Source organism: Macrotis lagotis, chromosome 8 (assembly GCF_037893015.1).
Source record: "Macrotis lagotis isolate mMagLag1 chromosome 8, bilby.v1.9.chrom.fasta, whole genome shotgun sequence".
NCBI lineage: Eukaryota > Metazoa > Chordata > Mammalia > Peramelemorphia > Peramelidae > Macrotis > Macrotis lagotis.
The window spans coordinates 50,002,670-50,146,848 of record NC_133665.1 but is presented as its reverse complement, the minus strand read 5'-3'; the positions used below and the strand labels follow the sequence as shown (position 1 = coordinate 50,146,848).

Below are 144,179 nucleotides of genomic sequence, written 5' to 3'. Positions count from 1 at the left end.
CCTTCCATACAAGTATCCTCCACAAAATGCTTCCAAATCTGAATAAACTCCTTACTCCCAAAATCAAATGCTCTATGATTTAGCTATATAAAGTCACGCTTATCCAATCAATTCTTTCTCTTTAATTCTGATAGAGAAAGGTGTTCACACATCCAAATAGGTTTAGCATGTAGACATTTTCTAAAATATCTCTCCAATAAATTGGGAGTATATACAAACACATACAATATTCATTTTTTTTAATTTTTTGCAGAACAATGAGGTTAAGTGACTGAAGGTCACCCAGCTAAGTAAGGATTAGGTGTCTGAAATCAGATTTGAATTCAGGTCCACCTGACTCCAAGGCTGGTGCTCTAGATGGCACTGTGCCATCTAGCTGCCCCTGAATGAGATCAAACTTAAAACACAATGGTAATGAGACATATGGTAGAAACATATATATGGCAAAGGCAAGTTAATTACTGGTATCTCAAGGGCAGGAAGTCTTTCTCTCCCTATTTAACTAGGTCCATTTGGGGTGCAGTGTTATTCCACTGGACTCCCAGGATTTAGTTCTCTCACAGGTTGACTCTTATTTGCCAGCCAGCTCCTTAATACTGCCTCCCTCTTTCTTTATTTATATTAGTTTAGAGTATGCATCTCTGCCCTGCATTCTCTGCAATGCCTCCTAGAAGTTCATAACTAACCTTTCAATGCCATATGGCTGATGTGGTAATGGTAGGGAGACATTCCCTCTTCCCTCTCTGCAATGATCTTATACATGCAGGTCCTGGCCTGAAGAAGGACTCAAACTGTCCAACTGATGGTTGGCTTACTTTCATGTAGGACCAAAAGGGTATGACAGATTTGTTCATTCCCTCACTAAATATTTCTTCTATGTCAGTTGCCTTCACCCAATGGCCTAGTCCTAGGCCATATGATCTCAAACTGAGTAAATATTTTCACACACTGAGAATGCCCTCTAGGGTTGATTGGGTGAATCTGTGCATACTGGATAAAATGGTCAGACAGTCTCATGTTTTTCCTGTTTTTCCAATTTCATGCCAATTTACAGATACCAGGTCCAAAAGCTGGCAACTACTTGGCTTATGTAGGTAAGTAGTTTAAATCTGAAGCATTCCTTTGCACATTTTATTTTATTTATTTTATTTTATTTTTTTATTTAATATTTATTTATTTATTCTCATTTTGTACAAATAATGTTTTTTATACATTAATAAAATATTCTTGTTTAAGAGTAAACAAAATACCCCCTCCCCCCCAAAAAAATATAGACTTGCTTGAGTGATAAAGTAAAGGGGAGAGAAAAAAATTAAAATTAAAAATAAAAAAATAATAGTAATAATTGTAGGTACGGCCACATGGTGCAGTGGATGGAGCATCAGCCCTGGAGCCAGGAGCACCCAAGGCCATATCTGCCCCGTACACCCAACAATCACCCAGCTGTGTGACATGCAAGCCACCCCAACCCCACTGCTCTGCAAAAACCAAAAAAAAGAAAAAAAAGAAAAGACCAAAAATAAAATAAAATAGTAATAATAATAATAGGGGTGGCTGGGTGGCAGACAGAGCACTGGCCCTTGAGCCAGGAGCACCTGGGTTCGAATCCGGCCTCAGACACCCAATGATCACCCTGCTATGCAGCCCCAGGCAGGCCACCCAGACCCATTTGCCCTGCAACCCCCCCCCCAATAATAATAATGATAAAAAATGTGCTTGAGTCTGTGTTCCAATACCACCAGCTCTGTTGCAGGTGGATCACATTCTTTATGATAAGTCCATCGCAAAAGTTACTTCCATATTTTTCCACCATTGCCATTGCTGATAGCAACTCCCTCCTTTCGTATTTCTCCATAACCATGTACTATATTTTCTTTCTCCTTTCACTCTGTCTCTGCTGTAGGGTAGCTGAGAGGCACAGCAGACAGATCCCCGGCTCTGGGGTCAAGAGGCCCTGAGCCCCCATACCACCCCTTAGGCCCAGCATCCACCTGGCCCTATGGTCCCGGACAGGCCATCCAATCCCAGCCCCTTGCAAGAAGTAAAAAATAAAATGTGTTATATATGACCACTCTCCCCCCCACACTCACATCCCCATCCCTTCCCCCTGTCGCCCCCCCCTTCTTACTCCAGATGTCTATACCCCATTGAGTGTATATGCTGTTTCCTCTCCTAGCCACCTCTGATGAGAGCAAAGATTCCCTCATTCCCCCTTGCCTTCCCCCCTTTTATATCATTGCAATAGCTCATTGGAATAAAGAAAAATCTTATTATATGAAATATCTTGGCCTATTCCCCCTCTCCTTTTTATTTCTCCCATTACATTTCCCTTTTTTCTATTGACTCCATTTTTACACCATATTTTATCTTCAAATTCAGCTTTCTCCTGTGTTTCATCTATAAAAGCTCTTTCTACCTGCTCTGGTAATTGAGAAGGTTCATATGAGTATTATCAGTGTCATTTTTCTACACAGTAATACATGCAGTTCATCATCATTAAGTCCCTCATATTTTCCCCTTCTCCTCCAATCTCTATGCTTCACCTGAGTTCTGTATTTGAAGATCAAACCTTCTGTTCAGCTCTGGCCATTCCAAAAGGAACATTTGAAATTCCCCTGGTTCATTGAAAGTCCATCTTTTTCCCCGGAAGAGGACATTCAGTTTTGCTGGGTAGTTGATTCTCAGTTGCATTCTAAGCTCTTTTGCCTTCTGGTATATTATATTCCAAGCCCTATGAGCTTTTAATGTCATTGCTGCTAAGTCCTGTGAGATCCTGATTGCAGCTCCATGGTATTTGAAATGTGTCCTTCTGGCTGCTTGTAATATTTTCTCTTTGACTTGGGAGTTCTGGAACTTGGCTATAATATTCCTGGGGGTTGGTTTATTGGGATCTCTTTCTTGGGGGGATCGGTGGATTCTCTCCATTTCTATTTTGCCCTCTGCTTCTAGGATATCAGGGTAATTTTCCTGTAGTAATTCTTTGAAAATGATGTCAAGGCTCTTTTCCTGATCATGCCTTTCAGGTATTCCAATAATTTTTAAATTATCTTTCCTAATTCTGTTTTCCATATCAGTTGTTTTTTTCAATGAGATATTTCACATTTTCTTCTAATTTTTCATTCTTTTGGTTTTGAAGTATTGGAGTCCCGATTTCTCATAAATTCAGCAATCTCCCTGAGTTCTATTCTTTGTCTGAAGGACTTGTTTTCCTCAGAGAGCTTTCTTATCTCTTTTTCTATCTGGCAAATTCTGCTTTTTTTTTTTGCAAGGCAAATGGGGTTAAGTGGCTTGCCCAAGGCCACACAACTACAATTCTGCTTTTTAAAGCATTCTTCTCCTCAATAACTTTTTGAACTGTTTTATCCATTTGACCTAAGCTGGTTTTTAGCATGCTATTTCCTTCAGCATTTTTTTGGATTTCCTTGACTAAGCTGCTGATTTCATTTTCATGTTTTTCCTGTATCTCTCTCAGTTCTTTTCCCAGTTTTTCTTCTAACTCCCTCATTTGATTTTCAGTCTTTTTTGAGCTCTGTCATAGCCTGAGCCCAATTTCTGGTTTTTTTTTTTGGAGTCTTTAGATGCAGGAGCTTGTGCTTCCTCATCTTCAGACTGAGTGTTTTGATCCTTCTTGGGCTCACAGCAAATTATTTTTCAATGGTATTCCTCTGTTTTCTCTGCTTGCTCATTTTCCCAGCCTAAGCCTGTTTTTGAGGTGCTTCCTGAGCTTTTGGGACACTCCCAGAAGGGTCTCAGTGTGTGAGGCTCTCTCCTCCCTCCTGGTCTGTGAATGACCATAAGCACACACCCCCTCTGCTACAGGGATGAGGTGAGGGGGGGCCCTGCTGTTCTATTGGGGGGCCTAGACTGTGATCAGGATCTGTATGTGGTCAGAACCCCAGAGTCCTGTTCCAGGGGCAGAGCTCTGCAGTCTCTCTCTTTTCATTCCCCTCCCTAGGTTCAATGGGCTCATGCTCTGGGGGGCTCCTGCTTACCAGCACCACCTGCTTCTGTTTCCTGGATCTAGACTGCCTTGGCCACGCTGCTGGCTGTATGCACTGAGGGCTGGGCTTCACAGCAGAGGTGTCCCTCCCAGGTCCCCCAAGTTGTGCTTGGTGCTCCCCGGGGTGGGAAGTAGGTCAGGAAACTGCTCCCACTGGCTCCCAGGAGGCTGAAATTCTTTCACTCTGGCAGGCCACCCCTCTGGCGGGCCGCCCCTCCAACCCTGGGGAGCAGAGCCTTTCTGCTCTTTTCTAGGTTACCTTGAGTAGGAGAACTGCCTCCCTGGGTCCCTCTGTGGGTTCTGTCTCTCAAAAATTTAGTTAAGAGTCCTTAGTTTAGAAGTTTTATGAGAGAGCGCCTAAGAGAAGATCCTTTCTTGTCGCCATCTTGGCTCCACCCCTTTGCACATTTTAGGCAGAGATTTTTATACTTCTTGCAAACCTAAACCACCATTGGAGAGCAAGCAAGTATTCAGCTCCATAGTCAGAGGTTTTTCTTGGCCCAATTCCTAACATTTACTAAGAGTTAAGTTCTAGGAATACAGATATATTTTGTAAACATATATATATATATATATATATATACATATATATATATATATATATATAAAGTTAAATATAAATTTGAGGGAATACTATATGTTGAACACTAATCCACATAATGACCAATCAGGATTCCAGAGACCTAATGATGCTGCCTGTTCCCTGATAAAGAGGCAAATGTCTCAAAATGCAGAATAAGACAAATTTTTAAAAATACAGTCAATATGGAATTATTTTGATTTACTATACATGTTTGTAGCTTTGTTTTTCTCATATTCTCAATTACAGGGGTGGTAGGATGGTGAGAAGGCAAATCTTGGTTTATTTAAAAAACTTTAAAAAAAAGAATATTATTGAGCCCTAAGAAATGATGAAAGAGACATTTTCAAAGAAATCTTAGATCTTTTTTGAAATGATTGAAACTGAAGTGAGCAGAACTAGAATAATTTATTCAATAACAAAAATTGTAAAGACAAACAATTGTGAAAGACTTTAGACTTGAGATCAATGCTTTGACAAAAAATGATTCCAGAAGATTAGTGGTAAAGCACACTATCCATTTCATGACAAAGATTTAGGAAAATGTTATTAAGACATATTTTTAAACCTAGACAATGTGGGACCGTGTCTTACTTGATCATTACAGGGGAGCTATTCCTTTCCTCTTTTATAAAGATGGATATGGGAGATTGAAGGGAAGGTAGTGAAAGGGTGGTCAAAAAATAAAAGAAAGAAAAAAGTTATTAAAACTTATTTTATTAAAAACCAGGGGAAAGCAGAAGGAAGATCCAAAAGAAGCATAGAAGAGTAGGATGATTTTGAAAATAGCACATTCAACTTATGATATATTTGAAAAGCAAGCTTTATATAATAGAGCCGTAGGTTGATTTACATTCCTCTTTTTTAGTTCTATTATGTTTGTGGAAATGTCCATTTTATTTGGTATTTATTAAGTTCAGAAAAAAATAAAAAATTATCAATCCTATTATATTCTAATTTCTTCCATATACCCTTTGATTCATATATACAGTGGCCTACTTATTCATTTTCACATAGGATACTCCATTTCCTATCTATATGTATTGTCATTGGCTGCTCCCAGTGCCTGGAATTCTCTCCTTCCCTCTTCTGATTCTTAGAATCCTGACTTTCTTCAAGATTCATCTTAAGGATCACCTTTAGAGAGAGTCTTTCCTGAACTTTCCCTTTTCTCAACTGCTGGTGTCCAGGAACTCTTAAAGCAGTCCATGACAAAATGAGGGTCTATTTAGAAACCCCTCCCTTTTTTTTAATTCTGCAAAGACCTCGCACATGACAGTAACAAATAATTTACACTGTTTATACTGTTTCTTCCATTTTTATGCTTTGGTAGATATTAATAAAGAAATTTATCTGAAAAAATTTTTCTGTTGTTAAGTATTTCAAAGAATCTTGGATTATTTTGATATATGAATAAGAGCTACCTTGTTGGAGAAGAGAAGAGAACCTTAACAGAACACCCTAAGAATCACATTGTTTTAAATTAGCAGTAAATTAAAAGTTATTGATAATGTAGATGTGAGGTCCCCCATAGACTATCATCCAGAAGGAGCAGGACTAGAACTGTTTTGTATTTTCCTTTGTTTCACAGAATGCCCTGGTAAAAGAATTCATCTACTAGTAAATAAGACTCTCTGCACTTAGCTAGGTTGTTCCTGGAAAGAAGAAATCATTTTCTAAGACTATTAGTAGCATCCCATGGATTTTCATTAATTGTATTGTTTCTCTTGAATAATTTTTTATTTCTATGAAATAAAAACATTTAAGATATATTTTTTCTGTTAAGGACAATAGCTTTTCTTCATACTTCATTCACTGATTACTACAGTTATTATAGTCTATAAAGAATTTGAGTGGGGCGGCTAGGTGGTGGAGTGGATAAAGCACCGGCCTTGGAGTCAGGAGTATCTGGGTTCAAATCTGGTCTCAGACATTTAATAATTACCTAGCTGTGTGGCCTTGGGCAAGCCACTTAACCCCATTTGCCTTGCAAAAACCTAAAAAAAAATACAAAAAAAAAAAAGAACTTGGGTAAGGTAACTTTCTTTCTGCATGTAAAAGTTCCTTATATCCTAGAGCATGATCAATTTCTCGTGAAAGTTCTGCATAACCTCTCTTTTTCCTCTTTCTCTTCTGTCTCTCTCCCCCATATATATATGTATGTATGTATACACATACAAACACACATATATAAACTTATGCATATACGTAAATAAGATCATTTAGTACTTTCTACAAATCTGTATCATTAATTTTTTTTCCGTTTTAATTGTGAACTTCCATTATGAACATTTCAATATAAAAGTTAGGATTAAGAAGGAACATGAGGGGCAGCTAGGTGGTGTAGTGGATAAAGCACCGGCCCTGGAGTCAGAAGTACCTGGTTCAAATCTGGTCTCAGACACTTAATAATTACCTAGCTGCGTGGCCTTGGGCAAGCCACTTAACCCTGTTTGCCTCGGGAAAAAAAAAAACCCTAAAAAAAATATTAAAAAAAAAGGAACATGAAACTGTGAATTTCCATTAGGCCAAATTTTCAAACTACATATAAAATTTCACATGAAAGTGACAAAAATGCTCTACTTGTGATCATTCTTTTCTTTTTCTTTCTTGCAGGGCAATGGGGTTAAGTGACTTGCCCAAGATTGCACAGCTAGGCAAAAAGCATCTGAGGTCACATTTGAACTCAGGTCCTCCTGACTCCAGGGCCGGTGCTCTATTGCTGCACCACCTAGCCTCCCCTATGGGTAGACTTTTCTGAACTTCCTTCTGCATATTTTAAAAAGGCACATTATTATTCTTTCTTCCTTTTTTTTTGTATCACTATCACTATCCACAATTTACTTCCAACCAACTGCAAATTAAAGTTGTCCCTTGTAATAAATAAGTGCAGTCAAATGAAATAGATCCATACTGTGGTTGTTTGAAATGTATGTCTGATTCAGCATTTCTTGTCCATTTCTTCTCTGAGGAGAGCTGCCATCAGGCTTATGAAGTCATTATTAGTCATTTCAATGATCAAAATTCCAAAGTCTTTTAAACTTGCTTTCCATTAAAATATTAGTCATTTTGTAAATTACTCTCTTCATTATGCTCACATCAATCTACATCAGTTTCTACAAGTCTCCCAAATTTCTCTGATTTGAGGCATAATTCTGCTCCAGTTCTTCAGCTTAATTCTCCATGACTCTGGCGTTTCTTATAAATGATATTTTCATTTACTTTTTATCATGAATTTAAAAAATCAACAGATTTTTTTTAATATACAAAGAATGAGAAAGAGGATTTTATATGAAACTGAATTTCAGTTATGTAAGGTTTTTTTTTACTTTAACTTTGTAGTTCCCGTCCTATCATGTTTGGCTATGTTCCCTTCTGAATTTCCTCCCAAATGGCTTTATGTTTTAAAATAAACACTAGTTGGGGCAGTTAGGTGGCACAGTGGATAGAGCACCAGCCCTGGAGTCAGGAGTACCTGAGTTCAAATCTGACCTCAGATGCTTGATAATTACCTAGCTATGTGACCCTGGGTAAGTCACTTAACCCTATTGCCTTGCAAAAAACATTAAAGAAAAACTAAAAAAAATGGAGCTGAAGATTTGGTAATGTATTGGTAGATAGTAAGTTAGAGTGTAGTCTCTCACTGAGGAGATCCAGTCCTGAATCATGAGCTCTATGGAAGGAAAGAGAGGCTATCTCTCTCTACAACTGCTGCTTGGGTGTGTGGGGAAATAATTAAGAGAAATTTCTGCCACTCTCAGGTGAATGTTCTTTGCCCTTTGTACAAGAGTGGACTACCTGCTCCAACAGTGAAGCAGCTCAGTAGCCCAATTTAGGAGTTGTCACCCATCAAATATAGTTTATCTTTAAGAATCACGTGAACTTTGGTAGGATAGTAATGTGTACCTTACTATGATCATAATTTAAGTTTAAGTCTACTTTCCCTATGGAAGTTTTATGTGAAAGATAGAATGTCCTAGGGTTATAGGTGATATGTTATATAATTGTTATAGGTGATATGTTATATAATATTGTTCTTACTTTGCCCTTTGGATAAATGTCTTTATTGAGTTAATTGAGGCAGCTAGGTGATTTAAGAGAAAGCACAGAAGCTACGGGGGCAGGCATAGCTTTCCATAGGATTATTTTACAATCCTTAGTTTAAACAGTCGTCCCCTCTGAGGAATTAATCTCTGATCTGTGTGTGAGTGTGCTGGGAAAGGGGTGCTATCCAGACATTTTCTTTTTTTATATTTAATTTTTTAAAAAATTTCACACTTATTAAAAATATAATCAAAGAATTTTCTGCATGTCTAATAGAAAAATGTGTACATACGTGCACAAATAAATGTCTCATTCAGCACTGAGACCTTTGTCTCTTTATTAGAAGGCAAGTTATATATTTTATATCAGTCATCTAGAATTATCATTGGTATTATGCTGATTACACTTCCTAAGTATTTCAAAGTTGTTTGTCTTTATAATATCAATGTCATTGTATAAATTGTTCTCTTGGCTCTGTGCACTTGATCCTGTGTCCATTTGTACAAATCCTTCCCAGATGTCTCTAGAAACATTCCCTTCATTATTTCTTAGAATACTATTGTATTGTGTTCTTTCAGATTTATATATCATAATTTGCTCAACTATTCCCCAACTGATGGACAGGCCCTCAGATTCCCATTCTTTGCTACCTCAAAAAAGTTACATTTTTGTAAATCCTTAGAGTGTTATATTTAAAACATCTTTCCCCTAATCTTCCTTCTAATTTCATTTTTTTTCCTTTTTCCTCTCTCTCTTATTTCCTTGTTGGATACAGGGATATATTTCCTTAAAGTATATTTTTTCTACACAACTGTGTGTGTATTCTTTTTTAAACAGTTTTCTCATTTGAACAGTTCAGATGACAATGAGATTCAAGTGTCAATTTTTCCATTCCATTCCTCGATCACCCTGATGATGTGACATTAATTTTTTCTAACCTTCTTTTGCATTACTCCAGTAATGTATGTTTTTTCCCAATTCATCAGGACATAATAAATACTTCAGGCATTAATTCTTCATAGTATAAAATTGCTTTTCTAATTCTGCTCATTCCATTCTCTTTCTTTAAAATTTTTTTTTAATTTTAGGCAATGGGGTTAAGTGACTTGCCCAAGGTCACACAGCTAGGCAATTATTAAATGTCTGAAGACACATTTGAACTCAGGTCCTCCTGACTTCAGGGCCCGTGCTCTATCCACTGTGCTACCTAGCTGCTCCCCCCCCCCCCATTCTCTTTCAATCCATATTTCCCAGAATTCTCTGAAACAATTTCTTTCATAATTTCTTACAGGGCAATAGTATTCCATTATAGTCATAATCCATAATTTTACAATTTCTCAAATTTCTAAAAAGTAAACTAAAGCATTGCTTAAAATTCTAATTATTTGCTTTGTGATTTCTTTTCCCCCTTTTAATCCTCCACTTCAGGATCAGGAAGTTTGTTTTGCTTCTGCCTATTTTCTCCCCAGATTATCTTTCCTCTTAATCTGGAGACTGGATGTGTTCAATCTTTTAACCTTTTCAGAGAAAAGTGAGGTTCATTTGGTGTCCATTATCCCTATATCTTCCTCTACATTTGTATAATCTCACATACCCCAATTATAAAAAATAGCACGTTCCATTCTCTTCTCTTACTGTTTCTACCCTGATTTGTTACACCGATCTTCCTCTTAATTTCCATTCTTCAAGTCATAATAACAGAATAAAGCACAATTTTTTCTCAGTACTCTGAAGCAAAAGAAACACTTGTTTCTCCCCCCCCCCCTTTATATGGTAAGTATTACATCACCTTACATCTTCTGTCAATTACTCAAATGTATTTTGAGAGAAACAATTCTAGGTTTCTGTACTCTTGTGTTTGGATTTCAATATTTGTACTTAGCTCTGTTCATAAAAATTATTCAAAATCTTCTAATCCAATAAAGTTCCATCTTCCCCCTACAGGATTAAATTCCATGTTATAAGGTAAGTTATTGATTTTAAGACTTTTAATTTTTGAAATATTGTATTTGAAGATCTCTTATTTTTAGTGGAAGTTGCCAAGTTCTGTGTGATTTTGACTATGTTGCCTTTTTTGCTTCTTTTCTGGATTCTTGAACATTTTTTTCTTTAAAATGGTATTTGGTTCCTCTATGGAATTGCTGGAACTTTTTGTTTTGATGTTTCTTTCAGGAGGTGACTAATTCTTTTTATCTTTATTTTGCTTTCTAGTCCTAAAAAAGCTGACCAGTTTTTATTATAATTTCTCAACAAATTGTGTTTAGACTTTTATTTTTAAAAAATTTTATTAGTGACTCAAATATTCTTTTCTTTTTTAAATTTTGGTTCCAAATTCTCTCCTTTCTTTGCATCCTCTCCCACTTACACTTAGAAGGCAAGCAACATTAATTATACATGTGAAATCATGCAAAACACATTTCCATGTTACTCAGATTGCAAAAAAAGGCAAGAAAAATAAACAAAATCATACTTCAATTTACACATAGTTCATAAGTTCTCTCTTTTTTTCATCATGAGTCTTTTGGGATTGCCTTGCATCAATGTATTGATCAGAGTAGGTAAGTCTTTCTCATTGATCATCATTACAACATTGATGCTAACTGTGCACAATGATCTTCCATTTGTTCTCACTTCATTTTGCATCAGTTCATAGTTTTTTCATGTTTTTCCCTTGAAGCCACCCTCTTATCATTTCTTAAAGTACTGCCATTCCATCATAATCACATGCCACAATTTGTTTATCCATTTACCAATTCATGGGCATCCTCTCAATTTCCAATTATTTATCAACACAAAAAAAGCAACTATAAATAATTTTCTACCTATAAGTCCTTAAAAAAAAAACTCTGGGATACAGACCTAATAGTAGTATTGCTAGGTCAAAGAATTTGCAGTTTTATAACACTTTAGGTATAGTTACAATTTTTTTCAAGTATGATTGGACAAGTTCATTACTCCACAAACTGCATTTTTATATCCTGATCCCCTCCAATATCTGTCATTTCTGATAGGTGTGGGAGATAGTACTCAGAGTTGTTTTAATTTCCATTTCTCTGATCAACAGTGATTTAGAGCATGTTTTCAAATGACTATAGAGAACTTTAATTTCTTCTTAAAACTTCCTGTTTTGAACATTTATCAGTAAAGGAATGGCCTTTATTTTAAAAAACAAAACTTTTGACCCAATTCTATACACATTATATATTTGAGAAATGACCCCTTTATTATAGAAAAACTTGCTGTAAAATTTTTTGATTTACTTCATTGTCTGCAGTACCTTTCAGTACAAAATAGTTTCCCTGATCTCTTTTCAATGAGACCTATGTTTGCTTTTGCTTCACCATTTCACCAATTCTGTAGGATTTCAAGATCTCAGGTGAGATCATGTGCTACCCTTGCTTTTTTTTAGGTTGTTTTTTTTTTTTTGCAAGGCAATGGGGTTAAGTGGCTTGCCCAAGGCCACACAGCTAGGTAATTATTAAGCATCTGAGGCTGGATTGGAACTCAGGTACTCCTGACTCCAAGGCCAGTGCGATATCTACTGCGCCACCTAGCCGCACCCTTACCCTTGCTTTTTATACTTCAGCCGAAACATATTAGATTTTGCTCCAGCCTGTTATTTAACTCATGTGTATTTTTGTTTCAAATGTCTCTTGTAGCATAACATATTGTTGGATTCTGGTTTCTAATGAGTTCTGCTATCTGCTTTTATTTAATGTCGAGTTCATCCCATTTAAATTGACAGTTATGATTACTGTGTATTTCCCTTTGTGCTATTTTCTTGTTTCTTCCTTTTTATCCTGTGCTTTTTTTTTTTGCAAGGCAAATGGGGTTAAGTGGCTTGCCCAAGGCCACACAGCTAGGTAATTATTAAGTGTCTGAGACTGGATTTGAACCCAGCTATTCCTGACTCCAGGGCCAGTGCTTTATCCACTGCGCCACCTAGCCACCCCTATCCTGTGCTTCTAACCAGTATCTCCCTTAATCCACTCTTTGCCTATTGTGTAAGTTACATTTCCATACACAACTCTCTCTGGGGGGCGGATGCATGTTTATGTGAGTGTGTATGTATGTATGTATGTATGTACGTAACATTCTTCCTAGTTTGAGCCAGTTTCAATGAGAGTAGAATTTAACCATTGCTTTCCTTTCCCTATTTTCTTCTCTAATGTAAAAGCCCTTCCTTGTGCGCCTCTACCTCTACTATCTTCTCCCAATGCATCCCTCTTTTTTATTTAGTTGTTTTCTTTTTGTAAGGCAAATGGGGTTAAATGGCTTGCCCAAGGCCACACAGCTACATAATTATTAAGTATCTGAGGCCAGATTTGAACTCAGGTACTCCTGACTCCAGGGCCAGTGTTCTATCCACTGCATCACCTAGCTGCCCCTGTATCCCTCTTTCTTATCATTTTTTTGGCAATCATTCCAACATAATCAACTCACACCCATGCCTTCTTTCTATGTAAACACCTTTTAACAGTGCTAATAATGATAAATTTCTAAGTAGTTACATATATATATTACCTTCCTCCACAGGAAAATAAACAGTTTAACTTTATTGACTCCCTTCTGACTACTCTTTTAGGTTACCTTTTTTGTTTCTCAACTTCTGTGTTTGAACATTAAATTTTCTATTCAGCTATTTTCATTAGGAATGCTTAGAAGTTCTCTATTTCATTAAATGTGCTTCACCTCCCTCCCCCCAAAAGACTATAGCGTTTAGCTGGAAGGGTATTTTTGGTTGTAATTCTAGTTTTTTTTACATTCTAGAATATCATATTCTTTACTCATTCAGTATAAAAGCTCCTAAATCTTGTGAGCTTGTGACTGTGGCTCCACAACATTTGAATTATTTCTTTCTAGTTGCTTGAAATATTTTCTTTTTGACCTGGGAGCTCTAAAATTTGGCTATAATATTTTTCATTTTAGAATCTCTTTTAGTAGATGATTCTTTTTTTTATTTATTTTTTTTAGGTTTTTGCAGGGCAAATGGGGTTAAGTGGCTTGCCCAAGGCCACACAGCTAGGTAATTAATAAGTGTCTGAGACCGGATTTGAACCCAGGTCTGACTCCAGGGCCGGTGCTTTATCCACCTAGCCGCCCCTAGATGATTAATTCTTGCAGTACCTATTTTAGTCTCTGAATCTAAGATATCAGAACATTTTTTTTTCTTGAAAATGTCTTCAGCTATAATATCTAGGCTCTTTCCTTGATCATGGCTTTAGACTGATAATTGTTAAATTTTCTTTTCATTCTATTTTCCAGATCAGTTTTTTCCAATGAAATATTTCACATTTCCTTCTATTTATTTCATTCTTTTGACTTGTTTCTTGCTGTCTAGTGGAATCATTAGCTTTCTTTTGCCCAATTCTAATTTGTTTTATTTTTGATTTTTGCAAGGCAATGGGGTTGTGACCTACCCAAGGTCACACAGCTAAGTATTAAGTGTCTGAGACTGAATTTGAACTCAGGTACTCCTGACTCCAGGGCTGGTGCTCTATTCATTGCACCACCTAGCTGCCCTCCAATTCTAATTTTTAATAATTATTTTCTTTTAGAATTTTGTACCTATTCTTCCATTTGGATATTCTACTTTTTTAAAGTTCTCTTCAGTGGACTTTGTGCTTCTTTAGGGTTTTTTTGGTATCTATTTAACCAAATTGTTAATTCTGTTTTCATAATTTTCTTGCATTACTCTCATTTCTCCCAGTTTCTCCTTTACCACTCATCTCTTTAACTCTTCCAGAAATTCTTGTTAGGTTTGACATGTTTTAGCATTTTTCTTTGAGACTTTTTTGGTAGCTATTTTTATATTGTTGTCTTCTTCTGAGTTTGGTCTTTCCTGCCACCATAGTAGACTTTTTATGGTTAAATTTTTGTTGTTGTTTGCTCATTTTTCTAGCCTATTTTTAGACTTTGGATTTTATATTAAAGTTGGTCTCTGCTCACCTGGGGTGGGTAGACACTCAAGCTTTTTCATGCTGCTATTTAAAGCTGGTTCTGGGGGAAAGAATCTGTTAGCTTTTGGTATTTCAAAGTGGTGTGATCCTGGAAAAGGTATGATCACTGCTCTCCTAGTCTGTACTCAGGCCCCTTTGTCTTCAAAGAGCTCAAGTTCTGTTTGGGAACTGTGGCCAGGGCCCCTGCTCCCTTGTGAGCAACTACCAGCACTCTTCATCCTATAACTGCAAGTCAGAACAATGTATGGGCAAAAGAGTTAAAGACAACTCTACCTAGTGCTAGCCAACAAAGGGTGTCTTGTAATCTTTTTTTTAAAAAAACTGTTATTTATTTAAAGCAATGAGGTTAAGTGACTTGCCCAAGGTCACATAGCTAGGCAATTATTAAGTATCTGAGGTTACATTTGAACTCAGGTCCTCCTGGCTCCAGGGCCAGTACTCTATTCACTGCACCATCTCCTTGTAATCACTTTCTGACCAGTTGTCTAAATCCTGTACCATAACTAGGCTAACTCCCAAAATAGGTTTTGCTACTACAACTACTGTTGCTACTGCTGTATTTATCTGGGTTCCACAGGCCTCTGGTACCCTGTAATCACAGACTTCTCTTGCTCACCTCTTTTTTTTTTTAAGGTTTTTGCAAGGCAAACAGGGTTAAGTGGCTTGCCCAAGGCCACACAGCTAGGTAATTATTAAGTGTCTGAGACCAGATTTGAACCCAGGTACTCTTGACTCCAGGGCCGGTGCTTTATCCACTACGCCACCTAGCCACCCTCTTGCTCAACTCTTAAGCATTTTTAGGCTGGAAAAATGTCTCATCCTTATTTTTTTAATTGGTTCTGCCACTCCAAGATTTGATTTGAGACATTATTTTAAAGTTTTTTAAAGGGAAATGATGGGAGAATTAAGCAGGGTAACTGATAGTAATTTGCCAGCTTGACTCTGCCTCTCATCTTTAAGCTTTAAAAATAAAATCAAATTTAGTTCAATTATTTTTTAAAAATTATCTTTCCTTGATTTGCTTTCTAGATCAGTTTTTTAAAAAAAATAAATAGCTTACATTTTCTTCTTTTTTTTAGGTTTTTGCAAGGCAAATGGGGTTAAGTGGCTTGCCCAAGGCCACACAACTAGGTAATTATTAAGGTATTCCAGGTATTCCTGACTCCAGAGCCATTGCTTTGTCCACTGCGCCACCTAGCCACCCCACATTTTCTTTATTTTAATCTTTTGATTTTGTTCTAATGCTATCTTGTAGGTATTATATAATTAATTCATCTATTCTAATTTTCATGGAGTTACTTTCTGAGGCAAAGCTTAGCATTTTTCTCTTCTAAATACTTATTCTCCTTCCAATTCTTTAAATTTCATTTAAAAATTCTTGCTTCAAGAAAACCAATTCTTTTTCCTTTTGAGAGTTTGCAGTTATTATGAAGTTACTTTCTTCTACTTTGAAGGGTCTGAATTTGCAATATTTGTTTAATGATGTCAGCATTTTCTTTGATTCATTAATTTTTCAATTAATTTTTAAGCTTTAGTTCTTGAACAGGGCTTTGTGATGAGGCCATAGTCAAATCCTTGTTACACTTTTCAGTGGAATATTCAGACCTACTTGGTCTCACCTACAGTCTCCTAGGCTTTTCACTTACCTATAACAGGATTAGGCTACCTGGATCTTAAAGTTTCAGAAATATGGAGCTTTAGAGTGATAGACATCAGAGCTCATGAGCTTTTCTTTTCAGTCAGTGGAGTATTGCACTGATTATTGTCACTCTTTGGGGCTTCCAAGGTTCTCCACCCCACCCTGGAGCTTTCTCTAGGGAGCTATCCAATCTAGCAGGCTACCTGTCCTGTGTCTGGTTTTATTGTGAAATATGCCAGCACTGGTGCTGGCTTTGCTGGTGCCTCCTTCCCAAGCAACAAAAACTTACTAAACACTAAGTAATAGGAATTCCGTAGAATACTGGGAATAGAAATAGAAGCAAAAATAGGCAGTTCCTGCTCTTAAGGGATTTATATTCTAATGCTGGAAGACAGTACACAACAGGGAGCTAAAAAGGAGCTAGGGAAAGAAAGTATCCCAGCCAGGGTATAGATTAGAAGTCTAGAAAGTCAGAAACACAGCCATAAAGAGATGAAGTCTGGTTGGACTGGGTCCCTCTTCAAAGTAGAGGAACTCAGGCGGCTAGGTGGCGCAGTGGATAGAGCACCAGCCCTGGAGTCAGGAGTACCCGAGTTCAAATCTGGCCTCAGACACTTAATAATTGCCTAGCTGTGTGCCTTGGGCAAGCCACTTAACTCCATTTGCCTTGCAAAAAAAAAAAAAGAGTAGAGGAACTCACCACTGTGACAAAGTACAGTGCAAGGTAGAGGAAAATTCTGTGATTGAGACTGCAGGTGAAGAATGGTTTAAAAGTTGCTTAGGAGATTCTGGCTTCTTATAGGGAAGGAATTCACAGTAGTTTCTCATTGAATTTCTTGATTATTAATTAGTTGAGTTAGACTAGCAGTCTTTTACCAAAACAAGTATTTGAGAGCTGAGTGTTTTGCCTCCTGTCTAGGCAACTAATATTAAGGGAACTCCATTTATGTTCCCTATTGTATTCCTATATCCCTTAGATACAGTGTGCAATGTTGATATAAAACTAATTTCTGCCAAACTGTTCTTCATTTTTCTTTGGGGGGTTGGAATAGTGAACTCTTATTCAAGCATTTGGAGGCCTCCAGTTTATCAGACATAATGTTTCTTCTTTTTGTTCTATTTTTGAAGACATAATGTTTCTGTGTTTAAGTTCTTAGGCATTTTGTATAACTAATCTGTTCATTGGTCAACTATTTTTTAATTAGTAACAAATAAATTTGAGGATCATAACTTGGTATTGTAATTTGAGATCTTGTCCTTCCAGGCCTTTTCTCATTTTTTTTTTAATTCTTCCTATTTATGCTCTTTTGTTTCCACAAGTGAATTTTTAAAAAATTAATCTTTTGTTTTTATATAGTCTAAATTTTCTCCTATATGCCTCTCTCTCTCTCCCCTCTTTGATCATTCAATATAACAATTATTTTTAGAGCAAAAAGAAAAATCAGCAAAATTGAACACTTCAAGGGAAGTTAGGTAGGGTTAGGGTTAGGTTTGAGCACTATAGCCCTGGAGTCAGCAGAACCTAAATTCAAATCCAGTCTCAGACATGTAATAATTGTCTAGCTGTATGACCTTGGGTAAGTCACTTAACTCCATTGCCTTAAATAACAATTTAAAAAATGATCATTTCATTAAGAGTATCCATATATGTAATGCAATGGTCCTTACCTATGAAATCCTCTTCTCCAAATCAGTGAAAAGTAAAATGTTACAAAAAAGTTGTAATTTTGAAACATTCATTTCATATACATTCTTTTCATATGTATTGTTGTCATCACTGCTTATATCATTTTCTTGGGCTGTTTTCTTCACTTTGCATTAAATCATAGAAGTATTTGTGATTTTCTAACATATGCAGTTTCTTTTAAAAAATTTTTAAAGTAATGAAACATTTATTTTTTCTTCCTCCTACCTCTTCCTCTCTCATTGGGGGGAAAAAAGAAACAAAAATATGAATTATTACTATTGTTACAAGCATAGTGAAACAAAATAAATTTCTACATTGGTCACACCCAAAAATGTGCTTATTTCCTGTCTGTCAGGAGTGGGCTACATTCTTCATCATTGGTTTCTAGAATCATGGTTGATCATTGTGATAAGAATTCTTAAGGCTTTCAAAACTGCAACATTAGTGTTACAGTATAAATTGTGTTCTGTAATAGCTCATACAATTATTCCCAAGTTTCATTCTGTTTCTTCATATCATACACCACAATATCATATCACATTTATATATTGAAAATTGTTTCAGCCACTCCCCAACTGATGAGAACACCTTTAATTTTCAATTCTTTGCCACTACAAATAAGCTATACCATTCTTTCTCCACTCTCCTTTGGATATAAAGGCAGCTAGGTGGGGGTGCAGTGGATAAAGTAGGAAGACCCATATTCAAACCTGGCCTCAGACACATACTAGCTTTATGACCCTGGGCAAGATGCCTAAGCCCATCTCAATTTGTGTAAAATAGGAATAATGACTCATAGAGTTATGGTAAGACTCAAATAAAATATTTGTAAAGTATTTAGAACAGTGCTCAATTATTAGATCTGCTCTTTCTCTTATTTACTTTATTGATGAAAGTGCTTAGAGTTGTCGAACCTGCAAATTCTTGAGAGGTCTGAACTAGATCAAAATGTAACTGAGAAATGTTTAGTAAATATTAAAATAGAACAGAGATAATATTGATTTTTGGTTTAGAGATATAAAATGTCCTTAAAAACTGCTTTGGCTACATACAAAGAATTTTTGTATATTGTTTCACTGTTGTCATAATCTTTAATGAAATTACTGTTTTTATTGTTTATTCTTTGACACTCCCATTCTTTAGAATTATGTACTTTCCAATTAACTTTTAAATTTATTTTCTGTTTCAAATTCCTTCCCTCTTTTTCCCTTCCACTCTTTGACAAGATGACAAGAAAAACAAAATCCATGACAAATACATATGCAAGGATGGCTAGATGGCGCAGTGGATAGAGCACTGGCCCTGGAGCCAGAAATACCTGAGTTCAAATCTGGCCTCAAACACTTAATAATTACCTAGCTGTGTGGCCTTGGGCAAACCACTTAACCCCACTGCCTTGCAAAAAACTAAAAAAAAAAAAATACATATGCAAAACAAACTTTCACATTAGCCATGTTCAAAAAAATAAAAAAGGAAAAAGGAAGAAAAATAGAGGGAGGAAGGCAGGGAGAGAGGGGAAGAAGGGAGGGAAAAAAATGCTTTGACCTTATTCCCTCTCTAAAGTTGAATAGCAGGTTTCATCATGATTCCTTTGGAATTGTGGTTGATCTTTATATATATCTCAAAATTATTATCTTTCAAAGTTGATTATTTTTAGTGTTAGTTACAGAATAAATTGTTTTCCTGACTGATCCCATTATCAGTTTGCACAGCTCTTATAGGTCTTCCTGAGTTTTTTATCATTTCTTCAGAACAACAGTATTTCATTGTATTCATATGCCACAAGTTGTTCAATAATTGCCCTCAATTTCCAATTGTTACCACAAAAAGAGGTGTTATAGTTTTGTACATATATAGTTCCTTTCCCCTTCTTCTTGCTCTTTTTGAGGGATAACCCTAACAATGGTATTGCAGAGTCAAAAGGTATGCATACTTTGATTCCTTTTGGGCCATAGATCAAACTTGCTTTCCAGAATTAGCACAATAGTACATAGTTCACCAGCTACACTAGTGTACCTGTTTTCCAACATTCCCTGCAATATTTGTCACTTTCCATTTTTTGTCATCTTAGCCAATCTGAGGAGGTATGAGATGATAACTTAAGAGTTGTTTAAATTTGCAATTTTCTAGAGATTTAGAACAATTTTTTTATGACTATTGATAGCTTTGATTTCCTCCTCTGCAAATTGCCTCAAGTTTACCTTTTTTTATGCTTCTCTTGATTCTTGTGTTTGTATACCAAATTTTCTATTCAGCTCTGATTTTTTCATCAGGAATGTTTATCTTATTTTTGTTAAAGATTCAATTTTTTTGCTACCATAGGATTATACTGTTTTGCTGGCCAATTTATTTTTAATTCCAAGTCTAGATTTTTGGTCTCTCAAAGAATATCATTCTGAACTCATTCTCCTTTATTGTGGTAGTTATTAAATAATGTATGGTTCCTTATATTTGAATTCTTTATTTCTGGCTACTTATAGTGATTTTTCTTTGACCTGGAAGTTCTGAAAATTTAGTTGTAATTTCTGGAAGGTTTATTTTTTTTTTTTGAGGTTTATTTCCAGGGGGTACTATGCATTCTTTCAATTCCTACTTCACCCTCAAGTTCTACCAGTTCTAGGCAGTTTGCACTGTTTAAATTTGTCCACCTTCTAAGTTATTTCTTTTTTTAACAGTTTATATTTTATTATTTTTTAAGCCTGAGATTGTAAATTAACTCATTTTACTCTAATTATAAAATTCTTGAACACACTAAAAATACTTGGACATACAACAAATATGTTATATTCATAATCTGAACTATTCTAGGATATCAAAAATTTCTCCAGTGAAAGTGAATTAACAAAATTTTTGTATCTCATCTCACAATCTCCACAGATCTATCTCATCAAACAGTAATATCAAATATTAAAAAAAAACATGCACACAACTACAGTTTTCAAAAAGGTCTATTTCAGTATAGGTGGGTAGTAATTTAACAGTTAAATACATTTAAATAATGTATAAGTAACTGCACTACTGCAGCGTTGGTATAACCGATTTAACTAGAAACCAACTAACAAGTAATTGTCTATAAAATACAGCTTTTATTTGGCTCATTTCTTGTTTTGATCATCCCTCCTGGGAAAAACAAAATCAGCAAGTCACACTGGAAATACATTTAAAAGCCAAATCTTCTGATATCCCTTTTTGAAAAGTTTCTTCAGATGTACTAAGCTTTAAACTCCAAGGTAAGCCCAAATTTATGACCTCCAGAATCAATGCTCTTTCCATCTACTAAGGCAAACAGCGTAAGTCTCGCACTGGGCTTCAGAGTTGAAGTGTGGTTCAAACCAATTAAACTAAAACTGTGACTTTTGCAGGAATAGAAGCAGTGGAATACAATTGATATTAACTGCAATATTAAACAAATATTGAGGATATCCTGATGTCCAAGCTAGTTTAACAGAAGTATCAAGATCATCACATACTTTCCAATAAATCAAATCATCAAATTCTGTTCCATCATTGACAATAGTGAACTGTTGGAAGGCTCCAATCCTGTAACCTCTTGTAGTCATTCTTCATCAATTTTGATTTGGCACTAAAGCCATCTAGTAACCAGCAAGTTGGTTTTTGTAACCAAAAACTGATGACCTGTGAATTTTCAGTGCTTCAAAATCATGGCATTATATTACAGTCAAGCTATACATATTTCCATTTGTGAGTAGATTTATTTTTAACATTTTCTTTACTTTTTGGTGAAGAGATTGTCAAATGTTAGCTTCAAACATTGGCAAACCCAATCTTCATAAGCAGAGTAATCAGTGTTCTTTTTTTTCCCCTTTTGGTGAAAGATTATGCCCAAATCATTTATATTTGGTTTCTATTTAACCTTAACTTTAGTATCATTAACTTTACAATGTATATACTAAGTAAAACAGATGCTGATAATTCAATACAGGACTTTGTTTTCAAATCCAGTTTCACCAATCAGAAATCAAATCTTTAACTGAAAATATTTCTGGCAACTTTGCCAAGGTCACAATATTAAGGAGAAATACACATTGTCAGATGCTGTAAAATGACAAGACCATAAAATGACATAGCAAGACTACAGGAGGGGTCCACCTGGTGGTCAGTGCACTAGTGCTCTAGACAGCTGCTAAGGCTGGAAGACAAAGTAAAGGAGACATCATTATTCTCTCTTCTGCTTGCCAGGAGCTCATTACTCCCCCCACTTCTGCTCCATGGTTGCACACCATACTGGTCCAACCAATGCCACCCTCTAGGATGTTCTTACCACAACGAGAATTCAGCAGTCCCTTCTCCTCAGCAAGGCTACAAGAAGGCAAAGGTGAGGAAAGCAGTGACAGCAATCAGGTAAGAGAAAGAACTGCTCAAAGGGGCAGGGAATGGGGGAGTACTATGCTGTTTCTTCTTATTTCTTTTTAAAATGGGTCTAATTTCACTTTTTAAAAATGTCTTGCTTTATGTCTTGAATTTTTTTTGGTCACAATATCTCTTTTTCTGAGGCCTTACTTAAATTTACTGCATACTCTATTTTTTGGTGGGAGTTAGGCAAATGTTTTTTGACTTCTTATCCCATTATTATTCTTGCGCCTCTATAATTTGGACCATTTGCAAAATGAATATTTTAGTTGTCTTATTTTTTTCCAGAAACTCTTTAAGTGATCCCTCTTGCTTAATGTCTCTTTTAATTGTTAAGTTTAGATTTAGAGTATATTGCTTTGCATTTGCAGCTAGTTCCTTTGTTTTTCAAAATATGATGTTCCATTCTCTCCAGCAATATCTTGTGCCTGTGAAATAATCTTGTGTAATCCACATTTTTTTTCTTTATGAAGTTATTTCTTCTACTTGAAGAATTTGCTGTTAATAATAGAAATGATTAAATTTAACACTGTGACTTGGGAGTTTAAAGCATGTGTTTTTTCTGAAAACAAAGCTGATTCTTGAAATTGGTGTTTTTGTTTTCTGTAATTAGAAATTCTGGAAAATTTTCTTGCATTATTTTGCTACATTGTGTTCATATTCTTTGGTAGGTTCTTTTGGGAGATCTTTGATACTTAAGTTATCTTTATGCATTCTGCCTTTTAGGTCAAATCACATTAGTATGTATTTTAAATTGTTGTCTTTTACTTCTTTTATGCCACATTATCCTCTACTCCATTTTGCTTTAAACAGGTTAATCTTTTTCTTTCTTTACTCTTAATTCTGTATTCAACTTTTTCTAAATTGCTGAGTATTTAAATTCTGTGCTTAAAGCTATAAATTCTGAATTATACTCCTAATTTCTTAAGTGCTTTAGTAATATTTTCATTTTAACTTCATAAAAACTCTGTGACATAAGTGCTATTATTATGTCTATGTTTTTAGTTGAGAAATGACGTGCCCAGGGTCATACAGCTAGCTAAATATCTGAGGTTAGATAGGAACTCAGGTCTTCCTGTCCCCAAGTCTACCACTCCATCTATTGTACTAATTTCTTCTTATTGTTCCATGCTTTCATAGGAGTTCATAAGACTTTGTATTTTGATAGGCATTTATTCACTTCTCTTTTGAGGATTTAGAATACTCCAAACTGATTTATTTCCTTGTGCTCTCAAGTTTTTATTTAGGAATTTTCTACAATATTTCATTAAAACTTCTACCTCCCTCCCACACCCCCCATTTATCATTTTTTGCTTCTACTTTTGCAAGGTTACAACACTGTCTCAGCTCCAAGATATCAGGAGATTTAGGTTTTACCAGCCTGTTTTCCTTTTCTGAGTACACCTTAGCGGGGCAGGACTGATTCTCTATTCCAATTCTTCTCTAGGTTCTCTTTTCTTTCTTCAATTGGACTACATTATCTACTGATTTTTGTCAGAGAAAAGGTGAAGGGATATTTAGAAAACAGCCCTTGCAGTCTTACAATCCTTCACCAAGGACTGGGCTTCAGTCAGAAGGCTCCATATTTTCAGCCCATTTCTGTCACCCCCCTCAAACTAAGCAAAGTTTGCCTCTTAAGAGTGAGAGGACTCTATTAGGGAAAAGGAGTTAATTGCTTTAAGTATATGAATTCTCTAGTGTTAATTCATAAGCATTTTTATTTGGTCAAGGTTTTCTTTGTCCTATAATTGTCCTATAACTATAAATTGTTAAGATACTTGTACAAAATCCTTATTTGGTGGGAATATTACATAGAGATCTGGAGAAAGCAACTAGTCTGTTACCTTCCTTATTCTTGAATATTTTCTCTCCATTGTAAAGTTTTCTTCCGTTTACTTACATCTCTAGCTTCAGTTCTTAGATAGGGTTTCAACATCAAGAGCCTGGTTCTAGCCTTACATTCTTGCAAGAGGGGAATAGGCCAAGGTGTCTAGGTGAATAGCTCAAGGTACAATAACAATACCAGTCATTGCCTTGCTACAGCTCTTCATGAGGTGGCTGATTTCTGGTTTTCCTTCTGCAATCCGGGTTTGGGATAAAGAGCCAAGCCTAGTCTTCAGCTTCAATTTTTGGCTTCTACTTCCTATTGGCTGTATATGCTTGCCTTATTATTTATTTCCCAGTCACCTACAAGGATCTCACTTTTCATCTTAATGTGGCCCAGGCCAGTCCTAACCTGATTATCAGAGATCACTGTTTCAGACCTCTAGGGTTCTGCAGAATAAGCAGTGCAAATGCTTTTGCCCTATTTAATCTCCTTGGGCAAACAAGAGGTATCCTTGAAGGTATTACCCGAAGATCTAACAGGTCACTGGAGATGCAGCTGGTTCCAGGAATCCTAGAAGACTCTAGCATAAGCCTCCCATGTATATAAAAGCCTTTTCTCTTAGGGAGTCATCTACTGAGTATTGTCTTTGTCCTCTGGTGCAGCTCTGCCAGACCAGTACTGAATTCTCACTGGCTTCAACTTACCCAAAAAGAATATCTATGGGTTTCTGTGCCATCTTCTTGTGTAGTTTTGGCCTGGAAAGAGGTGCTTACCAGCCTTTCTCTGGTTTTATTGAATCTTTGCTTTAATGAAAACTCTTTAATCTTTTCTGGAATATTTCTCAGGGAAGGTGGATTTGGCTGAAATCTTTCACATTGTCATTTTGATCAGAAATTTAAACAAGCTTGCCAACAATTTTGTTCAAGTCATAATTAACCTTTATAGTCATCTTTGTTACATATGTCAAGTTACAAGAAGCTTAACTCTCCTAATTTTTAGTGCATTTTCAGTTAATAACCAATCAATCAGTAAGTATTTATCAAATATCTATAATGGATGAGGTAAGTGGTGGGGTGACAACGAAAAAGGCAAAATAATCCCTGCAATCCTAAAGTTTTTTATTCTAATGAGGGAGATAGCATGTACAGACAACCTTGGAAGGGAAGGCACTAATTAGCACCCTGAGCAAAGAGACCTTGAGCTATGTCCTTAAGGAACTCAAAGACTCTAAGAGGCAGGGTTAAGGAGGTAAAGCATTCTAGATAAGTGGACCTAGTTAATACCAAGGCACAAAGACAAGGAACAGAGGAAGAATATGAATAGAACATAAGGATATGAGGAGGAATAAAAGGAGGCCAAGCTGTGAAAAATGTTAAAGATCAATAGTGTAAACCTAATCCTACAGGAAAAAAAGGAAGTCAGTGGAGTTTATTGGGGATAGGGAGATAACTTGGTTAGACCTATACTTTAGGATAATCACTACCATTTGGAAAGACTGGACTAGACCAAGGGTGGTGGGGAGTGGAGAAAAAGGTATGGATGCTGGAGCTGTTAATGGACCTAGAAATGATAAGATTTGGCAACTGACTTAAGACTGAGCTCTTTATGAAACTAGGTGACTGAAGGATGGTGATGACCTTGATAGCAATAATGAAGCTTGGAAGAGAGGTATGTTTGCTGACAGAAAGGGATAATGAGGTGTTTTGAAAATATTAAGTTTGAGATGCCTACAGGACATTCAGTTTGAAATATCTAATAGGTAGTTTGTGATGTGGAATTGGAGTGAAGGCAATAGGCTAGGTTTAGTATACATAGATCAGAGTAATCTGAGTAATATTGAAAGCCATAGGAATTGTTGAGTTCACCAGATAAATTAGTATAGAAAGAAAACAAAGAAGGTCCAGGATAAAGTGTGGGGGATATCTGGACTTAGTGGTCTTGACAAAGATGATAACTCAGCAAAGGAAACTGAGAAATGGTCAGAAAACCAGAGAGAACTGTGCCATGAAAAACTGGAGAGAAAAAAGTATCCAGGAGAAGTGGTCAAGTGCCTCAAGCAGAAAAGTCAAGAAGCATTAGGATTGAGAAAAGGTTATTAAATTTGGCAATTAAGAAATTGCTGGTGACTTTGGGGAGATAAGCTTCAGTTGAGTGAAGAGGTTATAAGCCATATTCTTAAGAAGATACAAAGCAAAAGAATTTAGACTGCTTTTTTCCCCCCTGAAAATGGAACAAATAGAGAATGATATCTAGGCAAAGATGGTGGGATGAACTGTGACGTTTTTATAGATGGGAGACATTTGATCTATTTGTGAGCATCAGGGAAGGAAGTCATAGACAATGAAAGACTAAAATTAAGTTGGATATTATTCAAGACTCTAAAATCCTTATTCTCTTTTCTTTCATTCTCCCTTGTTATCAGGTTTCACGAGTTCAATTTCATCTATTCAAAGGATCCAAATGAATATATAATTTCTTTTTCTTTCTAATTTTCTAATTTATTTCTTGAAGGGGTGACAGCAAATTTCATTTGATCATCTCTATTGAAAATTCTAAAATTCAGGTCCTAATCACCTCCTTCCCAAACTATTTTAAAAAACCTTTTAATTGGTCTCTTGGCTTCTGATTTTTCCCATCTATCATTCATTCACAAGGCTACCAAAAATAACATTCCTAAAATAAGTTTGACTATTTCACTTCCCTACTCAAAACCCTTTACTGTTTTCCTAATGTATATTCATAACAAAAATATAAGCTCCTCAGATTGGTGGTGAAGATCCCTAACAGTCTGGTCCCAACTGACCTTTCTAGTCTTATTTAAAATTGTTTCCCTTCATGTAGTTTTCACCAAACTAGATAAGTGACTTATCTTTTTTCTCTATGCTTTTGCACAAACTGTATCTTTTGTTAGGAAAGCTCTCCTTCCTCACTTTTCCTTATTAGATTCCTCATCTTTCCTCAAAGCTCAGGTCAGGTGCCAAATCCTCTATCTCTGTAGTCTTCCCTGATCATGCTCCAAATTTAGTACTCTCCTTTCTCAAATTTCATTGTTTTTACATATTTATGTACATGCTATAACCCCTATTGAAATAAAAGTTCTGTGAGGGTAAAGACTTGTTTGTATGGGGTTTTTTTTGTCTTTATATCCCCAGAAACTATGACAGTGTTTATATATATGTTCAATAAATATTTACTTGGATTGAATTGTGTAGACATTCATGACTTTCATACAACGATAACACTAAAAACCAACCATCAGTATTTCAAATTGTTTTCCCATTTCACATGAACTGCATTTTGTCTACTGGATTTCTGTGCATCATTATCAGCTCAACTTCCTTAATGAATACTGAGATAGGTACTGATGGAAAAGGAAAAAACCTGTTGCAGACAAAAATAAGAATGCAGAAAATTTTTTTTAATAGCATAAGAGGAAAAATGGCATGAATATTCAAAATAAGTCACAAAATACAAATATTGTATTGAAATGATAAAAGCTAAATATGGACCAGAAGCTGCACTTAGGTGTAATCCAACTGGAAGTGATCCATTTTGTAGACCCTTTAACATTAATCCATGGTAGTTCCTTGTCTCAAATAAAATTTTCCTTTTAGAATTTCAAGCTTTTAGTCATTTACTTAATAGATCTAATAAGAGCAGTTGATTCACTATATCCAAGACTCTTAACAAGTATATGGTAGGTATCAGTTATACTTAATTTATTTTTATATTGCCATATTTTAATGCCAATTTTCATGTAGAGGAAAGCAGGATACAACTATATTAGTAATGGGTTCCTACTGATTCTTCATTCTGGTCACTCCTAAGAGAAGCCTGTAGTACAAAAACACAGAGGAAGGTTTTCCTTGAAAGAGAGATTTGGAGACTTTACAGTTCTCTTTGCACTGCTTTACATGGAAATTATCCTTAGTCCTTTGAACTACGAAGGCTTGGCCCATCCATATAATTGTTTTTTCTTATACATTCTTCAAAGAGTAAATAATGCCTGAGCTGTGATGGTTGGATATTTATCTCATTTGGACTATTAACAAAGTTCACTATGTGAATTCAGATTTTCAAATAATGTTTCTTACATTCTTAGCATTTAGACTTTAGAGGGTCACCACAGGGAGAATCATGTCAAGGTAAACAAGGTATGATTGATTAACTCAACAATACTTGCTTTTGTGGTTTAGGTATGAAGTGGGCTTTTTCATGTCTAGTACAGTTTGATTGTCGACTAAATCTTCTCCCACACCTACTACATCTATAGGGTCTCTCTTCTTCATGAGTTTCTTGATGAAGCAAGAATTCTTCATCTCCTAAGAAGCTTTTCCCACATTCTTGACATTTAAGGAGTTTTTCCTTTACATGAATTACTTCATGGCGACTCCGGTGAGAGTTCTGACGAAAGTTTTTTCCACACTGAGAACATGTATAAGGTTTTTCTCCAGTGTGGATTCGTTCATGTTTATTAAGATTTGTTTTATGATTGAAGCTTTTCCCACAGTGAATACAATCATAAGGTTTTTCTCCAGTATGTGTTCTCTGATGGGAAATAAGGTAAGAACTTTCAGTAAAGTGTTTCCCACATTGTGGACATGTATAGAATCTTCGTGTTCTTCGATTCTGAGAAAGTGCAAGAATACTCATGTCCACATATTTTGAAAGGTCTTCTAATGGGGCATCATTTTCAACAGTAATTAAAAGACTTCTTAATCTCTTTTCCTGTTGGACTGAGGTATTTAGTTTTGTTCCTTCATGGCTATCTGGATGCTTCTCATAGTCTTTTGCCTGCTTAAATATCTGGGAACCATCCCTTTCACAGTAACCTGATGACATTTCATGATGTTCTACATCCTCTGGATTTTCTGGCTGATGATCATCTTCCTTATTCTCATTGCAATCTACTGTTGAGACAAAGACAGAATTCATATAATATATCCTCTTAAGCTTAGTGAAAAAAATATAGGAGGAAATACCAAAATGTATGCCCTAGGTTATTACTAGCCTGAACACTACAAATCAAGGAACTCTATCAGGATTTGTGGGAAATTTTGAAGGCTGAAAACAATAATAGCTAAATTTATATAGCACTTCATGACTTAATTTGAAAAACTAGAAAAAACATTACCCTAATCAAGATGGGAAAGGAAATGAGAGAATTTACAAATTTATTTTTCTTCACCTCATATGTCACCATTCACATATTCAACAAGCACATACTGACACTTATGTTGCACAGAGCATTAAAGAACAAAAAGAAAAAAATAAAATACTCATGAGGATTTAAGATATAAAAACTTAAAACCACTCTGCTTTATGCACTGAAATCAAATCATTACTAAGCCATTTTAGTTAGGTATTTGTTATCATGGTTATTAAGCTCTCAAAACTATTTTTTAAAGAAAAATTATAGACCACAATTTTTATCCTTGAGGAACTTATAATATTAGTCAAATCTATGTTTGAAATCTGGTATTCATGTTTATAAAAATATATGGGGAAATTTTTTTTTCATATTGTACTAGATTGGTATTAACATTGACAGATGTAGTTTTTCTATTATTGTGATTTAAGGAATTTGGGGATTTTTTTGGTAGACTCCTTCACATTAATCAATGGAAGTTCCTTGTCTAATGTTTATTCCCAGTTCTCATCCTTCTCAAGAGGACAGTGGTTAAGGAATCCTATAAGAAATTTTCTCAGAAGAAGAAATAGTAAAAGATTGTGATATCCTGCCTAGGGATATCTTATAGTTGATAGCTATTCGATTTGACTTTTAACAACAGAAAGAGCAGGATATGCAAGAGAATTAGCTGAGATTTGTCAAACATGGTAACCCATCCTAATGATTTGTGTGGAGACAAGTCAACAAAAGGAATCTTAGAGCTTAGAAAATTGTGAGCAAGAAAGTGAAGACCTTAGGAACAGGGATGTTTTTCAACCACCAAAAAAATAGCTTCAGTTTATGTACCAACATCCAATGCAGAAGATAAAAAGAGAAATTCTATTAACAATTCAATTGAGGCAGCTAGGTAGCACAGTAGATAGAGCACTGGCTCTGGAACCAGGAGGACCTGAATTCAAGTGTGACCTCAGGCACTTAATACCTAGCTTGTGTGACCTTAGGTAAGTTCACTTAACCCCAGTGCCTTGCAAAAATAAAAATGAAAAAAGCAATTCAATTAAGTCTCTCCAAATTAAATCTACATAAATGTCCAATACTATGTAATTTCAAAGCAATAAGGTGATTGGGGAACCATAACTCTCTAAGGGTCCTTCTGGGAAGGTTCCAAGGCTAATTTAACACCCAAGTTTGGGATAAATTGTTGACTGGGTGAAGTGCATAGCTAACAAAAAGAAAGAAGTTGATGATTAAAAAAAATCTGTACTATAATTTATGAATGCTGAATAAAGTTAAGAGAAGTTAACAAAGTTAACTGAAGAAGAAAGTTTGAGATAAGAAGCCATCCATTTGGTTTCTACTATCCCTTCATTCACAAAAGTAAGAGAAAAGTTCAAGAATAAGGAGCAAAGAAAGTGAAAAAAAAAGCAGCACAGAAAGACTTGCTAAAGGAAAATCCCACATGGCAATCTTTTGAGCTACCACATTTCCTCCATGAACACCCATCCCTCTCAAGGGGCCTTTTACCTTTCACAGATGCCTCTTCTAGGACATTTACCCCATGCTACTAGAGTCATCTCCCTAGAAAATGTAGCTTTTCTCTGACCCCAATATAGTCAATGCTCTCTTCACAAAATCTCTCATGTTGAGAATTCTTTGAATCTCAAAGTGTTAAGGAGTAGAAAGAACACTGAGCTAGAAATTAGGAGACTCCAGATTTAGTCTGGTTCCTGCCACCAATTTGTTGGTAATCTGAGTTGCCTAATTCTAAAAAGTGAGAGAAATGATATACTCTCTTAGGTCCCCTTCCAGTTCTGACATTGTATGATTTTATGATTAATATTAAAATAGTCTGTCTAGTGGAAGAAATCATCAAAGATGGAGATGAGGGACAAACAAATGGTCCTTAACCTGGGACAGTTTCAGGCAAATGGCTCTTAAGGTTCATACATATATTACTGACCTTTATTCCATTCACTTGGCTACATATTTCTCTGTACAGACAAAAAAATCAACAAACACATATTTATAGTCTGAAGACACAAGAGAATTTGTGTAGTAGACACAATGGCCCATGAAGCCCCAAGTTCCTAGGGAGAAACAATGGTTCCTAAAAGCATTTTCATTAGCAGAGGCCCAAAACTGTTAGCTCAATCAGCAGAACAGTTTCTATGGACTTTGAACCAGGAGAGGCATCTGGGTAGTATAAGGCAGGGGTGTCAAACTCTAAGTGGGACATATACTGACTCAGAAAACCTCAAATCAACGTTATGGATATTTTATTACGAATTTATAAACGTATTACATTTATATTTTAATCCGATTTAGGTCACACTTGAAGGTGTTTTTACAGAAAGCTAGGCTTCTTGTCAGGAAGACCCAAGTTCAAATCTGGCCTCAGACAGTTAAGAATGGTGTGACAGGGTAGATCACCTCAACTCTCTTTAGTTCAGTTTCCTTGGTAAAATAGAGTAAAACCATACAATTCCCAAGTAGCTATGGGGAGGGTCAAATGAGATATTTGTGAAGCACTTAGCCTGGTCCTTGGCACATAATGGGCAGATAATATATAAATTCTTCCTTTTTGGCTCCCCTGGAATCTGCCTTCCCAGTGACCAAGGTATGGAACACAGGGTCTCACTTTCCATGTCAACTGAAAGATCCTTTCAAAGGCAGAAGAAAAATGCTAGAAAGGCTGGAAGGCAAACCAGCAGAAATGGGAAAATAAATCAACATCTCACACAATACGCTAACATAGTTTTCAAATGAGTACATGACGAACATAAAGAATGACATGATTTATAAAATTACAGGAGCTAGGAAAAACATTTTCTCTTGGACCTATGAATAGGGGAAGAATTCACAACTAAGTAAGAGAGAGGATCACATGAAATAAAATGGACAATTTTAATCACATAAAATTAGTAAGTTTTTGTACAACGTGCATACCCTTTGATCCAGCAATACCACTATTAGGTCTATACCCTGAAGAGATGATGGAAAAAGGGTAAAATCATCATCTGTATAAAAATATTCATAGCAGCCCTGTTTGTGGTGGCAAAGAATTGGAAATCAAGTAAACGTCCTTCAATTGGGGAATGGCTTAGCAAACTGTGGTATATGTATGTCATGGAACACTATTGCTCTATTAGAAACCAGGAGGGATGGGAATTCAGGGAAGCCTAGAGGGATTTGCATGAACTGATGCTGAGTGAGATGAGCAGAACCAGAAAAACACTGTATACCCTAACAGCAACATGGGGGTGATGATCAATCTTGATGGACTCACTCATTTCATTAATGCAACAATCAGAGACAATTTGAGGTTGTCTGCAATGGAGAAGACCATATCCAGAGAAGCAACTGTGGAGTTTGAACAAAGACCAAGGACTATTTCCTTTAATTTAGAAAAAAAAAAAACTGATATCATCTGATCTTATTTTCTCTTATACTCTATGTTTCTTCCTTAAGGATATGATTTCTCTCTCTCATCACACTCAATTTGGATCAATGTACAACATGGAAACAATGTAAAGACTGACAAATTGCTTTCTGTGGGGGGTGGGAGGAGGGAAGTAAGATTAGGGCAAAAATTGTAAAACTCAAAATAAACAAAATCTTTAATAAAAAGAAATAGAAAAAAAAATATTTCACCAAAAAAAAAGTTTTTGTACAAGTGATCCAATGAACTGAGAATTTGAATGGAAACAGTTAACTGAGGAAAAATCTTTGTAGAAAGTTTCCGATAAAAGACTCATTTCTAAGACATGTATAAGGAACTAATTTAAATTTTTTTGAGCCAATGTCTCAATAAATGGTTGAAAGTTATGAACAGGAAATTCTCAAGGAAGAAATCCAAGCCATCAGCAGCCATATTTTTAAAATGCTCCAAATCACTAATGATTAGGGAAATGCAAATGAAAACAATTCAGAGGTTCACCTTCAGGCCCATTATAGTTTTTTTATATTACACATTCTCCATGTTAATCATGCCATGAAAGAAAAAAAAAAGGGGAAAACCATGAGAAAGAAAAAACAAAGTTTTAAAAAAGCGAAAATAGTCTGATTTGGTCTGCATTCAGACTTTTTTTTTTTTGGATATGAATGGCATTTTCCATCACAGGCCTTTTAGAATTACCTTTGATCAACATATAGGTGATTTTTAAAAAAATTTAAATATTTCATTTACTTGTTTTTCCAACTTATATGAAACATTTTGGGGGGGGCAAGGTTTTGAGTTTTACAATTTTTTCTCCCTTCCTCTCTCCCTGACAGAAAGCAATTTGATATAATATATAATAATTTGATATAACAATAATATAATAATCAAACTCAAGAATAATTCCAAAGGAACAATGATGAACTATGCTACCAGATTCTCCTGTTGGAGAGGGGATGGTGTACAATGAGATCTACGTATCTTTCCACATGGCCGATGTGAAAGGAAAAACCAGTTGTTAATGAAAAAATATTGATTAAAAAATAAAATAGAGAGGTTGGAGACAAAAAAAATACAGTTGTTTAGTTAAACAAATTCATCTTTCCAAGTGTTTGCTATACTAAATATACCTAGTTCTCTAAACCTGTCTATCTTCATAAGGCATGGTTTCTAATGCTCATCATCATCAACCTGGTCACCCATTCCAGATGCACTGTAGCTTATGAATACTCTAAAAATATGGTAGCCAGAAATGAGCAAACTAATATAGATGTGATCTGACTAGAACCATTATCCCCTTCTTTCTGAACACTATAGCTTAAATTACTCTGTCATCAGGCTTCTAACTCGTTGAATCACTAAAATTCATGCTAATCACAGATCAATATTGAACATGTTAGACCACTATATAATTGAGAAGAGCTAAGTCTATCATAGTTGATTATCAAACAATAGATTCCCCTGGTTCTGCTCACTTGCTCAGCATCAGTTCATGTGAATCTTTCCAGGTTTTTCTGAAATCTGTCTGCTCATCATTTTTTATAGAATAATATTCCATGATATTCATATACTACAAACATGTTCAGCCATCCTGTAATTGATGGGCATCCCGTCATTTTCCAATTCCTTGCCACTACAAAAAGAGTAACTATGACTATTTTTGTACATGTGGGTCTTTCCCCCCTTTTTAATAATCTCTTTAGGCTTTGGACCTAGTAGTGGTATTGCTGGATCAAAGGGTATGCATAATTTTACAGCCCTTTGGTCGTAGTTTCAATTTGCTCTCCAGAATAGTTGGATCAGTACACAACCCCACCAATAGTTAAGTCTATCATACTGATAATGATAACAAAGGAAAATAATAAATGTTGAAGGGGTTGTAAGACAGCAGGCACACTGATGCATTATTGGGAGGTTTCCCACAGTCATTATAGAAAACAATTTGGAACTATGACCAAAAGTTTCCTATGCTGTACACAGTTTGATGCAGCAATACCACTACTGAAACTATACTCTCAAAAGAAATCAAACAAAAAAGGTCCTCTTTATAGTAGCTTTTTTGTAGTGGCAAAGAATGGAAAACTGAGGAAGTGCTAATCAACTGGGGAGTGCTCAAATAAATTAAGTATATGAATTAATGGAATACTGGGAAAACTAGGAAGAATTGTATGAGCTGATGAAGAGTTAAAGAACAAGAAATGGAACAAAGAGAACAATTTATACTATTAAAACAAAGTTGTAAAAATGAACAATTTTAGAAGAATTAAATCTGATCAATGCAATAATCAATCCTGATTCCAGAGGACTAATGATAAAAAATTCAACTTATCTCCAGACAAAGAGGTGAATGGACTAATCAGCAGAATTAAAAAAGATGAGAAAATGGGGAAAATGCTTAATTCTTTTTTAAAAAATGAGAATGGGAAAAATATTTGCAACAGGTTTAAGATCTCATTTCTAAGATACATACATGGAACTGACGCCAGTTGATCTGCCAATTGATCAAAGTATATGAAAGTATATAAATAGGCAGTTCTCATAGGAAGAAAACTAAATAATCACACAACTATATGAAAAAATGATCCAAGTCATTAATGCTCCAAGGAATGTAAATTAAAGCAACTGTGAAAGTAGTTTTGCCTCATATTCATCAAATTGGCCAAATTGACAAAAAAAAAAAGGAAAATGTCAAATGTTTGTGATGTGGGAAGAAAGGTACATCAATACTCTGTAAGTTGAGCTATGAATTTATCTAGCTATTTATCTAGCTATTCTATAAAGTATATCCCCAAAATCATCACTCTGTCTATACCCTTTGACCTACTAATAATACTAGTAGTCTATACACCAAAGAAATAAAGAAAAAAGAAGGGAAAATGTCCCATGTGCACAAAAATATTTAAAGAAATTCTTTTGGAACATTCATTAACTTGGGGGAATGGCTGAACAAACTGTGGATGGATGTGATAGAATATTATTTTGCCATATAAAATGAAGAGATGAAACCTGGAAAGATTAGCTGATATAAAAAAGTGAGAACAAGGAGAAAAAGCTATACAATAAGAACAGTACTGTAAAAATAAATAACTGCAAAAGACCTAAGAATTCTGACCAACACAATGAGCAAGAATAATTCCAAAGGAGCAATGATGAACCATGCTACCAGATTCTCCTGTTGGAGAGGGGATGGTGTACAATGAGATTTATGTATCTCTGCACACGGCCAATGTGAAAGGAAAAATCAGTTGTTAATGAAGAAATATTGATTAAAAAAATAAGAGGTTGGAGGCAAAAAAAAAATACAACTGTTTAGTTAAATAAATTCATCTTTCCAAGTGTTCACTATGCAAAATATACCTAGTTCTCTAAAACTTTTTATCTTCATAAGGCATCATCATGGTAACCTGGTAACCCATTCTGGATGCACTGTAGCTTATGAATACTGGTAGCCAGAAATGAGCAAACTAATATAGGTGGTCTGACTAGGACCATTATCCCCTTCCTTCTGAACGCTAAATTTTATTCATATAGCTTAAATTGCCCTGTCACATCATGCTTCTAACTCAATGAATCACTAAAATTCATAATGAAATCCATGAAAATTCTTAGAGATTGCTTTCCATAACATTTTGTAAGATCTCTCTCACATACCCTCCTAGTTATCTGCCATAGGTTTGTGCCAGTTAGGCATTTTACAACTTTCTGCTTGTTTTGAAACAAGAAATCTGGGGGATGATATTATCAAGCATTTTCCCAACTACTTGAAATATTTTAAACATAGTGAATCACAGGGGAAAAGGGAAGGAATTTGTGGGGCAAAGTTAATCAATCTAAGTCCTACTCTTTGTCCCCCCCCCCCAAATTTAACAACCTGTTAGATTAGATTCTTGTTTAGGAATAGGCTGCATTAGATAGCTTCTGATGCCTATTTCAATTATGAGATTCTATGATACAGTGAAGTATGGAGATAGCAGTCTGAAATGAGCCCTTGTACAAATGTTGCTTAGGGGACCAAAATTAATTTATTCCCTAGTCACTCTTCAAAAGCCGAGACTAAACCAGTTTCTATATGCTTATTAAATAGCAACCTGAAGAAATAAACAAAAAGCAAAATTTCCAAACAGAAGACTTCAGAAATGCTGCCCAAAGTGGACCTGAAACTTAAATATTATCATCACCAACATTTAAATAAAATAGCACTTTAAGGTCTGCAAAGTACTTTACAAGTATTCCTTCATCAAAACTACTTAACTTTCAATCTAAATAAGTTCCCAATATTCACTATCAATTCATTAATCAGTATATTATTCTGCCCATTTGTCCTCAACAAATTTTAAGTCCATCAAGTTTACACGAGAGGGCAGGAGGACTTGTACAAGCAACAGAACATTTAATGAATGCTCTGGATGACAGATAAGACAATATTTACTTATCAGAAGTTTAAGAAAATGATATAAATTTTCAGCTTTTCTTTCTGCCTTAACTAGTTGTTTTCCATTGTCTTTCTACTTCCTAAATATAGGTACTCACCGACTCTTTATAGCTTTTATTCTTCTCTCTATAGTTTCTTCTCCAGTAACCTCACTGAGTTCTCCACCACTTCAACTATCTCACCTTGATTTGAAGGAATGTTAAAGTTATAGCTCTAATTCTGACATCACTACACAATTCTAGTTGTAGATATACAAATAACCCACTGAGTATCATAACCAAGATGTTTCATAATAATTTAAAATTAAAATTTTAACATAAATTTAACTACATATGAGTGCTTTATATTTTTTTGGATTTTTTTAAGTTTTACTTATCTAAGGATATGATTTATTCCTTACTAGAACGTAGGTTTGAAAATAGGGGCTGATTCATTCTTTGATTTTGTTTGCCTAGTTCCTTGATCCCAATATGATGCTCAATTCAAGTACCTCATATATATTAGATGCTTAATAATGTTTGTTGAATTGAATTGAACCTTCTTTCCTAATCTGGTTTCTCTTCTTAATTTTCATATTTCTGTCAAAAGCACTATTTTCCTAGTTCAATCATACCTCAGCATCATCTCTGACTCCTTTAATTTAAATCCAATCACCAAATTCTATTGACTTTTTTTCTTAAAAACATCTTTCAAATCCATCCCATTGTAGCCTATCACCACTCAAGTCTAGCTCTTCACCTTATTTCAAGATCACTACAATGGTCATCTCTCAGCCTCATTTCTTTCCTCATTTTATCATGCAAAAATACTGCTGAGCTGATCATTTAAAAATACTATTCTTATCATTCAATCTTATTCAGTTTAATTCAATCCATATTTATGGAAACCCATGTTAAATAATGTAAAGGAAATAAAAATGAATAAAATAATATTGGTCTCTGTCCTCAAGAAGTTTACCTTGTGGGAAAAAAATAAGTAAATATTACATTAAAGAAGATAACTATGTTCTTTTTTTTTTAAGGTTTTTACAAGGCAAATGGGGTTAAGTGGCTTGCCCAAGGCCACACAGCTAGGTAATTATTAAGTGTCTGAGACCTCATTTGAACCCAGGTACTCCTGATTCCAAGGCTGGTGCTTTATCTACTGCGCCACCTAGCCGCCCCAATAACTATGTTCTAAGATTCCATGATACATAAGCATCAAAATTCATTAAAAGAGATATAAAGCTATGAGGCTTCAAATGGGGACAGAGATCACTTTCAGATTGGATAGTATCAAAAAGATGTCATAAAGGAACATTCTCAAAGACAGATTAAGTATCAAAGTTAAAAGATGTAGAGAAAGACAATGAAGAAGAATATGGTGTGAACAAAGGCAGAGAGGTGGAAAAGTAGAAGATACTTTACAGGAATGTTAAGTTGAATGATTTGATTAAGAGCATACTGATACAATGAGAAGCAATACTGTAAAAGGTCTCAAATTCCAAGTTAAGGAGCTAAGATACTATTTAATAGGCAATATTACATTAAACCTTCACTCAGTCTGTCTTCAACTTACCTCTCCAACCCTTTCTTCACAATACTGCCCAACAAAAATGCTACAGTACAACCAGATTGGTCCTCCAACATACACTGAATCTCTCATAGAAGCAGACTCTCAGATTTGGAAGAGACCCTCAAGGACATCTTCTCCTAAATGACCAAGAATACCTCTATCATATCACTAAAAAGCAGCACTGGTTTATCTCTGAAACCTCTAGTGAAGGAGACTCAAAATGTTTCCTATAGTAGTTCTCGTAAAACAAGTTTTAATTTATATGGAGACAGAATGTGTCTCTTTAATAACTTCCACTGACTGTATCAAATTCTGCTTTCTGGGATCAAACAAATCAAACACTTCTTTTCCATGATAGATACATGAGGACAGATAATCATCCTACTAGGCAGTTTCCAGTCTCATTATCTCAGCAATACTTTTTTTTTTTTAGGTTTTTGCAAGGCAGTGGGGGTTAAGTAACTTGCCCAAGGCCACACAGGTAATATTAAGTGTCTGAAGCCAAATTTGAACTCAGGACCTCCTGACTCCAGAACTGGTGCTCTATTCACTGCACAACCTAGATGCCCTTCATTACCTCATATAGCTGGATCCCAGCTTATCAGTATTTCTTCTAAAATACAGTGCTCAGAAATAAACCTGATACTTCAGATAGTCTGATAATAGAGAACAATAAGATATTATATCTTCATTTACTGTAACCTAAAAACAGAGAACTGCTATTCTAGTCATCTTGACTCTATCACTCAATTAACATATAACCTGAATATTTGATAAGCACACTATTTATTCTTTCACCAGTCACACTGATCCACTTATATCACTACTGAGTCTGGCCATTAATTAGTTCTCAATTCTCCCAACTGAACTGTTATATAGCTCATATCTCCTCATCTTAACCCACAAGAGGCATCATGTGAACTTTCTCAATTTGCTTCCCCAAACACAAGTATATTCAGACAATGCACTGTCCTGATTCATTAGTCTAATAATCCTGTCAAAAAGGAAATAAGGTTAGTTTATGATAAAGTTGGAAACTTCCTTTCCCCTTTAAAAAGGAAAAAAAAGCATTCACTTTTCTACAATCCTCTGTGATATCTCCATGATTTTTCAAAGATTACCAATTGTAGATAAGAAATCACATCTGCAAATTAGTTTAGTGTCTTAGTTTAACCAGGTCTGTTGACTTGAACTCACTGAGATCAACTAGGCTTTAATCCCTATTCTGAGGCTTTCAGTTAATCACATGTTATCTATATTGTGCTAAAAAAATTTTAAATACAACATCAACATAGATTAAATCAGAATGTGGTAAATAACAGTTCCATTATAGTTTGTAAGAGTTAAACCAAATCTAGAACACTGTGGATCACATGTGTAGGTGCCAAAAAAGCATAATTAACAAGAATATATTTGATAAAATGTGATTAAGAGTTCTAGAAACCATCTCATAAAAGACACTTGAAAAAACAAGATTGTTTAGTCAGGAGAACACTAAGGAGAGGTAAAATACACTGAAATAGCTGAAGGGCTATTATGCAAAAGTAGCAGACCTGTTTTGTGCTGCTCCAAAAAAGAACAAGGAATTACAAACTATAAAATAGGCAGAACTAAGCTCAAGGTAAGGATTTTTTTTTTTTAGATTTTTCAAGGCAATGGGGTTAAGTGGCTTGCCCAAGGCCACAATGTAAAATTAATTATCAAGTGTCTGAGGTCGGATTTGAACCCAGGCACTCCTGATTCCAAGGCCGGTGCTCTATTCACTGCACCACTAAGGTAAGGATTTTTTTAAAAGATCAACCACAGGGGGCAGCTAGGTGGTAGCTAGGTGGCGTAATGGATAAAGCACCAGCCCTGGAGTCAGGAGTACCTGGGTTCAAATCCAGTCTCAGACACTTAATAATTACCTAGCTGTGTGGCCTTGGGCAAGCCACTTAACCCCACTGGCCTTGCAAAAACCTAAAAAAAAAAAAAAAAAAAAAAAATCAATCACAACTATCCAACTACTAAATATGCTATTTGTTATCCTAATCAATAGAGATATATATATAAAGAGAAACTGATTGTCCACTTTCAAAGGATATGCTCAGGGACTTGCAGTAAGTTATTTAGGCTGGAGGGTGTGTGTCAATTCTCACTTCAGTCTGACCCTCTAGACCAGGGCTGTCCAACCTTAATTTTGCTTAATACCTTTACCTAGGTAATTATTAAGTGTCTCAGGCCAGATTTGAACTCAGGTACTCCTGACTCCAGGGCCAATGATCTACCCACTGCACCACCCAGCCGTCCCACCAACCTTACTTTTAGAAAGTTTTTATTGAAACAATGTACAACATATTTTGATTTGCCATTTTAGTGAGAGCTCTGCAGTAGCTAAGTTTCATTTACTAAAGCATTTAGCAAACCCCATAAAATCACATTGTGGGTTGCATGCTGCCCATGGGCTACATTTTGGATAGCTCTACTCTAGACCATATTTCATTTTATCTAGTCATCTGCTAGGTTACTAGGCCTAACCAGTATTGTTATCTTGTCATCTGTCCTGCCACTATGCCCGAACTACCCTCATTTTCTACTTGTTTTTAACCCCTTGCCTAGGAAATATGAAACAAGTAATACTACTTCTATTGAAAATAGATGCTGCCCTATGGTTTTATTCATAAACTCTGTAACTGCCTAGACCCTAAAGATCCCTTTTCTGGTCACCAATTCTCAATAAATATATATTATGACCTCCAATAGACTGTTAAGTGAAAGATGAAGAATGCCTTGTTTTTGTTTTTATTTTTTAAAACCAAGGACATTAGTTGGTTAGCCGATTAAAGTCTGGACTAAATAACTTGAGGTCTTTTCTTACTTGTCCAAATCCTACTCAATCACCAAGGCCTAACTTAAGTGAATCCTTCTTTAGGTTCTGTCATATTTAATCTCTCCCTCTCTTCAGTTATTCTTTTCTTCATGAACAGTCTGCCTAAATATTCCATTAGTTTTTGTTACCATTTGCATTTCTTATTTGAATCTGTAACATATCAACCTATCTGGGGGACACAGACTTAATAGTTTCCCACATCTCAAAAGATCTCTTTTAAATAAATTAAGCACAATATAACCTCTAGGGGAGATAGAAGGTGAAGGGGTACGTGTACAAACATGTAAAGCAGATACTCTCCCAAAGGGTCTAGAACTAAATAGAGATTGTACCCTCACAAAAAAGTATAGCTGGACGTGAAATTATTCAGATACCTAAGGATTCAGAGAAAATGTGGCTATATTGAAAAGACACTGATTTGGAAGGTCCAAATTCTAGTCTTAGGTTTATCATTAGTGATTGGATCTCAGATGTAAGTCCTTTTATTTTTCTGGGCCTCAATTTCTTCATGAAAATGAGGGGTTGTACATGATGGTTTCTAAATTATCTTTTTCAGTTATGACACTCTTATGACACTCCACAGCCCCCAAAATTCAAGGGAATTCTTACCTCCTAAGATCATGTCACCAACATCTTCTTCTCCATGATTCCTGGAGAAGGGAGACCTCTGAGGAAGATCCAGACCCACAAACTCCTCTTGGGAGTGATACACATTAAGATCCTCAAATACCACAGGCTCCTGAAATAATGACAGACTCCTCAATTAGTACTTATTTTTTTCTGAGATGACTCTAATTTCTTGGTTGAGAAAGAGATATTAAGGTAAAGTGAGAAAGAAGTAATTGAGATAAAAGACATTTGAGTATTATTATCCACATAACATAGATGGAGACATAAAGATAGCAGCTAGGGGTGGGAGAAGTGAAGAAGCCTACAAAGAACCTTCAGCATAGGGTCACCCAGTTTTCTCTCTCAAAATTAAATATAAAGTTGTTGGAATCAGGTTTTCTAAGCAGGAAAGTACTGAAGAAGGAAAGAAAAGATTACATTCAAGAAAAAGAACTGCAGCTTACCTGAAGATCAGATGGAAAGACCTGGGGCATCACCTCCCGTTTATGGACACGCCTATCCTTGGGAAAAATAGTCACCCAGGAAGCAGGATGAGCTGAGAGGAGAGAAAGTAGTAATGACAGTCAGTGCAGATTTTCCTCAGTACCTAGGGCTAAGTTTCCCACTTCCCTGTAGTAGCAGACTCAACTAGCACTAACCATCTTTGGAGACCTAGGCATAAATATTAGAATCACAGTATCCTCAAAGGTCATCTAATTCAATTCTTATCTAAATTAATTCTTATCTAAATTCGGAATTTACTATACAACATTTCCCCCCCCCTCCTCCCACTCCAAGTGATCATTCAGTTTCTGTTTAAATATTTCCAGTAAAACAGCTGATCATTTCAATTTGGGGCAATTACAATGATTAGAAATATAAACCTAGGGGCGGCTAGGTGGAACAGTGAATGGAGCACTGGCCCTGGAGTCAGGAGTGCCTGAGTTCAAGTCCAGACTCAGACACTTAGTGATTGCCTGGCTGTGTGGCCTTGGGCAGGCCACCTGGCCCCATTGCCTTGCAAAAACGGAAAAAAAAACAAATACACACACACACACACACAATCTGCCTCTGCCTCTTTTTGACTTCTATCCACTGAGACTAGTTAAGAATAAGTCTAATGACAATCCTTCATGTATAAAGGCTTTTTTCCTCTCCAGGCTATATATCATCAGTTCTTTCAACTCATCTTTATATGAAATGACTTGAAATCTCCTGCCCTTCCCAGTTATACAACTCATTCACATCTCTAGATGTCATTTAACCAAAACTGATTACAGTGGGATATCATCTTCATAGCATTTTTTATGCTGAGGACAAAATTATTCTCACCATTGCTGAGACTTAGTAAAGGGAAGAAAGGGAGAAAAATCAAATGAACAATAGCCATTTTCCTAGGTAAAGAAATACCTACTGCTCCCCACCTCTCACCTTTTTTTGGGGGGGGGGGGGAATAGTAGTAAGATTGTCCCTTTCTCCCTAGTAAAATTTCTGTTCCTTACCTCTGTTCTGCAGAGTTGAAGTCATATCCTTCACTAATATTATTGTGTCTTCCTTGCCAGTCTTATGATTTGGGGACTGGTTCTTCTCTGGCAGAAAGGTAAAGAAATGCTCCAGTACTAATTGATGGATGGTCTTAGGAGGTACAGCAGATTCTTGTAGAGCATCCTGACCCATTTTGGGGCCTGGCACCAGTTTCAGAATAAGAGACCCTGTTTGCTTTGGGTGTGTTAGGACAGCTTCTGCGGCCATGGTCAGTCTCCAATTTTCCACAATGTCCACTCTATATTAAATCTCTTGCAAGGAGGCCCTTTCAAACAGGATCTGAACTTCCACTTGATGACTATGTCACCCAGAGCCCTAAGGAAACAGAAAAAACAACATTAATATCTAAAGGAAACAAGAAAGTAAGCTTATATTAAGTAGCTAACACGTCTCACTTCACAACTCACTTCTATTTGCACTTCTATTTGATCCTCACAACAACCCTGGGAGGCAGGTGTTATTATTGTTCTCATTGTACAGTGGAAGAAACTAAGGAACTTGCCTGGGGTCACACAACAAATGAATATCCAAGTTTAAAGTCAGGTCTTCCTGATTCTAGGTCCAGCATTTTCACCACCTAGGATACAGACCTTAATGACTCTCTTCCCCAGATCTCCTCACATCTTCAGATGAAGTTGACCAAAGAACCCACCAATCACGAAAGGCAAAGCTGTATTGGGGGCATTTGTATGAAATGAAACAGAATAATTAAAAATGCCAGAGATGGATAAAATTTAAGAAGCATCAACTTAATCCTTTCATTTTCCATCAAAAGTCAGAGAAAAGATTTGAGATTTTAAGAACAGAGGGCAGATTAGGACTGGTTAGTTCTTGTGTTGATGTATTTATATACGAGTTGAATTGAAGGGAAAACCCTTTACCCAGGTCTATAAATATTATTGCTCCATGTTTATCACAGTGCTACTTGAAATTCAACATTTATTAGGCCCCAGTACCTTTAACATACTGTGCTAAGGAGCGGCTAGGTGGCGCAGTGGATAAAGCACCGGCCCTGGAGTCAGGAGTACCTGGGTTCAAATCCGGCCTCAGACACTTAATAATTACCTAGCTGTGTGGCCCTGGGCAAGCCACTTAACCCCATTTGCCTTGCAAAAACCTAAAAAAAAAAATACTGTAATAAAAGAAACAATCTTTATTCTCATAGGTAATAAAATTAGATCTTTTACGTGTTTCTTCAAAATATTTTTTTTAATTTTATTTAAGGCAATGGGCTTAAGTGACTTACTGTCACACAGATAGGCAATTATTAAATGTCTGATATAGGATTTGAACTCCGGTCCTCCTGACTCCAGGGCCAGGTGCTCTATCTCCAAAATATTTCTAACTAATGGATTGGCTCATGTGTTCTGCAAACAACTGCATAACTTTTAGTCTAAAAACCAAGCATTTTTTATCCACTTGCCTTTTTTTTCTATCTCAAAACTCTTATGAATAATTATGACTCATTCAGGAGGCTTTACAATGTTCTGAAACTTGATCAAATCAAAACAATGTAATTTGCAAACTGGAGCATTGGAAGACTTCATCATTTGGATTCTGAATTAAATGTCTACCATGATGGTGGGAAACACCTTTAGTGAGTTTAATTTCCCAATTTTAGGCCTGCCATGATAATAATAATAATAATAATAATAATAATAATAATAATAATAATAATAATAATAATAATAATAATGAATAAAGTTTCTTTCTATTGTCTTTCAAGGAATCTTATGATTCTTGCATGTGTATAGCAGACACCTTATTGGAGAGCTTTTAAGTAGCATTTTGATCAACCAAACGAATCAATGTTTTTTATGGTAAGATAATACAGAGATTTTGTACTCTTTCTACCTTCCATTCAATTGTGTGACAAAAAGAACATAATTTACAAAAGTTCACTTGCTTCTTCTTCCTTGTATGTTCATTTAGGTTACCCTCAATATTATTTACAAATTGTTCTCGAAGTTTTTGTAGACACTTCCATCACTGTAGAAAATTGCCAGGAAAGAAATTCCCTCTACCAATGAAGGTCATTTATGGCCTTAAATTGCCTAGAACAGGGCTGTCCAAAATGCAACTGGCCTGCATATGTGGCCCACATGGGCTTACTAAATAATTTGAAGCTGAGCTACTTCAAAGTTCTCACTAAAATGACAAATCAAATTATATTGTCTACTGTTTCAATAAAAACTTTTAAAAGTAAGGTTGGACAGCCCAGGTCTAGAGTATTAAGTTAATGTGTCCAGAGTCATACAACCATTTTGTGACAAATGTAGAATTTGAATCCAGGTCTTCCTGATTCTGATGCAGGTTCTCTTATCCATCAAACCCTCCAACATCTGTATACTTTCTTTCAGAGTTCTTTAGAATCAATCCTTCAACATGTACTAAATGGAAGTCAGGTCATGGTCTTCCTGTTTCTTTATTACTATTTGATTTTTCATGTAGCACAAGAGACAGATATTATCATCCAAATGCCATGATCCCACCGTTACTGAAAGAGAAAATAGTTTGTTGTAAAGAAATTGATGCATCCGCCCCATTTGTTCCATCTTCCTTTCAGAGCTGGTCTAACTGAGTCTCTTATCATGTTTTGCACAGTTATCTTCATTCTAGTATTTTTAGGAAATGATACTGCTCATAGTCTTCCATAGCCCTTCTACATTATATTTTGCAAAATAACTTATATTTTTAACCAGCATTTTTCTTGGTTGCCACATATCACTAATATCACTAAAAGGAGAGCAAGTATTTGCTGGCTGAGATAGCTTTTACTGAGATTTTTTTTTGTTTCCTCATTGTGGTGAAAGCTTTTTTATCTAACTTTTTTTTTTTAGGTTTTTGCAAGGCAAACGGGGTTAAGTGGCTTGCCCAAGGCCACACAGCTAGGTAAGTGTCTGAGGTCAGATTTGAACTCAGGGACTCCTGACTCCAGGTCTGGTTCTCTATCTACTGCGCCACCTAGCTGCCCCCACCACCTAGCCGCCCCATATCTAATTTCTAAAGGAAAGAATGATCATCTAAGTTGTCATCTGTTCCTTTATCCACTTCCTACTTTTCAATATCAACAACTTGTTGGTCACAGACTGAAGCTTTTTAATGTTATTACATATGTTCACATGAAAAATGATTTTGATCTATTTTAACAACTCAATGATCTTACAGTACAAACACCACTGATATGAAAATGATCCCCTTATAAGTAACTAGTTGTTTCCCAATATATGAAGTCAACTTCACTTTGTTGTGATGTTACTTAGAGATCACTATGTAGAATATCTTTTCTTGAGAAAAGTATTCATGGGAGAGCAGGGTTGAAGTAGCTTACAAGTCTATGACCCCCTTTTGTTTCTTGTTCCTAAGCCATATTCTCCAATACAATGAAGTGTAGAATGTATAAAATGCTATGAGATTAGGGTGGCTAGGTGGCGCAGTGGATAAAGCACCGGCCCTGGAATCAGGAGTACCTGGGTTCAAATCCCGTCTCAGACACTTAATAATTACCTAGCTGTGTGGCCTTGGGCAAGCCACTTAACCCCGTTTGCCTTGCAAAAACCTAAAAAAAAAATGCTATGAGATTAGTTAAAGGAAATGTAATATTTCCCCCCTCATCTTCAAGTGAATGGTTCAGACAGCATATTTAAATTAAGCCTTGAACCAGGAAAACTTGTTAAAAGATGGAGATTTAATAGAACAATATATACAAAGATGTAGAGGCAGAAGGAATTTAGGAGTAATCTGGAAGGTTGCAGTTAGTTCAGCATGACTCAAGTTCACAATGCACAGTAGCAGAATACATTTCACTTAAGATTAGAAAGGTAGACTGAAGCTTTACTGTGTTTGGACTTAAATGTAAGAATAAAGCTTTGATTTGTTCTTTAGAAACATTAATTTGGAAGCCTATGTAGGATACACTGGCCTCTGGGAAACCTGTTAGAAAAATCATTGCAATAGATTATATAAGGATGCACTAGCATTACAATAAATGATAAGAATGAATTCAATAGTTATTTTGGAGGAATGAAAGGGCTTAACAACTGAGTCAAGAGGCAAAGATATTCTGTCAATTGTAATCATGAGTGACTGAGATGAATGTTTTTCCTTCTTTGATGTCTGTCCTTCTTTCTCAAAAAGGACCATGACATCAGGAAGGTGATGCCACAACAAGCATATGAATTGGATTGGGGGGGGGGGGGGGCAGGAAAGGCTTTGCTAAGTCACCAGTCTCACTTTGTCCTCCAGAGTCATCTCAGTCCAGTGGCCTAAAATGAATCACAATGACTGGAGTTGGCCCTGGATGTGAAGCAATCAGGGTTGTGACTTGCCCAAGGTCACACAGCTTTTAAGAATCAAGTGTCTGCGGCTGGATTTGAACTCTGGTCCTCTGACTCCAAGGTCAGTGCTTTGGTTGGGTTTTTTTTTAGGTTTTTGCAAGGTAAACGGGGTTAAGTGGCTTGCCCAAGGCCACACAGCTATGGAATTATTAAGTGTCTGAGGCTCTGATTTGAACTCAGGTCCTCCTGACTCCAGGGCTAGTGCTCTATGCTACCAAGTCACCCCACAGGGTCAGTGCTTTGGGAAGAAAGGTGGCATACTGAGAGATACAGGAAATCAAGAAAAGAAGATTACAAGAGAACAGAGTTGTTAGGGATTTATTGAGCTCAGTGTCCCATTTCAAAAGGGAAGTCATATTCAGAACAACGTAGTAATACAGGTTTTCTGTGACAGAAGACTAGTAACATAGTTTAAAGTACTGGTCGAGCAACAGAGAATTCTAGAAGGTAGATGAAAAGTACAGAACTTGAAAAAAAGTAAGAATTTCAAGATTTTGTCGATTGAAGCCAATAAGATTATCAAGGTCAATAAGATTACCAAGGGAGAAGGCATGGAAAATATACAAGAATTCAACCAGTACTGGGTAAGAAGATACACTGGGGGGCAGCTAGGTGGCGCAGTGGGTAGAGCACCAGCCCTGGAGTCAGGAGGACCTGAGTTCAAATTCAGCGTCAGACACTTAATAATGACCTAGCTGTGTGGCCTTGGGCAAGCCACTTAACCCCACTGCCTGGCAAAAACCTAAAAAAAAATACACTGGGCCTTAAAAGCAAAAAAGGCTCTACCCTCAGGGAGCTTACATTCTCCTAGAACTAGAGAAAGCAAAGGAAAGAACCATAGTTAGCACCTATAATAGTATGAAAGAAAGATTTAGCAAAGGAATGGCTGTAGAAGAAATTAAAGAATGTGCTGTCACTTAAATAAGGCAATAGAAAACATCCTAAAGTGCCAAATAATTAGGAGAAATTCATAAAGATGAAGACTGACAAAATGTAACTTAATAATAACCAATGGGGGAAAAGTATTAAGTATCTAAAGTCAGTGTTGTAACAGTCTAAGGGTACCGGGAGCTAAGGTCTAGAGAAGGATTTGTGGTAAAGAAACTGTGTTTTGAAGCCGAGTCTATAGATAGATTCTAGCAATGAACTTGGATGTGCATGGGGGGGGGCTGAGTTCATATTTAGTTTTTTCCTTACTAACCTGGGAGAATCAGCATGTTCTTCAATACGAAATTGCTATATTAGTTCACCAGACTGCACAGGAATTTTGCGCTGCCTCTGCAGGTCATTTCCACGCTTTAGGGTTCCGCTCGCTAGTTCCCCGCCAGAAACCCAAGCCCGAGAGCCCCGGCCGGAACCAGCGCGTCCTGCAGGATCGCGGCGCTCGGGTCTATCCGGACAAGCGGGCCTTCACACGTTGCTTTTGAAACTCGGGAAGTGACCCGACGAGAGCTACCCTCTGAACTTTGACCTCGAGGGGACATCCCCCCACGCGGGGGCTCCGGCGCCCGCTCCGCTCCCGGGCCTCCCGGGTCCCCGGGCAGCCAGGGGCGCGCGGACGCCGGGGTCTCCGGGGCGGCCGCCGAGGGGCTGCGCCGCACGGCGCATGTCAGGGCTCGGAGTCTGCTCAGGGCGCAGGTCCGATCCCGGCGATCCTCCCCGGTCTCCCCCCCCCGCGCTCCGGGCGCCCCTCGGGGCCGACATCAGCCGCGGCCGGCGCCCCGCCGCCCCTGCCCGGCCCGGCCCCGCCCGGCGGCTTCTCCCTCCCCGGGGATCCCCTGGGCAGCGGCGTGCTGCGCCGCGGCCGGATCCGGCATCCCGGGGCTGCGGCCCGCGGAGACCAGGCGGAATGAGGGAGGGGCCGCCGCCCGCGAATCCACTCACCTCCGGGGTCGGGGGAAGCAGGTATTCCAGAAGAGACCAGGAAATACAACTAGAGAGGAAAAGCCCGCCGCTCCTCGCCTCCCATTGGCCCCGCTCCGCGCCTGCGCGGAACAACCCTGCCCACCGATTGGCCGAGGCGGCCGTCCCCCGGAGATGGCGCCGCTGACGCGGGCGCTCCGCGAGTCCGCGAAGCCTCGCTTAGCCGTGGCGTCACTCCCGCTGCCTCGTTTCCACTTGGGATGTCTGGTCTCCCCGCTCGGAGCGGCGCTGGGAGCCGGGGCCGCGGGGTCACGAAGCGGCGGGGCGGGCAGGGCCGGGGATGAGGGCGAGCTAAGCAACACGCCACAAGCGCTCTTCTGTCTCCCAGCGGCCTCTGGAGGGAGAGCCGGGAGACAACCGGAGCCCCACGAAGGGCCCGAGCTGCTGCATGCTGGGAATCCGAGGCTGCGGACTCGCGTGAAGGCTTCCGGGAAATGGAGTTCTGGCTCCCCCCACCACCACCGCGCGGGGGCGGAGACAGAAGAGGAAATGAAATTTACCCTCTGACGTATGGCTTTGTCCCTCGGCTTCCAGAAAAGCCCGGGGTGGGGGAGGGGCGGGGGAGGGGGAGGTCTCGGATGTGGAAAGAGGAGGGACCGGAGGGAGTAGGCGCAGCTTCTGCGCAGTCTCCGTCCGGGATTTTAGTGACCTCTAGTCCGGGCCGCAGGCTGACTCCCCATGCGCACCGGGGAGAGCCAATGAGAGTGCAAATGGATCCTTTTAAATCCATTCCCGTCTGCGACCCCTCGCGACAATCACAGTGTCGTGACAGCTCGTGTTTCTTAAAGGGCCAGAATATACATTCTCACTTTTCTGCCCTTTTTTCCCTTTAAAAACTGGATTGCTGGGCGGCTAGGTGGCGTAGTGGATAAAGCACCGGCCTTGGAGTCAGGAGTACCTGAGTTCAAATCCAGTCTCAGACACTTGATAATTGCCTAGCTGTGCGGCCTTGGGCAAGCCACTTAGCCCCATTTGCCTTGCAAAAACTAAAACAAAACAAAACAAAACAAAACTGGATTGCTGAAAAACCCGTGTTCGGGTACTTTTTTTCACGGTGCAACTCAATCAATGAATGCGTGGATGAATAGACAAATAGATCTAATCTACATATCTCTACACTTACAGATACATAGATATTATTTTTAAGGAGCTGCCATTTCCAAAGCATAGCACCCATTTTGTGGTATGTCTCCTACTATCAGATAACCTAACTATAGTGTTTAACTGACTCATGTAGCATAGGTGCTATACTTAGAAGAGGAAGTCATATTCCAAACAATGGAGTTATATAGGTTTCCTGTGACAGATGACTGCTAACATAGTTTAAAGTCCTGGTTGAGCAATAGCAGCTTAATGACTTTGCCAACAATAACACTGCTACTATTTATAAAGCTAGCTTCAACACTATACTAAACACCTGGCTATTGTGGTTCACCCACCTAGTATGAGTCAGATCAAAGACTTCTGAATTCAAGGCCCTTCTCTAGCCAGTATGCCTCTGGCTCCCAGGTATCAAAGTCACTCTTGTTGCAGATGAGGGCACTAAGTGGAAAAGGGTGTTCCTGAGAGAAATACTCTTAGTTTATCATCAGGGAACAAAACCAATAGACTTATGGCTCCTACAGAAGTTAATCAGCAATTAGTTAAGATAAAGTCCAACTTCTTTAGCTCTGGGACAAAGAAGGAAGGGTGAGAAAGGTGTCTTTTGTTTTGTTCTTAAAAATCAGTAAATTCAAAGCTTTATAATTTATAAAATTCCTCCAAACCTTGTGAGTTAGAAAACAAGTAGTCTTTTCCCCATTTTACTAATAAAAAAACAGAAGGAAAGATTAAATGACATGCTTTTTCACTACGGGCAATTAGTCTGTCGTGATTCCTGTATTCAGACTTAAGTCTCCCAAATTCAATTTCTGTTCCCCTATCAATACCATTTGCTGAAATTTCTAGGCTGCTGCTTCTTCCAGTTTTTCCTCTCATTTTGTAGTATGTCCCCTACTATCAGATAACCTAACTATAGTATTTAACTGACTTATGTAGCATAGCTGCTATGCTTAGACTAGAAAGACAAAGTGAATATTTACCCTCTAGAAGTTTATTGGGCTTGGTATGGAAACAATATTCATATATGTCAGTTGGTATAAAATAGAAGGTGATTTTGAGTGAAGTTGATGGCAGCTAGTGGATGGAAAGATTATAGAAAGGCTTCATGTAGAATGAAACCTTGAAAGAGTAAGGATTCTAAGAAGCAGTGATGAGGAGGGAAGGCAATCTGAGTATGGGGGCAATCCAGAGCAAAGGCTTAATGTTGGAAGATGGAACACCATGTATAAATAATAAGTGAAAAAGCAACTATTTTTTAAAAATTTTTATTTAAGGCAATGGGATTAAGTGAGTTGCCCAGGGTCACACAGCTAGGCAATTATTAAGTGCCTGAGGCTGGATTTGAACTCAGTCACTCCTGACTCTAGGGCCGGTGATCTATCTACTTCACCACCTAGCCGCCTGAAAAGGCAGCTATTAAACACCATGTGCAAAACAAAAAAGTAAGACAGTTTCAGTTCTCAAAGTTCACATCTGAATCAGGGAGACAACAAACACATAAGCAAAGTTTTATCTACTAGTCAAATGGAGGATATTACATAGGTATTTCTATAATGAGAAAAAAACAAATTTCCATGAAATTTTTGTTGATAGAATTTAAAATATTAAAATAATAATTGAGTACAATTGTTTGTAATACAGATATGGAAATGAGAATTGGATTCTTTTGGGGGTTTATTTCACTTAATTGAGTTTTAAAGGTAGTGTTCCTCTCACAATTAATCAAAATCAATTGCAAATGTTTGTCTATTAATGCTGATATGTAATGAGATTTTATATATTTCATCTGTAAAAATGACTTTTCACATTGGTACTGCTAAATATTTATACCAGTCAATGAGCATATGATTTTTAATTAAGCATATTTTTCATTTGGAAGGCCCAGAGGTCCAGATCTGGTGTGTAGTATGTAGGACGCTGGTTGAATGACAGTATACTGGCAAGGTGGTCAGATGACCCAGGTGGAGAACTGGATGGAATGTCAAGGTGAAACAACATCTCAGAATTGGGAATCCTTGGACCCATTGTGGCTGCAGAGTTAATATTGCATACATTCTTATTCCATATCCTTTTGCCTTGCCTAATGTCACGCTCTATTGGACCTCCAGTAGTGAATGTTGCTGTGATTTCCTTTACTAAAACTCTGAAACTTGAATGTGACTCATCTGACACATTTGGAAATTCAAGCTTAACTCAAGTAAAGTACTTTATAGGCAGGCATTTGCCATGAAAATAAGCAGGAATAAGAGAATCTTCCCCATTCAATGTTGAAAGGCTACTAGTCTGTAGTTTATCATGACACAAATGATCTGGCAAATTCACAAAACTGGCAAATTTATAAAACTTCCCTAAAATGCTTTGGAATGTAGAGCAAACTTTTAGTAATGATAAAGGTATTGAATATATGATGTTGGGGGCAGCTAGGTGCCACAGTGAAAAAAGCACTGGCTCTGGAGTCAGGAGGACCTGGGTTCAAATCCAGCCTCAGACACTTAATAAGGTATTCCCTTGGGCAAGTCACTTAACCCCATTGCCTTAAATAAAATTAAAAAAAATAAAATATGATATTTACCTCCTGGAACGAATGATATTGAAAAAGATGTACATAAATAAAAGACAGACTGGCTTCTTTTAACTCTCAGAAGGAAAAATGATTTGGAGAAAAAAGGTACAGGTGCATGAAAGAATTTAATGATTTCAATCCAAAAATGAAAATAAGTTGGCTCACATCATACCCCACTGCTACAAGAAATATTGGTGACAGAACACATTCATTTAACTGAGAGCCAGTCCAGAAGTTCACTCTGAGGGTAGCAGCAACATAGACTCACAGGCAAACATCACAGGTTTCAGTGATTTAGAGTGGGGCTGCAGGGTAGGAAAGATTGGGATATAAAGTTCTGGATGGGGGTCTTTTTGAATTGGGGAAAGGTTAATAAAGGGGATGAATCTACTGTTTAAATCTTTTAAAATAGACCAGACTTAGTCTTTGCCTCTTTTGCACCTAATTGCATAGTTTTACCTAATTCTTTCAGGTTCCCTGGTGCAAGACATGCAGACTACGATAATTTGGGAACCTAAGTGAAAATGTTTGGAACTATCCTAGCCATGGCACATAATTAACAAAACAAAACAAAACACAAAAACAACAATAACGCAGTACTACATTCCTAGAGGAATTGATGTGATAAGTATTGGTGTACCTCATTACCAATAAGTGTAAGCTTCTTGAGGTCAGTAATGGTTTTTTCTGGGTTTTTTTTGTTCCCAGTGCTGCAAATAGAGAGTAACAAATATCACACACACAAAATTCAGTCAAGTTTATTTTAATAGAAAGGAAATGACTCAATATGGGAATCATTTTTCAACCACTTGTCTGAGTACAGTCACACCACTGACTGTTAGAACAAAGATAAAAATGATTGCAAAACGAGAAGAGAAACTAAAGATTTGAAGAAGAAAAAAAGACAATATGTAGCTAAAACAATATCAGTCATCTGAAAAAAGGAAAATAAAAGATTAAACAATTGTTACTAATAACAACATCTTGCACAGAAATCTATCCACTGAAAAATCCAGAGCCATAATAAGACAAAAGAAACCTAAAAACAATATTGCTGAGCACTTAATCTCTTTTCTTTTTGGCAGAAATGATGACAATGCTTGTCCTTCAAACTAGAAGACCATGACATCAGGGAGGTATTAACATGACATGCACAAGAATTGGATTGGGGTGGGGGGACACCTGTGGTAAATCACTGGCCTCACTTTCTCCTCTAGAGCCATCTAAGTCCAGTGGCCAGATAGGAATCAGGTCAACTGGAGATAACCCCAGATGCGAGATAAACAGGGTTAAGTGAATTGCCCAAGGTCACACAGCTAGTAAGTGTCAAGTGTCTGAGTCCAGATTTGAACTCCCATCTTCCTGACTCCAAGGTCAGTGCTCTAATCCCCTGCACCACCTACTTAGAATAAGGAGAACACCAGTTTGGAATAGAAAGTCTTTGGTAAAATTTTGTAAAGAGGAATGGTAGATTTTAAGCAGTGTTACCTCAATATATCAAGATGCAAAGGAACCAACCAGCAGTTTAAAGAAAGCTAGATAACACAAGCCAGATGGTACATTGGTTATTTTCTCTGATCTTCACAACCTTTCAAACTTCCTCAAAATTAGAATTATTTGGAAGAAGAAAACAATTGCAGCTGTCTCTAAAGATTAAAACACGGGGTGGCTAGGTGGCACAGTGGATAGAGTACCGGCCCTGGAGTCAGGAGTACCTGAGTTCAAATCCGACATCAGACTAATTACCTAGCTGTGTGGCCTTGGGCAAGCCATTTAACCCCATTGCCTTGCAAAAACTAAAACAAACAAACAAAAAACCCAATTAAAACGCTAATAATCCTAATGATAACAACCTGATGGATTTGTTCATTAAGTTGTTTTTTTTTTAGGTTTTTGTATTTTTTGCTAGGCAAACGGGGTTAAGTGGTTTGCCCAAGGCCACACAGCTAGGTAATTATTAAGTGTCTGAGGCCAGATTTGAACTCAGGTACTCCTGACTCCAGGGCCGGTGCTCTATCTACTGTGCCACCTAGCTACCCCCAATTCTCAAATTCTTAAGAGAGATCTTCAGGAGTTCTCAATATTGCTTCTTCAACCCCCTTGTTAGTGCTTGCCCTGTGTGAGTTCTCTATAACATAGTGTTTTTGACAAGCATACTTCTAGCATTCTAACAACATGCCCAACCCATTGTAGTTGCACTCTCTGTAGTAATGTTGGAATGCTAGGCAATTTAGCTCAAGAAAGGTGGGGTGACTAGGTGGCACAGTAGATAGAGCACCGGCCCTGGAGTCAGGAGTACCTGAGTTCAAATCTGGCCTCAGATACTTAATAATTACCTAGCTGTGTGGCCTTGGGCAAGCCACTTAACCCCGTTTGCCTTGCAAAAAAAACAAAAGGACCTCAGTGTCTGGTATCTTCTCCTGCTGGGTGATCTTTAGAATCTACCTAAGACAATTTACTTTTTTTCTCTTGCAATTTATTTAAAAAATTTTTAAAGTTTATTTATACATTACTAAAATATTCTTGTTTAAGAGTAAACATAATATCTCCTCCCCCACAAAAAATATAAAATCTCATGAGAAATAAAGTAAAAGAAAGAGAAAATATATGTTTCAGTCTGTGCTCTGATACCATCAGCTCTGTCTCAGATGGACCACATTCTTTATCATAGGTCCATCATAAGGGGCAGCTGAGTGATGCAGTGGATAGAGCACCGGCCCTGGAGTCAGGAGTACCTGAGTTCAAATCCGGCCTCAGACACTTAATAATTACCTAAGCTGTGTGGCCTTGGGCAAGCCACTTAATTCTATTTGCCTTGCAAAAACCTAAAAAAAGTCAGTCCATCATAGAATTTGCTTCCATATTTTTCCCCTGTTGCTGATGGTAATTCCCTCCATCCATTCACCCCCACTACCATCTATTATATTCTCTCTCCTTTCACTCCATCCCTCTTCAAAAATGTGCTGTGGGGAAGCGGAGTGGCCCAGCAGACAGAGCACTATCCCTGGGAACAGGAGGCTCCAAGCTTTCATGCCACCCCAGAGACCCAACAATCACCCAGCCCCGTGGTCCCAGACTGGTCATCCAATCCCACCACCTTGCAAAAAGTCAAAAAGAAAATGTGTTATACTGACAATCTATACCCTATTGAGTGTGTATTCTATTTCCTCTCTGAGCCATTTACAATGAGAATGAAGGTTCCCTCATTTCCCCTCACCTATCCCCTTCATACCATTGCAAAATGTCTTTTTTATGAAATATCCTAGCCTATTCTACCTCTGCTTTCTCTTACTCCCAGTACATGTCCCTTTCACCCATTGACTCCATTTTTACGATGTATCTTCAAATTCAGCTCTATGAAGTCAAGGTGCTTTTCCTGGGCATGACTTTCAGGTAGCCCAATAATTTTTAAATTGTCTCTTTGGATCTGTTCTCTAGGTCAGTTGTTTTATCAATGAGATATTTCATATTTTCTTTTAGTTCTTCATTCTTTTGGTATTGTTTTATTGTTTCTTGATTCCTCACAAAGTCATCAGCTTCCTTTAGCCCCATTCTATAATTGAAAGAGCTGTTTTCTTCAGGGAGCTTTTTTATCTCCTTTTCCTTTTGGCTAATTCTACTTTTTTTTCCCAAAGGGGTTCATTTTATTGTGAAAAAAATTTCCAAAAGTTTATATTATGACTTTTCAAATTACCAAAATGCCAGACAGCTTAAACTATCTGTCCCAAACCATCAATTCTACTTTTTAAGGTATTCTCCTCATTAACTTTTTGGATTGCTTTTTCCATTTGACCTAAACTGTTTTTTTTGGGGGGGGGGGGTTTGGTAAGGCAAATGGAGTTAAGTGGCTTGCCCAAGGCCACACAGCTAGGTAATTATTAAGTGTCTGAGATCAGATTTGAACCCAGGTACCCCTAACTCCAGGGCCAGTGCTTTATCCACTATGCCAACTAGCTGCCCCTCTAAACTGGTTTTTAACATGTTGTTCTCAGTATTTTTTTGGATTTCCTTGACTAAGCTGTGGACTTGGTTTTCATGTTTTTCCTACATCTCTCTCATTTCTCTTCCCAATTTTTCCTCTATCTCCCTTACTTGGTTTTCAAAATCTTTTTTGAGCTCTTCCATAGCCTGAGCCCAATTCCTATGTTTCTTGGAGGCTTGGATTTTGTTATCTTCTGAGTGTATGTTTTGGTCCTCCATGGGACCAAAGTAATTGTATATTATCAAGCTCCTTTTTTTTTTCTTTACTCATTTCCCCAGTCTATGCCCTGGTTTGGGGGTGCTTTCCAAGCTTTTGAGTATTATTGGGACAACCCCACAAGGACCTCAATTCCTTCAAGGTGTTCCTTCAAGGTCTTATGAGGTCTAACTGCTCTCCTAGTCTGTGCTTTGGTTTATGGATGACCACAAGCATGCCCCCTGTCCTAGAACTGTGAGGAGGTCCCCATTCCACTGTGGCAGCATGGGGGCCCAGACTGTGACCAGGGTCTGAATGTGGACAGAGCACCAGAGTCCTGTCCCAGGGACAGAGGAGAGACCTTGACAATCTCCCTCCACCCCCTTATCTTCTGTCGGCTAAGTGCTCTGGGAGCACCTGCCAGGTGTCTCCCTGCTGGACAGCTCTGCGAGCCTGCTTCTAGCTTCTGGGATCTGGGCTGCCTTGATGGTCTTGGCTGCACTGAAGACCAAGCTGGCCTGGGCTTTGCACTCACTCTGATAGAGGTTTCCTCACTGATCTTCCAAGCTGTGCTTTGTATTCTCTGGGTTTGCAGGTCAAGAAACTATTTCTGTTGCCAGAACCCACGCTCTCAGGGACCCCACAAGCTGTTCCTGGAAGGCTGGAGCTCCTTTGTTCTGGCCCAGTGATCCTGTCTGCATTACTACCCCCTTCAACCCTGTGGAACGGAGTCTTCCCACAATCTTACAGATTACCTTGGGCTAGAGAATTGCCTCACTGGATCTTTCTGTGGGTTCTGTTTCTCAAAATTTTAGTTAGAGTCATAATTTTAAGGTTTTTGAAATATTTTGGAGAGAGCTCCTGGGAAATCTGGTTCTCATGTTGCCATCTTGGCTCTGCCTGTTCTTTACTTTTGAAGGAATTAAATCCTGCCTTCTTGGAAATGGATAAATGATCTTTCTGGTAAAACCTGTGAAGTTCTCGTTTTTTCATTTAGCAGCTTCTGTATTTCCCCATCATTTTCATCAAACCAGTCTTGATGTTTGCAAGTGTTCTGACCCGGAATGTAGTGCTGATCTCTGAAAAGTTGCCCACTCTTTTTCTGCTTCACTGTTTCCAACTGTGTGTTAGCTTAGTTTTCTTATAAATTAGCAGACAAAAACAGACTGTTTCTGCTCAGAGACACTCTAAACTCTTTACATTAATTCTTATAGTAGTCATTTTACCTTGGGGCTGCCTTGGGGCCCTCCCCACCCCCATACTCCCTCCCACACTCTCCCTCTCCCCCTCCTCAAACTTAACTCCTCAACCATTGTGTTTAAACCTAATTAATGTATGGATTAGGATAAGATTACTTCCTAATTTCTTTAGGAACCCTTCTAAATAGGTTCCCACCCTCTGCCCCTTTGATACTACAAACCTCTAAGTATCTAGTAAAGTCACTTCTGATTTAATTAAATACAGAACCTCTAAAGATTCTAAGTACTGCCCATCAATTTGGGAATGGTTAAACAAGTTATCGTACATGAATACTATGGAATATTATTGTTCTATTAGAAACCATAATGGTTGGACTCTAGAGAAGCATGGAATGAGTTAAAGGATCTGAAGCTGAGCGAAGGGAGCAGAAACCAAGAGAACAATGTACACATTAACAACAACATTGTGAGATGATCAACTTTGATGGAAGCAGCTCCTCTCAGCAGTTCAGAGAGCTAGGACAACTGTATCAGACTGTCTGTGGACAATGTTATCTCCATCCAGAGGAAGAAAAAGAAAATAAAAACAAACAAACAAAAAACCAAACAATTCTTCAGAATCTGATGAACACTTTATAAAAATTATCTCATATATATATATATATATATATATATATATATATATATCTTAATCCTAATTCCTCATACCAAAAATGACTAATCTGTAAACATGTTTATCAAAAATATGTATGTACAATGTTAACTTGAGTGTTCACTTCTGAGGGGAGGGGGTGGGAAGGGAGGGTAGAAGGAAATTTTGTAATTTAAAAATATACATATGTATATGGATGTATATATTTTTTTTAGGTTTTTGCAAGGCAAACGGGATTAAGTGGCTTGCCCAAGGCCACACAGCTAGGTAATTATTAAGTGTCTGAGACCGGATTTGAACCCAGGTACTCCTGACTCCAAGGTCGGTGCTTTATCCACTATGCCACCTAGCCGCCCCTAGGATGAATATTTTTAAAAAATAAAAATAGATGAACTTTAAGAAAATAAGTAAATACTGGGATACTCTGAAGGTCTCTCTTAAGAACAATACAATTGATTGTAAGGTATGGGAGACACTGGCACAGCATAGGACGCTCTCATCAGAGAAGTTGCTGAGCTCTATGAGACAGAATTAAATTTGGTCAAAGGAAACAGAGGCACAGAAGTTTAAAAGTAAACACCCCAGCATTTCACTTGGATAATTTGTGCATGACTTGTGGTAGAGCATTCCAAGCTTGTAGTGGTGTGATCAGCCACATTTAGAAGCCCTATAATTTGTCTCAAATGTAGTGATGTCATTTTAGTTTTCTTCAGCAGAAGGACAAGAACCAACCATACCCATATCCTCTACATTCAATCTCTTCAACTATATTTAACTCTAACTATCCTAAAAGAAATACAGTTGTGGAGTTACAAGTGTTATCTTCCCTTGTAGAATTGTATACAATTTAATGTTCTTGAATAACATTTGTTTTATATTTGTTCCCTTTTCCATTTACCTTTTTATGCATCTCTTGAGTCTTGTGTTTGAAGATTGAATTCTCTGTTCAGTTTGGAAGTCTTCTATTTCATTAAACATTTATCTTTACGCCTAATAGAATATGATGAAATTTGCAGGGTAGTAAATTCTTAAACCAGAAGAGCAGTGACTGTATCTCTACTTAGATCACACCATCTTGGAAGAACTGAAAATTTACAAACCCCACCATCACCCCAAACTAGCTCTGAAAACAGCAGCACAAAAATACCTGAAGCTTAGATCAGTGTCCTTTCCACTCCAGGATCAAAGTTAACTTTAATATAAAGTTGGAGATTGGGGACAGAGCCAAGATGTTGGGGGAAAGGTGGGAAGTAACCTGAGCTCTCTCCAGTTTCCCTTTAAACAACTTTAAATAAGTTTTCAAAATTAATTTTGGAGCACTAAAATCTATGAAAGGACAGGGGGAAAATTTTTTCAGCTGAAGATAACTTAGAGAGCAGGAAGGGTCTGTTTCACTTGGATTAAAGGAGAGTCAAGGGCAGGTGGTCTCTGGGCAAACCAGAAGGAGACCCCTAGCCTTAGCACAGATAATCAACTCAAGTCTTGTGATCCTGGCTAAGCAGGTCAACATCACAGCAAGCCAGCAGTGAGGCCTCCAGTCCGAGTGAAGCAGGCTAGTGACTGCAATTAGACCAAGCCATCAGCCCCAGAGACCCCAGCACATGACAAGCCAGGGAACAGTTCCCTCTGTACCCTAGGAGCAGAGCTCAACTTTAAAAGTCATAAACTGAAAAATGAGAGAAAGAAAAAAATGTCCTGACCATGGGAAGCTACTATGGTAACAGGAAAGATCAAAACACAAACTGAGAAGAGGATATCAGTGTCAATTCGCCTAAATGTGAAGCCCCAAAGGTATCTGGAAAGTTTTAAAAGGATTTTTAAAAATCAAATAAGAGAAATAGAAGAAAAATTGGGAACAGAAATTAGAGTTAAAACAAGAAAATTATGAAAACAGAATCAATATGTAAAGGAAGCTCAAAAAAATGGAAAAAGATGTACAAAAATTCATGGAAGAAAACAATTCCTTAAGAAGTAGAATTGGCCAAATGTAAAAGGAGGTATAAAAGCTAAATGAAGGGAAAAAATCCTTCAAAATGAGAATTGGGCAAGTGGAAGCAAATGACTCCATGAGACATCAAGAATCAATCATCAAAATCAAAAGAATGAGAAAACAGAAAAGCAATTGAATGAGAAAATAGAAAAACAACAGAAAATATATCCAGGAAAGATTATTTAAATATTAGTGGTATAGAAATTGAGGGCATGCCCATCAATTGGGGAACAACTGAACAAGTTATGGTATATGAATATTATGGCGTATGGAGTTATGGTGTATGAATATTCCATAAGAAATCATAAGCAGGGGGCAGCTAGGTGGCTCAGTGCATAAAGCACCAGCCCTGGAGTCAGGAGTACCTGGGTTCAAATCTGGTCTTGGACACTTAATAACTATCTAGTGTGGCCTTGGGCAAGCCACTCAACCCCATTTGCCGTGCAAAAACCTAAAAAAAAAAAAAAGAAATCATAAGCAGTCAAACTTTAGAAAAGCATGGAATGACTTGAATGAAATGATGCTGAGCAGAATCGGAACATTTTACACATTAACAGCAGCATTGTGAGATGGATCAACTATGACAGATGCAGCTCCTCTCAGCAGTTAAGTGATCAAAGATAATCTTGAGAAACCTGTTGTGGAAAATGATATCTACATCCAGAAGGGGGGAAAAAAAGCAAAAAACACCCTATAGAGTCTGAATGCAGAACAAAGCATTCTATGTTAACTTAAAATTTTTTTTATTTCTTATGGTTCCCTCCCCCCCTTCTAATTCCTCTTTTAAAACATGATAAATATGTAAATGTGTTTAACATTGTATGTATACAACTTGTACCAGATTTGCTGTCATGGGGAGGTGGAGGGAAGGAAGGGTGGTACAAAAATGTGGAACTCATAAACTTCCAAGTGGATTAATGTTGAAAACTACCTTTGCATGTAATTGAAAAAGATAAAATAAAGTGTGTGTGTGGGGGGGGGGGAAGAATTACTGCACTACCTAAAAGCCAAGATTAAAAACAAAAGAACCTAGCTAGCATCTTTCAAGAAATTATCAAGGGTGGTTTCCAGCCAAGATGGTGGAGAGAAGACAGGCAGGCACAGTTCTAAAGTCTCCTGATCTCTTCCCCATCTATCACATGAAACAAACCTCTTAAAAGAAATCTGACCCACAAAACCCAGAAAGAAAAGGCAGGAGAAAGAACATCTACCTCAGGATTTCTCTCTGGCAGCAGCTTTGGCTGCATTTGGGTGGGTGAGTTTGGGCTCAGAGGGAGGATCAGCCCCGGATCAACCAGATCAACAGCTGAATTGGAACCAGGAGTCTGAGGGCCGGAGAGCCGGACTTGCTCGATCAGCGGTGGGGCTGGACCACGGGAGCGTGAGTCCGCGAGAGAGCGGAGGCGCTGGTGTTGGTGCTGTCCCCTGGGAGATCCTGGACAGGGCTGGGGGGAAAGTTCTGGAGCAAGAAGGCTTCGGACAACATCCCTGGGCCCCTCTGGTCTGAGTCCCATTACAACTCAGACTTGTTCCCTTACAAACAAATGCAAACTACTTCTGCTTCAGGCCCAGATGTGTGAGCAGAAAGACCAGCCCTGCTGAGGAATGACCTCAGGCCAGGGTAAAGCCCACCATTGATTGAAGGCAAAAGAATTCAATAGCTCCAACTCCTCCCTTGAAGCAAAGGGAGAAGGTCTCAACCAAGGTCACAGACACTCCAGAGAAAGCAACCAGCACCTCCTACTGGCCAGCCAGAGAAACTGCATTCAGTGAGTAAAGCCTTTAGCGATCCCAAGCCCCTGGAATCAGCCCCTCCCCAACTCAGGTCTTAGCAAAATGAAGAAGGGTCAGCAGAAAGGTGGATCCATAGAAAAATTCTTGGAAGGGAAAGACCCTAACTCAGAGACCTGGAACCTCTGAGGAGAATACAATCTGGTCTTCAGCACAGAAAGACTTCCTTGAAGAAATAAGGAAGGAGTTTAAAAATCACCTGGAGCCTTTTGCTCCGAGCTATAGCGAGTGGCTGTGCGGGCGGCAATGACTTCTCCGGCTTTCGGCCCTCTCTCTCCGGCTTTCTCCTCCTAACTGCAGCTCCTTCTCCCGCCGCAACCATGACGGAACAGGCCATCTCCTTTGCCAAAGACTTCTTGGCCGGCGGCATCGCCGCCACCATCTCCAAGACCATGGTGGCCCCCATCGAGAGAGTCAAGCTGCTGTTGCAGGTGCAGCATGCAAGTAAACAAATTGCTGCAGATAAGCAGTACAAAGGCATTATGGACTGTATAGTCCGAATTCCAAAGGAACAAGGGATGCTTTCTTTCTGGTGGGGCAATTTAGCAAATGTCATCAGATATTTCCCCACCCAGACCCTTAACTTTGCCTTTAAGGATAAGTATAAGCGGGTGTTTTGGGGAGGAGTGGACAAGCACACACAATTTTGGAGGTATTTTGCTGGCAATCTTGCCTCTGGTGGTGCAGCTGGAGCCACTTCTCTCTGCTTTGTCTATCCCTTGGATTTTGCAAGAACCCGCTTGGCAGCTGATGTTGGGAAGTCTGGCACTGAAAGAGAATTCAAAGGCCTGGGAGACTTCCTTGTAAAAATCACCAAGTCTGATGGAATTCATGGCTTGTATCAAGGTTTTAATGTCTCAGTTCAGGGTATCATTATTTATAGAGCAGCCTACTTTGGAATCTATGATACAGCAAAAGGTATGCTCCCAGATCCGAAGAACACTCACATTGTGGTAAGCTGGATGATTGCACAGACAGTGACTGCTGTAGCAGGTGTGGTCTCCTATCCTTTTGATACTGTAAGGCGGCAAATGATGATACAGTCTGGATGCAAAGGAGCTGATATCATGTACACTGGTACAATTGACTGCTGGAGGAAAATCGCTAAAGATGAAGGTGGCAAAGCTTTCTTCAAGGGTGCTTGGTCCAATGTTTTGAGAGGCATGGGTGGAGCTTTCGTGCTTGTCCTGTATGATGAATTGAAGAAAGTAATCTAAGAACATCCTAACTAAAAATGGAACCAGTAAATATAGATCATGTAGAATACTTAACCATATTTAGCATTTTTGGACCATTGACCTTCAAGAAATTCCTGTCTTTTTATTCAGGCCAGATCATATTTGTAGAAGAGCCAAGAACAGCTCTTAGAAAAAGGGAATCATTTATTGTGATCCATTATTCACACAGTGGAACTGATGATGATTCTGCATATTGATTCTATTTGTTTTTGGGAAAATAACAGTTACTGTGGGTCCAAGAAAGCAGATCAACTTAGACCATCTAGTTTAAATGCTCTTTTGTAGGACCATAAATTTGTGTTTAAGTATTTATTTAAAAAAAAATCATGTCTCCCATTTGTACTTAAGCACTATATGTATACTATTTTGCACAGCTGACTATTTGGCAGTTATGATGATCTGTGTTGGGCATTCTGCTGTAAAACAATAAATGCACAGAAGACTCTAAGACTCCTGACATAATAACTGAATTATCTGACATGATTTGGTTGTAGGAAGGGGAGACTTGGGGGTTGTGAACACAACTGGATTTTATACATGGTAGTAATACAAAATATGTATTAATTCAGTAGACACATAATAAGATTTATTGAAAATAGGTTGGACTATACTTGAATTACAGGTTCTTTTATTCTACAACTTCAGAAATACAATTCAACCAGCAGCTTTAATAGCTTCCGACAATACCAATGGTCAGGAAGTTTGTCCTTTGTCTGGTTACATAGAAAAAATAAACAATGGAATCAACTTGGCCCCAAATTCAGTTCATTTGACATTCTACATAAAAATCTAGAAATCTGAGTATTAAGATGGTAGAAGCTGATAGTATATAAAGCAGTAATGATAAGCATACTGGTACAGATTGTGCTACAGTTACTTGCTGGGAGGAAGGAGACTCGCCATATACTACTGAGGTAAAATAGAAAGGAGATTTAAGTACTTTTGAAATATGTAAACCAAAGTTTATTTTTAAAATCCCTAAAAGTTGAGGTAAAAGTCAAATTGGGAGGTTGAGTGGTGTCTGAAGTCTGCTTTGGAAATTGATTTGGGACACCATACTTCCAGGCTTGAAGGGAATGAGGATAGAATTCATGTGAAATAGTTTGAATGGTAATATGAAAAGGGGTGGAGTTCTGATGAAATTTGAGACTACCATGTAAAAAGTTGGTCCCCCCATTAGCTTTATAAGAATTGTTCAATGACCCTCAGTTGGTGTTGGTATCAAAAAGCAATTTCTTTACCTAAGGAGTGAAGGGGTCTCATTTAACATTATTAGGACAAAGGACATTAACTTCTTTGGGGCACAGAAAGGAAGGAATAGGGATCTCAAATGACAGGTCGAGAACATGAGTGAAAAGAATCTGAGAATGCACTTGAGATGGAGGTCTTCAGATGCTAATAGTGAAGAGGCAACAGCCATTAAACTTTCAGCAAGAAAGTGCTTTGGCAAATAAGAGCATGCACTTCAGGAATAAGGCTGTTTTTACTAATCCAGGTGATAGCATGAGGACTTGAAAATTTAGTGAAGTAGACTACATTACAGAATCAGACAAGGTTAACTATCTAGAACAACGGTGATGCACAAGTAGGGTACAGAGAAACTAGATAATGTTGGCATTTGGAACTGCTAAATGGATACAAGGGCTAAAAGTTAAGCCTAAGGACCTACATCATTGATAGAATATGATCCTGCAAAGTAGACTGGTAAGGCATTTATGAGAATCTTTATCCCAAAGGGGCAGGCATCTAAGTAGTTCAGTGCTTGGCTCTGGAGTTAAAATCTAATCTCAGGCATTTTGTACTTAAGTGTTTGACTTTAGGAAAGTCATTTAACCCAAAGCTGTGCAAAAATTCAGTGCATTCTAGAAACCCAGGAAGAGTAGTATCCAAAGTGGCATCTTATACAGGGTTACACTGCAAATGTCAGCATAGAAGGGTACTGAAAAGGTTATTTGATCTCATTTAAAAAATAACCTTGGAAGGAGTTTTACTTGTAAGCTATATGTTGCAAGGGTCAAGAATCAAAGGAGGGGAGGAAGACCTTTTTTTCAACAACTTCTATGAAAGGGAAGAAAACCTATTAGTTTTGAGAGTGATTTTATCATTGACCATTAAATGGTGATTTATAATTACCCAGTTTGAATGTGACTGCTGTAGATAGGTGCTTACAACATTGTAGGTACAGGCTAGAATTCGGGTTGTTAGATGTAGAATTTGAACATAGGTTTTCCTTACTAGCATTCTACTGTGCCAATCCTACTGAACAATTTTCTGAAAAAATAAGACTTGCAAGCTTTGTATGAAAGCAATGACCCATTTTTGTCCTTCAATTATATTTTACTACTATGGAAAAGCAAGCCATACAAGCTTCTGTGGAAATTGAGTCACACAGAAGAAAATGGAAGGGTACATGTATATATTGTATGTCATACATATTTATATACATATAAAATAAAGGATGTCATTGAAGAGTTTAAAAAAATCAACTGGAAAATTTGGGAGAGACAATACCTTGCAACAAGAAAACAAAACCTTAGAAAGTACAATTGGACAAATACAAAATGAGAATAAATCTCTCAGATCTTCAAATGGGCAAATGCAAAAAAATTAATTCTCTCAAAACATCAATTGATCAAATGGAAAGCTCTTTGAAAAGTAGAATTGACCAATTGGAAAAGGAGTTGCAAAAGGTTCATGAAGAAAACTCCTCCCCCCCAAAAAAAGAAGAATGGAGTCTACAGAAACTAATGACTCCATGAGATAGCAAGAGTCAGTTAAACAAAATCCAAAAATAGAAAAAATAGAAGCAAATGTAAAATACCTCATCAACAAAACCACTGACCTCAAGAATAGATCGAGGAGGGGCAACCTGAAAATTATAGGACTTCCTGAAAACATTGAAGAGGAAAAAAGTCTGGACTTAATATTACAGGATCTAGTGATAGAAAACTGCCCTAACATCATGGAATAGGAGGGCAAAGTAGTTATTGAAAGAGTACATCGATCCCCACCAGAAAAAGATCCTAAAAAGAAAACACCAAGGAATGTTGTGCCCAAACTCCAGAACTATCAGATAAAAGAGAAAATCCTGCAAGCAGCCAGAAAGAAACAATTTAAATATCAAGGAGCCACAGTAACGATCATGCAGGACCTGGCTGCATCATTATCAAGGAAAAATGCCTTACTATCCTAAAATCAGAGGGCAAAATAGAAATTTAAAGAACACACTGACCACTTCCAGAAAGAGATCCCAAAATGAAAACTCCTAGCAATTTTATAGCCAAATTCTAAAACTCTCAGGTCAAGGAAAAATAGTGCAAGTATCCAGAAAGAAACAATCCAAATATCAAGGAGCCACACTCAGGATAACATAAAACTTATCAGCTTCTACATTAAAAAAATGGAAGGACGGGGCGGAGCCAAGATGGCAACAAGAAAGGATTGTGTCTTAGGTGCTCTCTCATAAAACTCATAAACTAACTTTCAAGAGACAAAACTCACAGAGGGAGCCAGGGAGGCAGTTCTCCTACTCAAGGTAACCTGGAAAAGAGCAGAAAGGCTCTGCTCTCCGGGGTTGGAGGGGCGCCTGCCAGAGCGAAAGAACTTCAGCCTCCTGGAGGCAGCCCCAGGGCGCTGGGAGCTGCAGCTCACAGCAGTGGGGGAGTTTCCTGAATTACACCCCGGGGAGCACCGAGCACAAAGTGAGGGAACAGCAGAGGACCTCTGCCAGAGTGAGCATGTGGTGCCCAGCCCTCAGGGCACACAGCAAGCAGCATGGCCAGCACAGCCCATATGTGGGAACAGAAGTAGGTGGAGCTGGTAAGCAGGAGCCCCCAGGGCATGAGCCCATTGAGCTGAGGGAGGGGAGTGAAGAGAGACTGCAGAGCTCTGCCCTCTGCCCCTGGAACAGGACTCTGGGGCTCTGACCACATTCAGATCCTGATCGCAGTCAACCCCCCCCCCCAATAGAGCAGCAGGACCCCCCCCCACCTCAGCCCCATGACAGACTGGGGGCACATATGGTCATTCACAGACCAGGAGGGAGGACAGAGCCTCACATACTGAGACCCTTGTGGAAGTGTCCCAAAAGCTCAAGAAGCACCCCCAAAACAGGCTCAGGCTGGGAAAATGAACAAGCAGAGAAAAAGGAGGAACAACCATTGAGAAATATTTTGCAAATGAGCCCAAGAAGGATCAAAACACTCAGTCTGAAGATGAGGAAGCACAAGCTCCTGCATCTAAAGACTCCAAGAAAAACAGAAATTGGGCTCAGTCTATGACAGAGCTCAAAAAAGACTTTGAAAATCAAATGAGGAAGTTAGAAGGAAAAACTGGGAAAAGAAAGGAGAGAGATGCAGGAAAAGCATGAAAATGAAATCAGCAGCCTAGTCAAGGAAATCCAAAAAAATGCTGAAGAAAATAGCATGCTAAAAACCAGCTTAGGTCAAATGGATAGAACAGTTCAACAAGTTATTGAGGAGAAGAATGCTTTAAAAAGCAAAATTGGCCAGATGGAAAAAGAGATAAGAAAACTCTCTGAGGAGAACAAATCCTTCAGACAAAGAATAGAATTCAGGGAGATTGATGAATTTAACAGAAATCAGGAATCAATACTTCAAAACAAAAAAAATGAAAAATTAGAAGAAAATGTGAAATATGTCATTGAAAAAATAACTGATATGGAAATCAGACTTAAAAAAGATAATTTAAAAATTATTGGAATACCTGAAAGTCATGATCAGGAAAAGAGCCTTGACATCATTTTCAAAGAATTACTACAGGAAAATTGCCCTGATATTCTAGAAGCAGAGGGCAAAATAGAAATGGAGAGAATCTACTGATTCCCCCTGAGAAAGAGATCCCAAAAAACCAGCCCCTAGGAATATTATAGCCAAGTTCCAGAACTCTCAAGTCAAAGAGAAAATATTACAAGCAGCCAGAAGGACACAGTTAAAATATTGTAGAGCTGCAGTCAGGATCACACAGGTCTTAGCAGCAACTACATTGGAAGCTCATAGGGCTTGGAATATAATATACCAAAAGGCAAAAGAGTTTAGAATGCGGCCAAGAATCAACTACCCAGCCAGGCTGCATGTCCTCTTCCAGGGAAAAAGATGGACTTTCAATGAACCAGGGGAATTTCAAATGTTCCTGTTGGAATGGCCAGAGCTGAACAGAAGGTTTGATCTCCAGATACAGGGCTCGGGTGAAGCATGGAGATTGGAGAAGGGGAAAATATGAGGGACTTAATGATGAACTGCATGTATTCCTGCATAGAAAAATGACACTGATAATACTCATATGAACCTTCTCAATTAACAGAACAGGTAGAAGGAGATTTTATAGATGAAGCACAGGAGAAAGCTGAATTTGAAGATAAAATATGGTGTAAAAATGGAGTCAATAGAAAAAAAGGGAAATATAATGGGAGAAAGAAAAAGGAGAGGGGGGAATAGGCCAAGATATTTTATATAATAAGATTTTTCTTTATTCCAATGAGCTATTGCAATGATATGGAAGGGGGGGAAGGCAAGGGGGAATGAGGGAACCTTTGCTCTCATCAGAGGTGGCTAGGAGAGGAGACAGCATATATACACAATGGGGTATAGACATCTGGAGTAAGAAGGAGAGGGGGGGGACAGGGGGAAGGGGGGGGATGTGAGTGATGGAGGAGAGGATGGACCATGGGGAAGAGTGGTCAGATATAACACATTTTCTTTTTTACTTCTTGCAAGGGGCTGGGATTGGATGGCCTGTCCGGGACTATAGGGCCAGGTGGATGTTGGGCCTAAGGGGTGGTATGGGGGCTCGGAGTTTCTTGGCCCCAGGACCAGGGATCTGTCTACTGCACCATTCAGCGACCCTACAGCAGAGTCAGAGTGAAAGGAGAGAGAAAATATAGTACATGGTAGTGGAGAAATACGAAAGGAGGGAGTTGTGATCAGCAATGGCAACGTTGGAAAAATATGGAAGTAACTTTTGTGATGGACTTATCTTAAAGAATGTGATCCACCCGTGACAGAGGTGTTGGTGTTGGAACAAAGACTGAAGCACATTTTTTATTATTATTATTTTTTGGGGGGTGCATGGCAAATGGGGCTGGGTGGTCTGCCTGGGGCCGCATAGCAGGGTGATCCTTGGGTGTTTGAGGCCAGGTGCTCCTGGCTCAAGGGCCAATGCTCTGTCCACCACCCAGTCACCCCTACTATTATTACTATTTTATTTTATTTTGGGTCTTTTTTTTCTTTTTTCTTTGGTTTTTGCAGGGCAGTGGGGTTGGGGTGGCTTGCATGTCACACGGCTGGGTGATTGTTGGGTGTACAGGGCCAGATGTGGGCTCAGGTGCTCGTGGCTCCAGGGCTGGTGCTCTGTCCATTGCGCCACCTGGCCATGCCTATAATTATTACTATTATTTTTTTAATTTTAGTTTTTTTCTCTCCCCTTTACTTTATTGCTCAAGGAAGTCTACATTTATGGGGGAGGGGGTATTTTGTTTACTCTTAAACAAGGATATTTTACTAATGTAAAAAAACATTTGTACAAAATGAGAATAAATATTAAATAAAAATTAAAATAAATAAAATAATTTTAAAAAGAGTGAAAAAGAGGAAAAGAGAAAAAAATTAAAATTAAAAATAAAAACAATTCTCAAAGAAAAAAAATGGAAGCACTTGGAATATGATATTCCAGAAGACAAAGAAGCTAGGATTACAACCTAAAATTACCTTCCAGGCGGCTAGGTGGTGCAGTGGATAAAGCAACAGCTCTGGAGTCAGGAGTACCTGGGTTCAAATCTGGTCTCCGACATTTAATAATTACCTAGCTGTGTGGCCTTGGGCAAGCCACTTAACCCCATTTGCCTTGCAAAAACCTAAAAAAAAAAGTGGCAACTAAAATTACCTTCCCAGAAAACAGGAAAATATGTATATTTAATTAAACAGAATACTTTCAACAATTCCTGATGAAAGACGAGAGCTGAATAAAAAAATTAACATTCATGTAGAAGACTCAAAAGAAACAAAAAAAAGTAAATGAATGAGAAATCATGAAGGATTCAATAAGGTTAAACTGTTTACCATCATGCATAAGAAGATGATACTTCTGTGAACTTTATTATTATTAAAGCAGTTAGAAGAAGGGCGTGGGTATGAGTTATCTATGATGGGGTGATATCAATATGGGTACGTGATTTAAACATAAAGATGATACATAAGTTAATTGAGTCTTCACAAACCTGATGAACTGGCATCAGTGGTTAGAACATAGACTGGTATAACTATAATTCTGATTGCTTTGCCTTGGAAGCAAACAGATATCATTTGATCAATTTTGAGTTTATATCCTAGTACTGATTTTCTCACCCTTTTCTTTGAGGGGTACTCCATTTCTTCAAAGTTGTTCTTGCCCATTGTAATATATGTAGTGTTCAGCTGATTTAAATTCATCCATTCCCATTAAATAAACATTGACACCCAAGATGTCAATGTCTATTTTTTCCATCTCTTATTTGACCATATCCAACTTACCTTGGTTCATAAAATCTTACATTCCAGGTTCAGTTGCAATATTGATCTTTTCAGCATCAGACTTTAATCACCAGATGCATCTGTGGCTAAACTCCCACTCAACTCCCAGCAGTTTCATTTACATTCACGTTCTTTATAGTTGTCCTTAACTCTTATTCAAGCAGTATACTGAGCGTTTTCTGATTTGAGAGACTCATCTTCTGATGGCATCTCTTTTATTATTTTAATACTGGCATGGGATTTTCTTAGCAAAGATACTGGAGTGGTTTGCTATTTATTTCTCCAATAGGTTACCTTTTGTAAGAACTCTTCATTTTGATCTGTCTTCTCTCTCAGGAGGGAGGGAGAAAGGGAAGGAGGGAAATTGAAACTCAAGATGTTAAAAACACCATTAAAAATTGTTTTTGCATATAATTTTAAAAACATTAAATAAATTTTTAAAGATTGTCAAAAAAAAAAAAGAAAATGATGGATTCAGCAAAGATGATTTATCCTTAATCTTTAACTCATTCACTTAGCATCTCTCCCACAACAATCCTGGCAGAGCATCACAATGGGACCCACAAGTTTCTTTTTTGGGCTCCACTGAGCAATCTCCTTCCTGCTGCTATTGTTCCTCCCAGCATATCCCTTGCCTCTGCCATAACCCTACCATTCTGTGGCAACAATTAACAACACAAATCTACTCCCATCTATCATATAATCAGGAGATGGAGGATAGGAAAAAAGGCAACATCCTTTTCTTAATTGGCAGCATATAAACTACTCTGTAGCAGAGTTGAAATGCAGATCCAAGGAATAGAACCTCTGAAAAAAAAGGTGATTGGAATCCAGGTAAAGTCAACTGTATACCTCTCCCCTCCAGAAGTATCTTGGGGCAGAAATTAAGGCTGGTGAAAAGTGAACTCCTCAGCAGGAGCAGACTAAGATAGTTTTGAAGTATGAGCTTTAAGAAATCTGCCATCAAAAGGGAAAGACTCAGAAAATGAACAATAGGAGACAATGAGAGAAAAGACTGAAATTATCAAGTGTCTCAGGAGGTATAAGACAGTTATAAATCTTGAGCACAAGAGGATAGATCCTGAAAAATGATATTAATAACAAAAGGAAAGAAGTTCTCTCTGACATTTCAGCAAGTTCAAATATTTCTGAATAAATATTGCAAGACAAAGGATTATGAATCAGTATGAATCAAAGGAGGCAGAGGACCCTAAAGATTTCCAAGAGTACGTGAGTCACAGAAAGATGTTCCTGAATGATTTAAGATAGAAATAAGAATTCTGATTCATAATCCTTTGTCTTGTAATATTTATTCAGAAATATTTGAACTTGCTTAAATGTCCAAAAGACCTTTTTTCCCTTTTGTCATTAATAGCAAAGCAGGAGCAGGCCTTGCGAACTACTGAATCAACAGTGGCAGCTACTTCCAGAGCTTTCAGCTCACAGTAAGGGAGTCAAACAACTAATCAGAAGAAAAATAACAGGGGTCTCTTTGTTAGTACTGAGACAGAACTCTGTTGCTTTACCCATACTCAGATCTGAAGCACAGTCCTAGATCACAGTACTAGGAAGCGGAGGAGCACTAGCACACTAGAGCTTGAGGCCACAGGGGAGAGGGGGTACTCTCTTCACAGTTCCAGGGCAGAAGAGAGTGTTTGTGCTTATTCACAGTTGAAGTAACTGAAAACTTGCAGGTTCCCAGAAGTATTTCTGAAAATTGCCACACAAAAACCCTAAAGTGTGGGACAATGCACTGAAAACAGCACTATTTTAACAAAGTTCAAAATCAAGTCACAGGCTAGGAAAAAGAACAAACAACAGAAAAAAAATCTGACCATAGAAAATTACTGTGGTGATAAGAAAGATCAAAATATACACTCATAAGAACATAAAATCAAAGCTTCAATATCCAATGCCTCCAAGAAAAATATGAATTGGTCTCAAGCCATGGAAGAGTTCAAAAAGAATTTTGAAAATCAAGTTAAGGAAGAAGAGGAAAAGTTAGGAAGAGAAATGAGAGGGATATGAGAAAATCATGAAAAAAGGGTCAACAGCTTGGCTTTAGAGGTACAAAAAAGGTCAAATGGCTAAAAATGTCCAAAACATCATTGAGGAGAAGAATGCCTTAAAAAGCAGAATTGGTCAATTGAGAAAAGAGGGGGAAAAATCAAATCACTGAAGGAAATTACTTCTTAAAAAAGTAGAGTTGGTGGGGCAACTAAGTGGTGCAGTGGATAGAGCACTGGCCCTGGAGCCAAGAGGACTTGAGTTTGAATCTGATCTCAGCACTTAATAATTACTTAGCTGTGTGACCTTGGGCACTTAACCCCATTGCCTTGCAAAAAAAAAAAAGGTAGAGTTGGCCTAAATGGAAAAAGAGGCACAAAAACTCACTTAAGAAAAAAATTCCTCTAAAAAAAAATTTTTAAAAAAGAAAAGAAAACAATTCCTTAAAAATTAGAATTGGACAAATGGAATCTAATGACTTTATCAAACAATACTAAATCAAACAATACTAAAAGAATGAAAAAATAAAAGACAATGTGAAATATCTCTTGGAAAAACAATGAAACTGGGAGATGGATCCAGGAGAGAGAATTTTAATATTACTGTACTACCTGAAAACCATGATCTTGAGCCTCTATGCATCATCTTTCAAGAAATTATCAAGGAAAATGGAGAGATTCTAAAATGAAAACTCCCACAAAAATTATAGCCAAATTCCAGGTCAAGGAAATAATATTGTAAGCAGCCAGAAAGAAATAATTAATGTATCCTGGATACTTTAGTCAGGATAGCACAAGATTTAAGAGTCTTTACATTAAAGAATCACAGAGCTTGGAATATGATATTCTCAGAGGCAAAAGAGCTGGATTATAACCAAGAACCAACTACCCCCCAAAACTGAGCATACTGTTTCAAGAGAAACGATGGACATTCAATGAAATAGGGAACTTTTAAACTTTCCTGATGTAAAGACAAAAGTGGAACAGAAAATTTGATCTTCAAATACAAGACAAAAAAGAAACATTAAAGGTAAACAGAAAAGGAAAATCCTAATAGAATTAATGATATTGAATTGTTTATATTCCTACATGAGAAGAAATTACTAATAACTCATATGAACTTTCTCATTAGGGCTACTAGAAAGAGAAAAGGAAATAGGGAAGTAGAAAGGGGTAAATTATCAACCATAAAAGAGGCAAGAAAAAGTTTTTACAGTGGAATGGAAGAGGGAGATAGTGAGGGTGAGTGAGTGAACCTTATTGTCATCAGAATTGGCTCAAAGAGGGAATAACATACACACTCAATTGGGTATAGAAATCTATCTTACCTAATAGGAAAGTAGGAGGAGACAGGGATAAGAGAAAGGCGAGGGAGGAGGGTTGATGAAAGGGAGAGCAGATTGGGGTAGGGGCTATTTAAAGCAAAATACTTTTGAGGAGGGCCAGGTTGAAAGGAGAGACTAGAATGGGGAAGAGGGGGAATAGGGTGGAGGGAAATACAGGTAGAAAAAGTAACTGTGAAAAAATTTTGAAGCAACCTTTTCTGATTAAAGCTTCTTTTTCTCAAATATATAAAGAACTAAATCGAATTTATAAAAAGAAAAGCCATTTCCTCAAATGATAAAATATTAAAGATATGAACAGTTTTCAGATGAGGTTATCAATATATATATATAGCTATATTTAATTCTAATTCACTTTCGATTGGAGAAATGCAAATTAAAACAATTCTGAGGTACCTACCTTATTAGATTGGCTAAAAAGACAGAAAAAGAAAATGACAAACATTGGAGAGGATGTAGGGAAAATGAGACATTACTGCATTGTTGATGGAGTTTTGAACTAATTCAACCATTCTACAGAGAAATTTGGAACTATGCCCAAGCAGTTATACATACCCTTTGACCCAGAAATACTACTACTGTCTGTATCCCAAAAGAGATGAAAACAAAAAGGAAAAGGACCTATATGTGCAACATTATTTATATCAGCTCTTTTCCAGTAAGGAACTGGAAATGGAGGGGATGTCCATCAACTGGAGGAATGGATGGACACATTGTGGTATGTGATTATGATGGAATACTATTTTGATAAGAAATAATGAGCAGAATGCTGTCAAAAAAATCTGTAAAGCTTACATGAGCTGATACAAAGTAAAATGTACAGTGTACAAAGTAGGAGCAATATTGCAGAATGATTACCTATGAATGACTTAGCTTTTCACAAGAATACAGTGATTCAAGACAGCGCTAAAGGACTAATGATGAACGCTATCCATCCCCAGAGAAAGAGATGATGTATCCAAATACAGATTGAAGCATACTTTTTTAATTTTATTTTTCTTGAGGTTTTTTGGGGGGAGGGGATCGAGATTTTTGTTTTCCTTCACCACATGACCATTATGGAAATGCTTTTCATGGCTACAAATTATAGCCTATGTCAAATTTTTTTTCTTTCTCAATGGAAAGAGGGAAGGAGAAAGGGAGAGAATTTGGAACTCAATGTTTTAAAAACAAATGTTAAAAATTGTTTTATGTGTAACTGGGAAAAATAAAATTCATGTGATTTTTATACTAGATAAATGTATTGATCTTGAAAACAGTTTGCATGGAGAAAATTTACAGATTCTAGATCTCCTGAAAGAATATGATATGTCAAAAAATATACCCATTACACCATAATTCAAGAAGTAATACAAACTGCCAGAACATCTGAACACAGAAAACAAACTGACAATTAAAAGAATCCAAGATCACATACAAACCACAATAACAACAAACAAACCTATGCTGCAGACTCCAAAATAGGGCAGTTTAATTTAATAATTCAGCTGTCAAGTAACAAATTCTGCAAGTGATGAGAACAATATTGTTAAATATAAAGGAAAAGAAATTAAAATAACAGAAGGCTGTTGCACCCAGCAGAATTAATAAAAGAAAATGGAAAATTTTATTTCCCAAAGCAAAATAGAGACAACAGGTGACCTACACTGAAATCCTGAAAACAATCATCTTTGAAAAATAATGGACTTCCAATAAAAGTGAAGCATTTGAAGTATTCCTACAGAAAACAACAAAACAAAAACCAAACCCAAACATGAGGAGATTGTTTTGCAAACACTCTGAAAACAGAAACACAAGAAAGGCAAACAAATAAAAAAATCAAAGAAGGCATAGGCAATAAAATACCTTAGAAAAAATGTTTTAAAAACTATAGAAGTAACATCAACAATAATAAAATAATAACAGAAATATTATTAAGTATTTCTACAAAATACAGGAAACAAAAGTAAAAAAGAACATCTATAGAAATTATGGATGATAATAATTTGTCCTTTATTTTCAAAGACCTTCATGCCAGGGAGGTAGGGTCAAGACAAGCACAAATTGGATTTGAGTGGGGGGGGGGGGTGCTGTGCTAAGTCACCAGCCTCACTTTCTCCTCCAGAGCCATATGGGTCCAGTGGCCAGAGATATGAATCAGGATGACTGAAGATGGCCCTGAATGAGAGACAATCAAGGTGAAGTAACTTGCTCAAGATCATACAGCTAGTAAGTGTCAAATGATAGATTGAAGAACAGGTCTGGCAGATTATAAACGAAGCCTCCCAATTGCCTTCTTATAGGTGAAACAGTGTTTTTTGGGGGAGGGGGAGATTAATGCAAAACAAGAGGTTATATAAAAGGAGAGAGGGAAGAAAAAGATAAAGAATATGTGATGTACCTAAACATTATACACAGTAATGGTAATAGATGATCAACTGTGAAGGACTTAGCTATTCTTAGCAATACAATGATCTAAGACATCTTTAAAGGATTTATGATGAAAAAAAAAACCACTATCCCCAATGTGTGTGATAAAAATTCACTTAAAAAATATAGAGACTCCTCTGAGCAAAAAGGAAAGTTTATTTTGGCTTTTTCTCAAGAAAAGGGTATACTCCAAGTCTCACACAGGTAGTGAAGATCAAGGAGCTGCCCCAAGGTGACAGTCAAGCAAGATTATATGACCTAGTATGATTCCCCACCTCCCTAGCCCTCTCTCTTCCAACTTAATTGGTTAAGGCTTTCAGAGTTATAATCTTTATGAGGAAAAATCTACCCAGCAATAAAGAGAAGAATAAAAGGTTTTCATCCAGATGGTGAGGGTATCAGAAGAAGATTTCTAATGACTGTCTGTTAAATGAATTAATGTCTAAGTATGCAACGTCTTCTAAGGAACTCTACTAGCACTTACCAAACAGGAGAAGGCAGGCTACTGTTCTCACAGTCCATTATCAAACAGGTGGCTAACTAAGACTGCAAGGTTTCTTCACTGGAAGTATTCCACTGTTTCACTCCCTAACAGAATCAGGAGGGTGTCTGACTGGAATGCAAGTCCTCTCTCCTTCTTCTAAGAAGGGTAATAGTCTGTCTTTGTTTTAATGATTTTTAACCCTGAGAGGACTTCACTAGGATTATTAACTCTTAAAATGGAATATTCCACTCAATCCCGCCTTTTTTTTTCCTAACTATATATACTTATATATTTTGGCATCCGAAGTCTTGTCACACTATCCTTGATACCCTCTCAGGTTCTATTTTTTCTCTTCCTGTCCACTTGGGAGCCATCTTCTTTTTGGATCTCTGACCAAACAACCCATACACACATATCATAGACATAATGGAGGAAGATGAATTCTTCTGGTTTCTCTCTTTTCCACTGGACACATTCTGCTGGAGTTCATTCCAATCTCCAATTCGAATGACTTGTTGAGATCTCCTCCTCTGGTAAAGGAACTTCTTAACACAACATCCTGTCAGACAGATTAATATTTTCATCATCAGACCATAAAATTCTAAAGCTATTAAAATTCACATTTCACATTGATACACATGCTTTACTTTAACAAAAATACAACACCCATAATTGTTCTCTTCACAAGTGAATATGTTGAAAATTATCAAGTTAACTTGAGCTTATATCGTTTATATTAGATGACCATCTTTGTACAAAGAGTGTCCAGCAAGTGACATACAAATAGCCTCAATCTCTTGTTCTTCATCAAAATAATAACTCAAGTATCCTTAACTAAAAATAAATTCTTCTTTCTTCCCAAAAATGTCTCTTAACTAAACTATAGGTAATTCTTCTGATTTACTCAACTGACTTACATTCCCTTCTCAAAGTAGAACTTGAAACTGCTACTGCACAGAAGTGTATCTTGAGATTATGTAACCTTCATTGTTCTTCTTACCTAAATATCCTGTCCCTAGCACAAAATAAAATAAAAGAATCTTAATTATTCTCAAAACATATAGCTAACAGCAGAAGTTAAAACCACATGCTAGCCTATCTAGTTATTAACTTCCACTTGACCTAAAATTTCTATGTTAGATTGACTTTAATGATTAACTATAAAAATCTGGGGCATCAAAGGAAAATTTCTTTACAGATATAATTTTTAGTGTCAGTTTCCAGGTAGAGGTCATGTGGATAGTCAAATGCCTTAAGTCAAATCTTAGATTTATCCAGAGAGATATTATTCAAATGTCACATTTGGGGAAGTCAAGTCAAAAGGGTCCAAACTCAGTTTGCACTGAAAATTCTCCCCTTCAGCTTTTTCTCCCAATACATGTCACCTGTATAAGTGTCCAAACCTCCTTCAGGTTTCCAGACTTCGAGCATTGACTCAAGAGCACTTCCTTTGCTGTTCATACCTGATGTTAGACACAAAACAAAAGCCTATTAAAAGTCCCATGATTGGGACGGCTAGGTGGCATAGTGGATAAAGCACCGGCCCTGGAGTCAGGAGTACCTGGGTTCAAATCTGGCCTCAGACACTTAATAATTACCTAGCTGTGTGGCCTTGGGCAAGCCACATAACCCCATTTGCCCTGTAAAAAAAACAAAAAACAAACAAAAAAAAGTCCCATGATATAAAATAGTAATTCCATTTAATTAGATCTCCAAATGAATGGATATCACAAGGACTAAATGCCAATTCTAATCTGGATTGGGGGGTGGGGGGTCACAATCAATCAGTTCCCTTCCCTACACATATATCACCTATATCTACTCTGAGTGTCCCTGTCATCAGAATACATTAAATAAAGTGATTTTCTACACATTCAAAAAACAGTCAAGTTCCCCCAGCATCTGGAGTATTCCTTGACATACAAAAAAAACCTTCTTCACAAATATGTCTCGTAATCCAACTAGAAGGTTTATCCTCCTGGTGGCACTAACTTCTAATCTGAAGACCCACATCCTTTGGCTGAAATTACATCTGTTTTATTACTGGAAAAAGATGGTATATTAGAGGCCTCTTGGCTAGCCTTCTGTATTACAATAAATAAACACCCCCTTTGACTAGGAGATTATTCTAAGAATTCTCACATAACAATTAGCCAGAGACTGTCACCAAAAAAAACAAATCACAAATTATTATCATTATTTTCTTTCCCATCTTGTTCAGGTGCTTCTATTTCAAAACAAACAACTGCAACCTTGAGATTATGAATATAAATATAAATATATTTATACACACATTGCCATAAAAATTCCAATCCATATATCTATATATAGATAGATATATGCTTGTCAAGTTCTTATACAAACAATTCTCTATAACAACCTGTTTGATTATTAGCCATGTTTGAAATACAAATTATTACTTTTTCAGAATTCATTCAATCCATTAGAATATCTCTAAATTTAACAAAACAGTAATAAGTTTAACACACTAAGAACTAGATTTCACAAAATAATCTTTCCATTATTATATTTATACCTGGACCTACAGTTCTAGCGCAAGGTCTGACACATCATTTAAAAATTTCAGGGAACCCAGAGGGTCATGACCTTTGATAACTTCCTTCATTATTCCTACAAAGCAATCAATCATCAATTCCAGGTTTGACCACATTACAGTAAAATAATTTATATTTCCAAAAGCAGATTACATGTTTGATAACACTTTTTCAACAACTTATTCATTGATAAGTCATCTAATTAGGGTTACATAATTTTTATTTTCCTAATCATTTTCCAAAGCCCCTCACATTTATACAAAATTATCAGAAAGGGTATCTTGCAGTTACACTATCCTTCTGAATCTGCATTTAACATGGGGGAAGAAATCTGCAATTTTACTTCACTAAAATTTAAACATTAAATCCTTAACCTGCATGAAACATAAAGTTTTCATGTTGACATCTCATTCCCTTAAAGCAAAACAACAGGTTTTCTTAAAGTTAATCTTATAATTAAGTAGCTTTTACACACAAATCTCTTCTAAATTTGTGCTTTATAAGCTTATTTATATCTTCTTCCAAATACACTTCTATTTTCAAAACAAAGAAAATAAGATTCTCCATGAATTTCAGTTTTATACATATGATAATTTCAAAAGCCCAATGTATGCTTTTTACCCATGCTAGTATTACATTTACATATATAATTTCTTCTTAAATAACAGACCTCAATTCATTCATTGTTCATTATTGTAACAAAATTTTAAATTCCCCCAAAATTGTTTAAATTTGTTCTTATAGAAAGTTTACTTAATTTTTCACTACATATTTCAGTTTCATATAGTTTCTCTTTACTCCCTAGAATTTTGCAACACAGAAAAATTCTTAACACTGGTGATTGCTAAAAATCCCTTTTTATGAATACAAGATTTTCTTTATACTTCTCTCAAATTCCAAAAGTCATATTCAAAATAACCTTAATTTTTTACTTTTTTTAAAATTTATTTTTATTAAAGATATTATTTGAGTTTTACAATTTTCCCCCAAAACTTACTTCCTCCCCCCCCCCCCCCCCCCGCCCCATGGAAAGCAATCTGTCAGTCTTTACTTGGCTTCCATGGTGTACCTTGATCCAAATTGGGTGTGAGGAGAGAGATAATATCCTTAAAGAAAAGACAAAAAGAGGGGGTGGCTAGGTGGCGCGGTGGCGCAGTGGATAAAGCACCAGCCCTAGAGTCAGGAGTACCTGGGTTCAAATCTGGTCTCAGACACTTAATAATTACCTATCTGTGTGGCTTTGGGCAAGCCAATTAACCCCATTTGCCTTGCAAAAAAACCTAAAAAAAAAAAGAGACAAGAAGTCTAAGAGGTAACAAGATCAGATAACAAGATACCTGTTTTTTTCTAAATTAAAGGGAATAGTCCTTGAACTTTGTTCAAACTAAACATCTCCTTATCTGGATACAGATGGCACTCTCCTTTGCAGACAGCCCAAAATTGTTCCCAATTGTTGCACTGATGGAATGAGCAAGTACATTAAGTTTGATCATCACCCCCATGTTGCTGTTAGGGTGTACAGTGTTTTTCTGGTTCTGCTCATCTCATTCAGCATCAGTTCATGCAAATCCCTCCAGGCTTCCCTGAAATCCTGTCCCTCCTGGTTTCTAATAGAACAATAGTGTTCCATGGCATACATATACTACAGTTTGCTAAGCCATTCCCCAATTGAAGGACATTTACTGGATTTCCAATTCTTTGCCACCACAAACAGGGCTGCTATAAATATTTTTGTACAAGTGATATTTTTACCCTTTTTCATCATCTCTTCAGGATATAGACCCAGTAGTGGTATTGCTGGGTCAAAGGGTATGCACATTTATATTGCCCTTTGGGCATAGTTCCAAATAGCTCTACAGAAGGGTTGGATGAGTTCACAGCTCCACCAACAGTGTAATAGTGTCCCAGATTTCCCACAACACTTCCAACAATGATCATTATCCTTTCTGGTCATATTGGCCAATCTGAGAGGTGTAAGGTGGTACCTCAGAGAAGCTTTAATTTGCATTTCTCTGATAACTAATGATTTAGAACATTTTTTCATATAGCTATGGATTGCTTTGATCTCCTCCTCTGTAAATTGCCTTTGCAAATCCTTTGACCATTTGTCAATTGGGGAATGGCTTTTTGTCTTAAAAATATGACTCAATTCTCTGTATATTTTAGAAATGAGTCCTTTGTCAGAATCATTAGTTGTAAAGATTGTTTCCCAATTTACTACATTTCTTTTGATCTTGGTTACAGTGGTTTTATCTGTGCAAAAGCTTTTTAATTTAATGTAATCGAAATCATCTAATTGGTTTTTGGTGATGTTCTCCAACTCTTCCTTAGTCATAAACTGCTCCCCTTTCCATAGATCTGACAGGTAAACTAGTCCTTGATCTTCTAATTTGCTTATAGTATTTTTTTAATGTTTTTTTAGCAAGGCAAATGGGGTTAAGTGGATGGCCCAAGGCCACACAGCTAGGTAATTATTAAGTGTCTGAGGCTGGATTTGAACTCAGGTACTCCTGACTCCAGGGCCAGTGCTCTATCCACTGTGCCACCTAGCCGTCCCTAGTATTAAATCCTGTAACCATTTGGATCTTATCTTGGTAAAGGGTGTGAGGTGTTGGTCTAATCTAAGTTTCTTCCATACTAACTTCCAATTATCCCAGCAGTTTTTATCAAAGAGGGAGTTTTTATCCCAATGGCTGGACTCTTTGAGTTTATCAAACAGCAGATTACTATAATCATCTCCTGCTTTTATACCTAGTCTATTCCACTGGTCCACCACTCTATTTCTTAGCCAATACCAAACAGTTTTGATGACTGATGCTTTATAATATAATTTTAGATCAGGTAGGCCTAAGCTACCTTCTTTTGCACTTTTTTTCATTAAGCTCCTGGCAATTCTTGACTTTTTATTTTTCCATATGAATTTACTTACAATTTTTTCTAACTCGTTGAAGTAATTTTTTGGAATTTTGATTGGTAGGGCACTAAACAGATAGTTTAGTTTGGGTAGAATTGTCATTTTTATTATATTAGCTCTCCCTATCCATGAGCAGTTGATATTTGCCCAGTTATTTAAATCTGATTTAATTTGTGTGAGAAGTGTTTTATAATTGTTTTCAAAAAGATTCTGAGTCTGTCTTGGCAAATAGACTCCCAAGTCTTTTATATTGTCTGAGGTTACTTTGAATGGAATTTCTCTTTCTAGCTCTTTCTGCTGTATCTTGCTAGACATATATAGAAAAGTTGAGGATTTATGAGGGTTTATTTTATAACCTGCAACTCTGCTAAAATTGTTAATTGTTTCCAGTAGTTTTTTGGATGATTTCTTGGGATTCTCTAGGTAGACCATCATGTCATCTGCAAAGAGTGAGAGTTTTGTCTCTTCCTTCCCAGTTCTAATTCCTTCAATTTCTTTTTCTTTTCTAATTGCTGAAGGTAACATTTCTAATACAATATTGAATAGTAGTGGTGATAATGGGCACCCTTGTTTCACCCCTGATCTTATTGGGAATGCCACTAGCTTCTCTCCATTGAATATAATGCTTGTTGATAGTTTCAGATAGATACTGCTAATTATTTTAAGGAACAGTCCATTTATTCCTACACTCTCTAGTGTTTTTAGTAGGAATGGATGCTGTATTTTGTCAAAAGCTTTTTTCAGCATCTATTGATACAATCATATGATTTCTGATAGGTTTGTTGTTGATATAATTGAGTATACTAACAGTTTTCCTAATATTGAACCCGCCCTGCATTCCTGGAACAAATCCTACTGGATCATAATGTATTATCCTAGTGATAACTTGTTGTAATCGTTTTGCTAAGATTTTATTTAAGATTTTTGCATCTATATTCATCAGGGAAATAGCTCTATGATTTTCTTTCTCTGTTTTAACTCTTCCTGGTTTAGATAACAGCACCATATTGGTTTCATAAAAAGAGTTAGGCAGAGTTCCATCTTCCCCTATTTCTCCAAAGAGTTTATGTAGAATTGGAACCAATTGTTCCTTAAATGTTTGGTAGAATTCACTTGTGAATCCATCAGGCCCTGGAGATTTTTTCTTAGGGAGTTCAGTGATGGCTTGTTGAATTTCTTTTCTGAGATAGGGTTGCTTAAGTATTTAATCTCTTCTTCATTTAACCTGGGCAACTTATATTTTTGTAAATATTCATCCATTTCACTTAGATTATCAAATTTATTGGTATAGAGTTGGGCAAAATAATTTTGAATTATTACTTCAATTTCCTCCTCATTGGTCATGAGTTCACCTTTTTCATTTATGATACTACCTTAATTTTTTTTCAAAGCCTAAAAAAAAGTTGAAAAATCTTTTTATCTTTATCAGTGCAATTCTAACTGCTCAATGCTCTAACTTATAAGAGTTTTCTAATTGACTAATATTAATATTAGAACATTTTATGTTCTAGGAATTGGAGATTCCCCTCCATTTGAGATATTAAAGTAATATATATTAATTCTGTATCTTTACTATTTATCATTACTCACTCACCCCAGATTTTTCCCAGATACATGAACCATACCTTAAACATATTTTGAATCGGTGTTTCCCGATTCCCCTTGTTTAGTAATTCTAAAGTTTGATTAAGATAACTCACAGAAGGGGCAGCTAGGTGGCATAGTGGATAGAGCACCGGCCTTGGAGTCAGGAGTACCTGAGTTCAAATCCGACCTCAGACACTTAATAATTAACCTAGCCGTGTGGCCTCGGGCAAGCCACTTAACCCCATTGCCTTGCAAAAATTAAAAAAATAATAATAATAATAAGATAACTCACAGTCTATACTTACTGCCAGCCTCCACCAAGGCCATTCCGTCCCTATCAATTACAGCATTTCCATTCATTCTTTTTCCTCCTATGACTCTGGAGGAGCCATAAAACATTTAAAAAAAAAAAACCCAAACCCCTTAATTGAATTTGAAATCACTTCCCAAGGCCTCCAAATCCCCAAAACTAATCCTTTTACTTATACAATATCAAACTTACTCAAATCTTTTCTCTACATGCTTTAACCAATTTCCATACTTAACAAATGATTAAAAAACCTCAATTGTCTCTATGCCTCTCTTCCCAGTATTTTCAGAACCTCTTACATTTTCCCTTAATATTCTGTTCCACTATTCTTTTTTTCATTAACTCTTTTTAACTGTAGTTAATACTGTTCTGAACTGGCTATATAAACCAAAGACATGATTCCACTTTCCAGAAAACATTTTCCTTTCAAAGGACTTAATATTTAATACTTTTTGATTTTAACTGGCACAACTTTTTTTTTTAGCTTTTTGCAAGGCAAATGGGGTTAAGTGGCTTGCCTGAGGCCACACGGCTAGGTAATCACTAAGTGTCTGAGACCTGATTTGAATCCAGGTACTCCTGACTTTGAGGCTGGTGCTTTATCCATTATGCCACCTAGCAAACAGCTACTTAAAAAAAAAAAATCTCACAGCCTAATTGGAATATCACCTGCTCTCTTCTTTGATTGAATAAACCACATAACTGTGCTCATAAGGAGACAGGTCCAAAATCTTTCTTGGGGGCTCTTCTGTTCTTAGGTCCCCCCCTTATTCCATTACTCTCTGTAATAACTAACATTACCAGAATCTGTACTTATAAACCCCTGAAACTATAATATTAACATTTCTGGTAAAAGATTAACTAGTTTCCCTTTTCTGGCATTTTAGTGTAACCAAATTATATACTTTAGAATTAATCTGACTCTCTTGACTCTCTGGGATTTACTTTTCCCCAAACCTTTTTCCAATTAAAATAACATTTCTTTATTTAACATATGTAGTAATTTTCATTGTCTCTTCAACTTCAAAATATGGTCCCTTTTTCTTAATAAATTCCCTTTTTTATTTCTTTTAGGTTTTTTTTGCAAGGGAAATGGGGTTTGGTGGTTTGCCCGAGGCCACACGGCTAGGTTAATTATTAAGTGTCTGAGGTCGGATTTGAACTCAGGTACTCCTGACTCCAGGGCCGGTGCTCTATCACTGAGCCACCTAGCTGCCCCATAAATTCCCTTTTTGCTCCTGTTTACAAACCAAAAAAAAAAAAAAAAACAAAAAAAACAGGCAAGCAGCCCAGAGAAAAGCAGCAGGGAGGGAGAGGAGGGGCAGGAGGAGAAAGCATTCTAGCAACATAGAATCACAGTGAAAATGTGGGGAAGCAAAAAAGTAAACAGCATTTTATCATTTTCTGCACTTTTCCCTGATATTTTAGTTCCTTATTCCAATTACTTAGTTGAAGTCCCAAGGGTCTATCTCCTGGCACTTCAGGGAAGGATTACAATAATTTACTGCTGTAGCCATGCCTTAAATTTGACCCTCCCATTTTTACAGGCTAAAGCTGTCTCTTGGAATTTCTCCTAGGAAGATTTATTTACTTTGTTTATACCCCAGAGCTCTCAGCCAGCATTTCCAGACCCTTCACCTGTGCCCTTCAGCCTCTTAACTGCATGGGCATGCCCTTCAGTCTCTAATTGCTTGGGATGCCCCGGAATCTCTCCTTGCAGATTGCCCAACAATTCTACAGACTTGAACTGTGTGAATTGACCCTTTAGCCTCAAACCGCCTGGATGTGGCAATTTAATTGTGTAAGAGTATTTCCACTCCTGTCCTTTTTTCTGACCCAAATGAACCCAACCTACAGATTTGGATCCCTTATTGGAAGCAGCAAGAGTAAGGGTCACCTAGAACTTGCTAGGCTTGTGTACACAAGCTTACAGACCCTGGCGCAGTTCTTGGATCTTTTCCTGTGCTGTCCTCTGGTAGTCTTGCCTCAGGAGGTCTTCTGGCTTTCAGTTATGCTCCAGCTAAGTCTCTCTTCTGGTTCTTTCCCTCACTCCTCAAGGGATCTGCCTGGGCACTAAATCACAAGCTGCAGATATCATCCCAGCATGGTTCCTGCTAGTACTTATGCCCAAGAGAGTCTTAGGGAAGGGGTTAAGATTCCCGGCCAATGCACCATAAACTGTGTGGGATAAAAATCCACTTAAAAAAATATAGAGACTGCTCTCAGCAAAAAAGAAAGTTTATTTTGGCTTTTCTCTAGAAAAGGGCATACTCCAAGTCTCACAAAGATAGTGAAGATAAAGGAGCTGCCCCAAGGTGACAGTCAAGCAAGATTATATGATCTAGTGCAATTCCTTCCCTCCCTAGTCCCCTCTCTTCCAACCTGATTGGTTAAGGCTTTCAGAGTTACAATCATAACACAAAAAAATCTATCCAGCAACAAAGAGAAGAATAAAAGGTTTTCATAAAATATTACCTCATCATCTATATGGCAAGGGTATCAGAAGAAGATTTCTAATGACCTTCTGCTAAATGAATTAATGTCTGAGTATGCAACGTCTTCTAAGGAACTCTACTAGCACTTATCAAACAGGAGAAGGCAGGCTACTATTCTCACAGTCCATTATCAAACAGGTGGCTAACTAAGACAGCAAGGTCTCTTCTCCAGAAGTATTCTACTGTTTCACTCCCTAACAGAATCAGGAGGGTGTCTGACTAGGAATGCAAGGCCTCTCCCTCTTCTAAGAATAGTCAAAGGGTAATAGTCTGTCTTTGTTTTAATGATTTTTAACCCTGAGAGGACTTCACTAGGATTATTAACTCCTAAGATGAAATATTCCACTCACCAAGAAAGAATTAATGGAATTTGAATATAAATTGAAGCATACCTTTTTTATACTTTATTTTTCTTGAGGTTTTTAATCTGTTTTCTTTTATAATGTGACAAATATGGGAATGTGCATTACTAAACATGTATAACCTATATTAAATTGCTTGCCTACTCAATGAGGGGTGAAGAAAAAGATGAGGGAGAATTTGGAACTCAAAAATTTAAATATCAATTTTTTTATCATATAAATATTTTATTTGTTATTCAATTATATACAATAGTAGTTTCTACCTATCATTTTTTGGTAAGGTTTTGAATTTTACACATTCCCCCCCCCCACTTTCCTTTCCCTCCCCCCCCTTTCCCCTCCAGAAGGCAGTCTTGATAATATTTACATTGTTTCCATGCTATACATTGATCAAAATTGAATGTGTTGAGAGAAAAATCATATCCTTGAGGAAAAAATAATATATTAGTGATAGCAAAATTATGTTGTATGTAAGACTTTTTTTTTTAATTGAAGATAATAGTCTTTGATCTTTGTTTAAACTGCACAGTTTTTCCTCTGGATACAGATGGTATTCTCCATTGAAGATATCCTAAAATTGTTCCTGAGTATTGCACTGATGGAATAAATAAGTCCATTAAGGTTGATCATCAATCCCATGTTGCTGTTATAGTGTACATTGTTTTTCTGATTCTGCTCATCTCACTCTGCATCAGTTCATGAAAGTCTTTCCAGGCTTCTCTGAAATATCATCCCTCCTTATTTCTAATAGAACAACAGTGTTCCATAAAGTACCTATACCACAATTTGTTAAATCATTCCCCAATGATGGCTGTTCACTTGATTTTCAGTTCTTTGCTACCACAAACAGAGTTGCTATAAATATTTTTGTACAAGTGATATTTTAACCCTTTTTCATGATCTCTTCAGAATATAGACCCAATATAGGAATTGCTGGATCAAAGGGTATGCACATTAAATACCAGGGGTTTGTTGGGGGTTTTTAGGTTTTGGGGTTTTTTTTAGGTTTTTGCAGGGGAAATGGGCTTAAGTGGCTTGCCCAAGGCCACACAGCTAGGTAATTATTAAGTGTCTGAGGTTGGACTTGAACTCAGGTACTCCTGACTCCAGAGCCGGTGGTCTATCCACTGTGCCACCTAGCCCCCCTAAATACCAGTTTTAAAATTGTTTTTACATGTAATCGAGGGAACAAAATAATAAATAATAATAATTTTTTTTTAGTTTTTTGCAAGGCAAATGGGGTTAAGTGGCTTGCCCAAGGCCACACAGCTAGGTAATTATCAAGTGTCTGAGACCAGATTTGAACCCAGGTACTCCTGATTCCAGGGCCAGTGCTTTATACACTGTACCACCTAGCCGCCAATAATAATAATTTTTTTAAAAAAATCAATTGTTGATACTGAAAAGAAAATATCTGTAACCTCTGTTGTGTCATATGTATTCCAGGCTAAGAGCTATGAAGGGTTAACACAGAAATAGTTATGTGCTTTAACCAGCAAGATGTACTTCAGAGCTTAGACAAGGGAGTAGCTGCATGTCTGAGCTAAGGAGGTGTATTCCCAGGCCTAGATAGATAGCGCATTCTGAGATAATTACCTTCTGCACTTTGTTTATCAAATCACTGTTTGGTTCTCAAAACAATCTTCTCTCTGTTTAGCAGAACACTGTTTGGTTCTCAAAACAATCACCTAAGACATACACAAGGTATGCATGTGAAAAAATGCTTGCTAAAACGCTTATGTAATTGGTTACATAAATGTAGAGTATAAAAGTATGTATCCTGTGATCAATAAACAAACCAGTTTATGCATCATATTGATGTCGGCCTGGGTTCCCTCCTCCGGACTCGACAAACCTCTCTAGAAGAGGAGAATGGATAAAGTATAAAAGGGAAGGATTGAAATGGGTGGAAAGGAGTAAATTTCAGTTCTATGTAGGGAGGGATTGTCCCACTGAAGAACATCTCAGTGGTGGGGAGAAAGATAATCTATAATGAAAGATGTGGATCTTCCAATAAGTATAATCTGAATTGATTTGTTGCTCAAAGAGTGTTGTGACTCCATCAACAGTATGAGAAGGAAAATCAGAACTTCTGGGACAACTGATTTCCAGAAGGAATGGAGGGCAGGAAACCTGAGACAAGTCACAGTAAAATGGGAGGAAAATTTTCTGGGGGAGGGCAAAGGAGTAATGAAAGGCACAATCAGGGACAAGGGGAAATTTCTATAATGGGATTCTCTCTATTGCCTTTTGGAATCACAACTTCTAAGTAAGCTAGAACAGGAAAAGTTGGAGAGGAAGCAAAAAAAATCTACAAGGTAATAATGTAGGAATTGTCTAGAAGATAGAATTCAATATAATACTTTAGAAGCTTAAATTCCATGAGAAATAAAAAGATTAAGGAAAACCCAAGTAGATATATGAGCCATAAATCAAAGAATAAAAATCTAGAATAGACAGAAAGAGAGAATTAAGCAAACACAGGTAAGAAATTATTTTCTAGCAAATGGCTCAGAAAATAGAAAAATTTAAGGAGAAAAGTGATTTTACTTGAATACTTAACTGAGAGAAAAAAGAGAATTAAATGCTCAATACAAGGAATTAATAAATGAAACTCCAAAACTAGAGAAAAGGTTGATAAATGAAAGATGTAAGGCTTGAAAATGAGGGCAAGAGAGTCTGTGGGAATAAAATTGCCTTAGACTAAGCAAAATCAATGGAAGAAACAAAATACTGTCTTGAAAGTTTAAGAGTAACAAAATAATCATAATTCAGGAAAAAACTGAGAAAATGAAGAAAATTTAAATCTGTCATATTTTAGCTGTTAAATAATAATCTACTAAAAAAAAAGACAAATTAGTTAAAAAAAAAAACCAAAACATCAAAATGTTGCTTTTAAGACAGACACCTTAAAAGCAAAGACATTAAAAAGAATAAAAATGAGAGACAAACAAATTTACTAGGCATCAGGTTAGATAAAGAAAAGGAAGAACTACAATTGCTATTAAAGCAAAACCAAAAATTCACAATATAAAAAGATATAAATAAGGAAACTACATTATGCTGAAAGGAACCATAGATAACAAATCAATATCACTATTAAATTGATAGGCTTCAAATGTCTTTCCTTTAACTAAATTACAAAAAGAAAAATTAACTGAAAGAAAATATGGATGTTAATATGATAATAGCAAGAGACTTTAATGTTTCTTAGTTGTTTACATATCCAATAAAAAGATAAACAAAAGAGAACATATAGAATTGAATAAATTTCTGGAAAAACTAGAGCTAAAATATATGATTCTTTTAAGTGGGACTTCTAAAGAATATTAATATTTCTAAGAACCAAATGGAACTTTTACAGAAATTAATAATATATTATCACACAGAGATACAAATAAATGTAACAAGGCATAAATAGTAAACATCCTTTTACATGTTACAATGCAATAAATAGATAGTGTAGCATAAACAAAAGACACATATACAAATGGAGACTTAACAATGAGATCCAAGATAATAAATGAAGCAAAGAACAAATCATAAAATAATTATTAGATGAACAAAAATCATAAAATATTATATACCAAATTTCTGAGATATAACTAAAGAAATCCTCAGGAAGGAAATACTATGCAAAGGAATATTTTCCTACAGCTCTCCTTTGTAATTTTACAACGATTCACTTATTTTTTTTTAGGTTTTTGCAAGGCAAATGAGGTTAAGTGGCTTGCCCAAGGCCACACAGCTAGGTAATTATTAAGTGTCTGAGACTGGATTTGAACCCCGATACTCCTGACTCCAGGGCCGGTGTTTTAACCACTATGCCACCTAGCCGCCCCAACGATTCATTTTTGATGAATAAATTTTGTGGTTGTTCATTTAATTTACATTTGTTATTTTGATAAATGTTATATATTTGTGCATATATTTTTTTTCTTGGCTATGCATAATTTACTCTGCATACGACAGTGTAAATTTTTTCATGCTATTCTGAATTCATCATAGCCATAATTTCTAACAACAAAATATTTCACTCTATAGAATTTGAAGTGACTCTTGTCAGAGAAACTTGCTAAAAGGATTTCCCTAGTTTACTGGTTCCTGTTTTATCTTTGTTGCATTGACCTTACTTATGCAAAATGTGTTAAATTTTGTGTAATCAAAATTGTCCATTTTATCTTCTGTGATCTTCTGTATTCCTTGGCTAATCACAAACTTCCCCTTTCTATAAAGGTCATTTTTCCCCTTTGTAATTTGTTTATGATGTGACCTTTTATGTTTAAGTCACATATCCATTTGCAGCTTATCTTGGGTATATGGTGTGAGGTATTGGTCTAAACCTAATTTCTACAAATGATTATCCAATTTTCCCAGCAGTTTGGATCAATTAGTGAGTTCTTACCCCAGTAGCTGGGATCTTGTATTTATCAAATACTATTATTAGTATTATTTTTATATATTTTTTATTTTTATTTTAGTATTTATCAAATAGTAATCTACTACTTTTATTGGCTTTTGCATGTTGTGTTCCTAATCTGTACCACTGATTATAATCTCTATCTTTCAACCTGTTCCAAATACATTTTATTATTACAGTAAGATCTCTGTCCAAAGAAATTGAAGCTGGCTATTCATTCAACATTATTTAGCATCTCCTGTTCACAAGTCTTTATTCATAGTACTATGAATAGGACAGAGTTCCTGTCTAAGGAGTTTATAGTCTAGCAGGAAGGTTATATTCTAGTAGCACAGCAAAAACTACAATTAAAAACTAAGTTATATGTGTTTACTCCATAAACAAGGTATAAAATATTATAGAAAGCATGAAATCTCCAGATTTCATGTTCATGTTCAATACAGTAGATATTCATCTATTTTTTAATTCTACCTATTCACAGAAGTACAGATGGTTAGAGGATCTGTGTTTTTGCCTCCTTCATGTATACCAGGGCTGAAGAGAGGTCGGAGAGGTTCAGAGAAAGGACCAGAGAAAGGGAAGGTAAAGATGTGGGATTTGGCAGTAGCATTATAAAAGGAAACATCTCCAGCTTCAAAGTCCAGGAAAATTCCCACACATCTGGGGGGTTCCCCCACAGAAAGAAGAACTGGTGGAATAGTGGCAGCACTGTACTCATTCTTTTTCGTCATCATTATCAACCAATACCCATTTCCTGGTGAAAAGGCTGTGCTCCCCTTCCTGTTCACAGAATTTTTGCAAACTCCCAATGTCCACATAGTCTTGTCTCCTACATATACTTGCCAATACCACTTCCCTGTGACAAAACTTGGAGATCCCAGAACGATCACAGAATTATCAAATCTTTGTGGGTTATTAGGCAACTTTTGACATTTCTTCCCAAGTCTAACACTTTTCTGATCCCCAGATATGATAAGTCTGGGATGAGCTGTTTCTGGGTCCAGAGTCACATCAGCTGCAATGAAAATTCAAATAATCAATGAGAAGTTAATGATATCTCCACACCCTAATCAATATGTTCTGGGCAAGGCAACTCTTTAAGATACAACAATGTATAAGGGATTATGTGGAACAATTTTATATAAATATGTGATATATGTATATATATGAATATATATGCATATATATTAGAAAACTCTTTTCTTCATGGCTCACAAGTATTTACTTTGTGTGGTTACTATGTTATAGTGTAGGTTCAAAGAATTTAGTGATTATATTATGATAACACTATATATGAAAATTTCAAACTTTACCCAAGATACATATATACTTTTTCCAGGCTCTGGAATTGGTATTTGTTCTCCTGAAACCTCAAAGTAAAGAACAGGGGAACCCTGGATTAGGTTTTCTGCCATTCTGAAGATCTCCAATCTTAGCCACTTACCTGAATATAACTGGACTTGTCTCAAATGTATAACTGAACAGAAAAAAGAAAAAATAAATTATTAAAAATCTGAGCATATAAGCTAAGATCTAACTCTGTGTTCTGACATCCACAATGAAACATGAAACTTGATGAATTTTAGGAACCTCCTCAGGATAAAGAGTTCTTGGGAGCTTCATCAATCTCTACAATTGATATATGCTTTTCTCATCTACAAATTTACCCTGATTTGATCTGGGACTAGGATAGGAACAAGCTAAGGGAAAGCTTTAGAAAAACAGAAAGAACATTTGCCAGTTTTATCAAATGACAAAGGTATTAGTGGAAAACTCATAGAACTTAATAAAGGAAATTGAAAGGAAGAGATTCATGGCTCAAGGCTAGGCAGATTCCTTGATAATATGCCTGGTTTGTTTAGTAAACTCCATTTCTACCTACCATTAGTAATATAACCAAGGGGAAAAAAAAAGAGCGGCTCATACAGGTGTGATTTAGGGGATTCCCACTGGGAAATTGTCCTTTTTTCCTCAGTTTTTCTCTAGATAACTCAAAGAAATTAGCATTCTTAGAACAACATGAAATTATCTCCTGGCTAAATATACCCAGACACTTACTTTTGAATGTTTCCATTTCTGATTGAAGACTCTCTATGAGAAAAAAGAAATGAGATGAGTTCTTATGACCCCTTACAAGAGAGAGTTCAAGTAGAAATAGTGTTGTTAAAAGACGGAAGGGAAAAAGGGACTGAGATAACAATACAAATTCTGCTGTCATCCAAGAATGAGATGAATATGTTCTGTTTCCAGTACATTTGAAATGCTAACAATTTTATAAACATACCTATGAATCGTCTCATGCTCTTCTGCATACATTCTGATTTCCAAAAGAAAATGTGAATTTTCTCTTTCAAATCAGGAGATACAACCCACTCCTTAGGGAGAATGATCCATTCTGCCCTACAGATACAATAGACAACAAAAAGTGATGAATGTCACAGTGAAGGCAGTGCTAGGGAAAAAGTTAATATCACTTCACAGATTTCCTATAGGAGTGGAGGACAAGGAAATTTCCAGTTGACTTCTATGTAGGGAATGCAGATCAGTGCTACTTCTCAATTCACACAGTACATTAGCAAGTGCCAAATTATCTTTTGGTCTCATTCTAATCTCTTTTAGAGACTCTCTTCTCTCTAAAGGGAATCCTCAGAAAAAGGAAAATAATTTTCCCCTTCCCTTATGAAAATTCTATTCTTCTTGATCGCCCCCCCCAAATCTTTGAACCCCATTCATCCTCCACGAATTCTGAACTTACAATCAGCAGTGGTAGTTTGGAAGGGACCTCAATAGCCATACAGTTCATCCCTGCACTAAGTCCCTTTGATAACATGTCCAACAAGTGGTCATTCTACTTTTGCTGGAAGATCTCAAGTGAGAGAAATGCAGATGCATCCAATTCCAAACTTGGGCAGCTCTAATTGTGGAAAAGTTTCTCCTTATGTCAAACTTAAATTTGCCTCTTTGTAACTTTCTATCCATTACTCTAACTAATGCACTATGGGGTGAAATTGAAGAAGGCTAATCTATATGCCACATTACAACCCTACAAGTGCCTTAAAACAGCTACCATTATCCCTACTCCCACTCCAATCTTCTCCAAGTTAAACATGCCAAGGACTTTCAGAGGAATCTCTTATGATATGAACTTGGTGCACTTGATTATCATGGCTGAACTTATTTGGACCCTCTCCAGCTTATCAGTGATTTTTTCCCTATCTTGTCAGTATCAAGTTCCTAGAGATCTTCCCCTCCTGGTATCCTATCCATCTTTCAAGATCCAGCTCAAAAACCTTCTCTGATACTCTATTCATAAGTCTTCTTTCCTGATCTAACATTACTTGCTACTTCCCCTGTGAATTTACCAGATTCTAATTTGTATAGTGACATGTTTAATCTCCCCCATCTTGATGGTAAATTCCATGAGGGCAGAGATCATGTCTTATTTATCCTCCTATTTTCTCCATCACCAACATTGTACTGACAAATAGTCAACATTTCATAAATGTTTGTGGAATGAATGACTGAAGCATGAAAATCAGAGCAGGGTAGTCATAGGCAACATTGGTCTGGAATTTCTGTCTCCATGGAAGGAATGCCTGTGCCTAAGAACCTCTCTGAGATTAAGAAACTGATTAGAAAGCCATAGTTTCTGGGTCTCCAGAGGTTCCTCTCATGGACAGATGGTGTGGTCGTCTCCTTCCCTGAGCCAGAGACATCTCACTTCCTCTGGGAGGAAATATTTAGAACAAACTGGAGTTTCAAGGAAATACTTACCCATTAGGAAAGAAGGGAATATAAGAAACCCCCAGAATAGAAGGTTCCATGCTACAGAGTCTGGGAAGCTGGGTCTTCTAAATGCTTAGCCTATTCTCAGCACCATTTCTGTCTGTGTGTGTGTGTGTGTGTGTGTGTGTGTGTGTGTGTGTGTGGTGTGTGTGTATTTTAAGCTATATAATTACCTCATCAGGGTGACTCTGATGTCCTAGAAGAGAAAAAGGGAAACAGTTTGTCAGTCTTGTTCTTAGTAAATTCTTGATTTGATATGCTCAGTTACAGGATAGGATTACTTAGTTCCCACACCTACAACCACCCTCTTCTACTTCAGCAACCTCTCCTACTAGTGCTGCTGTCTCTAGCCTGTTGTTGCAAATACTTTCATCCTCTCCCATTGATTTACTATAAAATTCAAGCAGGAGATACTTGGGACAATTTTAAACCTAGCCCTCCTCTTTGACTTTAGTTACCCTTGAGGGAAGTTCATTTAGGTGCTGATTTCTGACAGTTCATTTCAAATATAATAGTGAGTCCCTTATTTATTGGGCTTTAGTAGCCATGTCCAAGGTTGCTGCCATTTCAGATTTCTTAATCACTTTGGTTTTGGTTCAGATACAAATTATACTTTCCATTTTGTATAAAACCTGAGTGGGTCCTGTATTTACTGTTATTTTTCTTTGATTGTTCTTTTGTTTTATTTTATTCTTTCAATTACATGTAAAGATAGTTTTCAACATTCATCTTTTTGTAAGCTTTTGAATTCTATATTTATCTACCTTCCTTCTTTCCATCCCTTCTCCCCATGACCACAGCAATCTTACATAAATCATATTCACTGCTATTTTACAATGTATATCTCTATATTTTTTTCTTTAAAAGAGAACTAATGTTAGGGAGAGAAGAGGATTAGCTTATATTCAGACCAATATGACATGGATGTGTATAATAGCTAATGTTAAACAACAAGCAAAAAATGTGACATTGGTTATAAAAAACTTGGTACAGTGTAAAGCAAAGTGCCCCCATGAATTACGGATATTGCTTCAGTTTCACAGTTTTGTCTTTTCTGATCAATGCAGGAAAGTCAATCCATTGGGTCAAAGGGACCAAGAACAAAGATATTTATCATTATTTGTTTACACTGAACATTTGACAGATTAAGCCTGGAAAGTATAGTATTTGGCAAGGAAAATGCTGGGTCCTTCCCCCCAAATAAAACAAAATAAAAGTTGGTTGGAAGTTTATGTCACATTGAATACAAAATTTTAAAGGACTATACGAGAATAAGTTATCAATAAAATAAGAAGACAGTCATGCTGAATAATCAATCCACCTTGAGTCTTAAGACCTCTTTCTTTAAGGAGAGCTGAATGTGTTGGGAAATGCCTAGAAAATGATCTGAGCTCCCAAGGAGTCCTACAGACAACTGAAGCCACTCAAGGGTTTTACCGAAACATGTCAAGTGGTACAGGTATGCTAAGCTTTTCTCCACCCACATACTAAGAGGGCACTGGAAGTTACCTAGGCTTCAGGACAGGGCAGGGACCCAGAGACACAGAATGAGCCTAGGATACTGATACCCTGGCTTAGGCATAGCATACATTAGAATGATGAATCATTGGGTCCCCTTCTTATGAAGCCCTTTTCTATGCAAAAGGTCATTTGTCACCTGCAAGAGTTCCCATGCTGGCTGCTTCTGTTTTTCTTCCAGCTCCCCCATCAGCTCTTTAAGAAGGGAAATTTCCTGGGATGCTTTAGTGATATGTTCTTCCTCGCTCCTGAAGATGGTTCTGGTTAGTTCTTCCAACCAGGCCAGGAAGAGTTCCTCTTGTTCTTCTAAAAAGTGTTGCACTTGTGTCAGTCCAGACATAAACTGCTCCTTCTGAGATTCTGTCTTGCTCTGGGAAGATTAGGAGGACAGGGGTTCAAGTGTGTTGGGGATAGCTCAGGGACATTACCCACTTGAGGCTTTTACTTTAAGGATGGTCACTAGATTCATTTTCCCATCGTAATGGTTTACTGGAAGACTGTAAAAGTTAGAGGAACTTTGGATACAAGCTAAGAATTCCCATTCCTCAGGATGTACCTGGGGATAGTTCTTGTCTCTTCTCTTAGGGTCTTTTTGGATGTACAGAATATGAAAAATTGTTTTACTTGACTATACATATTTGTTACAAGGATTCTGTTTTCCTTCTTAAGTGAAGATAAATCTGAGAGGGAGAGAAAAGAACTGGAAAATAAAATGAAAAAGCAAAATAAAATATACAGAGGTTACTGAAGCTGGCTCATTTTCAGTGTAAGCATTTATATCTCAGAAATCAACAAACATTATAAATCAGGCTTCATTTAATATTTTGTTGATTATGTAGACTTAAAGGGATAGAGAAAATGTGAAAAATGAAGGTTAAACTTGTATCATGTGTATATTTCTTTTTCAAAGAATCAATTGTTCAACATTTATTTTATGTGTAAATGCTATACCTATGGGGGCAGGGGAAGGATGGGAGGGGTCTAAGGTCTTCCATTTCCTTCTGTAGAGTTACAGGACACACCCCCTGAGTAAATTTAGGGCAGATCACAAATGTGCAATGACACCATGAACTTTCTAGTTATTAAGGAACAGAATTCTCATGGCTCATTCCACCTGTCTGAATGATCTATCTACTTGATAATATATAGTAATCTCTTCTACATCAAGACTTTCCCCATCTGAATTTTGAAAAATTGCAGGTCAACAAAAGAAATTAAATGGGAATTTTTTGGAACTTTCGCAAAAGATAAGGCCTACACTCCAAGATCATCAGATAACACAGAGCCTATGACCAAATGCTTAACAGATTTTACAATAAGGTACTGTACACACCCATAAAAAGAAAAAGAAAAAAATCAGATTTCTTCTTTAGTATCAAGGATGGGTTAAATAAGATTTTTTCCAGATTTCAGGGGTGTTGCATCCCTAATCCCATCTCCCACTAAGATGTTGAAGGGATAACTGTAAATGGAAAAGCAACCCTTTTTAACAGTTTTCCCCACCCTTCTTGATCACAAATAAAAGCCATCTAAATTTTTAAGCTCTCTCTGTTTCCCCAGGAATAAGGAAAGAATCTCAGGAAGACTCAGGCCCTAGTTCTACTCTGACTAGGGAGCAATCTTCTCTTCCTGTGGCTCCCCAGAGAGAAGTGTCTACAGAATGTCACTGGACTTACCAGGAAAAATGCCATTGTCTCATTTCCCTGTGAATTCTTCTCTTCAGCTGTTTGTCTTACTTGCTTAAGATGTTCCAGACGACTCTGAATTTGTTCCTGGTTTAAATTTTTTAAAATGTCAAGAATCAGAATAAAGGCCTCTCTCCTTAACTTGATTTAAGTGCCACTTAAACAAGCAGGGAGGGGGACATACTTCAATATGTGAAGTCCTTAACAATTCCTATTTCTGTGGTCTTGCTTACTCTACTGCTAAGGCATGATACTGTTTACCAATATAAATCCGAGTTCTATCTACCACCTCAAGTTTATCTATTCACTCTAACCTTTTCTTCTCCTTTTTCTCATCTATCACACTTGCAATCTACATTTATACAAGTTGGCATTTGATTATAAAATGCCCTATGTTGTTCTCTAATTGTTTTGTCTTTGTCATTTTTGTCTCCTGATTGAAACTGTGAGCTTCATGAAGGAAAAGATTATATCCCATATTTCTCTTACATATCCGACTGAGCCAAACATATTGGAGAAAATCCATATTTTTTTCTAATTAATTTCTTAGTGAAAAACAGTAACTGCCTTTTAATTTGGATTGAAGAAGTACCAGAGTTTGTAAGGAAGAATAAATTTGGAGAATGTGACACTTCTGGGTATGAATGGGGGGTGCCCAAACCATGTGGTCTAGCTATGGGAAAGTTAGGAGATAGATGCAAAAATGTTGCAATAGAATAGCCATAAAAATAGAGAGAAAATATGGTGTAATAGGATGAACTTTGGGCTAAAAACAAGGGGACTTAGGATCTAGTACTGGTTCTACCGCTTCATTAGTTTACTATGAGCAAATCAATTCTCTTCTCTGGGTTTCATTTTCCTCAAATATATAATGACCAAACTAAGGGCCAAACTAAAGGAATTCTAAGTTCCATTCTCATATAACACTCTGTGTTCTAATATTCTAAGTTCTGAGGTCACTTCTGTTTGTAAAATTCTACATTCCCCATTGTAAATTCCCTTTCAGTTTAGAATTTTCTATATTCTCTGATACTAAAGGGAAAACAATATATTTAATGTAATACTATTGTCATAAGAAATAATGAAAGGAATGGTTTCAGACAAACCTAGGAAGACTTAAATGAAATGATGCAGAGTAAAGTCAACAAAACTAGGAAAACAAATTATAAGAAAACTATTGTAGGATAATGATCAATATTGGAAGAGATGTGTGAAATCTGGGACACTAATACATTGTTGGTGAAGATGTGAACTCCTCTAACCTTTCTGGAGAGCAAGCTGGAATTACGCCCAAAGGGCAACAAAAAATGTGCATACCCTTTGATCCAGCAACACCAGTACTGGGTCTATACCCTGAAGAAATTATGAAAAAAGTTTAAAAAAAACACTTGTACAAAAATATTCATAGCAGCCGTGTTTATGGTGGCAAAGAATTGGAAATTGAGTGAATGTCCATCAATTGGGGAATGGCTTAATAAACTGTGGTATGTGTATGTGATGAAACACTATTGTTCTATTAGAAAACAGGAGGGATGGGAATTCAGGGAAGCCTGGAAGGATTTGCATGAACTGATACTGAGCAAGATGAGCAGAACCCGAAGAATATTGTACACCCTAACAGCAACATGGGTGTGATGATCAACCTTAATGGACTTGCTCATTCCATCAGTGCAACAATCAGGGACAATTTGGAGATCTCTGCGATGGAGAATACCATCTGTATCCAGAGAAAGAATTGTGGAGTTTGAACAAAGACCAAAGACTATCACCTTTAATTTAAAAAAAATTATCTTATTATGTAATTTTGCTATCTCTTATAATTTATTTTTTTCCTTAAGGATATGATTTCTCTCTCATCACATTCAACTTAGATCAATGTATACCATGAAAACAATGTAAAGGCTAACAGACTGCCTTCTGTAGGGGGTGGGGAGAGGGAAACAAGATTAGGGAAAAATTGTCAAATTCAAAATAAATAAATACATTTTTTAAAAAATAAAAAGCAGAAAAAAAACACAAAAAAGCACAATATTGTAAAAATAAATCGTTTTGAAAGACTTAAGAACTCTGATCAGTGTAAAAATCAGCAATGATCCCAAAAAAACTAATGATGAAGAGTGCTATCAACCTCCTAACAGAAAAATAATGAACTAATAAGCAGAATAAAATGAGACACACTTTTTGGAGATGATCAATATGAAATGCATATATGTTCCTAGAGTTTTTCAGAGTGGGAAGAAGGCAAAATAAATGTTGGATAAATAAAAAATTAAATTGTATTTTTAAAGTCTTTGAAAAAAGAATTAAAAATTAATTGGAGACTAAATAACTTAATCTTCAAGAATCGGTAAATCAATGCATAAATGTAGATCAAGAATGTTTCTTCTACTGGAGGAAGGGAAGTAGGAGGGAGACAAAAACAAAAACTTATTAATTTTTTTAAAAGTAAAATAAATATAAAAAAGGAAAGTGGGAGAGCACCAAAGACAAACTTGACTTATTCCCCATATCAGCTCTGTTCATACACTTTTCCAAAGTGGTTCAGAGAAGAGAGGATGAATATCTACCTCCCATACAAACACTCAACCCAGCAATATCCATCTAGTAGCTGTCCAGGACCCAGTTAGCTGTGTGGAAGGAGTCCCAGTCTTCTAGAAGTTCCTACCTTAGAGTTCCAGTCTTCTAGAAGTTCCTACCTTATAGTTCCGTGCAGCCTCCTCTATGGAAAGTATTCGATGACCTTTGTGCTCTGGGGACACACTGCAGTCAAGACAAATGGTTTTTTCATGATCCTTGCAGAACAGAAGTTGAAGCTGCTTTGGATGGTGTTCACAATGAGGCGTGGAACAAAGGTTTGGCAAACAAGAGCTAGGCTCCTGGAAGTTGGTGGGTATGTTTCCTAGGCTCTTGCTGTGTTGGAAATTCTTTGGAAACATGGCCTGACATTTGAAACAGACATTATATCCAACAGTGCGATGGTATCTGATGTGGTGCCTACAGGAGTTCCCCAATGGTTCCTCCACCATGTCCTGACAAATAGAACATGACTCCTGCATTCTCCTCAGGGATGCTGCTCTGACAGGGGTTCCTGTGATCCTCTGGAGATTGAAGGGTAGCTTGCTCAGTATCAGCTCATCTGAAAGAATTAAACTTATAACTATAGGGTTTGTTTTATTTTCCTTAAATTTTCTCCTAAATCTAATATTCCATGGTCTGTGTTCATAGAATCATGGGATTTGGAACTAAGAAATACCCTTAGAGATCAACAATCCCAGAAGTTCTTAAAAACTTTTGTGTTAGGAACATCTGATGAGACCTATGAACCTCTTCTCAGAATACTATTTTAAAATACATAAAATAAAATTTAAAAATTACAAAGAAAACCAATCATATTTAAATACAATAATCAAAATATTTACCCTCCAGGTTAAGCAATCCTGATCCAGGCCAACTTCATTTTACAGATGAAGAACTAAGGGGCCCAAGAGAGCCAGAATTTGAAGCCAGCTTGTCCAACTATTCTAAAGTTCTACGCTGTTCTAAAAGTACCTCTGAGGGGCGGCTAGGTGGCGCAGTGGATAGAGCACTGGCCTTGGAGTCAGGAGTACCTGAGTTCAAATCCAGCCTCAGACACTTAATAATTACCTACCCATGTGGCCTTGGGCAAGCCACTTAACCCCACTGCCTTGCAAAATCTTAAAAAATAATAATAATAATAAAAGTACCTTTGAGTTCTGACATCTGCAGTCTATATTCTAAAGTTTCTTTCATGGCTTTTAGAAGTATGATAAATTCCATGACCTCTTCTTAAAATTGTCACCTACATGAATAATTAGAGGAAGTGCTAAATTTGTTAGAGATTAGTAAAAATAAGGATGGATTTTTTCCTGTTCAAGTTCATAAATACCTTAAAATCTCTACTGATTATAACTTCTGAACTAAAAGAGCTCTCTCTCTCTCTCTCTCTCTCTCTCTCTCTGAATCTTTCAAGATTTGTGAAATCATGGAGAGATGCAGCATGATGTCATGGGTAGAGAGTTAGCATCTGTGTCATTAAGACCCTAGGTGCAAGTTCCCACTATTGTGTGACCCTTGGAAAATCATTTAAATTCTCAATGATATTAGCAGAAAGCCCTAAATTTCAGAAAGCAAGAGTGCTAGTTTAAGATAGTTTTAGGTATACTTGAGGTAAGAGGATAACAAGATTGCCTTGCATATAAAACTGTGAAGTTCCATTTAAAGAAATGTTTACTTCTTCTTAGGGAGTTGGAGGTAATGCAATTTGAAATTTGGATTTGTATTATATTGGATAAATTGATTTGGAATAATTATTATTCACAGTATAGTTGACTTGTGCTCTAAATAGTAAATGACAAAAATGATACATACTCTACAGGTTTCTGAATGCTGTTAGTATAGAAGCAAAATTTTATAAATAAATGGAATGGTTTTTTCATATGGCTGATTTAGAAATATGTTAATTTGGAATATTAGACTGGCAATAAGTTTTGAGTTTATACTTTACATCCATGAGATCATCTTATGATAGTGTTGTCTATGCATTTTTTACCCTGTGATTTTAGAAATTATTATATAAATGCTTTTAATTTTGGAATTATATATAGTATGATTTATTATAAAATAAGGTTAGCTCTTCCTTAATCAGAATGATGTAACTAATTTATGAATTAGTACTATTTTATACTCAGAGACTTTGGTATGGGGTAGTGTCAATGACTGCAAACAGGAACAGTGTCAGAGTCAAGATTTGTACTGGATGAGCCTAATAGAGGTAGCACATACATACAGATGTATTGACTGCCTCACCTGGTGGGTTTTTGGGCAGTCAAAATCAAGATCATATGTGAAATGTATCAGCCAAACTATGGAAACTGAGCATATATAATAAAATGATCTATAAACATTGCACTGGTGACATCCAGAAAAACAGCAACAAGCACAAGCTTACTGTACATGCTCAACCCAGTTTGTAAGGGATTGAGCAAACTGAGATGAGGCACAGCATGCAGTGCACTGCCTCACCCTGCATCTTTTCCCATATTTGAAGCTAAAATATGAAAATTCAGCTATTTTTGTCTATGAAAATAATGGAAAAATACTGAAATTGCATATACAGGAAAGATCAGTAAGTCAGAAGTGATATTTGTTTTATTTTATCATTATTATGTTTTTACTTTTAATGATATCAGAGGAGGCTCTGCTTTCTCTACCACCCCGACCTTCTATGGAGTTGGATACAAGGTTATAAGGTGACTACACTAAAAAAAACTTTACCCTGTCCAAAGAAGGGAATGTGTTATTCTAAAGCAAAGAGACTATATCTTCTGAGAAAATGTTTATTATCTTGAGGACAAAATACTATATATCAATTCCTAATGAATGTCTTTCTGAAAAGAATTTTAACTAGTAGTGTAATGAACTTTAACTGGTAATGTAAAATTTATTGAATGGAAGAGTTAGCTTCATTTATTGCTACTTCCTACCTCAGGGGCCAGAAATGTATTTTTTTTTGCAAGGTGATGGGGTTAAGTGACTTGCCCAAGGTAGACAGCTAGGCAATTATTAAGAGTCTGAGACCAGATTTGAACTTAAGTCCTCCTGACTCCAGGGCCTGTGCCCTATTTACTGTGCCTCCTAGTTGCACCAGAAATGTATTTTTCTAAGGAGGTATTTGCTTGTTTGTTTGTTTGTTTGTTTTAACAAGGCAATGGGGTTAAGTGATTTGTCCAAGTCCTCTTAATTCCAGGGTCATTGCCACCTAATTGCCTAAGAAATATTTGTTAAATGTGCATACTGATACATAAAATGTCCATATAGTTAGGTCTGATTAATGTGAATAATGAATCTCATGAAATAATTACATTATTTCAAATTTATATTGCATACTTTCATTGGGTCGGAACCAATTACCATATTTAACATAATTATAAATTTGAATATTGCTATTTCATGGGATTATTTTTGAGAGAGCTCTTGCAATAGTGTTTAACAAACAAATTGTTAACATTTATGATCATACTGTTCCCTAAAATGAGAGCACTGAATTTAGTAAGGTAATTTATACAGCCAGGGTTCTTGGTTCTTTTATTCTGACTAAGTCCATTTCACTATGCTATTATAGGCTTTAAGTTAAGAAAGAAGATAATATTGTAGGGATATTTTAAATGACCATTTCTTTATCAACAATTGCATCTCTATATTGTTACTGCTCAAAGACTATAACTTTTATTTACATGATTGATCGAACTTGCCTTTATGACCAAGGAGTGGTAATCCATTCTTAATTGGACAATCCTGGATGAAATCAACACTGAAATTTCAGTGTAGAATGTACATAAAGACCCAGAAAGAGATGACTCATTGGCACAGTTAGAGAAGTTGCTGTTGTTGTGGCAGGAACCTAAGTGAATCAGCTCTGGGCTAGTTTGGGAAAATGCATTAGCTAGTCAGTTAATAAACCTCTATTAAACACTTCCTCTTGACAAACAATAAATAGGGCTAAAGAGAAAGGCAAAAAATAGTTCTAGCTCTCAAGACAGTCCCACAGGAGGAGGCAACATACAAATAGTTATTTACAAACAAGATTATACAGAGTAAATAGAGATAATCAACAGAGAGAATGTCCCAACATTAAAGGTATCAAGAAAGTCTTCTTGAAGGAGATGAGACTTGAAAGAAGCCAAGGGAGCCAGGAGGCAGAGATGAGAATGGAATATTCCAAACATGGGGAACAGCCAGGAGAAATACCTTGACCTGGGAGATGAAGTATCCTATACAAAGAACCTCAAAAAAGTCAAATACTTTGCAGATTACTTGGGGATGAGTAAATTGTAATAAGAATAAAAAGGTAGAAAGGGCCTGGTTCTGAAGGGCTTTTAAATACCAAAAAGAGAGGATTTTGTAATTTCTCAAGTAGAAAAACCACATGAGAAGTCTCCTTTCCTCATTAGTTAGTGAGATTGCCTAATAGGCAGGAATATTCTGATGGGATGGAGCAATGCCCTAAGGCCCAGAATTCCTTGAATGATCAGCTATGGGTCATATATTGTGACCTCACTCATCAGGACTGGCTGGATTGATCAAGAAATACACTCTCTAGGCATGGAGTTATGACTGGAGAAGTTCAACTAACAGTGTACCTTCTATAACTATGATCCCAAGAAGAGAATCTGAGGTCTAACTCAGGGACCCTCAGAAGTTTACAACTCTGAGGGGAATCTTGTTAGTTCATAGTAATTAGTCCTGGAATAATGCCAGGACCAATGCCTGTTTAGCACAGCATAGGCAATCAGTGGATTTTCTGACCTTTATAATCATTCATTCACAATTTGTACAAAAATCTTAGATGGGGATGTAATTGTAGTCCTTGGTAAGATTTGTAGAATTCAACAAATAGCAAATACACTCTCTGGAAAAGAGTTAAAACTATACTAGAAGAATCAGTATATAGAATCTCTCTTCTTTTTTTTCTTTTTGCAAGGCAATGGGGTTAGGTGGCTTGCCCAAGGCCACACAGCTAAGGTAATTATTAAGTGTCTGAGGCTGGATTTGAACTCAGGTACTCCTGACTCCAGGGCCGGTGCTCTATCCACTACACCACCTAGACACCCACGAATCTCTCTTTTGATATAGCTATGACTAAAAAGATCAGACTATCCACAGCCAGTTGAACAGCAGAAGGAAGTTCCAATTGTCTTTAAATTGGATTACCTTGATCCCAGGGAGCATTATTAATTTGTAGAGTTGTCTGACTACTGTTCAGGAAATTAAAGGGCTGACAAAAGACACATGTATGTTTGAATGCTTAGTTTGTTTCCACCTACTAAAGTGCTTTCTGTGTCTCAATTCAAAGCAATGATCCAACCCTATTATGTCATATATAATATTGGCATATTATATTTATTGCTTTAAGAAGTCTTTGTTATCTTGTTTGACTGCATTCAAAAAAGCAAAACAAAGAAAACTCCATATTTTGAACTAGTTAGAATAATGTATTTTGCTATTGATTGGTAGGTTCACAATTGAGATTCTAGAATTACTAAAAATAGATTATACTTTAAATAAATTGTGCAAAAAACACAAATAGGGAATTGTGAAAGCATATTAAAAACCTTCTTTGGAGTTTCTTTAGGAATATTAAAAGATATTGTTCTCTAAATCCTTTTCCAGTCCCTAGGGAAAAATCCCTTGGAAGGTGAGTTAAAACAAAAAATATGGGGGGAAAATGAGGTCTTTAGGGAAATGGATTAAAGTTGGTACTTTAAACAAAGACTCTTATCTTGCTTATAACATTAACTTTCTCTAGCCCTGAAGTAAATGGGCATCTGACCCTTATAAGGGAAATCCTTTTTGCTGCTGTTGAGTCATTATAGTCATGTTTGACTCTTCTTGACTTTGGGGGTTTTCTTGGCAAAAGATACTGGAGTGGTTTGCCATTTTCTTCTCCAGCTCATCTTACATATGAGGAACTGAGACAAATAGATTTAAGTGACTTGTCTAGGATCACACAGCTAGTAAATGTTTTCATGGACTTTCTCCTTGAGAAAAGATTAACGTCAATGAAAGATAGAAAGTTCCTTGTTCAACTCTAGGAAGTAAGGTCCAGGAAGAATGAGACAGTGACTTTTTACTCAGTTCTGGAATGTTAACCCAAACTGCATTTTAAGATATCTTTTATTTGCTCAAGTTTCTTATAGGGGTGGCTAGGTGGCACAGTGGATAGAGCACCAGCCCTGGAGTCAGGAGTACCTGACTTCGAATCTGGCCTTAATAAAGACAGTTAATAATTACCTAGCTGTGTGTCCTTGGGCAAGCCACCTAACCCCATTGCCTTGCAAAAAAACCTAAAAAAAAAAAGTATCAAATTTCTTATAAATTTTATCTAAAATCTTGGGACCAAGAGTAAGGTCAGAGGACAGAGGAATTTAAACTAGTTTGGATATATATCCAAGTTAGAAATGACTTGGCTGTAGATTAATATTAAATAAATGAAATTATTTCCTGCAAGTTATTCATTAGTGCCTAAATGTAGAGTAGAATATTACTATTTTTTTAAAATAAAGAATATATCCTCAGAGGCAACAATTAGAGACATTTACTGTTTAGATTTAGGTGGTGGAAGGTCTAATTTATTTGGCAAGGTTTGAAGTACTAGGAAAAAGTGGGAAAGATTGTGATTTTTTTTTTACACTAAACTTTGATTCACAAGACCCTGGAGACAGAACCTATAGTGGATTACCATGGCAAAATAGAATTTTGCTGCTGAAGTCTACAATAGGACTTAGCATTGAGTGGCAAAGAACTTACAGCAAGTATGGAGAACAAGTGGAATATTCAAGTGACCCTCAAAGATGTTGGTATTTCTGCCAGAACCAAAAAAGCAAAAACAAAAATGAACGAACCAAAAAAAAGCTATTCACAAAATGAAGCTTAATTTTCCTGCTGAAAGAGAAGATGAAAGGCCTAGAAGAATGACACTCTACTCTTTAGATTATCAGTGATGACTAAAAAATCTCTTGGAAAAAAAGGAGCTTTTATGGGGAAAGAAAAAGTGGAAGAAATCTAAAGAAGCAAAAGGAAACACAAACTTATGTAAGGAAGTTCTAGGATGGAAGAGGCCTCATAGAAAAGTAAAGACCACAGAAATTTCAGTTATTTTGTGGATTTGAAGCTCTCATGGTGAAGGTGGAAGTTGTCTTAAAGAGGAAGGACATCCTTATATTCAGTGGAATGATAATAAAAAACTGCAGATTACCCTGGGGAGGACATCCAGTACTGGTCACAGAGAAGAAGAGATGAGTGAATAGTCATAGTTAGTTCCAGTTAAGGACTATGCCAAGGTAGTCACATGTCAATTGACAATCAGGACAAAGTTGTATTCCTGGAGCATGTATCCAAGATATAATTTAAAGCCCCCTGATTATTATCTAACATAATGACCACTATCCAAGTCTGGTAGTTAATAAGTATGATAAGGAGCATTTAGGAATCAGTAGAGAAAGAAACTGAAGTGACATCATTATGGAAATGAAGGGATTGGACTAGATGATGTTACCATCTCCCTCACAAGGTTGTTCTAAGGATCAAATGAAATAAAAAAAAATGTAAAGCACTTAAACCTTGAAGTGCTATATAAATGTTAGATAGTATTATTTTCGTTATTAAGCTACCTCCCATCTTTAGAGGTAGTGATAATAGTGATGGTACAATGCATACTAGACATCAACCAATCAGAAAAACAAAATAGATAATAAGTTCTAGAAATATCAAAAACCTATCAAAGTGGTATGATATAGTAGTGTGAGAGTATTTCACTTATTTAAATATCTTCTGGAGCTTTATTTTGGCCAAAAAAGTTTGTAAATTAAGGACCTGTCTTAATTTAGCTTCATTCTTGAAAATATGGAGAAAGCAAAGAGAAGAACTATTCTGTAACTGATTCTGAGTAAAAAGAACTGGTTGCTGAAGTAAAAAATGACAAGAATCTTGTGAAGAAGTTATTGCCCCATATTAGCATTTATCATTGATAAAGAAGAAAAGTCAATGTGTGCCCTATATTTTGGCAGAGTGAATTTCAAGTACAGAAAAAGGATAGGAAAAGGGTTTCATGGTCTGAAATTCTACCAAGAAAATAGACACAAGAGTGATAGGATATTCTCAAAAATAAAATTATGACAGTACAAACATATCATTTTAACGAGAATGGAAAAGAAAGTTGTCTAAAGAGAACTGTATAGTTGCACAGTAAAACAATTGACCAACTCACACATAAAAGATATATATACAGATAATATCAAGGGTAGGTAACTAAATGAATACAAGTGTTATGATACATGAAAAATGTCAGGAATACTATAAGCCAAAATGAACTGAGCCTTGAACTGCATTTTATTTGTTTGTTTTTTTGTTTTTAGGTTTTTTGCAAGGCACTTGGGGTTAAGTGGCTTGCCCAAGGTCACACAGCTAGGTAATTATTAAGTGTCAGAGGCTGGATTTGAACTCAGGTACTCCTAATTCCAGGTGTTCTATCCACTGCGCCACCTAGCCACCCCTTGAACTGCATTTTAAAGACAAATTTTAAAAAGATTTTTAAAGCTGAAGTTGGAGCCAGATTAAAGTAAAATGAAGGATAGGATCAAAAAATGGCATGACAATCACTTTAGGTGAGTGGAAACAACAATAACAGATGAGATGAAAAAACAAACTTCAATTTTTATTTTGATTCTATTTTCTTTATCAAGGGCAAGGAACTGTTTTTCCCTTTTTTGTTGTTTTTTAAGAGTGCTGGCACATACTAAATGCTTAACAAATATATATTGAAAGTTGTGGCAGATAATTGTGATGCAGTACTTTGGGCAATGATGGGGGGGTGATTTCAGGAAAAACATGGCAATTCCTATGTAAACTGATTCAAAATGAAAATTGAAAAATCATTGTGCACAGTAAAGCAATGTTGTAATGATAATCAACTGTGAAATACTTGATTACTTTGATCAATTCAATGATCCAAGTCCATTCCAAAGGATTCATGATGAAAAAATGCTATTCACCTCCAGAGAGAATTGATGAACTCTGAGTATAAATTGATGTATTATTTTCTCACTTTATTTTTCTTAATTATTTAAAAATATGGCTAATGTGGAAATGTTTTACATGATTTCACATGTATAATTGGAGTGAAAATAGGTAGAAATTTAGAACTCAAAATTTAAAAAAGAAAAGATTGTTAAAAATAAAAATTTTAAAAGTAAAAAAATACATGTTATCAAGCTAAGAAATATAGAAAAAAAATGTATAATGTGATATTGAAGATGATAAGAGAGGACCCAACTGATCTCAGTGAATTTGAATCCTTAATTTCAGGTCTATTAAAGTGCAGCATCCTGAAAGAACTCATGGATGTGTGTTTTTAAAGTGAAACTTGTAAAATTATACAAATCAAAACTTAATTTTTTAATTTAATTTTTTTTAATTTAAGGCAATGGGTTAAGCCCAATGTCACAAAGCTAGGCAATTATTAATTGTCTGAGGCTGAATTTGAACTCAGGTCCTTGTGACTCCAGGACCAGTGCTCTATCAGCTACACTACCAAGTTGCCCCTAAACTGAATTTTAAAAAGGCATTAGATTAATCAGATTAATAAACCTCATCTTAATTTCTGGTAAAATTCTAGGATTTATCATTAAAAAATGGGAAGCAAAAGTCACTAAAATTCAGGTATTCTTTAAGACTACGTCACACCAAGCTAAATTAACTTATTTTTAACATAGTTTGCTAAATTGATAGCTAAACAGCACATAACAGAAATAGCAAATAACATACCTTAGACTACAACAAGGAACCAGATAAGGTCTCTCATTATGTTCTCATAGATAAAATGTAGAAATGTAGACAGGATGGGTACAGTTAGATGTATTTGAAACTGGCTGAATGACTGGACTCAGAGTGATGACTAATGAAGAGATGTCAGCCTAGAGGAAATTCACTTGGGGAAAACCCAAGGACCTGTCTTTCATTCTATTCTATTCAATATTTTTATCATTTACTTGGATGAAGTTAAAATCATCTAGATATCAGATTTGTGTTTGACACATAATTAGGAGGAATAGTTAACATAGTGCCTAATAGATTGGAATTTTAAAATATTTCAAGAGGTTAGAACAATGAGCCCAATCTAAGATGCTGAAATCTAATAGAAATTATTGTCACAGTTAGATTTGGAGCAAAGCCCCTCACATATTCAAGTACAGAATGGGAAGGGTATGTCTAGACAATAGTTCATGTGAAAAAGAGTTTTTAGTGAACTGCATGTCTAATATGAGAAGCATAGCATCCAGAAGGAGGAAAGTGAGGGTCATGTACTTGACACTGGCTAGACATATCTGGAATCTTGTGTTTACTTCTGGATACTATACTTAGGAATAACATTAAAAACTGAAGTACCCCTAAAGAAAAACAATTAATAGGGTAAAGAAATTGAAAAGCAAATCATAGAAGGGCTATTTGAAAGAACCAAGGATATTTCCCATGGGAAGGAGAAATGGAATGAGGACATATAAACTATTCAAATATTTGAAGAGTTATCATATGGAAAAGGGATAGACCCATTTGGATTCCATTCATTGATCCCACCTCTGCCAACTGGAGTTAAGCTGCAGAGACAAATTTCAGCCTAACGTAAGAACAAGTTTCTTTTTTTTAAAACAATTATAATAAAGCAATTTTATTTCTCGGCATTGACACAAGTTGAAATTTACTGTTCTGTTCAATTATTTAAAAGCAGCAACTTATAAAGAAGTAGTATGAAACTCATCTAGACCAGAACCCAACCATAGAGCCAAGAAAGGGCAAAACAAAGTAAGTGAGCACTGAGACCTTCTGTGGAAATATTACAAGAGATAATGCATTGAACTGTTCACTATGTACTTGCTGATTTCTTGTAGTTCTGAGGTGAAAGTGAATGTCAGGAGAACACTCCCTGTCACTGGCTTTGGTTTGAGGATTCTTTCTCTTTTTCAATCATAACTCACTCTAAAACCCACAACAGTTGTATACTTCTGGACTCAAAGAACAAGTGTCCTAATAAATTGAGATGTCCAACTGGGCTGAAGTAAGTCCTCCAACTACTTCAAGTAGAGGCTGGATGATCACTTAGTAGGGATGTTGTAGACAGGTTCACTATTTGGTTGGGCTCTATGATCTTCTAATTCTGCAACTTTTTCTTTTATTTTTATGATTCCTTGACCACCACTATGCCCAGTTCCACAATTTGTACATCAAATTACAAATACTTTCTCAAGGCTTCTAATCTGTTCATCCATGTGATTTTATTCTCATTTGGATTTGAAATTGAAATTCAATTTCTGAGGTTGAAATCTCAGTTTTGCCACTTATGTGACCACCTATGTGACTTCCATCAAGTCACTTTCCTTAATGGGACTCAATTTATTCTTTGGCAAAAATGATGGAGTTGGACAAAAAGAATTCTAAAATCATTTCCAGTGCTAAATCAGGATCTCATAATGAAACTATATGAGCTCTCATCTCCCCAGACTCTTGATTTTATTTTCTGTATGATTTCTTGGAAAGTCAATTAGAACACAATAAAAAATGCATTTTTTTAAAGATTTAATTACCCTGGGGCAGCTAGGTGGCACAATGGAAAAAGCACCAGCCCTGGAGTCAGGAGTACCTGGGTTCAAATCCAGTCTCAGACACTTAATAATTACCTAGCTGTGTGGCCTTGGCAAGCCACTTAACCCCATTTGCCTTGCAAAAACCTAAAAAAAAAAAAAGACTTCATTACCCCCCCTCATTCTTACCCTAAAATAGGTTAATAATAATAATAATAATAGTAATGATATGAGGCATTTTACAGGTTTCTCAAAGCACTTTCTTCCTAAGAGTCCTGTGAGACCAGTATTATTATCTTAATTTTACCAATAAAATGACTAAGATTAAGAAAGAAAAAATTATATGAACCATTGCCATATAGTTAATAAATTTCAACATCAGAACTAGGACAAAACCTCAGTCTCCTGATTCTGAACCTAAAATTTAAAAGTCAAGAGACTTCCTAAAAATAGCATTCAAGTAGCATAATTTTAATGCATAAGGTAATTGCATTAAAAGTATTTTTTTCCAAAGCATTCCACTAAGGATATGAAGAGATATTAAGAAAAAATAACAATATAGAACTTATGGAACTGAAAATAATACCTTTACAAGCTTCTTTTAAAGACTGATTTCCAATAGTCTTAGGTTCTTTCTTTCCTGAAGGCAAAGAAGTATCCATATTCCCAGGTATCTTTTCCTCCTGGTTCCTGAAGACTTGGCAATCAGAAAGTGTTACCTTCTCCTCTATGGATGCAGAAACATCTGGATTCCCAGGTCCTTTATTCACTGAATTTTTATTTGACTGGTTTTGCTCTCCTAAAGATGCATCAAATTCTTGCCCCTCTATATCATTCTTTCCCAAGAAAAAGAGTTTTTGTTTCCTGCTTTCTCTTTGCTCCAAGGTAACAGCAACTTCCAAATTCTCATATCTGTTGCTCTCTGAAATCAAAGCTGCATCTGGATTTATAACTTCCGTTTTATTTAGGGTAGTTGTTCTGTCTAGAATTCCATCTCTCTTGTCCTCTAAAATCACAGCAGCTTCTGGAGAAAAAGATTCTTGGTCTCCTGAAGAAACAATACAAACTATTATTAGTTGGGTCCCTTTGGGGACCTGGTTTCTTTTTAGGTTTGTTTTTCTTTTTCTTTTTTTGCAAGGCAAATGGTATTAAGTGGCTTGCCCAGTGCCACACAGTTAGGTAATTATTAAGTATCTGAGGTCAGATTTGAACCCAGGTACTCCTGACTCCAGGGCCGGTGCTCTATCCACTGCGCCACCTAGCTGCCCCAGGGAGCTGGTTTCTTTGTCTCTACTGAACCCCAGTTGGATGTGTGCCCTTTAAAATCCTCTGCTCTTCCCATTCCCGCTGGAATTTCTTCTGACATTCTTGCCCAGCATTCAATTGGCTAGATGGAATTGGAACCTGAAGCCTAGCTGTGCCAACTTTATTTGGAACTGCAAATCAGCATCTGGACAGAGAATAGAGAACTATTATCCTTTTTTTTTTTAAGTTTTTGCAAGGCAATGGGGTTAAATGCCTTGCCCAAGGCCACACAGCTGGGTCATTAAGTGAGGCTGGATTTCAACTCAGGTACTCCTCACTCCAGGGTCGGTGCTCTATCGACTTTGCCACCTGGCCGCCCCCTAAATTGCCTTTGTTTTCAGATTTTTTTTTCCATATATTAATCAGCTTTGCTGATTTTTGTTTCCTTCTCTCTCCTTTTAAAAAATATTACTTATGAAATGGAATAGCTCTCCAGTTCAAGAAAGGTAATACTGAGATAAATTCTGGTGATGTAAAAAGCAAAAGATATCCATAAAAATATTTTTAAGAAATAATATTTTCACTATCTCTCTAATTGGGGTGTTCTGAGGAAAGAAATGCTTTATAAACATTAAATAAGGATCTGTGATTTGGAAGGTGTGAGCATTCCTTTCATCAACTCAGATTGCAATCCATCTATAACTTAGTAGATATGTTTTAGAGAATTACCTAAGTTTACCTAAAGTTTAAGTGGACTTGCCCAAGGTCATGCTAAAAAGTGCCAGTTGTAGCATTTAAACTCTGTGACAGAATGTGGTAATTAAGATTCTGAGATTTGCAGACTATATCTCCCATACCACACTGACTCTTAAAGTACTTTATTATATAATTATGTTATTAATATTTTGGGTTTTAAGATGTATAGGGACAGCTAGGTACATAACCCTTCCAACTCAGCATAATAGTTTTGACTGATTCTTATCTACTCATTAAAGAATTCTAAAACAAATACTCCTGGTTCACTCATCTCCTAACTTTTTCAGTCACAATCACTTAACATTTGAGCTGGAAGGTATTTGACAGAGGAGGAAACTGACACCCAGAGAAGAGAAGAAATGGCCAAGAGAAGAGGTGTCCCAGGTTTTATTAGTAGAAATATCTGGAACCTGAAGCCAGATTTTCAGATTATCAATGCCACGTCCACTTATTTGAATTGAGCTCTCTAGTCTCTAGAAAAGCAGATCCTGTGAACACTTCATTTCAGATACAATTTACCTGAACATTCAAATGTGACCTCAGACACTAAATAATTACCTGGCTGTGTGACTTTGGGCAAGTCACTTAACACCATTGCCTTGCAAAAACCTAAAAAAAAGTAAAATAAAATAAAATAAGAGCCATTCCTCAATTGATAAGTGATCAAAAGCTTTGAACAGTTTTCAGATGAAATTATCAAAGCAATCCATAACTGCATGAAAAAGTGCTCTAACTATTGATTAGAGAAGTACAATTTAAAACAATACTGAGATATTTCAGCACCCGTTAGATTTATTAAAAGGATAGAAAAGGAAGGTAATAAATGTTGGAGGGAAAGTAGGAAAAAATGAGACATTAATGCATTGTTGGTGAAGGGGCGAACTGATTCAACTATTCTGTAAAGCAATTTGGAACTATGCCCAAAGGACTATAAAACCATGCATTTCCTTTGACTTAGCAATACCACTACTAGATCTGTATTCCAAAAGAGATAAAAACAAAAAGGGAAAGGACCTATATATGCAAAAATTTCTGGTGGCAAAGAATTAGAAATTGAGGAGATGCCTATCTATTGGGGATTAACAACATAAGAAATGATAAGCAGGATATTTTCAGAAAAACTTAAATTTACATGAGTTGATATAATGTGAAATGTACTGTGAACAAAGTAACAGCAATATTGTAAGATGATCAGTGGTGAATGACTCTGTTATTCTCAGAAATACATGGAGCTAAGACAACTCTGAGAGACTTATGATGAAAAATGCTATCCCTCCCCAGAGAAAGATGATGATGTCTGAATACAGATTACAGAATACTTTTTTTAAAATTTGTTTTTCTTAAAGTTCTTTTTTGAAATGAATATTATGGAAATGTTTAGCATAAACACATGTAAAGCCTATATTGAATTGCTTGCCTTATCAATGAGGAGAAAAGGGAGATAAGGAATGGAAGGGAGAGAATTTGGAACTTAATGTTTTACAAATTAATGCAAAAAATTGTTTTTTTAAAATATTTTACATGTTTTTACTAAATAAACTTTAAAAAATAAAATGAGGAACCAAAGAAGAAGTGAAACTAGGAGTTTCCTGAAAATGATCTTGACTTGAGACTTTCCACACAGACAGAGATCATTTTTTTGGCTCTGAGAAGAACACTTGAAGATTACCAGCTATGACAAAACTCAAGACGTGATGAAAAGAAACCCCTAGCATTATGATCTAATGAAAGACCCTGGGTTTTCAAGTTACATTTTTATCTGATTTAGCTATTAACCAATTGACTTTGGCTAAGTCACGAGCTCTGCATCTGTGAGGTACATTCTGTAGTGCAAAGAATATTGGAAGTCAGGAGACCTAACTCTAAATACTAATTAGTTCTGTAAACTTAATACTTTACTGTCTATCTCCTTGGTTAAATGGTCCTTAAAGTCCCTTCCAGCTCTGTCAATTTATTTATGTTTCCTAGCTCTGGTAAAATCCTGTCTAGTTCCATGATCTATAATCTAAGGTTCTGCCTAATTCTAATATTCTATGTTGAATATTTCAAATTCCTTTCCACTTCTAATATATGTTCTAGGGCAAGAGTTTTCATCTTTTTGTGTACATCAGGGACTTCTAACACTGACACTAAAATTCTAAAAAGAAAAGGCACCTTTCAGTTCTTACCTCCTAGTGAGGGTGCTTTTAAAGTCTGAAGCACAATATAAATGTAAAGAAGCATTAGTATAATTTTGGAAAGTAAAAAAAAAAAAGAGAGGATGCTTGTCATAGCTGCCAGACTTACCTGGGTTGGTTGCTTTGCGGAGTTCCTCTACCAGGAGATTCTGATTGATAGCTTGCAACACTTGCAGGGTCAACTTCACAGCATATTGTTCCCCATAAGAGTTAACCAGAAGGGCAGCTAGCTTCACTGGTCCAGTAGCATTTTGAAGCCTGCCTTGGGGAATACGATCTCTATCTTTATCCAAATTGGCATTTTGCAGTTTGAACTTGAACTTCTCCAGATCATAGGCTACCAGGCTCTCCAAAGTGTGCAGCAGGTGGTCACTCAGGGTCTTTGCCATAAGATCAGGTCAATGCAGCTTCAGCCAACCAGTCAGGCATCAGTAAGGGAACAGAAATATCCAACCCTTGGACTATGAAAGAGATATAAAGAAGTGCAAAGTTGTGAAATAAAGGAAAGAGAACAGGAAGTAGGGGGAGGGCCAGTTCCCATCAAGATATGAGCTCATTTATTATGCTAGATGTCTGGCAATATCCTCTCAACCACCAACTCTTGATCAATTAAGCTCAGTAGGCATCAAAACATCAGGAAGGATTTTAGAAAGAGTAACCTCCAGTCATCTAAATGTGAAAGAAACAAGTGCCAAGGAGACTTGTAAATAGACCCAAAGAATAATGATAATAAGAACAATTAATATTTATATGAAACTTTTTGGTCTACAAAGTACTATCCATATACAGTAATCTGTTGAGGCAGGTAGCATAGGTTTTATTATGTATGTCACTTAATAGTATTTCCCCCAATTACATTTCAATACAATTTTTAATATTCATTTTTAGAAGATTTTGAGTTGTAAATTTTCCCCCCTACCTTCCTTCCCCTCTTCCTAAAGTAGTAAGCAATTTGATACAAGTTATATATGTGCTATAAGGTAAAACATATTTCTATATTAGTCACAGTTGTGAAAGAAGAAATAATTCAAAAGAAAAAAACCTGAAAAAGAATAAAGTGGAAAAATCATGCTTCAATCTGTATTCAGAGTCTATCAGTTCTGTTTATACTTGTCTTGGATGTGGCTGAGAAGTTGATTATCAATGCTGTTGCTGTCTATAACATTTTCCTGTTATTTCATTTTGCATCAGTTTGTACAAGTCTTTCCAGATTTTTCTGAAAACTGCCTGTTCATAATTTATTATACAATAGTATTCCATTACATTCACATACCACAGCTTGTTCAGTCATTCTCCAGTTGATGGGCATTCCTTCAGGTTCCAATATTTTGTCACCACAAAAAAAGATCTGATAATCATATTGTTGCATATGTAGGTCCATTTTTATGATCTCTTTGGGAAAAAAAAAAAGACATAGTAGTAATATTGCTAAATCAAAGGGTATGCACAGTCTCTTTGTCCTTTTGGTAAAGTTCCAAATTGCTTTCCAAAATGGTTAGATCAGTTCACAGCTACACCAATAATGTTTTAGTTTCTCGGTTTTTGCACATCATCTCCAACATTTATCATTTTCCTTTTCTGATATATTAAGCAGGTGTGAAGTGGTACCTAGAATTGTTTTAATTTGCATTTCTCTAATCAAAAGTAATTTAAAGCACTCCTTTATATGTGTAGAGATAGCTTTGATATTCTCCTTCAGAAAACTGTCTATTCTTGTCCTTTGATCATTTATCAATTGGGGAATGGCTTGTATTCTTATAAATTTGAAGCAGTTCTTTATATATTTGAGAAATGAAGCCTTTATCAAAGACACTTGTTGTAAAGATTTGTTTCCCAGCTTTCTGCTTTCCTTCTAATCTTGATTGCACTAATTCTTGTTAGTGTAAACCCTTTTAAATTTAATATGATTGGGGCAGCTAAGTGGCACAATGGATGGAGCACCAGCCCTGGAGTCAGGAGAACCAGAGGTCAAATCTTACCTCAGACACTTAATACTTACTTAGCCATGTGAGCTTAGGCAAGTCACTCTAACCCCACTGCCTTGCAAAAAGAAAAAGAAAAAAGAAATAAGCAGAACCAAAAGAACATTATACACATCTAACAACATCATAGGGTCATGATCAACCATGATGGACTTGTTCGTTTCAGCAGCACAATAATCAAAGACAATTTTAAAAGACTGATGATGGAAAATACCATCTATGTCCAGAGAAGGAACTGTGGAATTTTAATGCAGACCAAAGCTATTATCCTCAATTTTTAAAAGTTGTCATATGTATTATCTTTTTTTTCTTTCGCTAATGTTTTCTTTCTTCCATTTGGATCTGATTCTTTTCTCACAACATGTTCAGTATCAATCTAGGTTTAGAATGGTTATAAATCAGCTTATATCAAATTGCTTTTTGTCAAGGAGAAGTGGGGAAAGGAAGGGAGGGAGAAAAATTGTAAAACTCAAGACCTTGCAAAAAAAATCATTGATTAAAACTACTATTGCATGTACTTGGAAAAACAAATAAAATATTAAAGGAAAAGAAATCAGGAATGAAAATGGTTGTAATACTATAGTATGTCCTTTACTCTTCATAGGAAATCATTTACCCTATTCTACCTCTCTCTTTCTTTTGTACCCAATACACTCCTCTTCCTCATCTCTTAACTTTTATGTTATTTCATGAAATTCACCTTATATTCAAACCCTGTATGTATATTCCTTTTAACTAGACTATTACTGTTATAATTTTTAAGAATTACAAGCATCATTTTCCCACGTAGGAATGTAAAAAGTTCTGCTCCAATAAATCCTTATGTTTTCTTTACCCTTTTTATTTTTTAGGCTTTTCTTGAGTCTTGATATTAAATATCAAATTTTTAGTTCAATTCTGGTCTTCTTATGAAAGCTTGAAATCCTTCTATTTCATTGAATGATTATTTCTTCCTTGAAGTATTAAGCTTAATTTTGCCAGGTAAGTGATTCTTGGTTGTCATCCTAGCACTTTTGCCTTCTGGAATATCATATTCTCTAATTATGTAGCCTGGGAGTTTTGGAATTTGGATACCAATTTTTTTGTTCAATTCTGGTGTTCTTATGAAAGCTTAAAAGTCTTCTTTTTTATTGACTGACCATTTTTTTCCCCCAGATCAGTTGTTTTTCCAATTAGGTAGTTTACATTTTATTATTATATTTTTCATTCTTTTGAATTTGTTTGATTGATTCTTGATGTCTCTTAGAGTCATTAACTTTCACTTCCTCAATTCTAACTTTTGAGGAGTTGTTTTTCTCAGTTAGTTTTTTTTCCTTCCTTTTCCGTTTGAATAATTCTACTTTTTTATGTTGTTTTCTTTTTCCAAGCTATTGGAATTCTTCTGCATTGCTCTCATTTGTTTTCCCAATTTTTAAAAATCTGTCTTATATGATTTTAGGGGGGGTTTTTTGCAAGGCAGATGGGACTAAGTGGCTTGCCCAAGGCCACACAGCTAGATAATTAATGTGTCTGAGGTCAGATTTGAACCCACGTACTCCTGACTCCAGAGCTGGTACTCTATCCACTGCGCCACCCAGCCGCCCCTCTTATATGATTTTTAAAACTCTTTTTTGAGCTCTCTTCCATGAGTGCTGCACTGATGTTGCCTTCCCTCATGTCTGATGCTGTGCTGAGGGGATGAGGTAAGTTGTGGCTGGCAGTTCTGGAGACCCTAGGAATCTGGCAGCTTACCTGGTGCCGGGGTCTAGTGGTGGTACCTGCCATGTGCTGAGGCTTGGTTTCTGCAGGGTGTTGCTGAAGCATTTGAGGTCTGGCTCCTGAAGGTGACCTGTTTGCCTAGGACTATTCTGAAGTACATTGAGATTCTTGGAGCTGGAGTCTGCCCTTATGCTGGCCATATTGAGGCACATGGAAGTCCTGGTGTTGGCATTTACTTCCTCCACTGTACTAGGGCTCAGGATCTCTCACTGATTTGATGAGGTGGGACCTTGCTGGGACCCTTCCTGTCCTAGACTTAGGTGTCCTAGACACCTGAGTGAGGTAGATGTTTTCTGCAGGTCTTTCAAGTTTCTTGGACTAAAAGATTTTCTTTACTGGTTCTGCTATTTTAGGATTTGTTTTAGAGTGCTATTTTATGGCTATTTGGAAATGAATATGGGAGTTATAGCAATATACTTCACTATCTTGGCTTTAGGAAATCCCTAATCTATAGTATGTCATTTAGAAATGATGAGATATATGATAATAAAAGCAGCTTTCCTAAGGTCTCACAGCTAATATAAGAGCCAGGATTCATAGGATTATATGTTGAGAGTTGGAAGGGGCATTATGAATCATCTAGAGCAATGATAACATCTTACAGAGGAAGAAACTGAAGCCCAGAGGGTTTGAGTGATTTTTCCCAACGTCACATGAATTACAATAGATGATCCCTTGCCCCAAAAGAGCATTTGAACCTATGTCCTCCAAATCCACTTTTTGTAATGTACCACATTGTTTCATAAATCTGTCTCTCCTAATTTTGATCTTTCTACTATACCATAAAGCCATTCCCAGAATAGGTCCTAAGATATCTACTTATTGGTTTGGATTGGTATTCTAAGCTGGTATTGGTATTCTAAGAAATTCTCTCTCTCTCTCTCTATGTGTGTATATATATATATACTGTTTGGAACCCCAAAATTTTTTTTTGCTATAGCCTACTTCCTCTTTGAAAGAAAGAGCAAAAAGTTCATTCTTCTTTTTTCTTCTGACAGGATTGGTAGAGTTTTGGTAGGTTAAGGTTTACAATAGTGCTAGCCTGAGTAGACTTAAGAAGGGTTTCTGCAACTGAAAAAAAAATGGCTAAATGGAGATTCACTTTAAATAAATGACTTGCAATTTGAAAATATAAGTACCCTGAGGGGTTGAGTTAATTAATAACTCATTTATACTTCACTTTTCTTTTAAAATCTAGCTGTGATGATGAAACCCACTGAGAGGGGGGAGTTTTGGCAGAGGGCAGAGGACAGGATAATTCTAGCACCTGGTGCCTTTATCAGGAGGGAAGATCTGGGTAGAGTGCAAAAGTATGTATTTAGGGTAAAAAGATGGAACCAGACCACTAGAAAGCATTCTGAGAACACTGGGAACATAAGGAACCAATGAGAGGCCCTAACATGTAGGCGGGAGAAACATTTGCCTAGAGATCTGATAACAATTCTGACCTATTTACGTTACCAGTGCCTGAACCCCAGACTTCCAGAATGAGACACTATTACCCCAAACATCAACTAAGTATTTTGGGGGTAGAATTTCAATTCAATAACTACTCTAAATCTATTATTTTCCCAACCCTTTCCTAAGACTATGGACCCTACAGAAGTAGATGACAAGTCCATGCCCTCAAGGAACTTAGAATATCACCAAGAAAAAAAAAAATCACACACAAATCAATTAAGTACAAATGAAAAACAGTGAATGATTAATTCTATTCCACAGAATAGACTGTGTTTTAAAAGTTCAAAGAAGAAAGAGAACATAATAGATTTGACTACTCAGGAAAGATTTCATGACAGAGACAGACCTGGAAGATGTATTCTAAATGATAAAGATTTGGATACAACATGATGTACTGGAAGACACACTAGTCATAGAAGCTCCAACTAGTCAGGGTCCAGTATTTACTGCTTGTGTATTGATGGGCAACTTACTTTGTCTCTATGAGCCTTAGTTTCCCCATCAATAAAAGGAAAATAGCCATAATGATGATGATAATATGCTCTCTCTCTCTCTCTCTCTCCCCTGTCCCCACCTCCCCCCACTTCCTCTTTGCTAATTCATATCTTTTAACCATTTATCAATTGGGAAATTGAGTTTATTCTTATAAATTTCAGTCAAATCCATATATATATTATATATATATATATATGTATATATACACACACACACACAACACACATAAGCATAGCGGGGTGTGTGTGTGTGTGTGTGTGTGTGTGTGTGTGTGTGTGTATGTGTGTGTGTGTCTGTGTGTCTGTGTGTGTGTGTAAAATAAGGCCTCTCAGAGATCCCCCCCACCCCATTTACCTGTTCCTGGTTAGCTGCATTGGTTTTCTTTGTGCAAAAATTTTTTTAATTTTATACAATCAAAATTACTTACTTTATGTTCTACAACTTTTCCTTCAACTCTTTCACTGACTATAGATCTACAGGGTACTTTCTTTCTTGTTTCTTTAATTTGTTTATAATCTGACCATATATATCTAAGTCATATATCCATTTTGAGTTAAATTTGGTATATAGTTTGATCTAAGTCTAATTTCTGAAAAACTGCTTTCCAATTTTTCCAGCAGTTTTTGTCAGTGAATTTTTCTGGAGTTTGGGGTGGAAGGAGAGAGCTCTCACAAACATCAGGTTACTAGATTAATTTGCATTTATATATGTAATAAACCTCTCTACTTCTTAAGTGGTCTCAAATTATCTTAATGATTACTGCTTTGTAGTTAAGAATAAGATCTGGTACTGCTAAATCTCCTTCCTTCCTCTCTTTGGATTAATTCCTTGGAGATGTTTGACCTTTTGTTCCCCCAGATGAATTTGTTACTCTATAAAGTAATTCTTTGGTAAGTTAATCAATATGGCATTGATTAAATAAATTAACTTGGGTTGTATTGTGATTTTTATATTGCCATGGCCTACCCTTGAACAACTAATATTCCTAATTCTGTCTTTATTTCTGTAAACAGTGTTTTATATTCATATTATTCCTAACTTCTATATATTATGTATAGTCTATACATATTTTAAATAGATTTTTCCTTCTATCTCAATCTCTGGGTTTCATCATAACATATAGAAGTTCTGATAATATGGATTTATTTTTCTATCTTCAACTTTGGTGAAGTTAATTAAATTTCCATGTGATTCTCTGGGAACCCCTCTAGGAAGGCTTCTCTTCTACTCATTTCCTAACTTCCTTTCAGTTCTCCAAAACAAAGAAGAATGACTTATAATGAAAATTTCTCGCTTTCTCCACATGTTCACAAAAGCACTAAATAGTTTCACATAAACTCACTTTCCTTTCACAGGAAGTGGATAAGAGTTGAGCAGATACTTAAATGCAGATACTTTTGGGAAATTCCTAAATTTCCTTTCTCATGGAATTTCAGTACCAACATCTGTCTTGGTTATCAAGTCATCACCAAAAGGATTTTCCCAAAGAGAGAGGAACTATTCCTGTCACACATTCAACTTCCTCTTTCCTTCACTTATAAACCTGGCCTTTTTTTTTTCCAGGAAGAGTGCTAAATTTTGAGTACAGAACCTTTCGAAAACAACTCCCCATGCTTTGTCTACTCAGATATAAGCAGGAGTTTAGTGAAAGGGAAAGAAAACTGATTAATAGATGAGATCACAGAAGTGAAGCATAAAGAAACTGTGTCTGAAAGAGGAAATTGGTTCACTGATTTATGATAGTATTTTATGGCTCATCTTAACAATTTCAGATCCCACCCAAAAAAAGATATCTAAGAGTGGATGAAAAGACAGAACAGAGATTGAACCTAGAAAATGGTAAAGATGGGGGCGGCTAGGTGGCGCAGTGGATAAAGCACCGGCCCTGGAGTCAGGAGTACCTGGGTTCAAATCCGGTCTCAGACACTTAATAATTACCTAGCTGTGTGGCCTTGGGCAAGCCACTTAACCCCATTTGCCTTGCAAAAAAAAAAACCTAAAAAAAAAAGAAAAAGAGAAAGAAAATGGTAAAGATGTCTGGGGAGAAAAAAACAAAGACTGGAACAGAAAGGATATTGGAGTGAAGGACTCCAGATGAGCCTCTGGGGGAGAGAGTCTATAAGAGAAAGATGACTTCTCTTTCCCATAAATTCAGTACAATTAGTGCTCAAAATTTACATTCTGGACCCCTCAAAAAAACAATGAACTCTTCTAGGATTCTAGGTCACAACAATTCTCCATCTCACCTAGGATTCTGAATCTGATGCTGCTACCAAAGGGCATTCCATGAAAGTCCATGAGACACCAGGTACATGATAGCATGGAATGAACACTAATTTTAGCAAGAGATCTGGGTTCAAGTTCTGGTTCAGACTGATGAATGTTGACATTTATTATATGGGAATAATATTTGTCCTACATAACTCCAAGATGAGGAAAGCATTTTGTTAATCACAAAGCACTATAGAAACTTGGAACTATTATGCCACATAATATTATATATTTAGTAATTATAAAGTTTTTTTAAGTATATATTTCCACCAGCTAGAATTAGTTAATAGATTAGCATTTGATACCTTAGGGAAAAAAAAACAGGTTAAACCCAGAAAAAATAAGTGCCTGGTTTGAGTGAAAGGACAGGAAACTTTCTACTGTTTCATACAAGTCAACATTTTATGTAGGACTAGTCCTAGTGAGTGATCCTCAACATACATGGTTCTTGGAGTGGGTGAGGCAGCAGTGCTTTTGTTCTTGATTTGGCTCCTCAGTTTCCCTCAGAGGCTTGGTTCCATATAGAAAATTAGAAGATATTTTTAAAGTTCTTGATTATATTTTATTGTGTGAGACTGGTGGAACCAATATCATTCATTCCTGTGTCTTGTCAGAGGCAGCCTGGTAAATTGGAAAGAAGACTGGACACCTCAAAAAATATACTAAGACACTCCAAATGGACACATAACCTAGCAATAAAAGATCATATGAGAAAGAAATGAGGTCAGGTGTCAACCATCTATTATCCCTGCAAATGGGAAGGCTGAGGCTGGTGGTCAAGTTAATGTATTCAAAGCTTAAGGTGGCCAAGTGTGGGCATGAAGTTCAACACCAATAACATAAAGGGCACAAGGTCTCCTAAGGAGGAGCTAACTGCATTGCAGAAATGGAACAGATCAAAGTGCTTCTGCCAGGTAATATGGGATTAGACCCATAAGAGTATGCTGTACTTCTAGCCTGGGTAAGATAGGGAGATCTAGTCTAAAAGAAAAAAGGAATAAGGAAAAAAAGGAAAAAGAAATAAGGAATTCAAATCTATGAATAGGGGAAGACTTCATGATCAAACAAAGGATAAAAAGTATAATAAAATAAATGTAATAAAATGGGCAATTTTGGTTATATCAAATTTAAAGGATTTTGCAAAAATAAAACCAATGCAACTAAGATTACAAGAGAAACAGATAACTGGAGGAAAAATCTTGACTGAAAATTTCTCTGATAAAGTTCTCATTTTCCAGATTCAAATTCATAAGACTAAGGGCCATTTCCTGTTAGAGAGAACTTGTCTTCCTTGTCTCCTGGCCCTTCAACACACCTGGGGAAGATTGAGAGAGTCCAGAAAGGGACTCAACAATTCCCCAACTCATAAATGACCAGAGAATATGAATAGGGAAGAAATCCAAGGTGATAAAACCAGGAATGTTATACTTCAAGACTGTAAAGATCAAATCAAACTGATTTTTTGTAAATGACAAATTTGAATGACAATCTGATATGCTAAACATTTTAAGGGGCTATAAAAACTGTAAGAAGAGATCTCTTCCTTTGCTGGGTTGATAATATATTGAGAAAATAAGATAAATACCAGAAAACTAAAAATAGTATTAAGATTTAAATGACAATTCAAGAACTATTAGAATTAATATAATCAGGCAGTACACATTAAGTATATTGCTAAAGGGATAAAAAAGGAAAAATTACTTTAGATAAGGATCAATTAATCAATAAGCATTTATTATTACTATGTGCTTTACACATGCTAAGCACTGAAGAGACAAAGAAGTTAAGACAGTGTCTGCCCTCAAAGTGTTGATATTCTCATAGAAAAGATAAGATGTACATAATTAGGTTTATAGAAGATATACACAGAGGAAATTGAAGGCAAACTTAGAGAGGTAAGGCACTATCAAGTAGGGAAATTTAGAAAAAGCATCCTGTAGAAGGAAGGACATAACAGAAAAAAAAATTGAACACAATTTTTCAAGTAATAATAATGGAAATCTACCTAGAACTCTTAGAACCACAGGGCAAACTAGAAATGAGAAGAGGCTATCAGTCACTTCCAGAAAGAAATCTTAAAATAAAAACCTCTAGGAATATTATAGTCAAAATCAAGAGCTTCTAAGTTCAAAAAAAAAAATACAAACAGGAAAAACTAGTATCACGGAGCCACAATAAGATCACATAAGACTTGGTAGTTTATACATAAAGAGGATGGGGGCAGCTAGGGGGGTGCAGTGGAATCAGAAGGACCTGAGTTCAAATTCAGTTTCAGACACATAATAATTATCTAGCTATGTGACCTTGGGCAAGTCACTTAAACCTATTGCCTTGCAAAAACCAAAACAACAACAACAAACAAACAAGGAGAGCTTGGAATACAGTATTCCAGAATAATAAAAGATAAAGACTAATAACCATAAATAACCTATCTGAAAAATTGAGTATAACTGCACAAGGCTGGCAGGGTGGAATAAAAACAGACCTTTAATGGCATGGAAAATGTGCAAGCAATTATGATGAAAGAAAAGAACTGAGTAGACATTCAAAAATGGAAATGTTGGTACTTAAAAAAATCTCTGATCCCATGAAGTTCACAATCTAATGGGGGAGACAATATGCAAACAGCTATTTACAAACAAGTTATATGCCTGAGAAATAGGAATTAGGGAAGGCACTAGAATTAAGAGATTAGGAAAAATTTCCTGTAAAAGATGGGATTTTAATTGGGCCTTAAAGGAAGCCAGGAAAGTCAATAAGTAGAGAAGCAGAAGACTTATAGGAAAAAACTCCCAGAGCCAAGAGATGAGTGTTTTGTTTATGGAATAATAGCTTATGAAGGGCTTTGAATACCAAACAGGGATTTGGTTTTTGATTCTGGAGATGATAGGGAGTCACTGAACTTCACTGAATAGGGAGATGACATGATGGGCCTTTGCTTTAGGAAATGGCTGGAGGTTGGATTGGAGTAAGTAAGAGAATTGAGGAAGATAGCCCTATTACTATAGTGCAAAAGTAATGAGGTACCAAGTTGGTAGCAGAATCAGTGAAGAGAAGGAGGTATATTTGAGAGAAGTTGCAAAGATGAGCTTGACAGACATTGGCAATAGAATGGATATAGGAATATAGTAAGGAGAATGGATATAGTAAAAATAGAATGGATATAGTAAGAAGTCAAGAATGGCACCTGAGTTCTAAGTCTGAGGGACTGAGTTAATATGAGCAATGCCCTCTATAGTAATAGAAAAGTCAGAATTTAGGGGAAAAATAATGAATTTGGTTTTGGACATGTTGAGTTTAATATATCTACTGGAGGGTCTGAGATGAATTAAAGATAGTTGGAGAAGAAGGTGACCAAAAGTGTCAAAGGCTACAAAAAGTGGTCAAAAATAAGGCTTAAGAAAAGGCCATCAGATTTGTAATTAATAGTCACTGTTAAGTTTGTAGAGAAGAGTTTCAGTGGAATGATTGAAAATGGCAGGATTGATTGTAAGGGATTAAGAAGTGAGGGAGAAGAGAGAAAGTGGAGGTACCTATTGTATAGATGGTATTTTTATAGGATTTTAGTTACAAATATTAGAAGAGATATGACAGTTATCAGAAATGGATGGATCGAGTAAATGTTTAAGAGCATGAGAAACCATGGGCATGTTTTTAGGCAAATAGTAAAGGAGTCAACAGACAGGGAAGAATCAAAGATAAGTGGCAGAATGGGGAAGACAGAGGGGGCAACCTTTTGGAGGTGATGGGAAATAGGATTGCTTTTGCAGGTGAAAGAGTAGAATTTGGCTAAGGAATAAGGCCTCTTCATGTGAGACAAGAGTGGAAGTGATAGTGGCAAAAGGCATCTGAGATATAAGAGATGAGAAAAAAGGGAGGAGAGAACTCATTGGGAATGGTCTCAATTTTTTTCTATAAAATATGTGCAAGTTCTCAGTGGTAATGATGGGGTGGGGGAGCCATGGGAGGTTTGAAGAGAGATGAAAAAGCTTGGAAGACAAGGAATAAATATATCTGAAGATTTGGAACTAAGGAGTTTTAGTATCTCCTAAGACTAAAGTGAACAGGGAATCATTTGGAGGGGAAAAAATCACAAATATTTAAATAATTCAGCATACTTAAAAAATGCCAAATAGAAAACTAAACAGTTATATTAGATAGGTTTAAGGCCCAGCCAGCTGACTTAACATAATCTCTTTGGCTATTTTAAGAGCCTTCTGATGGAAGGACATACTTTTTCCCTGATGTCATGTAACTCAAAGCCAGGTCATAGCTGAGAAGTCAGAGAGGAAGAGCATTACACACCTTGGAGCAGCCAATTGAGAAACCACTTCCGCTTCACAATTGCATTTTAGCATTATCCTCCTCCCCTGCCCTCAACTACAAAGCATTTGTTTTTCCCTTTTCCTTTTCACTTCATTTCTTATTTTTTTGTCCACTTTAAATTTATTTATTTTGAATTTTACAATTTTTCCCTTAATCTCGCTTCCTTCCCCTCCCCCCCCCACAGAAGGCAATCTGTTAGTCTTTACATTGTGTCCACGCCAAACATTGATCCAAGTTGAATGGGATAAGAGAGAAATCATATCCTTAAGAAAAAAAATTAAGTATAAGACCAAAGATGAAAGGTAACAGCACCGGCTCTGGAGTCAGGAGTATCTGAGTTCAAATTTGAGCTCAGACACTCAACAATTACCTAGCTGTGATGGCCTTGGGCAAGCTACTGCCTTGCAAAAATCCTAAAAAAAAAAATTTAAATTAAATTGAAGGTAACAGCCTTTGGTCTTTGTTCAAACTCCACAGTTGTTTCTCTGGATACAGATGGTACTCTCCATCGCAGATACCCCAGAATTGTCCCTGATTGTTGCCAAGATGGAGGAGTGAGTGCATCGAGGCTGATCTTCACCCCCATGTTGCTGTTAGGGGTGCACAATGTTGTTCTGGTTCTGCTCCTCGGCGTTTCTTTAGGTGGAGTGGAGAGGAGACGGAGCAGTGGATCTCACGGTAGGCTGAGGCTCTGAGTTCAAATCCGACCTCAGGCACCTACTGGCCTTAAAATGAGCTGGAGAAGAAAATGATAAACCTCCATGCGGTCACGCGGGGACTCCACAAGAGGCGGCGCGAGAAGCGCGACGTAAAAGGAAGCGCGGGGGCCGGCTTGGAGGAAGGGGGGAGGGGAAGCGAGGGACCCAGAGGGCGGGAGCTCCGGGGACGGCCGCCCGGACCCGCGGGGGCGGGGAGGGGATGCCCTCCGCCGACGAGGGTCGACGCCCACGAGGCCGGAAGACGTAAAAGGAAGGGATCGCAGTTCAGATCCGGGTCGAGCTGGGCAAAGGTAACTTCTGAAATCCGGGCCTGCGTGGAGGTTCCGGTAGGGGATTCCACGGCTGCGGGGAAAGCTGGGGGGGGGGGAGGGGGAAGCGGAAGGAGGAGGTCTCCAGGGATCGAGAGGAGAGCAGGAAGGGGCGGGGCGCAGTCTGGAGGCGGAGCCTAAAGGGGCGTAGGCAGAGGGGAAGTCGACTCCCAGGGGCGGGCTGAGAGCAGGGGGAGGAGCGTAAAGGTGTGCAGCCCCTAGACTAGAACAAAAGGTTCCGATTCTTTGAGGAGTATGGGAGATGGGGTTCATTTTTACTCTTTATCTCCTTCTTCCCCCTTTTCCAAAAACAATCTTTTGCTAGTTCCCACATCTGGGAATTAGAAACAGAGCGGTTACTCCGTATTTCCCTCGATCTCGGACCCGGAAAGCGTTGTAATGAAAAGGAACTACAACTCCCAGAGAACGCCTGGGGGGTCAACAGGCCAATCAAAAAGCGCGAAGGAAGCGCGCTGGGATCGCTATTTCCCAGAATGCTCTCTGGAAAAGCGGCCAATGAGCAGCCTCCTGGGATGATGCCGGGAAAAGGTGTGTCCCTTCCGGTATCCCTGGAACCACGCCCTGGGGAAGATGGACCTCTTGTTTATTAGCTCTTTCCCACTTGAGTCCTGATGATGCCTTTGAAGAACTCTTCATAAATTCTGATCGGGCGATATGTTTTCTAGGCATGGTGGTAGGTTTTCATTCATTTCTCCCGCTTATATTCCGTAAGGCAAATAATGGCGTCTTTTCCCAAAAGGTATGCAATGCAGTAGATCCAGGAAGTGGACCTAGGACTGCTTGGACTAGTAGGCAGATGATATAACGGGAAGAAGCCTAGGCCTGGAATTTCGGGAGATCTGATTTCTGCCACTAACTTAACATTTTTGCTGTGGGATAAGCCATTTCATGTCTATGGGCCTTAGTTTCCCCATAAGTAAAACCAAGATGTTGATCTATATTTCTAAGGTCTCCTTTAGTTCCAACCCAGAGTAATATTCTTGTAAGGGGGAAGAAATACGTTTATTTTGTAATCCACTGCACTAGATTAATTTGGACCAGGCAGAAATCCTTAACTTAATATGTCCCAGTGTTCCTAGAAAGATAAGTTTTGGGTCTGCTAGGTGGCACAGTGGATAGAGCACCGGCCCTAGAGTCAGGAGGACCTGGGTTCAAATCCGGTCTCAGACACTTAACAATGACCTAGCCGTGTGGCCTCGGGCAAGCTACTTAACCCCTTTGCCTTGCAAAAAACAACAACAACAAAAAGCTAAGTTTGACTTTGGTGTAATGGTGAAGATGGGTTCAATTTTAGAAATATGTTGAAGGTGACCAAAGGAAATCCAGGTGTAAAAGTTTGTCAGGCAATTGGTGATCTAACAGTTATACCATTAGAAAATGGTAAAGGATGCCAGAATTTCAGTTAAGCTTTTTTTTTAATTTTGCAAGGCAGTGGGGTTAAATGACTTGCCCGAGGTCACACGGCTAGGTCATTGTTAAGTGTCTGAGGTCGGATTTGAACTCAGGTCCTCCTGAATCCAGGGCCGGTGCTCTATTCACTGGGCCACCTAAGTTTAATCCTGTTGTTATAAGAGGGAAATGAAGATAAAAACCATCCTCTTGAATTAAGATTTCAAATCAAGAACTGAGATAAGATAGGGAAGTGAGAATATATATTATAATATACATCGTATATATATATATATATCTTTGCAATTTTTGATATAGTAATCAGTTTTCAGGATTTCTCAGAGGGAAAAGGAATTTAAACTGGGCCAGTAATCCTTGACCTTGATTGAATCCCTTGCTAAAGACCAATCTATTAAAGGTAGGTTAAGTATCATAAGAAATGAGATCTTGAGCTGAGAAGAGCATCAAAAAGGTCATCTATATAGCACAGAACAGATTTCCTCCCCCTACTCTTTATTTCATACTATAATGTCACAGTAACTTCATATATTAAATTTTCTTTTTATTGAATTTTATTTTTCCAATTTCATGTTATAAGTTTTTCAATTTTCATCCACTTGCCTTTTTATAAGTTACATAATTTTCTTCTACCTCCCTCCCTTCAGCAGTAAATAGTCTAATGAACTTTGTACATGTTTATTTGTGTTTTAACATGTTTACATATTAGACATTTCATAATGAGGAATTTAGGACAAAGAGAAAAGAGAGAAAATTGGGGGATGGAAAGGAAAAACGTGAGAGAAATTTTTTAGAAAGTGAATATGGGGCAGCTAGGTGGCACAGTGGATAGAGTACCGGCCCTGGAGTCAGGAGGACCTGGGTTCAAATCCGACCTCAGACACTTAATAATTACCTAGCCGTGTGGCCTCGGGCAAGCCACTTAACCCCATTGCCTTGAAAAAAATCTAAAAACAAAACAAAACCAAAAAAAAGAAAGTGAATATGGTGTGCATTCAGATTCTGTGTGGTTCTGGGGGAGGGGATTGTTTGTTTTCTGTCTGGATATGGATAGCATTGTCCATAACAGGTTTTCCAGAATTGTCCTAGATCTCTGAACTGCTGAGAGAAGCCGCATCCATCTAGATTGATTAACACCCAATGTTCTCTTTGTTCTTCTCCCTTCGTTCAGCATCAGTCCTGTAATTCTTTCCATACTTTTCTAGAGTCTGACCATTCATGGTTTCTATAGAACAATAGCACTTCATAACATTCATATACCATAACTCATTTAACCATTCTCCAATTGATGGGCATTCCCTCAATTTCCAATCCTTTGCTGCTACAAAAAGAGCTGCAACAAATAATTTTGGATAATGGGACTTTTCACATTTTTAATGATTTCTTCTGGATATTCTACTGGTTTCTGGAAATCTACTGATTTCTACTAGTATTGCTGGTTTTATTGCCCGTTGGGCAGAGTGCCAGATTGCTCTCTAGAATGGCTGGATTAGTTCACAACTTCACCAATAGTGCATTAATGTCCCAGTTCTCCTACAACTTCTCCATCATTGATTGTTTTCCTTTTTTGGTATCTTTGCCAGTCTGATAAGTGTGGGGTGATAGCCTCATAGTTTTTTTTAATTTGCACTTCTCTAATCAATGATTTGAAGCAATTTTTTATATGATTATATATATAGCTTTAATTTCTTCATTTGAAAACTACCTATTCATATCCTTTGACCATTTATCCACTGGGAATTAATAGTAACAGCCTCATATATTTAAAGGGGATTTATTGCAAAACACAAGGGGAAAAGTCTATAAAATACATAAAAGAGGATAAAATGATTGTGGTTTCAGAGTGTATCCAACTCCTCATTACAACGAGGTTTTCTTGGCAAAAATATTGAAACAGTATGCTATTGGGGCAGCTAGGTGGAATAATTACCCAGCTATATGTCTTTGGGCAAATCACTTAAATCCATTGCCTTGCAAAAAAAAAAAAGAAAGAAATAGTGTGCTATTTCCTTCATTTTTACAGATAAAGAATCTGAAGCAAACAGGGTCACACATCTAGTAAGTAAGTGCCTGAGGCTGAATTCAAACTCTGATTTTTCTGACTCCAGGCCTTGTACTCTATCCACTTTGTTACCTAGCTAGTCACCCACAGTTTTCAAAAAATTCTGAAGATGTGAACTTTGTTCTCCCTCAACTTCTAGATATTCAAGATAAAAGATTTAATAACCCATAGTTTAAAAAAGGTCTGAAAGTATGAGCTTTGCCCTCTCTCAACTACTAGACATTTGTCACATTTAACTCTTTCCTATTTTGAGATTGTTTTGGATATCAATTTATTTTCAGTTCTTTGTGGATTTCTCTGTACAGAGCTGCCCTTTGATGTTTTTTAATATGTACTTCCTTAGCTTTCTTTTACTGTGCCATATAGGTGCCTGGGCCTCAACTAGAACTTCCCCTGCTATTTTTACTCCCATCAGATTATCATCTTTATTCATATTATCCTGAACCATCTACTCAAGGCCTAGGAAAGCCTCTCCATTTCCACTCTCTCTTGATCTACTTTTCCTGACCTAATGTCTAGTTCTGCCTCTCCAACAGCTGCTCATCATAAACATCCCCTAAACCTCTCTAGTTCAACACCTATATAACAAAATTTATCTTTTAAAAATACTTTTATTGATATCTTTTGTTTTGTATCATCTAGATTACCAGCTATATTCCTTTTCCACACTCTCTCAGAGAATCGAACATTATAACAAAGATTTAAAGAGAGAAAGAGAAAAAGTTGGTTAAAAACCAATCCACATATTCTCTCCCGGCCAGGCCCAATGATATATTTGATGTTTCACACTCCTTAGCCCTGACCTCTGCAAAAGAAAAGATCTAAGTGTCTTCTCATATCTCCCCTTTGCTGTAAAGTTTATTCCTTATGATTTCATAACCTTCAGTTTTAATTGCTTGTGATTGATGTTCATTTAATGTACATTATGTAGCAGTTATTGTGTATGTTATTTTCCTAGGCCTATTCACTTCATTTTGCATTAATCAATTCATGTTAAGCCTGCCATTGCTTCTCCAAATTCATTATATTTCTGTCTTCTCATAACTCCCCTTTGCTGTTAAGCTGATTCCTTGTGATTTTATAACCTTCAGTTTTAATTGTTTGTGATTATTGCTCATTTAATTTACATTATATAGCAGTTATTGTGTATGTTATTTTCCTAGGCCTATTCACTTCATTTTGCATCAGTCAATTCATGTTAAGCCTGCCTTTGCTTCTCCATATTCATCATTTTTGTATTAATATTCCATTACATTTATGTATCATAATTTATTTAACCACTTCAATCAATAAGTACCAATTTTTTTTTCAAGAATTGATTATTTTATCTCTCTACCCCTCTTTCAATTTCTGAGAATTCATAACCTAGAAAATTTTCTTTGGCAAACCTGTGATCCTCAACAGAAGCTCTTTTAGTTGTATTTCTAAATCAAGTTAACAAGCATTTATTAAATGTCTAATCCAGACCAAACACTGTGCTAACCACCAGATAAGGCTCATGCTATAACTGCTTTTTCCTTTTCCTATTTCCTTTGAGGAATCTCCAGTAGACAAGGAATTCTGCATTCTGCTGACATGCTGTTGAAACAGTCACCTGGCCAGTGCCAATGGTAACAATGTGGAGGTATGATTAAAGCTTTTTTCCATACTGATTAAGGAATTTTTCCCTAGGAAGCATTCAGCTGGAAGTACCTAAGTTTGAACTTACTAATGAAGCCTCTCCCCAGGTGGATTCTCTGGTTTAAGATAAGATGGTAATAACCACTAAAGCTTTTCCCAAATTCTTTACATTTTTGACATTTTTATATTTTGCAATTCTGACTTCCTTTTTAATTTCTCTGGAGAAAAGTTTCTGGCTTTCCCTCTGTTCTTTTTTTGAAGTCCTATACTTGTCTTCATGACTTTTCTTTATCTTTCTAGATTTCTTAAACACTTAGGATTCTTAGGGGGGTGGGGAGAGGGAACCTTAGATCTTCTAGGTCAAGGATTTTTATCCTGGAGGGTCTCTAAACTTGTTTTTAAAAAATATTTTAACAACTACATTTCAATATAATTGATTTTCCTTATAATGCTGTATATTTTATTTTATGCATTTATGCATTTTCCTGAGAAGCACGCCATAGGACTCACCAAATTGCCACAGTCTGCTGTTTGCTGACACAAAAAAAAGTTAAGAAGCCCTTTTTAAAAATAATATACTATGTAGTTACATTTTTAGTACTTGGTTTCTTTTGTTTCATTGTTTATCTTATTAACTGGCAAATGGCAAATAATGATCATTTCATTTTGGTGAAATAAAAAAACTAAACTACTATTGATAAGGCAGACAGACATTCAAGAATTTAAAATCCATTTCTAGCATGTTTTATATTACAGTACAGATACCACTTGCTATGGGACAAACTTCTATCCATGTTTGTGACTAATACAGCCAAAGATGCTGATATTTCTTGGGTGTTACACAAACTTACTGCAGAGTAGTAGTATATCCCAGATAGGTAAGATCCCAAACCACCAAGGCAGCCAACAGTAAATATTTGACCTTTCCTCTGAGTTTGCGCTTATCTATGTTTCCTAAACTCTCCTCTCACCTTTACTATGACTAAAAAAGCTCTTTCTCTCCCATCATCTGCCATTTGGCCAAGAACAGGGACTTTAATTTTTCATCATTAGTGTACCTCACATATAATAGTATGTGTTGTGGATCATATTATAAACTTAATTTTTAATTTTTTTCTAGTAATATTAAGAAATATTTTCTCTGAGCCTGTTCCCCTTTCCAGACTTTTCACTTTAGGAAATTGGGTAGAACAAAAGCCACAACTTTTCTTAAGGAAATGGATTAAGAATGATAAAGAAACTTAGCTGTGAGTGCACTAGAATGTCCCCCAGCGCTCCAAGGGAAATGTTTTCTATTCCACGCAAAGGGAGCTACACTCTCTGCCTTTTTTTTCCAAAAGATATTTGAAGCCTTATTGGTCCCTGAAAAGAAGTGGTCCAGGAAAAAATGGGATAGTGACTTGGTTACTCATTTAAGCTGGCTTAGATATTAGATTAATATTAAATTACATTGTTTTTGAAATATGTGCCTAAAATACAGGATATAGTATTAATATTTTTCTTTGATATGCTATGGCTTGAAATATTTTAATACCCTTCTAAATTGTCTCCCTTTTACTATACTCCTTCCCTGCAACACCACAGCCTTTCATGAACACCATGACAGATGACTCTGTCCTAGCACCACCTTCATCTCATCAATCATCCATTCAGAAACCTTGTTATTGGGGGCAGCTAGGTAGCATAATGAATAGAGCACCAGCCCTAGAGTCAGGAGGATCTGAGTTCAAATCCAGCCTCAGACACTTAATAATTACCTAGCCGTGTAACCTTGGGCAAGTCACTAAACCCTATTGCCTTGCAAAATCCAGAAACCTTATTCCCTCTCAAATTATATTTTGACTCATCCTGACAGCAATCTGACCCAAAGTTATTTTTCCAGTTTCATATCCCACTTAATCTTGCCCATCCATCCTCCAAAACCCAATTCCTGAATGAAGCAACAGAGTTGGGAGTGAGAAAAAGAGGCAGGTCAGATGTGTAAGATTAACAGCCACCTAGTATATACCATACAAACAATCATGAAGAACAGCTGCCAAAACCAGATGAGCCTCAAGGGGAAAAAAAAGGGTAGCTATCTGGAGAAATGTAGTTAGACAACAAACTCATTAACCATCTTCCCTTTAAAAGACAAAGGCAAACCTGAGGAAAATACACAAAATAGTGGCAAGTTCCTGTAAAAATAGTGTCAAAAGCTATAACTTTCAGAGGAGCTAAAGTTGGTGATTAATGCTCAAGACAAAAAAGGGGGAGAAGTTAAGATATATTGTGGACACAAAGAAACTCCAAAATGGGAGAGGACCACTGTAAAGGAATGGCAAATAGAAGGCAGAACAACTGGATTCTTTTGTTTCTGTTTTTCAAAGGGAACTGCCGTAGGATGGGGAAGGACTTTTGAGTGAATGCTTCCTACACTCTATCCTCACCACTAGTTCTCAAACCAATAGTTTCAAGAGAAATGAGAACAGTATAGAAGAGTTCCTAATTTCCCACACTGAGTTCAAGTTACCAGACCCAAAGAAGGATGTTAGGGTCCCAAAAGAATTTTTTGTGACTGCTAAATCACTACTGATGAACTTTGAGAAATCATGAAGAATAGAAGAGGTTCTGCAAATTGGAGGTCAGGAATTGTCCTGCTTTTCAAAAGTCATAAAAGGATGTGTTCTTCAAACTATAGATTAGTGTGCTTGAGTTTAATTTTTTGCAAAATTATTTTCAATATATTTTTATTTCATTAAACATTTTTAAATATGTAAATGCGTAAAAATTTTTAACATCAATTTTTTTAAAATTTTGAGTTCCAAAATCTCTTTTCCCACTGTTTCCCCACCTTCTTGAGAAAGCAAACAGTAGGATATCAATTAAACATGTAAAATAAGGTATTTTCATATTAGCCATGTTGCAAAAGAAAACACATGAAAAGAACTCAAGAAAAATGAAGTTTTAAGTTTCAATTTGCACCCAGAGTTCATCAGTTCTCTGTCTGGAGGTGGTTTGCTTTTTATTTGTTTATTTGTCTGTTTATTTATTTATTTATTTTTTAGGTTTTTGCAAGGCAATGGGGTTAAGTGGCTTGCCCAAGGCCACACAACTAGGTAATTATTAAGTGTCTGAGGCCAGATTTGAATTCAGGTACTCCTGTCTCCAGGGTTGGTGCTCTATCCACTGTGCCACCTAACCACTCCAGGTGGTTTGCATTTCTCGAGTCCTTTGGAATGTCTTGATCAGAGTACTTAATTCTTTCACATTTGATCATCTTTATTTTGCTGTTACTGTGTAGTGTTTTTCTTGGTTCTTCTCACTTCAGTTTGCAATCAGTCCATATAAGGCTTTTGTGCAACCATCCTGCTCATCATTTCTTATAGCAGAATAGTATTCCATTACAATCATTTTCCACAATTTGTTCAGCCATTCCCCAATTGATGGGTATCCCATCCACTTCCAAATCTTTACCTCAATAAAAAGAGGTAGTTGATTTAAATATTTGGGTACAAATAGATCCCTTTCCTTTTTCTTTGATATCTTTGTAATGTAGACCAATATTCCTGAGTCAAAGAGTTGATTTTATAGCCCTGTGGGCATAATTCCAAATTTGCTTTCCAGAATGTTTGGATCAATTCACAATTTCAGTATTAGTGTTCCAGTTTTCCCCATATCTCCACCATCCACCATCCAACATTTTCCTTTTTTGTCATATTAGCCATCCTGATAGGTGAGGTGGTACTTCAGAAATGTTGTAATTTGCATTTCTCTGATCAATAGAGGTTTATAGCATTTTTCAAATAACTGTAGATAGCTTTGATTTCTTTGTCTGAAAACTGCCCATTCATAGCTATTGACCATTTTTCATTTGGGGCATGACTTATTTATAATGTTATAAATTTGACTCAGTTGTCTATATATTTGTAAAATGAGGCCTTTATCAGAGACACTTGCTGTAAAAGTTGTTTTCCAGCTTTTTTATTTTCCTTCATCTCGGTTGCATTGTAAATTTAATATAATTAAAATTTGATAGGTATGAGGTAGATCCTCAAAGTTGCTTTGATTTTCAATTTATCTAAATATTAGTGATTTGAAGTAATTTTATTTGGTTGCTGACAGCTTTGATTTCTTTATTTGAACACTGATTGCTTACATACTTTGCCTAGTTATCTACTGGTAAATAGCTTGTAAATTTTAATGAATTCTTTATGGTTTTGGAAAACAAGACCTTTCCATAGTTTCTGCTAAACTGCTTTCCAATTTTCCAAGTAGTTTTTCTTTTTTTCTTTTGGAAGGCAAATGGGGTTAAGTGGCTTGCCCAAGGCCACACAGCTAGGTAATTATTAAGTATCTGAGGCTGGATTTGAACTCAGGTACTCCTGACTCCAGGGCCGGTACTCTATCCACTTCGACACCTAGTGCCCCCAAGTAGTTTTTCTTGAAAGGTGAGTTCTTACCCTGTTGTCTCTGGAGTCTTGGGATTCATCAAACACTAAACTACTGTGTTTGTTTGCTTTTGTATTTTTTAATCAGTGCCAAATTTTTTTGAACACTGCTTTTTAGTATAGTTTGAGATGTGATACCAATATGTTCCTTTCCTTACCTAACTCCATGTTAACTTGAGAGGTGCCAGTACTTCCATCTTTTTATTAAACTCCATGATTTAAATATAGGAATTACAGATTCTGATCCTTCCCCAAAGGCTGGGGCAAGGGAGAGGTTTCCAAAGACTATTAGACTCATTGGCAGGTCCTTTAGTGAAAGGCCTTCTTCATCAGATCTGAAGCAGAAAGTTGGGAAAGTGACTCCAAGATCCTTTTCTGACTTATCTATCCTCTAGCAAGAAATGCTGAAGCCATAAGGTGTAGAGGGGCCAAGGGAGTCCAATCCAGGCAGAGGCACCCAGCTGGGAGTTGGAATGTTTTTATATGTATGTGTGTGTGTATACATACATGTAATGTAGATACATCCCCCCATCTGAAACAGAGTTTGTGAAGGAGATTGATATGAAATAAGAAGTAAAGCTGGATTAAGGGAGAGAGCTACATTCCTAGAATGCATTTCTTCTGTGCATTTCCCTTCCCCATATCCTGCCCACACTCTGTCCCCTATAAAGAATGGAAGATTTTTGTTGATAAGAACTTCCACATAGTGGATACTTAATTAAAGTTTGTCAGATTGAAGTAACTTTTCATATTTAGCTCATTTGCATACTTCAGATTTATTATGGTATGTAATTCCTGAGAAGCTACTTTATACATGTTTCCACCAGACTGCTTTTCAACTTTCCTGGTGGTTCTTACACAAAGAATTATGTCTACAAAACTTTGGATATCAAAAGAGCACTGTGGTGGAATGGATAAAGAACTAGCTCTAAAGTCAGAAAGCCCCCAGCTCAGGTTCTACCTCTGACACATCCTTGCTCTGTGAGCCTGAGCAATTCATTTAACCTCTCAACTTCTCAAGCAGTCTTCTGAGACTGTAAACGACTGAGAACTTGTCGATTTACCTTTGTAGTAGAGCCTTCCTCCTTAGGTATTCTTTACTCCAATGAAATCACAGGTATAGGACATATTCACAAATAGATCTGCTGCTACTCTTGCTACCCATATTCCTTACAAATCATGCCTATCCAGAGAACTGGAAATTGAGGGGATGCCCATGAAGGGAGCAGAATTAAGAGAGCATCATACACATAACAATATTGTGAGTTTATCAACCATGATGGATGCAGCTTCTTTTTGCAGTTCAAAAATCTAGGACAACCCTGGGAGACCTGTTATGGACGATGCCATCCACATCCAGAGGGAAAAAATAAAAAAACACACACACAAAAAAAAATCACAGGATCTGTTCAGTTTTTTAAAGCTTATCTTATATTTTTTCCCCTATCCCCTTTCTTTTCCCGTAGTTCTAATTCCTCATAATGAAATGTCTAATATGTAAACATGTTAAACAAAAATGTACATGTACAACTTTTACCAGACTCTTGAGAAGGGGTGGGAGGGTGTTAGAAAAATGTGTAACTTATAAATATGCAAATGGATGAATATTGTAAACTTTAATAACATGTAAATGGAAAAATACAATTGGAAAAAATAAAATTCCTAAAAAATAGGAATAAAGAAAGCATATAAGATCGTCAGAACTTAACTATAAAACTAACACCTTAAAAAAACTAACACCTTTTTAAAAATTGATTCTTTTCTGAACTTGATAATTGCTAACAAACATGAACATTTTCTTATGCAAAGAATATAAAAGTTGTTTATGAAACTGCAAAACTTGTGTACAACTTGTTTTCTTTTTAAATCATGTACTCATTTCAATATGCTAATTCCAAAGCTATTTCACTTGTCTTGTGTTCACTAGACTTCAGAGGGAATTGGGGAAGATTTCCTGAAGAAAGCAGGATTTTAGTTAGAACCTAAAGCTAGTTTATAGACTAAGCATAAGAGGGAGCTGAATTGGAAGGTATATTTTTTATATGGAGTCAGTGGGTGAAAAGGAAATGTACTGGGAGAAAGGAAAAGGAGAGGTTTAAGTAGACTAAGATATTTCATGTAAAGAATCAAGAAATAGTTTTTGCAGTGGAGTGGAAGAGGGGAAGGTGAGGGGTAATGAGAGAGCCTTCATTCTCATCGAAATGGCTCAGAAAGGAAACAACATACATATTTAATGATGCATAGAAATCTGGAAGAAAAATGAGAGAAAGGGGATGCTGGAGGGGAGTAGGGATATAGGAAATAAGAGAAGAGAGTAGATCAAGAACCTAAAGCTAGGAAGCCAGGGATATAATTAGAGGCCTTATGAGAATGCTCAAAGCCAAGTGATGCAGTCCCTCACTCATGGAACAGCTAGGCCAGTGTCACAGCATGGAAGAGTATGTGTTAGGGAGTAAGATTAAAAAAATACTTGAAAGATAGGAGGGAGGGAGTTTATAAAGAGCTTTGAATGTCAAACAGCAATTTGTGTTTGAAATGGTAGACGATAGGGAAACTGCAACTGACAGTCTTTATTGGGAGGTGAGGATATTTCATTAGTTATATTCGCCCCCCCCAAAAAAACCTCCCAAATAATTGGTGTAATCAAATAAAACATCCAAACTTTGGCCATGTCTTATGTCCATCACTTCTGTGTTGATAAACAAAGCACAATTTATCACACCAGTGATTCCTTGATATCTTTCTCTGCCTTCCTTGCCCTCTTTTCCACCCCCATTTCTTTCCTTCTAAACTTCACTATTTCTGCAAAAGGTACATCATTCTTTTGTCAGCCACATTTGTAACTTTGTCATCATCCTCACCTTCTCACTCACCCCCCCACACTTCGGAACACTTGCAAAATCTTTGCCATTTCTACTTCCACAATATCAAATCC

General features: G+C 36.8%; 3 protein-coding genes and 1 long non-coding RNA gene across 13 annotated transcripts; 2 read left to right on the top strand and 2 right to left on the bottom strand.

The window, feature by feature from the left end:
* Positions 1–19,377: 19,377 nt before the first annotated feature.
* ZNF200 (zinc finger protein 200) lies at positions 19,378–50,310 on the bottom strand. Of its 9 annotated transcripts, none has more exons than XM_074196904.1 (6): positions 49,907–50,310; positions 45,540–46,182; positions 43,643–44,355; positions 42,605–42,696; positions 42,141–42,270; positions 19,378–29,019 (listed from the first exon to the last, which is right to left on the bottom strand). In XM_074196904.1, the coding sequence occupies exons 3-6, from the start codon at positions 43,890–43,892 to the stop codon at positions 28,274–28,276; spliced, it is 1,218 nt and encodes a 405-aa protein (XP_074053005.1). In that variant the 5' UTR covers positions 43,893–44,355; positions 45,540–46,182; positions 49,907–50,310; the 3' UTR covers positions 19,378–28,273. The 9 variants fall into 9 exon arrangements, with proteins under 9 accessions (XP_074053005.1, XP_074053006.1, XP_074053008.1 ...); XM_074196905.1 differs by lacking the exon at positions 49,907–50,310 and adding an exon at positions 49,224–49,495; XM_074196907.1 differs by lacking the exon at positions 49,907–50,310 and having other exon boundaries at positions 43,643–44,000; positions 44,276–44,355; positions 45,540–49,216.
* A 13,413-nt stretch (positions 50,311–63,723) lies between these two features.
* LOC141495511 (ADP/ATP translocase 3-like) lies at positions 63,724–64,776 on the top strand. Its single transcript, XM_074196916.1, has one exon. The coding sequence runs from the start codon at positions 63,739–63,741 to the stop codon at positions 64,633–64,635; it is 897 nt and encodes a 298-aa protein (XP_074053017.1). The 5' UTR covers positions 63,724–63,738; the 3' UTR covers positions 64,636–64,776.
* Positions 64,777–92,101: 27,325 nt separating this feature from the next.
* Positions 92,102–118,841, bottom strand: MEFV (MEFV innate immunity regulator, pyrin). Its single transcript, XM_074196891.1, has 10 exons — positions 118,497–118,841; positions 114,796–115,257; positions 102,753–103,192; positions 100,048–100,143; positions 98,511–98,741; positions 97,027–97,049; positions 95,352–95,467; positions 95,126–95,158; positions 94,512–94,544; positions 92,102–94,082 (listed from the first exon to the last, which is right to left on the bottom strand). The coding sequence occupies exons 1-10, from the start codon at positions 118,774–118,776 to the stop codon at positions 93,535–93,537; spliced, it is 2,262 nt and encodes a 753-aa protein (XP_074052992.1). The 5' UTR covers positions 118,777–118,841; the 3' UTR covers positions 92,102–93,534.
* Positions 118,842–131,560: 12,719 nt separating this feature from the next.
* LOC141495512 (uncharacterized) lies at positions 131,561–143,914 on the top strand. 2 transcript variants are annotated; one of them, XR_012470794.1, is made up of 3 exons: positions 131,561–131,689; positions 132,033–132,401; positions 136,735–143,914. It is a non-coding gene; the product is annotated as an uncharacterized LOC141495512 (long non-coding RNA). The 2 variants fall into 2 exon arrangements; XR_012470793.1 differs by lacking the exon at positions 131,561–131,689 and having other exon boundaries at positions 131,955–132,401.
* The last annotated feature ends 265 nt before the right edge of the window (positions 143,915–144,179 follow it).

Excerpts from the sequence above, each read along its gene's own strand:
- MEFV (XM_074196891.1), bottom strand. The coding sequence starts at position 118,776 with ATGGCAAAGACCCTGAGTGACCACCTGCTGCACACTTTGGAGAGCCTG. Across the intron at positions 103,193-114,795 it reads TTTAAAAGAAGCTTGTAAAG|ATGAGCTGATACTGAGCAAG; the intron begins GTATTATTTTCA and ends TAATTCTTTCAG. Across the intron at positions 95,468-97,026 it reads ATCAGAGTCACCCTGATGAG|GGCAGAATGGATCATTCTCC; the intron begins GTAATTATATAG and ends TTGTATCTGTAG.
- LOC141495511 (XM_074196916.1), top strand. The coding sequence starts at position 63,739 with ATGACGGAACAGGCCATCTCCTTTGCCAAAGACTTCTTGGCCGGCGGC.
- ZNF200 (XM_074196904.1), bottom strand. The coding sequence starts at position 43,892 with ATGGCCGCAGAAGCTGTCCTAACACACCCAAAGCAAACAGGGTCTCTT. Across the intron at positions 42,697-43,642 it reads TTCAACTCTGCAGAACAGAG|CTCATCCTGCTTCCTGGGTG; the intron begins GTAAGGAACAGA and ends CTCTCCTCTCAG. Across the intron at positions 29,020-42,140 it reads TGGTGACATGATCTTAGGAG|TAGATTGCAATGAGAATAAG; the intron begins GTAAGAATTCCC and ends TTGTCTCAACAG.